General features: G+C 50.7%; 2 protein-coding genes and 1 non-coding gene across 13 annotated transcripts; 1 reads left to right on the top strand and 2 right to left on the bottom strand.

The window, feature by feature from the left end:
* Positions 1-16,112: 16,112 nt before the first annotated feature.
* LOC105466866 (ribosomal protein S14) lies at positions 16,113-21,710 on the bottom strand. 4 transcript variants are annotated; one of them, XM_071098224.1, is made up of 5 exons: positions 21,593-21,710; positions 19,493-19,643; positions 18,711-18,872; positions 17,403-17,588; positions 16,113-16,237 (listed from the first exon to the last, which is right to left on the bottom strand). In XM_071098224.1, the coding sequence occupies exons 2-5, from the start codon at positions 19,639-19,641 to the stop codon at positions 16,213-16,215; spliced, it is 522 nt and encodes a 173-aa protein (XP_070954325.1). In that variant the 5' UTR covers positions 19,642-19,643; positions 21,593-21,710; the 3' UTR covers positions 16,113-16,212. The 4 variants fall into 4 exon arrangements, with proteins under 4 accessions (XP_070954325.1, XP_011714294.1, XP_070954324.1 ...); XM_011715992.3 differs by having other exon boundaries at positions 17,512-17,588; positions 21,593-21,694; XM_071098223.1 differs by lacking the exon at positions 21,593-21,710 and adding an exon at positions 21,377-21,568.
* Positions 21,711-57,937: 36,227 nt separating this feature from the next.
* LOC105466865 (N-deacetylase and N-sulfotransferase 1) lies at positions 57,938-131,373 on the top strand. 8 transcript variants are annotated; one of them, XM_071098218.1, is made up of 16 exons: positions 57,939-58,141; positions 80,854-80,933; positions 93,922-94,821; positions 100,873-101,367; positions 106,644-106,731; positions 108,564-108,718; positions 109,399-109,584; positions 112,265-112,393; positions 113,137-113,319; positions 114,627-114,723; positions 115,902-116,025; positions 118,460-118,634; positions 121,329-121,499; positions 122,830-122,939; positions 124,938-125,040; positions 126,358-131,373. In XM_071098218.1, exons 3-16 carry the CDS (start codon positions 94,309-94,311, stop codon positions 126,475-126,477), a joined length of 2,649 nt encoding a protein of 882 aa, XP_070954319.1. In that variant the 5' UTR covers positions 57,939-58,141; positions 80,854-80,933; positions 93,922-94,308; the 3' UTR covers positions 126,478-131,373. The 8 variants fall into 8 exon arrangements, with proteins under 8 accessions (XP_024643972.1, XP_070954319.1, XP_070954320.1 ...); XM_071098219.1 differs by having other exon boundaries at positions 57,939-58,161; XM_071098221.1 differs by lacking the exon at positions 57,939-58,141 and adding an exon at positions 58,426-58,554.
* On the bottom strand, positions 116,642-116,741 carry LOC112424148 (small nucleolar RNA U13). The gene has a single exon (XR_003014819.2). It is a non-coding gene; the product is annotated as a small nucleolar RNA U13 (small nucleolar RNA).
* Positions 131,374-140,597: the final 9,224 nt, after the last annotated feature.

Below are 140,597 nucleotides of genomic sequence, written 5' to 3'. Positions count from 1 at the left end.
GGTTGGTCTCTGGTGGGGTTGGTCTCTGGTGGGGGTTGGTCTCTGGTGGGGTTGGTCTCTGGTAGGGGTTGGTCTGTGGTGGGGTTTGGTCTCTGGTGGGGTTTGGTCTCTGGTGGGGTTGGTCTCTGGTGGAGTTTGGTCTCTGGTGGGATTTGGTCTCTGGTGGGGGTTGGTCTGTGGTGGGGGTTGGTCTCTGGTGGGGTTGGTCTCTGGTGGGGGTTGGTCTGTGGTGGAGTTTGGTCTCTGGTGGAGTTTGGTCTCTGGTGGGGTTGGTCTCTGGTGGGGGTTGGTCTCTGGTGGAGTTTGGTCTCTGGTGGGGTTGGTCTCTGGTGGGGGTTGGTCTCTGGTGGGGTTTAGTCTCTGGTGGGGTTGGTCTCTGGTGGGGTTAATCTCTGGTGGGGTTTAGTCTCTGGTGGGGTTGGTCTCTGGTGGGGGTTGGTCTCTGGTGGGGTTGGTCTCTGGTGGGGGTTGGTCTGTGGTGGAGTTTGGTCTCTGGTGGGGGTTGGTCTCTGGTGGGGGTTGGTCTCTGGTGGAGTTTGGTCTCTGGTGGGGTTGGTCTCTGGTGGGGGTTGGTCTCTGTTGGGGTTTAGTCTCTGGTGGGGTTGGTCTCTGGTGGGGTTAGTCTCTGGTGGGGTTTAGTCTCTGGTGGGGTTGGTCTCTGGTGGGGGTTGGTCTCTGGTGGGGTTGGGGCTCAGTCGGTCTGTGCAGGATTTAAGTGTTAGAGGCCACGCTACTGAGGACTGGTGTTGGACTTAGGGTCAAGAGTCCATCTGGGACTGGGATCAGGTCACAACTGGAGTCAAGCAGCCCAGTCAAGAGGCTGTGGAAAGTCAAGCTGGAGAGGCAAGGCCTGCTGGGAGCTGTGGAGGTCAGGAGAAGGCGGCACACCCCAGGCCAGACTGTGTATGGGAAGGGTGGGACCAAGGTTTCACTGAGCTTTCACGTTTAGGTGGTAAAGAAGATGATGTCATTCATACAAGCAGGAAGGCATTCGCTCGTTTGAGGAACAGAAAGAGCACAGTGCGTCTGATGAGCGGGGAGAGGCGTTTCAGCTGAAGAGCCGGGCTGGGACCAGGTCGTGTACTCTGGTAGTAGTCTCTGGGGAATATTCCGAGAACAATGGGAAGCCCTCAGAGGGCCAGGCGGGAGGTGCTGGGTCTGGTTTATATTTGAAAATTATGCGTAGCACACAGATTTAAGGAGGCAAGAGGCCAGGCACGGTGGCTCACATCTGTAATCTCAGCACTTTGGGAGGCGGAGGAGGGCAGATCATGAAGTTGGGAGTTCGAGACCAGCCTGGCCAACATGGTGAAACCCCATCTCTACTAAAAATACAAAAATTAGCCCGTCATGGTGGTGCACATCTGTAATCCCAGCTGCTCGGGAGGCTGAAGCAGCAGAATTGCTTGAACACAGGAGGCGGAGGTTGCAGTGAGCAGAGACCACACCATTGCACTCCAGGCTGGGCGACAAGAGCAAGACTCCGTCTCAAAAGAAATAAAAGGGAGGGGGGGTGGGGGGGGACAGGAATGGTACCGGGAGACTAGAGAGGGGCCCAAGTGGTTTAGAGATAGTGGTGACTTGGAGTGGTGGTGGAGAAGAAGAAGGGAGCAGATCCACAGCTGTCTTGAAGGTAGAAGTGTCAGGATTTGCTGGGGGAGGAAGGGAGAAGGAGGTGAAGGTAGTGCCCAGGCTTGGGGCTGCACAAGGCATGGTGGTGGCCTCCACTGAGATGGGGAGATGGCAGAACACCTTCTGGAGCAGGTAGAAATCAGTTTTCTTCTGGCTGTCTTCTGCTGTGGCACTCATCTGTAGACACCAAGTAAGTGGCTGAGGATGCAGACTGAAACTTCCTAAAGAGAGAAATGAACATGTACATTTGTGGGTTATCAATGTGCCCCAATACTTAAGAGTGTGGATGGAGGAGCAGCTCTGATCAGTAAGGAGGAAGGGCAGAGAGGTGGAAGAAAACCTAGGAGAGGGGCCACCATAGTCCCAGGAAAGACTTGAAGGACGGTGTGGACAGCTGTGTTGAATCCCGCTGAGAGGACGAGTCAGACAAGCGCAGACGAAAGCCCAGTGGACTTGGGCATGTGAGGTCACCGGCGACGCTGACAAGAGCAGGCTTGTGAACTGCTTGAGGGTGGGTGGAGCAGCACTGGGAGCAGGGGCAGGAGGTGAGGCAGTGGCTGGACAAGATGCGGCCCCGGGTGCGAGCATGCTTGTCTGCAGAGGGAGTGACTCCATGGGGAGGGAAAGCCAATGATGCTGACGAGGGGAGGCAACAAAGGAGGGATCCAGGCCGGGTACAGTGGCTCACGCCTGTAATCCCAGCACCATGGGAGGCCGAGGCAGGAGAATCACTGGAGCCCAGGAGTTCGAGAGCAGCCTAGGAAACGTAGGGAAATCCTGTGTCAATCAGTCCATCAGTGAGTGGTCCTGCACAGCCCAGGCTCTCTGATTAATGCTGCCACCACAGTTCCCATCCGCTGGGTGTGAAGGGAAAGTGAAACTTTCAAATCCCACAAAGGCCCTGGCTCCTGAGCCTGACCTCTTTGATTGAGTGTAAATTATTCCCATGTGGCTTCTCATTTTATTGTCACAACAAGCCCTGCGAGTTTCAGGGGATTAAATGAGCTGCATAAGCACCAGCTGAGTGCTAATAAGTGGCAAAGCCAGGATTTGAAGCCAGGTCTGAGCTGTCTCCAGAGCACATCCTCTCAATCCCCACATCATACTGCTTCCTACAGGCTTCTTACTTCATGCAGTAATAGGGTCAGGTCACTTGCAATCCCTGTTCTCAAGGGGATGGATTAGGCAGGCAGATGGGATTCCTTCCCAATCATTGCTTCCTATGGGCAATTCCTACCTCTGGTACTTTTGAGACAAACTTAGTATCAGTCCTCCAGGCTTCCGTCCTACCCAGGAATGATGCTTTTTGAGCGTTTCCTCACATGCCTGATGGTCTACTTACCTGCCTCTAGAGATAGAAAGCTCACTATCTCCATGAGCAACCCATTTAGGCAGTAGGCTTGCATGACAACTCACAGCACAGACTCTGATCCAAGTTGCTTTGGCTGCATCTCAATTCTGCTGCCTACTAGCATCCTGTGCTTCAGTTTCCTCACCTGTAAAATGGTAATAACAGCCTGGTACAGTTGTCCATCCCTCTTATCCCAATAATTTGGGAGGCCAAGGAAGGAGGATTGCCTTGAGCCCAGGAGTTCAAGACTAGCCTGGGCAACATCGGGTGACGCCCATCTCTTAAAAACAAAACAAAAAAAATATTTAATTAGCCGGGCATGGTGGTGTGTGCCTGTAGTTCTAGCTACTCGGAAAGCTAAGGCAGGAGGATCACTTGAACCTCGGAGTTTGAGGCTGCAGTGAGCCATGATCGCACCACTGCACTCCAGCCTGGGCAACAGAACAAGACCCTATCTCTAAAAAAAAAAAAAACCAAAAGAGGCAGGTCAAGTGCGGTGGCTCACGCTTGTAATCCCAGCACTTTGGGAGGCTGGGGTGGGTGGATCACTTGAGGTCAAGAGTTCGAGACCAGCCTGGCCAACATGGTGAAACCCTGTCTCTACTAAAAGTACAAAAATTAGCTGAGCAAGGTGGCAGATGCCTGTAAATCCCAGCTCCTTGGGAGGCTGAGGCAGGAGAATTGCTTGAACCCGAGAGGTGGAGGTTACAGTGAGTTGAGATGGTGCCAATGCACTCCAGCTTGGGCAACAAGAGAAAAACTCCGTCTCAAAAAAAAAAAGTAATAATAGCAATACCTACTTCCTCACATCTCTGATGGTCTCAGGAGTTTGAGGCTGCAGTGAGCCATGATCATACCACTGCAGGTCTTGCCTGGGCAACAGAGCAAGACCCTGTCTCTAAAAAAACAAAAACAAAACGGGCAATAATAGCAGCATCTACTTCATTACATCTCTGATGGTCTACTTGCATGCTCCTTCCTACTGTATGAGAATTAAATAAGCTGCTACTTTTTAAAAATTTTTTTGAGACAGTCTCACTCTGTCACCCAGGCTGGAGTGCAGTGGCATGATCTTGGCTCACTGCAACCTCCGCCTCCTGGGTTCTAGTGATTCTCCTGCCTCAGCCTCCCAAGTAGCTAGGACTACAGGCGTGCACCACCATGCCTGGCTAACTTTCGTATTTTTAGTAGAGACTGGGATTCACCATGTTGGCCAGGCTAGTCTGAACTCCTGACTTCAGGTGATCCACCCGCCTTGGCCTCCCAATGTGCTGGGATTACAGGCGTGAGCCACCTCACCCGGTCAATAAGCTGCTACATTTGAGTTGCTTAATAAGTGCTTAATAAATTTCCACTGTATAACATTGTCAGTATAGTTAGTGCTATTTTCCCTGAAGTCGCACCACAACTTGCCTCCCTATAATTTCCATACTTTAGGTCTAGCCCTGTCCCTTGGAATTCCACCCTCTTTCGCACTCACCTGCACGTTATTCCTATTATTCTGCATTTCTCAATTTTTCTTTTTCTTTTTTGAGACGGAGTCTTGCTCCATCATCCAGGCTGGAGTGCAGTGACTCCATCTCAGCTCACTGCAATCTCCGCCTCCTGGGTTTGAGCAATTCTCCTGCCTCAGCCTCCCACGTAGCTGGGATTACAGGTGACTGCCACCACGTTCGACTAATTGTGTGTGTGTGTGTGTGTGTGTGTGTGTGTGTGTGTGTGTGTTTAGTAGAGACAGGGTTTCACCAAGTTGGCCAGGCTGGTCTTGAACTCCTGACCTCAAGTGATCCGCCTGCCTTGGTCACCCAAAGTGCTGGAATTACAGGCGTGAGCCACTGCACCCGGCCACTTGATGCCAGATTTTCTTTTTGCAAGTTCCATTTTTCATCATGCAAACATAATTTCCCCAAGATCATGGTTTTTCTTCTTGTCAGAGTCACTGGTTGTTTGCCAGGCAAGCTCAACTTTGCCAGACACACAACTGCGGGGGGTGGGAGAATGTAGCTTCAAGGCCTCACCTCCTGCCCTGACAGGCCTGATTGTTTGCTCCCAGGAATTTGCATTACATGGATTTGGAATCCCTGTCAGTGGGCCTCTCTGACTCTACACCCTAAGCATCTGCCATCAGGGCAAGATGATGTCATGATGAAGGGCCCGGACTCTGGAGCCAGACAGAGCTAAGTTCAAATCTAGACTCTTCCACTTACTTGCTGTGTGATCTTGACTGAGGCACTTAGTCTCCCTAAGTAAGCCTCAGTTTTCTCATCTGTCAGACAGGACTACTACTAATAATAATCTTGCCTGCTTCATAGTATGTTGTGAAGATTGATTAAGAGAATGCGGCCAGGTGCGGTGGCTCACACCTGTAATCCCAGCACTTTGGGAGGTTGAGGCAGGCAGATCACGAGGTCGGTCGGGAGTTCGAGACCAGTCTGGCCGATATGGTGAAACCCCATCTCTACTAAAAACACAAAAAACTAGCCAGCGCGATGGCAGGTGCCTGTACTTCTGGCTACTCGGGAGGTTGAAGGGAGAGAATCTCGCTTGAAGCCGGGAAGCGAAGGTTGCAGTGAACCGAGATCATGCCATTGCACTCCTGCCTTGGTGACAGAGCAAGACTCTGTCTCAAAAAAAAAAAAAAAAAAAAAAAAAGAATGCATGTAAAACACTCAGCATAGTACCTACCTCAATAAATGTTTGGCATTGTATCTAAGGCTGTGCTGTCTAACATGGCAGCCACTAGCTACACATGGTAGTTGAGCCCTTGAAATGTGTCTAGTCCAAATGGAAGTGTGCTATAAGTGTAAATATATAATGGACAGGCCGGGCTCAGTGGCCTGTAATCCCAGCACTTTGGGAGGCTGAGGCGGGTGGATCACCTGAGGTCAGGAGTTCGGGACCAGCCTGGCCAACATGGTGAAACCCCATCTCTACTAAAAATACAAAAATTACCCTGGCGTGATGGTGGGTGCCTGTAAATCCCAGCTACTTGGGAGGCTGAGGTAGGAGAATTGCTTGAACCGGGGAGGTAGAGGTTGCAGTGAGACAAGATCATGCCACTGCATTCCAGCCTGAGTGACAGACAGACTCCTTCTCAAAAAAAAAAAAAAAAAAGTACAATGGATCTCAAACTTAACACAAAAAAGTAAAACATCTTAATAATTTTTATACTGATTATATGTTGAAATGAAAATATTTCGAACATGTTAGATTAAATGAAATATTAAAATTAATGTCACTTTGTGATACTTTATTAGTATGGCTACTAGAAAATTTGAAATTACACTGTGGCTCACTTTTGTGGCTTGCATCATATTTCTTTGGTGCTAATTCTGGTGGGTTTTGTTGTTGTTTTCAGTAGGAGAGAAGAGATATGGTTTGGTTTGGGAACATTTGAATTTCACTGGCTGCACCTTTCTCCTTTACACGGTATCTCAGCTGCAAGGGCTCAGATCACAGAGATGCAACCTCCTTTTTGTAAAGATGAGGAAACAGAGGCACATAAGAAATGGATATGCTAAGAGTCACTGAACCAGGGGTGGCAAAAGCCAGATCAGAACTAAGGCACCAAGGCAGCAGGCAGCTTCCTGTCAGAACAATGCTGCCACCTGGTGGCCACCTATATATGACTGATGCAAGCTCTCGTGGCAGCGGGGCTCCCTTCAGGGACAGGACTCTGCCACCCTGTACTTCCGGCACTCTGCTGAGATGCTAGGACAGGGCGGGTCCTCCTCCTCCTCAATTTCCTTGGTAGCCTGATTGCACTGAGCCCCAGCCTGCTAGAAGTGAAAGAGTGTGGCGACTAAGGGTACAGTCTGTGGCTATAGACAAGCGTATGTATGTTTGAATCCTTGCTCCTGCCCCTTTCCAGCTGTGTGCCCCTGGACAAGTCACTTAACCTCTCTGACCCTCAGTTTCCTCACATGTTAAATTTAGATAATAACAGTACTTACCTCAAAGCGACTGAATGAGGTAATACTTGTAATTCGAGTCATAAATATATTTATAGGATACCAGGTACACATTGTCTCAGGTGCTGGGACAGCAGTGACCTGAACAGAAAAGTCCAGTAGTCACCAAGCCTAGTGGTTCTCAAAATGTGGTCTCTGGACCATCAACATCAGCACTACGTGGGAACTTAGAAATACAAATCTTCAGACCAGGTGCGGTGGCTCATGCCTATAATCCTGGCATTTTGGAAGCTAGGGTGGGTGGATCAATTGAGCCCTGGAGTTCAAGACCAGTGAGGGCAACATAGCAAGACCCTGTCTCTAAATTTAAAAAAAGAAAGAGAGAGAGAGAGAAAGAGAAAGAAAGAGAGAGAGAGAGAGGAAGGAAGGAAGGAAGGAAGGAAGGAAGGAAGGAAGGAAGGAAGGAAGGAAGGAAGGAAGGAAGAAAGGAAGGCAGGCAGGCAGGCAGGCAGGCAGGCAAAAAGGAAGGCAAATCTTCAGGCCTCCATCCCAGATCTACTGAATCAGAAACTCAGGGTGGGAGCCCAGCAATCTGAATCTGATGCATACTTCTGTTTGAAAACCACGAACTTGGTGATATAGATGTTAATACCAAGTGGAGCTAAGATCCACACATTTAGCAGCATACATGGATAAATAGCTTGAGAATGATGGGCAGAGGTGAGGGATGCTAATGGATCTGTGATGTCAGGGAAGTTTGTCTGATAAGGCGACAGGTTCCAGCAAAGATCTAAAAGTGAATATCTAGAGGAAAGAGAAGAAGGTCATGCCTTCTCCTCTTCAAGACTCTCCCTGTAGACTGTAGAGTGCATATGTGACTCTGCTTACCTCTCACTGGCCACAACTTAGTTGTGTGAGTCACACTTAGCTGCCTGGGGAGGCTGGAAACTGTAGTCTTTTTTCCTTGTTTCTCTGAATTCTATGTTTCTTCTTCTTCTTTTTTTTTTTTCTATTTTAATATTGCTCAGACCATCCTCCATAAAAATGTAGTCTTCATTCTGATCAGCCATACACGCAGCTAAAAATTGAGATTCCTATTTCCAATAGAAGATGAAGAGAAAGCATACTGGGACACAATTATATCTGCCACATGGTAGTTGAGCCCTTGAAATGTGGCAAGTCCAAATGGAAGTGTGCTATAAGTCTAAATGTACAACAGATCTCAAACTTACCACACACAAAAAAAACAGTAAAACATTAATTATTTTTATATTGATTATATGTTGAAGTGAAAATATTTTGGACATATTGGGTTAAATGAAACATATTAAAATTAATGTCACTTTTTGGTACTTTATTAATATGGCTACTAGAAAATTTGAAATTACATATGTGGCTCACTTTTGTGGCTTGCATTGTATTTCTTTGGTGCTAATTCTAGTGGGTTTTACTGTTGTTTTCAGTAGGGGAGAAGAGAGATGGTATGTTTGGTTTGAGAGCATTTGAATTTCACTGACTGCACCTTTCTCTTTTATGTGTTTCTGATATAACTAGCGTTTGGAAGTCTTTTACACTTGTATGCCTCCAGTGATGGAGAGATCACTATCTCATGAAGCAGTTTAAATCCCTCTTTGAGCAGCTCTTTTAGAAAACTCTCTAGGCCGGGTGCAGTGGCTCATGCCTGTAATCCCAGCACTTCAGGAGGCCGAGGCGGGCAGATCACCTGAGGTCAGGAGTTCGAGACCAGCCTAGCCAATATGGTGAAACCTCATCTCTACTAAAAATACAAAAATTATTCGGGCGTGGTGGTGGGCGCATGTAATCCCAGCTACTTAGGAGGCTGAGGCAGGAGAATTGCTTGAACTTGGGAGGCGGAGGTTGCCGTGAGCAGAGATCACGCCATTGCACTCCAACCTGGGCAACAAGAGCAAGGCTCTGTCTCAAAAAAATAAAAATAAAAAACTCCTCTTTAGGCCAGGGATGGTGGCTCACACCTGTAATTCCAGTACTTTGGGAAGCCAAGGTGGGATAATTGCTTGACCCCAGGAGTTCGAGACCAGCCTGGGCAACAATGTGAAACCCTATCTCTACAAAAAGTGGGGAAAAATATTAGTTGGGAATGGTGGTGCACACCTGTAGTCCCAGCTACTCAGGAGGCTGAGGTGGGAGGACTGCTTGACCCTGGGAGGTCGAGGCTGCAGTGAGTTACGATCGCACCATTGCACTCCAGTCTGGGCAGATGTCTTGTCTTCAAAAAAATAAAAAAGAAGGAAAGAAAGGAGAAGGAAGGAAGGAAGGAAGGAAGGAGGGAGGGAGGGAGGGAGGGAGGGAAGGAGGGAGGGAAGGAAGGAAGGAAGGAAGGAAGGAAGGAAGGAAGGAAGGAAGGAAGGAAGGGAACCCCTCTTTATTTGATGTCAAGTCTACCTCTGTACAACTCCTTCCCTAGCCAACTTCTACCACCTTAGGACCACGTATAACACCACTGCTGCCTCTTCCCTGAGACAGAACTTTACCTGTTTGAAATCCCTTATACGTTTTCCTTTTTGGCCCATTTAAAGTAAATAACCCTCCTCTGCAGCCACCTCTTGGGAAAGGTTTTCCTGATCCTGCACCAAGAGCTTGAGGGTGGCCTTGCTAGTGCCCTCTCTGGACAACAGGGGGCCACTGCCAGGTCCCCCAGGTGAATGGAGGCTCACCGGGCCCCAGAGTGGCTGGCAAGGCCGGTGCTCCCTCAGGCAGAATTGTCTTCAGTTCCAAATCCTCTTGGAATCTTCTCTGTTTTGTAATTTCTTCAGATTTATTTTGCAGTTCAGTAACTCTTTTTTTTTCTTTTCTTTTTCTTTTTCTTTTTTTTTCTTTTTTTTTGAGATACAGTCTTGCTCTGTCACCCAGGCTGGAATGCAATGGCGCGATCTTGGTTCATTGCAACCTCCGCCTCCCGGGTTTGAGTGATTCTCGTGCCTCAGCCTCCTGAGTAGCTGGGACTACAGGCATGCGCCACCACGCCCAGCTAATTTTTGTATTTTTAGTAGAGATGGGGTTTCACCATGTTGGTCAGGCTGCTCTCAAACTCCTGACCTCATGATCTGCCCCCGTCGGCCTCCCGAAGTGCTGAGATTACTGGGCGTGAGCCACTTCGCCCGGCCAGTAACTCTTCTTGCGGCTGGTTCTAATCTGCCATTTAACCTATCCACTAAGCATTTCATTTCATTGATCATATGTATTTTTCTTTCAGAGGGTTTTCTCTGGTTCCATTTTGAATATACCTGATTTTTAAAATAGGTTTTGTCCACTCTTTTTGTTCCATTGCATATTTCTTTCAACATTTCATATGTAGTTATATTCTAGTATCATCAGAAGTCTTTTGGGTATCTAAATCTGTTTGTTGTTTGTGCTGCCTCTCATTCTGGTGGTTTATCTGCATGTGTGATGATTTTTTTCTATGAGCTCTGAGAGGGCAGGGAATGGGCCCATATTTGGTTTTACCTAATGTGTGGGAAACTGGAGGGCTTCCGTTGTAGAGGGCTTTCCTCAGAGAGGATGTGCTTTTGCTTCTGCCAAGAGCTCAAGGACACTCCTACCTGGGCTCATGTTAGCCCAGAAATCAGAGTATTTAGGGCTTAATGTGAGTGTCAAGTTCAGCCCCCTCACTTTGTTTGGGGTTGGGGATGGGGAGTGATAGAGCCTAGGTCTACCTCCCAGCCGCTCTCAGGGATTCTCCACCGTTCTTCTTCAGATTCCAACAGGTAAGCAGATGATAGTGAGGCCAAGTTGGGGAGAGTAGATACTCCATGAGCCAAACTGGGAGGGAAGACACAGAGGAGAGGCGGAAAACACGAGAAGGCATGGAGGAGGGGAGGACTGAGGGAACCAGGCTTGGCTTGGGCAGAGTGAGATGGGCGGAGGATGGGGTGGGGCTAGCTAAAACACAGGAGATTCACTGAGGAGATTGGATCTGTTCTAAAGAAAACAGGGAGGGCAGTGATAAAACAGCAAGGGAGGACCAGGCGCGGTGGCTCATGCCTGTAATCCCAACACTTTGGGAGGCCAAGGAGGGCGGATAACCTGAGGTCAGAAGTTCGAGAACTGGCTGGCCAATATGGTGAAACCTACGTAGTGAAACCCTCTACTAAAAACTACAAAAATTAGCCAGGTGTGGTGGCGGGCACCTGTAATCCCAGCTACTTGGGAGGCTGAGGCAGGAGAATTGCTTGAACTCGGGAGGTGGAGGTTGCAGTGAGCCCGAGAGGGCACTCCAGCCTGAGTGACAGAGCGAAACTCCGTCCCCCCAAAAAACAGCAGGGAGTGACAGAATCCAGTTAGTTTTAGATGGCAAGTTGCAATATGGTCCAGAGATAGGCAGGGGCCAGAGGGAAGACCGGGAAATGCTAGGAAGGAAACCATGGCATAAGAAAGCAGCCAGGGAGGGGAGCAGGGGAGAGGGGCAGGGACTGTCTCTAGAGGCCTGGTTGGGGCTGCAGGCGCCTCTGCTGCAGGTTGCAGTCTCAGGTGGGCAGCCGCCTCTGCGGTCAATAGGCTGCTACGTTCCCACCTGAGCCGCACCACAACTTGGCTCTCCTTTCAGGCAAAACCCCCTAAAGGAACTGCTTTCAAATACCCGGCTGATTGCATCCCTGGTTACCAGGAAAGAGCAGGACAAGTTACAGTCTCACCACAGGAAATAAAAAGAATGCTCCAGCAACTGGCAGCATTTTTCCACCATGATTCCAGCCAGCTGTCCTTTATGCTGCTTGGCACAAGAACTGCACCAGTGTAAGAATAGCAGCAGCTTCTTCAGTGCCAGGCACAGCGCTAAACACTTTGATCTTGTGTGATTCCATCTGAGGCAACCATCATCACAGGAGTTTCCACTAAACGGCTGAGAGGTTAAGTGTTTCGCCTAAGGTTGAACGGTCTGAAGCTGTGGAACAGGATTTTCATCCAGGCGTGTCTACCTCCTGAGGGTCTGTGCACCACATCCTGCCTTGGAAACCAGACTGACAGTACAAAAGCACCCCTCATTTTTTTTCCCAATAATTTGACTTTGGAATAATTTTAAGTTAACCAAAAAGTTGCAAAGATAGAGTTTCTGTGGGCCACTCACCCAGTTTCACCTGTTACCATCTTACATCGCCATGATATATTTGCCAAAAGAAGGAAACCACTGGTACATTACTACTAGCTTTATTCCAGACTTTAACTCCAGACTTTATTCATATTTTTAAATTTATTATTTACTTATTTAGTTTTTGAGATAGGGTCTTGCTCTGTGGCCCAGGCTGAATGTAGTGATGCAATCACAGCTCACTGCAGCCTCCACTTTCCAGGCTCAAGCAATTCTCCCACCTCAGCCTCCCAAGTAGCTGGCAGTACAGACGTGTGCCACCATGCCCAGCTAATTTTTTATTTTTTGTAGAGATGGCATCTCCCTATGTTGCCCAGGCTGGTCTCAAACTCGTGGGCTCAATCCTTCCTCCTGTCTCGGCTTCCCAAAGTGTTGGGATTATAGGCGTGAGCCACTGTGCCCTGCCTTTATCCTATTTCACTAGTTTTTATGTTAATACCCTATTCTGGTTCCAGAATCCAATCCAGGATACCACAATGCATTTAGTTTTCATGCCTCCTTAATCTCCTGTCCTTGACTTTTTTTTTTTTTTTTTTTTTTGAGATAAGAGTCTCGCTCTGTCGCCCAGGCTGGAGTGCAGTGGCTCGACCTCGGCTCACTGCAAGCTCCGCCTCCCGGGTTCACGCCATTCTCCTGCCTCAGCCTCCTGAGTAGCTGGGACTACAGGCGCCCGCCACCACGCCTGGCTAATTTTTTGTATTTTTAGTAGAGAGGGGGTTTCACCATGTTAGCCAGGATGATCTCCATCTCATGACCTCGTGATCTGCCCGCCTTGGCCTCCCAAAGTGCTGGGATTACAGGTGTGAGCCACCGCACCCGGTCTGTCCTTGACTTTCATGACTTTTAACAGTTTAAGGAGTACTGTTATTTTGTAGATGTCCTCTAACTGGGTTATGGGTTTTTAGGAGAATATCAGAGGTGAACTGCTCTTCTTATGTCAAACTAGAGTATGTATCAATGGATTTTTCACAAGTGATATCAACCTCAATTTGGTTACGTTAGCGTGTGCCAAGTTTCTCCACAGTAAAGTTACTATTTCCCTCCTCCATATTCTGTTCTTAGGAAAGCAAATCACTAAGTTCAACCTACACCCTAAGGGGTGGGGAGTTCCACTTACTGAAGAGGGGAGTATCTACTTATATTATTTAGAATTCTAAGATTTGTACCTTCTCCCCCATTTGTTAAAATAATCAGTGTCAACACCCTCATTTATCTTATGCTTTTGGCTTAATCATATCCTTTTTTAAAAAACAATTTTTTTTTTTTTTTTTAGTGAGATTGGGTCTCACTCTGTTGCCCAGGCTGGAGTGGAGTACAGTGGCACAATCACAGCTCACTGCAGCTTCGACCTCCCGGGCTCAGTCTCCAGAGAAGCTGCGACTGCAAACGTGCACCAGCATACCAATTTTTTTCTTTTTTTTTTTTAAGAGATGGGCATCTCGATATGTTACCCAGGTTGTTTCTGTCTCAAGCCATCCTCCCACCTCGGTCTCCCAAAGTGCTGGGATTACAGATGTGAGCTACTGTGCTTGGCCCACACCCTTTGAGATGAAGGGATTCAGCCGGGCGCGGTGGCTCATGCCTGTAATCTCAGCACTTTGGGAGGCTGAGGTGGGCGGATCACCTTAGGTTGGGAGATCGAGACCAGCATGACCAACATGGAGAAACCCCGTCTCTACTAAAAATACAAAATTAGCCAAGCATGGTGGCACATGCCTGTAATTCCAGCTACTCGGGAGGCCGAGGCAGGAGAATCGCTTGAACCTGGGAGGTGGAGGATGCTGTGAGCCGAGATCATGCCATTGCACTCCAGCCTGGGCGACAAGAGCGAAACATCTCAGGAAAAAAAAAAAAAAAAAAAAAAAAAAAAGATGAAGGGATTCAGTGGGACACAGCAGCTCATGCCTGTAATCTCAGCACTTTGGGAGACAGGCAGGAGGATCACTTGAGCCTAGTTCAAAACCAGCCTGGGTAACACAGTGAGACCGTGTCTCAAAAGAAAAAAAAAAAAATTAGCCAGGTGTGGTAACACACGCCTGTAGTCCCAGCTGCTCAGGAGGCTGAGGTGGCAGGATTGCTTGAGCCCAGGAGGTTGAAGCCGCAGTGAGCCATGATCACACCACTGCACTCCAGCCTGGGCAAGAGCCAGACCTTCTCTCAAGCAAGATTGAAAAAGGTTGTCCAAGGTGGAAAAAAACTTGTGGAGCCGTCTGTACTTCCAGACAACAGATTATCATTTGGCAATAAAAAAGGAACTTACATGAGAGCACACAAAGTAGATTCCACTTAGTCATGCACCAAATAATGTTTCAGTCAACAAAAGACCATACATTCGGGCCGGGCGCGGTGGCTCAAGCCTGTAATCCCAGCACTTTGGGAGGCCGAGACGGGCGGATCACGAGGTCAGGAGATCAAGACCATCCTGGCTAACACGGTGAAACCCCATCTCTACTAAAAAATACAAAAAACTAGCCGGGCGAGGTGGCGGCGCCTGTAGTCCCAGCTACTCGGGAGGCTGAGGCAGGAGAATGGCGTAAACCCGGGAGGCGGAGCTTGCAGTGAGCTGAGATCCAGCCACTGCACTCCAGCCTGGGCGACAGAGCGAGACTCCGTCTCAAAAAAAAAAAAAAAAAAAAAAAAAAAAAAAAGACCATACATTCACCAGCGGTCCCATGATTATACTGTATTTTAACTCTACCTTTTCTAAGTTAGGATACACAAATAGTATTGTTATAATTGGCTACAGTATTCAATACAGTAACATGCTATACCAACTCCAAGAGTAGAATCAACAGGCTGTATTATCTAGGTTTAGTTTGCACAAAATCACCTGACCTTTCTCAGAATGTATCCCCATCATTAAGCAATGCACAATTGTATATGAAATGCCAACAGGCAAATTTATAGATGGATTAATGATTGTTCAAGGCAGGGTAAGGAGCATTGCTAATGGGTTTGTTTTGGTGTGTGTGTGTGGGGGGGGGTAGCAGGACAGGGTGTGAAATGCCCTAAAGCTCATTTTGTTTCATAATCTACAGTACTAGAAATCATTTTATAGGTGAATTGTATGTAAATTACCTCAATAAGGCTGTTACCTACAATGTGTGCAGCTTGAGTCAGAACTCTTATCCTCTTGTAAGCTGTGACCTTTGCCAAGTGACTTCCCATGCTGGTTTTCTTGGCTGTATGATGGGCATAGTTTATCTTTTTCATCAGATTGATTCAATGAGATTAACATCTCTAGCAAGGTTTGGCATGTAACAAACACTCATCAGTAACCCCTTGTCTCAGAACCCATTTATTCGCTTATTCCCTCTCCCTAGAACACGCCATCAAAGACTGAAAGCAGCATCCCCAAAAGTTTTCCCCTCTTGTTGGTTTCTTTCCTCTACAACTGACTACCTCAATGGTCTCATCTCTCCAGCCTGTGACACACAGCATCCTCTCCACTGGGCCTCACTAATCCTACCCAGCCACCAGCCTGTCCTAACCATGGCAGGCACCATCACGGGGCCTTGTGGTAATCCCTTGCAAAACACTGAGTACCATCTGGTGTCACTGGGTACTCAGAGCCGCATGCAAGTTTCCGGAAAGCAAGAACTTTTCTTTTTTATCGCTGATGAAAATAGGACTTGGTGTGTATTTGTGGGGTGACAATCTTTATGTACTTTATGTACTGATGTGGAACAATCTCCAAGATCTGCCAAGTGAAAAAAAGCAAGACACAGTAGAGTGAGCTCCCAGCTTTGCACAGAAGGTGTGGGGGGAGAATGCACACCCACGTGTGTTTATATATGGCATGGGTCTGGAAGGCTCCTCTTCGCTTCAGGCTACACTTGGATCCACAGTTCCCACTCTGACTCTTTAAGAATTGGTCCATTTTTAGAACCAGCATCTCCACTCAAAACGAGGTCTCCAAAGCCTTGGTCTGCTTTAGATGACCAAGGCAACTTAATGCTGCAAGTAGCATGGAAAAGACCCCAAATGTAGCACGAGGATCTCAGCTCTCCTAAGGCTCCTTCTCCCAAGAAGCCAAATAGGAGCAAGAAATCAAATGCCCGAGTAGCCCCTGATGAAGGAGAAAAGACTGGAGTTCAAACAGTTTACACGAAGGCAATTTATTAACAGAAAATATTTTGAGGAGTCTTGTTCACAGACGGCGACCACGGCGACCCCCCTTCCTGCGAGTGCTGTCAGAGGGGATGGGGGTGACGTCCTCTGTGGAGGAAGAGAAAGCGTCATTGCCTGGAGCTGGATGGGAAGGGCCCCCAGGCCTCCCTAGACCAATGGCCTAACCAATCAGCAACAGATCCTGCTGCTCCCCAAATGACTCCCCAGTACATAACAGATGGATGTGAACGTGAAGCGGCCCCATCTGCCAGTTCCTCGAATTTCCTGACGTGGTCTTAACTCACTTTCCAGAAAGGGAAACAGGCTGAGAGGTGTGCAAGATGTCAGAGGCACAGGAGAAATCCAGCTTCTGACATTTAGCCCACCATCTTCTCTAGAGGAAAAACCCTTTGGACAGGGTAACTGCAACTGTCTCCTTTGCATTAAGTAAAACAATACTGAAAAAAGTCTGAAAAAATCTTTCAAGGTTGGGTGCAGTGGCTCATGCCTGTAATCCCAGCACTTTGGGCTTCGGGAGACTGAGGCCGGTGGAGCGCCTGAGGCCAGGAGTTCGAGGCCAGCCTGGGCAACATGGTGAAACCCCTCTACCAAAAAAAAAAAAAAAAAAAAAAAAAAAGCCAGGTGTGGTGGCACACACCTGTAGTCCCAGCTATTCGGGAGGTTGAGGTGGGGTGGTGGGAGGATTCCTTGGACAGATCTGCCCAAGAAGCAAAATTTACAGTGAGCTGAGATTGTGCCATGAACTCCAGCCCACACAACAGAGTCAGACCCCATCTTAAGAAAACAAAATTATCCTTCAAGTAGGACACGGTAGGAACTTTGGCCTGGGGCGTCAGCGTACATCTCTACTAACTGCACAGAAACAACGTGCAGGCAAGAACTAATGCCCCCTTCCTAGGAGCTGTAAGGAGCCAGGAAATCACAGGCATGAGTATTAATAATGGAGGCTGGCACCCCCCGACTTCATTTATGGTTGTCACACGGCTGGCATGCCCTACTGATATTTAGTGGGCAGATACCAAAAATGCTGAACATCCTACAATGCAGGAGATGGCACACACAAAATGCTCATTGCAATGCCGTCAAGAACGGAGGAAAGGACAATTCATCTCTTGTCAGTTTTACCGGCACCAGGCAGTGGAGGACAGAGATTCACAAATGAAACAGGACATTCACATCAAGGTGACAGAGGTAGTCAGGGAGAGATTTTTAAGTCAGAAGGTGACTTGTAGCCTCCCTTAACAAACTTAACTGCCAAAAGCGACCAGACCAGCCGCTGCACATCCACTGGGCACAGCATGTGCTTTTCGGGGCTGATGCTTCAAAACAGATCCAAGCATTAGCTAGAGGAGGGCACCTACCAATCCGCCCGATCTTCATACCCGAGCGGGCAAGGGCTCTGAGGGCCGACTGGGCCCCAGGTCCAGGGGTCTTGGTCCTAGAAAATGGAGGTTTAAGTTAAGAAAAGCCTGCGGCCCAGTCAATGAAAGATCTCCTTTCTAAGATTCCAACACCCCGCTAGTTCAGAGGTCTGCAAACTTTCTTTAAAGAGACAGGGCTGGGGACAGTGGTTCACATCTGTAATTCCAGCACCTTGGGAGGCCAAGGCAGGGCGGACTGCTTCAGCTCCGGTGTTTAAGACCAGCCTGAGCAACATGGTGAAACCCCATCTCCACAAAAATACACAATTTAGCCAGCGTGGTGGCGCTACTACTAGCAGTCCCGACTACTCGGGAGGCTGAGGTGGGAGGACTGCTTGAGCCTGAAAGGCAGAGACTGCAATAAGCTGAGACAGCACTGCTGCACTCCAGCCTGGGGGAGAGTGAGACCCTGTTTTTTAAAAAAAAAAAAAAAAAAAAAAGTCAGATGGTAAGTATTTTAGGCTGAGGGGCCACTATGGTTTTGTTGTATGTTCTGACCACTGTCCGGCCTGTTCACCTAATAGTCATCTAGTTTCATGCCCCTTCCCCCACCACCACTCAAGGCCAGGTCCTTCCCCTCTCCTACAGGACTCCACCTCTTCCCCTGACTGTACCTCATGCCACCCTTTCCTTCACAGGTGCCCAGGTTCACCCTCAACATCAAGACCTTTCTTTGCAGTTGTCTCTAGCTGGAATCCCCTCCTTTTGTCCTTCCTTCACTGGAAGAACTCTGGACTCATCGAGACCTTAGTTTAAATTACACTTTATCACCAACTCCTTACTTGTACTTCCCGGCATTTGTCACAAATGAAAAGCACATACTCCCTGGCGCTCTGTTGTTTAAAGTCTGACTCTCCTACCAGCCTAGGTCCCACACAAGGAGGGTAGAGACCATGTCTATGTTTCCTATGTTTCACCCATCACTCTCTTCTAGTACCTGAAACACAGCTCCTGGTATACAGTGGGTGCTCCACACTGAGCTGCTGGGGGTGTACAGAGGAGCCAATTATTAAATATGTATATGACTAAAATATCTTGTTCAAGGTCACAACGAAAAACCCAAACCTCAAATCCAGGTGCTCCAGCACCCAAGCCCAGCAGGTTTTCGACCACCTAGTCATCCCCTCCACGTCTCGTACCTATTTCCTCCTGTGGCCCGGAGTTTGATGTGTAGGGCGGTGATACCCAGCTCCTTGCACCTCTGGGCCACATCCTGGGCAGCCAACATAGCAGCATATGGCGAGGATTCATCTCGGTCTGCCTTCACCTTCATCCCACCAGTCACACGGCAGATGGTTTCTCTGGGGACAAAAGCACAGGGTCATTTCTTCCTTGTCCAAAAAGGAGTGCTTACGATATCCTAATGAGTGAAGAGCATCACAGCTCAGTCATGTTGGAGGATGATGGTCATGGGCTCTGCCCTCATGGAGTTCAGTCCAATGGGGTTGAATGGTCCAATATAGCTAAACTCAGCATTAACACTTTATATATCTACTTCTGCATTTAATCCTTACAATCACTCCACGAGGTAGACACTACTGTCCTCATTTTACATATGAGGAAACCGAAACTCAGAATTTGAGTGATTTCACACAAGTCACAACAACTTGCTAAATGGCAGTCGAACCCACATCCAGAGCTCACTTGCAGTCCACTGCTGCTCCTACAAAGGGAACTAAGGAAAGAAATTCCCAAGAAACCAAGGATTCAATAACCATCACACTATAAGGACAAAGAATGTGTCTCCTCTCTTGTAACCCCTGGGAAATCACAATATTTGTGGGCTAAATGGACAAGCATATTCTCTTACCTGGATAAAACAGCATTTCTTTAGAGAGAACCCCCTCCACTGCTAGCCCATCCCAGCCATTGCTTTCCTCAGCCTTTTGCCAGCTGGGTGCCTCTCCACCCAGGTACTCACTTGCCAGAAAGGTCAGTGACATGGACAAAAGTGTCATTGAAGGATGCAAAGATATGGCAGACACCAAATACATTCTCTCCTTCAGCCACCTGAGGTCCGAGGCTGATGACCTGTTCTTCCTTCTTTTCCTTCCCCTTTCGAGGTGCCATTTCTGAGTGGAAGGAAAAGAAACTCAAGGTTAACAGACAAAACATTTCCAGAATCCCTTTCCCCCGGCTATTAAAGAAAACCCTAAGTCTTGCTTCATGTCCCTGTCTTCTTCCATCCAGGACTCTGCTATATTCTCTCATCTCTGCCTTACTAAAAGTTCTTTCTCCTTGCACTCGGAGGGGTGTCAACTGTGGCCATATAGCAAAGTACCATGAGAAGTATTCTTTCCCCAGAAACTATCAACAGCGAAGCTCACAGCACCTACAGGATAGAAGCCTAGGGATCTAGCAGCAGATGCCTGAAGGCTGCATCCCAAAAGGCAAGAAGAAACCCAAGACCAATACCTACCCATGTACTGGTAACACCATTCCAAACACCCTTTATGGGGCGAGGGAGCTGCCTGACTCCTACATGAACTCCTCAGCTTAGAATTCAAGGGTCCCTTACCAACACAGCCCTCAAGCCTCTCATCTCCTGTTTTCCTGTGCTCCACCTGATCCCTTCAAAAGCCCAAAATGCAATTGATTTGACACCCACAACTATTTAGAACTAAATCTTTCACCAACATCAAATATCAAAGGCACTAAAATACATCCAAAAGGCAGGGAAATGGGAAAGACCCATCCCAGAAATCTGATGGGTCTCTGAGACCAAACAACTCTAACCTATTATGGCCTTATAAGTGCAATCATACTGTCACAGGATCTAAGGGAGGGAGAAACTGACAGGAGGAAGGCAGGTAAGAATGAATGAGAAAGTGGAAGACTAGGAGAAGACTGCTTCCTGCCTAAAGACCCAGGCCTTCTGAACCTCCTGGTGTTCAAAACAATTTAACATATTCAGAAGACACTAACGCCAATCGGTATCCTGCAGATGGTGAAGACAGAGTGTCTCAGCCTATGGTCACAGTAAAGACAGTGGCAAAACCAAACCTAGAAACAACGTGTCCTGACTCCCAGCCCAGCACTCTCTGCCTCCTGCCAAGGTGTCTCTACACCACAAATAACTACCCCAGTCTGTCTCAGGTGTTCCTAGACCTCTCCTGTGCCTTCCCTATATAAACTTTAGTGTGTGACCACAGTAAGTACTTCAAGTGTAAGTCTTGGGTGTACAAAGTTAGCTGTTCCTATCTTCAAATCAGGCTAATGAACACGACGAAGTGCGTTAACTATCGTAAGGAACGCGCCACAGAAGAGAAGACTAAGGTTCTACCTGGAGAAGCATAGAAAGGCTCCAGCAGATCTCAACTATGTAAGTATGAGTATGTTTCGGCATGGTGGCCATTCAGTAAATGCCAATTTGCCGTTTCTCCGTCCCTAACATCCCCTATAGTAATGAGCAGAGTGGTCATCGGGGGTATATAAATGCAGGGCAAGCACACAGCAAACATTGGTGCTGGGCCCTGAGCGCCTAGAACTTGCAACGTGCCCGACTCAGCAACGGAAAGAATTGCCCAGATTTAGAAGCATCCAATACAGGGCGAGAATTTTCCCTGCTTTCCTTCTTTGAATGATCACTACAAATCCATGGGATCGGTGCTACTGTTATTCCTATACTGCAGATGAGGAAATGAACGAGATTAGGCGCGGGCCTGCGATAATCAAGAAAAAAGTTGGCGAGATAGGGGTGGGAACCCACGTCTGTCCCGGGTTCGCTCAACTACGCTGTGCCCCTGAAACGAGGCCGTGGCCGTATTGCGGGGCCGAGGCCTTAAAAGGTTGGACCCGCACTCACCCTTACTTCGCAAGCTCCTCCCTGAAGCAAAACCGGCCTTCCGAGACCAGGCGCGAACTCAATCCCGAGTTGGCCAGGATCCAAGTGGGCCAGCCGCGCGTCTCTTGCCCGGCAGCTAGCTCAGTTCCCACGGAAAGACCCCAGTCTTTCGTTCCAAGCCCCACAGGGTCCCCTTGCTGCAGGATGCCCCCCGATTGTCGCGCCCGGGCCTCCTACCTGCACGTCGTCTCCAGACTCCAGACCGGAAAGAGAGAGTGGGAGAAGGAGGAGCGACGGGTCACTTCCGTGTCCCGGAAGTATACCTCTGAGGTCACGGGGCGAGGTCGGCTCCCGGAAGACGCCGCCATTATTGCTTCCAAAGAGTTTAAGACTCGTCATAGGGAAAGACGGTTTATTACTTAAGGGAGAGCGAAAAGAGGCAGAGTGGCTGGTTGTCGCTGCGAGCGGGTCTGCCTAAGCGACAGTACGAAGCGGCTACACCCGCGGGGTGAGGTGGACCTGTATTCCATGACGGCGGTGGCCTGGCTAGACAGACTTCCGCCCTCCTGACTCCCGCCCTGGCAGCCTGGGAGCGGCAGCGCCCCTTGTGTGGAGCAGGGGAATAACAACAACAAAACGGCATTAATTAAAGCCAGGGTGGTGCCTGCGTCTAGTCCCAGGTACTTAGGAGGCTGAGGATCGCTTGAGCCGAGTAGTTCGAGGCCAGCCTAGGCAACATAGACGGGGAAAACCACCGTGATCACGTACTTTGTCATACTATATAATGGGAAAAATAAGAATAAATTATTCAATATGTATTTACAGACCGGTCTGGGCTAAACAGTTTATATGCATTGCTTCATTTACTCCTCAAGACATTGTCACATTGTCAAATAGTTTTGATTTCCTTCTTACAGATAAAGGATGTTAACTGAGAGCACACCTTTGCAGACGGTTTGGAATTCTAGCTTCAAAGCCCATGTGTTTAATAGCTACTTCCACATAGCCCTTTAATAACTATATATATTTTAAATATTTATATATTTATGTATTTATATATATTTTTATATATGTGTATATATATAGTTATTAGAGGGCTATGTGGAAGTAGCTATTAAATATATATGTATATTGAGACGGAACCTTGCTCTGTGGCCGAGGCTGGAGTGCATTGGCACAATTTCGGCTGACCGCGACCTCCGCCTCCCAGGTGCAAGCGATTCTCCTGCCTCAGCCTCCCGAGTAGCTGGGACTACAGGCGCGTGCCACCACTCCCGGCAAAATTTTTTTTTTTTTTTTAGTAGAGACGGGGTTTTACCGTGTTGACTAGGGTGGTCTCGATTTTCTGACCTCGTGATCCACCCGCCTCGGCCTCCCAAAGTGCTGGGATTACAGGCGTGAGCCATGGTGCCCATCCTCTAATAACAACATTGAAGGACCTTGAAGGTTTGGGAGAATATGTTGGAGCTGTGGGGAAGGGCCAAGAAGTGTACCTCACAGAGCTAGGCAAGCAGTAGATACATTTTAGCTATATACTATATGTAATATTTATATGGACTATATACAGTATTTTTGGATTACATACTATATAAATATTATAGATATATTTTTTATATATTAATATATCCTGTGGCTGCAGCCTGGGTGACACAGCGAGACCCTGTCTCAAAAAAAAAAAAAAAAATTCACTCTGCTAAACTGAAAAACTCATCATACCTTCTTTTTTTTTGAGAGAGTCTGGCTCTTGTTGCCCAGGCTGGAGTGCAGTGATGCCATCTCGGCTTACTGCACCCTCTGCGTACTGCGTTCAAGTGATTCTCCTGCCTCAGTCTCCCGAGTAGCTGGGATTACAGGTGTGCACCACGTCACCCGGCTAATTTTTGTATTTTTAGTCGAGACGGGGGTTCCACCATGTTGTCCAGGCTGGTCTCGAACTCCTGACCTCAGGTGATCCACCCGCCTCAGGCTCCCAAAGGGCTGGGATTACAGGCATGAGCCATTGCACCCGGCCTCAAAATACCTTCTTGTTGCATTGCGTTTCTTCCATGATGAGTGACGTCAGACATCTCTTTACCGATTGTTTTAACCATTTGCATCTGTTCTGTGAAATGTCTGTATTTTTTGAAGGAGAGGACTTTTTTGTTTTAAGTAATGAGCTTCCCAATATGTTAGCAGAGACTGGAGTATTGTGGAGTGAGTTCCGCTTTGGTTAAGAGTTGTATTAAACAGACCTCCAAACCTCACATGGTTTCATGGAGGGAGCAGGCCTTGATCTTTTTTGTTTGTTTGTTTGTTTGTTTTGTTTGTTTGTTTTTTTTGAGACGGAGTCTCGCTCTGTCGCCCAGGCTGGAGTGCAGTGGCCGGATCTCAGCTCACTGCAAGCTCCGCCTCCTGGGTTCACGCCATTCTCCTGCCTCAGCCTCCCGAGTAGCTGGGACTACAGGCGCCTGCCACCTCGCCCGGCTAGTTTTTTGTATTTTTTTTTAGTAGAGACGGGGTTTCACCGTGTTAGCCAGGATGGTCTCGATCTCCTGACCTCGTGATCCGCCCGTCTCGGCCTCCCGAAGTGCTGGGATTACAGGCTTGAGCCACCGCGCCTGGCCAGGCCTTGATCTTATGGCTGAAGGCAGCCCACACAATCACCTCAGGACAAATGTTTCCACAGGGAAGCCTTATCTTTATCCCAGAAACCATCAAAGTCACTGCTTTCAAACTCCATTTTATTTAATCAACATATTTATTGTTTCTGCAGTTATTAGCTGTGAGTCTTTGGGCAACATTGTAACCTCTCTGGGCTTCAGTTTTCTCATCTGTGAAATAGGGATGATAATAGTATATTTATTTTTTTATTTTTTTATTTTTTGAGACAGAGTCTCGCTCTGTTGCCTTCTCCTGCCTCAGCCTCCCTAGTAGCTGGGTCTACAGGCACACACCACCACGCCTGGCTAGTTTTTTTGGTATTTTTAGTAGAGACAGGGTTTCACCATGTTGGCCAGGCTGATTTTGAACTGACCTCAGGTGATTCACCGCCCCCCTGCAGTCTTCCAAAGTGCTGAGATTACAGACGTGAACCACCGCACCCAGCCAATAATAGTACATTTTAAAATGTATATTGAAAACTGCGGGGCTCAGTGGCTCACACCTGTAATTCCAACACTGTAGGAGACTGAGGCAGGAGGATCACTTGAGCTCAGGAGTTGGAGACCAGTCTGGGCAACATGGTGAAACACCTTCTCTACAACAAATAGGAAAATTAACCAAGCATGGTGACCTGCGCCTATAATCCCAGCTACTTGGGAGGATCACCTGAGCCTGGGAGGTCAAGGCTGCAGTGAGCTGTGATCACACCACTGCACTCCAGCCTGGGCGATAGTGAGACCCAGTATATATATTTTTGAAATGTATACTGAAAACCTCTATCTTTTGTTTTTTGAGACGGAGTCTTACTCCGTTGCCCAGGCTGGAGTGCAGTGGCACGATCTCGGCTCACCACAACCTCCGCCTCCTGGGTTCAAGCAATTCTCCTGCCTCAGCCTCCCAAGTAGCTGAGATTACAAGTGCCCTCCACAACACCCAGATAATTTTTTGTACTTTTAGTAGAGATGGGGTTTCACCATGTTGTCCAGGCTGGTCTTGAACTCCTGACCTCAGGTGATCTACCCACCTTGGCCTCCCAAAGTGCTAGGATTACAGGCATGAGCCACCACACCCAGCTGAAAACCTGTACCTTTATTGGGTGCTTACTCTTTGTCAGGCACTGAGATACAATCATGGCATTTGAACTGAGACTTGAAAGTAAAGTAGGAATTAGCTATGTGAAGGTGTGAAGAATGGTCTGGGCAGGGAGAATAGAATATGCAAAGGCCCTGAGGTGGGTAAGTGTTTGGAGAGCTCAAGGAATTAAAAAATGGCCAGTAGTACTGGGGTGTTGTGAATAAGGGAAGAGGAATGGGGGCTGGGGCTAGAGGGGCGGCCCAGCCACTTTCTGTGGGGCCTCACCTCCCTGTTGCCCTGTCTGTGTTCCCCACCCCACCGCACTCCTGCACTGTCAACACTGCCAGCACAGGGGTGTGCTTACCCTCCCCTCTCAGAGCTCACACACTCAGGGAGCACTCACAGAGCACCTAGGATGTGTCTGATGTCGTAAATACTTGGGATACATCAGTGACGAAAACAATGGTCCCTACCCTCTCAAAGTCTACATTCTGGAAGGAAGGGCAGACATAATGTCTAAGTAAGTTTTCTATTATGTTAGAAGGTGGTCAGTCCCATGGAAAGAAGAAAAAGTTGGCTAGGCATAGTGGCTCATGCCTGTAATCCCAGCACTTTGCGAGGCTGAGGTGGGCAGATCACCTGAGGTCAGGAGTTTGAGACCAACCTGGCCAACATGGTGAAACCCCGTCGCTACTAAACATACAAAAATTAGCTGGGGGTGGTGGCAGGTGCCTGTAATCCCAGCTACTTGGGAGGCTGAAGCACAAGAATAGCTTGAACCTAGGAGGCGGAGGTTGCAGTGAGCTGAGATTGTGCCGTTGCACTCCAGCCTGGGTGACAAGAGTGAAACTCTGTCTCAAAGAAAAAAAAAGAAGAAAGAAAAAGTCAGGCAAGGCGAAGGGTACTGAAGGTCTGAGGAAAGGGGCGGGGTGGGTGGCTGAATTAAACGGAGAGGACCAGGCAGCCTTGCTGAGGAGAGATTTGAGCAGAGCTGTGAGGTGGAAGAGGGAGCCAGCCTTGCTGGTATTTAAGGGAAGATGGTTATGGGCAGAGGGAACAGCATGTGCAAAGCGCAGGGGCGGAAGTATGACTGGCATGTTCTAGGGACAGCAAGGAGGCCAGGGTGGCTGGTATGGCATGAGCCAGGGTGGGCAGGTGAGGAGATGTGACGAGAGGTCATTGAGGGTGGGGAGAGATTGTGTAGACCGTGTAGGCCTTAGAGTTCATTGGCTTTTACTGAGTGGAGCCACTGGAAGGTTTTAAGCAGAGAGTGACAGAACTGACTTCTGTATTAATAGGTGCACTCTGGGTGCTCTGTGGGGGAACAGACTCCCAGTGGGGTGGGGATGAGGAGCAAAAGTAGAAGCAGGGGTGAGGGGCAAAAGTAGGAGGTTTTTGCAATAAAGCAAGTGAAAGATATTGGTAGCTGAGATGGAGGAGGCATCGGTAGAGGGAGAAAGAAATCGTTAAGATTTGGTTTTATTTTGGAAATGGGGGCCGATCACTTCTCAATCTTTTGGCTAAGATTGAGTGAAAATGGTGGGTGAGTGCAGTGGCTCACGCCTGTAATCCCAGCACTTTGGGAGGTCAAAGTGGGTGGATCAATTGAGGTCAGGAGTTTGAGATCAGCCTAGCTAATATGGCGAAACCCCATTTCTACTAAAAATACGAAAATTAGCTGGGCGTGGTAGCGCACACGTATAATCCCAGCTATTCGGGAGGCTGAGGCATGAGCATCGCTGGAACTCAGGAGGCAGAGATTGAGATCGTACCACTGCACTCCAGCCTGGGGGACAGAGTGAGACTCCGTCTCAAAAAAAAAAAAAAAAAAAAAGAGAAAAGGAAAAAGAAAAGAAAGAGAAAATGGATCCAACAGGATTTACTGATAGATTAGACTAGACATGGGGCACGGGAAAAGAGTGTTATCAAAGATGATTCTAGCATTTATAGCTGGAGGAACCAGAAGAATGGAGTTGCCCTCAGCTGGGGTAGGGAAGGCAGAGGGTGGAGGAGGAGGTTTTTAGGGGAAGATCAGATGCCCACTCGTAGGCCTGAGTTTGAGCTGTTTATTACATATCCAAGTGGAGCTGTCAGAATGACAGCTGGGATAGATGAATCTGGAACTGAGAAGTGGATCAGGGCTGGAGGTGTAAATTTGGGAGTCTCCAGCATACAGATGGTATTTAAAATCACAAGACTGATTTTAATCACGAGTCCCACCAAGGGGCTGCGTGTAGATAAAGAAGAGGCTAAGGACTGAGCGTCGAGAACATGGGGATAAGAGAAGGAGAGAGCCAGGAAAATAAGCCGTGAACAGAAATGGGAGGAGACCAGGAGAGGGCACATCCAGAAGCCAACTGGAGAAATGCAATCAAAGAGAAGGGCGTGTGCACCTGTGCCATCGCACTTAGAGGTCAAGGATAACAAGGGCTGAGGATGACTGTTGGATGTAGCAACATGAAATACTGGGGACTTTGACAAGAGCAGCTTGATTGGGGGGCTGGGTGGGGGAGTGCAAAAATGTGAATGGAGTAAGAGAGGGAGGTGTGGACAGCTTTTTCCAATTTTTTTTTGTATGTATTTATTTAAAGACGGAGTCCCTCTCTGTCGCCAGGCTGGAGTGCAGTGGTGCGATCTAGACTCACTACAACCTCCATCTCCTGGGTTCAAGCAATTCTCGTGCCTCAGCCTCCTGAGTAGCTGGGATTACAGGCACACGCCACCACACCCAGGTATTTTTTGTATTTTTAGTAGAGAATGCTGGCCAGGATGGTCTCAATTTCCTGACCTCGTGATCTGCCCACCTCTGCCTCCCAAACTGTTGGGATTACAGGCATGAGCCAGCACACCTGGCCCAATTATTTTTTAAAAAAAATTTTAGGCCGGGCGCGGTGGCTCAAGCCTGTAATCCCAGCACTTTGGGAGGCCGAGACGGGCGGATCACGAGGTCAGCAGATCGAGACCATCCTGGCTAACACGGTGAAACCCCGTCTCTACTAAAAAATACAAAAAACTAGCTGGGCGAGGTGGCGGGCGCCTGTAGTCCCAGCTACACGGGAGGCTGAGGCAGGAGAATGGTGTAAACCCGGGAGGCGGAGCTTGCAGTGAGCCGAGATCTGGCCACTGCACTCCAGCCTGGGCGACAGAGCAAGACTCTGTCTCAAAAAAAAAAAAATTTAATTTTGTTATTTTTGAGATGGAGTCTCACTGTGTTGCCCAGGCTGGAGTGCAGTGGTGCAATCTTGGCTCACTGCAACCTCTGCCTCCCAGGTTCAAGCAATTCTCTGCCTCAGCCTCCATGTAGCTGGGATTAGAGGTTTGTACCACTGCACCTGGCTAATTTTTGTATTTTTAGTAGAGATGAAGTTTCACCACATTGGCCAGGCTGGTCTCGAATTCCTGACCTCAAGTGATCCGCCCTCCTCGGCCTCCCAAAGGCTGGGATCACAGGCGTGAGCCACCGTGCCTGGCCCTCATTTTTCTTTAAATACTGAGTCTCCCTATGTTACCCAGGTTGGTCTTGAACTCCTGGGCTCAAGTGGTCCTCCCACCTCGGCCTTCCAAAATGCTGGGATTACAGGAGTGATCCACCATGCACAGTTCCTTCATAGACAGCTCTTGAGTTTTTCTGCAGAGATGTGCCAGGGGGCAGATGGAGAATGGGGATGTGGGATCAAGAGGTTCTTTTTTTTCAAGGTTGCATCAATAACAGATATTTTAACACTGCTGGGAATAGTCTGAAAGTGAAGGAAAAACATGCCGGAGCCCTGACATTGAGCAGGCAATAGGTAAGGGCCTCTGCTGCACATGTGGAAGCATCGGCTTTAGGCAGGAGTGTGGACAGCTCACCTCAGGTGCTAATGAGGAAGGCAGATGGTGGGGGCAAATGTGGCAGCAGGAGCTGGAGAAAGTTCTCATCTGGGAATTGGAAAGCAAGCAGCTTCCTCTCAACAACCATAGGAGGTAGAAAATGTTTAATCCCCCCGTGTTATAACTGAGGACACAAGTAAAAGATCAACAGCTCTAAGTGGGGCACCAGGATCTGGGCCCAAGCAGTCTGACTCCAGAGCCCCAATTCTTGTAACCTCAGGTGCAGGCGTTTTGTAAGTATCTGTTGATTGGATGAAGGAAGAGCAGGGAATTATCCTGGAGCAAGCAGAAGCCAAGCCCTTTCCTGGATCCTCAAGCTCAACCTGGAAGCCCCCGTGCTCCCCATTCTCGGCAGCAGCTCATGCTTTCATTTTTCCAGGAGCTCTATCCCCTCCTCCCCTTGAAGGGTAGTTTGCAAATGGAACAGAGGAAGGGTGGGAAGAAGCTGTGGCTCAGACAGGGTGAGTTTGCTCACCAAGAAACACAGCCAGGAATCAGACACCAACTGTGGCCCAGGTGGTCCTGGGACTTGGAGGGGGGACCTTCTCAAAAGTGTTGGCTGCCATTAAGCTGTCTTGGAGTCATGGGTCTATTGCTGGTCTGAGCCCCAGAACACACATGAGCTCTGGTCTGCATGTGTAAGTGCGGCACACAAGGGAGAGCGGCGCTGTGTGTGTTGGGGATTAGGCCAGGTGCACACCCTGCAGGGAAGGAGGGGCTACAAAAGGCCTGGAGATGGCTCCCTCTGAAGCAGTGCCCCTCTAGAGACCTGCAGGCTCCGTCCTCCAGGGCTGTAATTCACCTGCTCCCGTGCTCACAGGACTCATACGCTGTCTGCAAGCAACTGATGGGAGCCCCTGTGTGCCCCAGGACCTGTCATCTCAGCCCTCAGCATACAGTGACTGCGTCAGGGCCTGCTGCCAAGGGGCTTTGTCTAGCAGGGAATATGGGCAAGAAACAAGGACAAAGTAAGGAACGGGGGAAACAGAGGGCTCTGGCTTGCTCAGGGGCCGCGCTGGAGGGCCCAAAATGGGAGTAGGAGCCAGCTGGGTCAGGAAGAAGAGGGTGGGAGAGAACTCCCAGCTCTCAAAACAGCCCGTGGTAAGGTCTTGAATCAAAGGGGAACTGGGATCATTCCAGGATTTGGGAGAAGTCCATGTGCTGAGGGGAGAGGGTGGGTGGGAGGTAAGATCAAAGGTTGGGCCTGGGCCTTGGGGGCGGTGGGTGAGAGGTCTCCATCCCTCTGACCCAAGGGAGGCAGATCCTCGGTTTGATCCTGGGCCCAACCCTGCCCGGTGAGGAAGGTCCGGGCGGGGTCCCGGGGTGCGGCCCCACCCACAGTGCGTGGAACACACGGGCGGGGAACGCCCGGTCTTCCCGAAGTGCCCTCTAGATGGCGCCGGATCTCCGTGCTGCAGGGGAAGGACCCGCCTCGGCCGGGGCAGGTACACGTGGAGGATGGAGGGTGGGCGGAAGGCGCAGGGTGAGGCGTCTGGGTTTCGAAGCCCAGATGGTTGGAACGTCCTAGGATGTGGTTGTGATGTGGCGACGGCCTTGATGTACATTCTCCCTTTGTGTCCCATTACACCCCGGGAGCTCAGATTGTTATTTACATTTTACTAAGCGAGAAGCTTTAAGTGGGAGGAGGTCAGGGCTGCGCCCAGGTCACTCAGCTGGTTCAGGGTGCAGTAAGTGGACAAAGATGGCACCCGGCCTCCGTGCGCCCTGCCTGCCGCAGGTCAGCTCGCAGAAGACCTGCACTTAGTCCATCCAAAGGGAAGGGCAGGACCCGATGGGCTGGCAGTGCCAGGGCATGAATCCCGAGTCATTTATTCATTCAGCGGGTTTATGGAGCACCTACTGTGTGCAAGGCACTAGTGAGCGATAAAGCAATGGATAACACAGACATGGGTCTCCTTCCCCATGGAAGGGACAACCTAATGGGGAGACAGCCGGGCATTGTACAAATAAGCCCGCCAACAACTTTATTATTAGAGATTGTGGTAAGGGCTATGAAGGAAATATGCACACCTGAGAAGGTTCCAAGGTAGGCTCACTATCGAGGTGGGCAGGGCTCAGCCGCAGGGAGGGCTCAAGAGGAGATATAGAAGCTGAGACCTGAAGCTTGAGAGGAGGGCTGGGGGAGCAGCCTTTGGGGCAGAGAGGACAGCCGTGCACAGGCTGCCAAGATTGGGAGGAGCCTGAGGAACTGCAAGGAGGCAGGGCTGGGGCCAGGAGCGAGGAGGTGGTAGGGCTGTCCCTGAGGGTAGGGGCCAGATCCTCTAGGACTGCTAAGGCCTGCCTTGTCAAGGAGTGTAGATTTATTATTATTGTTGTTGTTGTTCTTATTTTGAGACAGGTCTGCTCTGTCGCCCAGGCTGGAGTGCAGTGGTGCGCCCTCGGCTCACTGCAACCTCTGCCTCCCGGGTAGTTAGGATTGCAGGCACGTGCCACCACACCCGGCTAATTTTTGCATTTTTAGTAGAGACAGGGTTTCACCATGTTGGCCAGGCTGGTCTCAAACTCCTGACCTCAAAGGATCCACCCTCCCTGGCCTCCCAAAATGTTGGGATTACAGGTGTGAGCTACTGTGCCCCGCCCAGTGTAGATTATATTCTAATTGCATGGGAAGGCAGTGAAGAGCTTTAAGCAGGGAGCCACATGTTCTGATTTGTCTTTAGAAGTCCACTCTGGGCCAGACATAATGGCTTGCACCTGTAATCCCAGCACTTTGGGAGGCTGAGGTGGGAGGATCGCTTGAGCCCAAGGGTTTGAGTCCAGACTGGGCAACATAGCAAGCAAGACCTTGTCTTGCCGGGCACGGTGGCTCAAGCCTGTAATCCCAGCACTTTGGGAGGCTGAGACGGGCGGATCACAAGGTCAGGAGATCGAGACCATCCTGGCTAACACGGTGAAACCCCGTCTCTACTAAAAAATACAAAAAACTAGCCGGGCGAGGTGGCGGGCGCCTGTGGTCCCAGCTACTCCGGAGGCTGAGGCAGGAGAATGGTGTAAACCCGGGAGGCGGAGCTTGCAGTGAGCTGAGATCCGGCCACTGCACTCCAGCCTGGGTGACAGAGCCAGACTCAGTCTCAAAAAAAAAAAAAAAAAAAAGACCTTGTCTTTACAAAAAATAAAAATAAAATAAATGAAAGTCTACTCTAGCTTTAGAGAATCGGCTGAAGGTGAGCAAGAGGGAGCCGGAGGAGGAGGTGGAGATGGTCATGCTGGTGAGAGGTGCCCGGGGGGCTCATACTGGGATGGCAGCTGTGCAGATGGAGAACAATGGTCAGATCTGAGAGATACTTTGGAAGCAGAATCTGTAGAATTTTCAGATGAATTGGATGCAGGGGTGAGGATGATTGTAGGTTCTAGGTTTGAGCAACGGGTGGATGATGGGGCTATTAACCAAGGTGGGGAGGGCCAGGGGAGGTCACAACTTGGGTGGAGGCTGGAATCAGGCTGAGGCCCTGCTATTTTTGGAGGCTTCTGTGTGATATCTTAGTAGAAGGATGGGGCAAGCAGTTGGAGCTCATTGGAAAGCTCAGGACTGCTGATGCAACTTCAGAAGCCTCTAGGTTGCATTTCATGTCCAGGGATTGGATGAGATCCCTTCACGCAGCCCACAGTCTGGGAGGTAGTGAAGGCCCCATCACTGGAGGTATGCGGGACAGGTTGGCTGATGCCAGTCATGGCCACTAGAGAGAGGAGGCCTCTGTGAGGGGAGGTGGAACAAAATAGACCCTGAGGATGCCAGAGACCAGGACTCGGTGCCCCTGGGGCCACACGGAGGAGCTGGACATGCTGGCTCTGTCTCTTTGTCTGATTGAAGCCTCCTCTCCCTTTGGCACCCTTCCCCCACTACCATCTGGCAGGGCCCAGAGACACACAGACCCTGGGGTGGGGTGAGGGGCAGCCTCAGGGATGGGGCTGTAATTTCAGCTGGGGGCAGGGCTCCTGAGTCTCAGCCACCTGGTGTGAGGTTCCTCTTTCCGGCCCCTCCCCATGACTGTCTCGGCTGACAGCCCCACCCCCCACAACTGCAGCTACTCAGTACCTCTCAGGAGGAGGCCCAGCCCAGGGAGCAGCTCCCTGCTGTGTCCCACCTGGAAAGGCATTGAGTCAGGTGGCCCAGCATCCCTGGGGGTGGGGGAGGGAACTGGAGGGGCTGCCAAGCTTAATTAGTAGTTGTGAATCCCCGAAACCTGCATCTAGAGAGGCCCCCCAGACTTTCATCTTCAAAACCTCCCCACCAGCCTGGATGAAAGGGCCAGGGAGGGGCCAGTAAAGTATTAATGGTAATTATTAGTTTCACTAATAAGAAATGGGATTATCACCACGCTCAACAAGTTCTCCCCTCTTTGTCTACCTCTTCTCTCCTTCCTGTGGGCTCCTTTTTTCTTTCCTCTCTTCCTCCTCCTTTTTTATTTTTCTCTTTTTTAATTTGTAGAGATGTGGTTTCGCCATGTTGCCCAGGCTGATCTTGAACTCCTGGGCTCAAGCAATCCTGCCTCAGCTTCCCAAAGTGCTGGGATTACAGGCATGAGCCACTGGGCCCGACCCTTCTTTCTTTTCTTTCTTTTTCTCCTCTTCTCTAGGCCTTGCCACTTCCATCTGTCCTTGTTTCAAGGCCTGCCCCTCTCGGTTCCCTTGCTGTCTGTTGGGGTGTCGTAGGTACCAGGACATTCGGGGAACACCTGTGCTCGTCTGGGTTGCCAAGGGAGAGACATAAGGGTGAGAGAATATTGTTAGGATGTTGGTGTCCATTCATTCATTCATTTACTCATTCACTGTTTTATAAATAATAATTATTATTTTATTTATTTTTTGAGACAGAGTCTCTATCCCCCAGGCTGGAGTCCAGTGATGCAATCTTGGCTCACTGCAACCTCCAACTTCCAGGTTCAAGCGATTCTTCTGCTTCAGCCTCCCGAGTAGCTGGGACTGCAGGTGCCTGCCACTACTGGCTAATTTTTGTATTTTATTAGAGGTGGGGTTTCACCATGTTGGCCAGGCTGGTCTCGAACTCCTGACCTCAAATGATCCACCCACCTCGGCCTCCCAAAGTGCTAGGACTGCAGGTGTGAGCCACCGCGCCTGGCCACAAATAATTATTGAATACATACTGTGAGCCAAGCACTGGGTTGGGTGCTGAGGATTCGGTGCTGAATAGGACAGATAGCAGGGAAGTTGGACAGTAAACAGTAAGCTGACAAATAGACATAAGGTCACAGATTGTGGTGCAAACTATAAAGGGAATAAATTGCAGACAGGATGGAGAGCTGTGTGGGTGGCTACTTTAGGCTGGGGCACCAGGAAGGTGACATTTCAGCAGAGACCTGAATCATAAGGACTCAGTTATGAGGGAAGATTGGGAAAGGGTTCCTGACAGGAAGAACAGTCTTCGCAAAAGCCCTGAGCTTAGCATGAGGATGTGAAAGGAGGAGAAAGTGGCTGGGGGTAAGGGGGAGAACCAGGGGGAGAAAGAGTGAGATGAGCTGGGGACAGGGCTGGCACCACAGGCCTGTGACCTTTACAGTTGCACAGGGCCCATGCTTGGTTGAATGCACTGTAGTTGCTGTCCTGAAATTCTTTTTTTTTTTTTTTTTTGAGACGGAGTCTCGCTGTGTCGCCCAGGCTGGTGAGTGCGGTGGCGTGATCTCTGCTCACTGCAACCTCCGCCTCACAGGTTTGAGTGATTCTCCTGCTTCAGCCTTCTGAGTAGCTGGGACTACAGGCGCATGCCACCATGTCCAGTTTTGTATTTTTTGTAGAGATGGGGTTTTAGTATGTTGGCCAGGCTGGTCTTAAACTCCAGACCTCAGGTGATCTGCCTGCCTTGGCCTCCCAAAGTGCTGGGATTACAGGTGTGAGCCACTGCACCAGGCCTTGAAATTCTTTTTTTTTTTTTTTTTTTTTTTTGAGACGGAGTCTCACGCTGTTGCCCAGGCTGGAGTGCAGTGGCGCGATCTCGGCTTACTGTGGGCTCCGCCTCCCGGGTTCCCTCCATTCTCCTGCCTCAGCCTCCTGAGTAGCTGGGACTACAGGCGCCCGCCACCGCGCCCGGCTAATTTTTTGTATTTTTAGTAGAGACGGGGTTTCACTGTGGTCTCGATCTCCTGACCTTGTGATCCGCCCGCCTCGGCCTCCCAAAGTGCTGGGATTACAGGCTTGAGCCACCGCGCCCGGCCGAAATTCTTAATAATGATGGAACAAAGGCTTCTACATTTTTATTTTGCACTTGGACCCTGCAAATTATGTAGCTTGCCATGGTTGGGAGGTTGGCAAAATAACTGGGTGTCTGTGTGTGGAGATGTGAAGGCTGCTTGGCTGGTATTGAGTGAATGAATGAATCTGCTTTTGCAGAGTTCATCTGTGAGGCTGGCAGAGGGCCACCTTTGCCTAGACCAGGGGCTGCTGCTGTGCAGAGAGGGGTCACACTCAGACATGCCCCAGAGTGCCCCCCAAATCCTGCAGTAGCTGTTAGATTCTCCAGGGCCCACTGCCTGCAGGGTTCCCAGGGCTGTGTGCACCAGGCCTAAAGCAGCACCACGAACAGGTGGGTGAAGTCAGGCTTACCCCACCCCCTGCACTGGGAAACAGTAACTCCTCCACCTGAGGTGGAATCTTGCCTGTGAAGCCTCAGACTTTAGAGCCAGACAAACTTGAGTTCAAATCTGGCTTTCACATTCTGATTAGTGGATGTGACAAGTGTACTTTGTGCAGGTAATTTGCTTCTCTGAGCCTCAGTTTCCTCATCTGTAAAATAGAGATCACTACTTCTTAGAGTTGTTGAGAGGATTAAATGAGGTAATAAGAGGAAAGCTTTTGGCACAGTCAGAACTTAGAAAATATTTGCAATAATAATAGTATTATGGTGGCTCACGCCTGTAATTCCAGCACTTTGGAAGGTCGAGGCGGGCGGATCACCTGAGGTCAGGAGTTCAAGACCAGCCTGGCCAACATGGTGAAACCCCATCTCTACTAAAAATACAAAAATTAGCCAGGTGTGGTGGCAGGATTAGCTGAGATTGTGCCACTACACTCCAGCCTGGGCAATAGTGCAAGACTCTGCAAAAAAAAAAAAAAAAAAAAAAAAAAAAAAAAAAAAAGTATTCTTATACAATCTTTGCAGAATTGGATAAACATTTGCTTTTGCCCCTAAATGTCTACATAGTCATGAACAGGTCACTAAATGCTCCTGAGCCTGTTTCCTCTTCTGTTCAATTGGGATGATAACAAGCTAACCCCTCTCTAACAGGCATGGTTGGGGATGAACCAACTGTATCACTGTGGAGCTTCTTTGTAAATGGATGTGCAGGTGTGGGCTGCTTACACATTCCAGACCCACCCATATCTCTCCCATCTTAGGGCAGGCTTTCTCCGAATCTACCCACCCGGAAAGAAAAGCACCCTTCAGTTCTTGGCAGTCTCTGGATTCCCAGCCCTGAGTTGCTGCTGTCACACTGGGAAGTCAGCCTGGAAGTGAAATTAAGTTCAAGGTCCCTGGTTAGGCAAAAAAGAGGCTGGTCCAGAAGTTGGAGTAGGGGAGGGGGAGGATGAGCTGAGTGAGGACAAAGGAGCTGGAGCCAAAATCCCTGTTGGCCTTGCTTCCTGCCTCAGAATGAGGCAGGAAGCAACCAGAAAGCTGCAGAGAATTAGTCTCTGACAAAGGACCTGAGCAACAGTCTCAGGCTGGGCAGAGCCTCCACTTCATCTGCCACATATACTCCCCAAGGCTGATTTGCAGGAGCCTCTAAGACCATTGGGAAGCCCTAAGCAGCACCAACTTGAGAAAGGGAGTCTCACCCCACAGGAGTCCTTGGCGGAGAAACAGGGAAGCCAGGAAGGGGAGGCTAAAAGCCCCCAGAGCTGGGGGGTGGTGGCTCATGCCTATAATCCCAGCACTTTGGGAGGCCGAGGCTGGTGGATCTCTTGAGGTCAGAGTTCAAGACCAGCCTGGCCAACATGGTAAAACCTCGTCTCTACTAAAAATTACAAAAATTAGCCAGGCATGGTAATGGGCGCCTGTAATCCCAGCTAGGGGGGCTGAGGCAGGAGAATTGCTTGAACCCGGGAGGCGGAGGTTGCAGTGAGCTAAGATCGTGCCTCTGCACTCAAGCCTCAGCAAGAGGGCAAGACTTCATCTTAAATAAAAATAAAAGCCCCAAGAGCCATCCCAGAGCAAGGAACAGGGACTCTGGGGTCAGGCTGCTTGGGTCCAAGTCTAGGCTCTGCCATAACTAGCAGTGTGACCTCAGGGCTCTGTGGCCTCTCCATGCCTTAGTGTTCCTCATCTGGAGTCTGGGGATAATAGTCATAGCTCCTCAGAGTGCTGCTGGGAAAACCGAGTGCTCTGCAGTTCCCAGCAAAGCCTGATGCGTAGTGAGTGCTTTAGAGAGGTTAATTATGGAGCACCGGGCGCAGTGGCTCACACCTGTAATCCCAGCCCTTTGGGAGGCTGAGGCGGGCGGATCATGAGGTCAGGAGATCAAGACTATCCTGGATAACATGGTGAAACCCCATCTCTACTAAATATACAAAAAACTAGCCGGGCGTGGTGGCGGGCGCCTGTAGTCCCAGATACTCGGGAGGCTGAGGCAGGAGAATGGCATGAACCCGGGAGGCAGAGCTTGCAGTGAGCTGAGATAGCACCACTGCACTCCAGCCTGGGCGACAGAGCAAGACTCCATCTCAAAAAAAAAAAAAGGGCCACCCAACAAGTTGTGTCAGTCTGCTGGGTCTCCTGATAGATTGGTTCAAAGCCTTTCCTTATATTTTGGGCTGGCAGCATTCATTCGTTCATTTGTTTATTCAATAATCATTTATGGAGCATATTTATGACAGCAAAGAGTGGCAGGTGGGGGGCCCTAGGACCTGATTGGTTCCCAGAGGGGCATTTGAGTGAGAACTAGCATTTATTCAGCAACTATAGGCTTAGCTTATATGCACTGAGATTCTCACCAGAAATGGGCATTGCCCATGTAGAGGGGGGAGCCCAGGTGGAGCCACAGACACGGGGCCACATAGCCACTTAGTAGCAACCCTGGGGACTTGAGTCCAGGCCGTCTCACTCCAAAGCTTGTGCTTTTTCAAATCTAGATTCCAGGCCTGTCTTCCTGCTGTGCCCCCCATCTCCCTTCCCAAACCAGACTGGCTGAGCTAGATCCCTAGAGGCCAAAGGCCAGGCTGTTTTCTGTTGCCCTCTGTGGCAGGATCTCTGTCATTTCCTTCCCAGTTCTCCTGACCACGTGGAACAACCTTGGGGCTTTCCTCTGAGGGGAAACCCAGCCTGGAAGCATCCCATGGAAAATGTGGCTGTCACTGACCTCTGATGTTTGTCTCTTCGGCCGCCAAGGGTCTGGGTGCCTGGGAGCACAGCAAGGTGGAGGGCTTCCTCAATGGGCAATGCCCACGACTCTCAGGAGCTTAGACTCGGCCTCCCTCTGGCTCTGTAGCCTGGAACAGGTCATAGCCCCTCTCTGGGCCTCAGTTTCCCCACCTGTAAAAAGGGGACTAGGCCAGGCATGGTGGTTCATGCCTATAATCCCAACACTTTGGGAGGCTGAGACAGGAGCATTGCTGAAGCCCAGGAGTTCAAGACCAGCCTGGGCAACATAGTGAGACCCTGTCTCTACAAAAATTTTCAAAATTAGCTGGGTGTGATGGCTTACACCTATAGTGCAAATTACTTGGGAGGCTGAGGTGGGAGGATCGCTTGAGCCCAGGAGGTCGAGGCTGCAGTGAGCTGTGATGGCACCACTGTACTTCAGTCTGGGTGACAGAGTGAGACCCTGTCTAAAAAAAAAAGAAGAAGAGGGATGGCATGGAGTTGAGCAGTAGCGAAGTTCTCACACTTGCCCTCTGCCCTCTGGCTGGGAGTTTATGTGCTGATGTCAAGTTCCCCTGCCTTCTTTTCCTCTTGGGTGCTTGTGAAGTTAAAATGGGACTGTGGCTACAAAAGGGTTTTGGAATGGAATCCAGAGCTGGAGAGCAGAGCAGATGTAGAAGGAAGCTGATGATTGTTGACTGAGACCCTCAGCACTCAGCTCCAGCTTCATCACACCTCACCCAGGCTGCTGCCTGTGGCCCAGCACCCATTCCCCAGACCGTCTACAGGACCCATGGTTCCGGGCCAAGGGAGAGCCTGGGGCAAGGTTCTAACCAGGAGGTTTCTGAGCCTGGCATGAGCATCCTGCTAAGGTATGAATCTTTGTGTGCCTCCCAAATCCATGTTGAAATCCTAACTCCCAAGGTGATGATGTTAAAAGGTGGGGTCTTTGGGAGGTGATTAGGTCACAAGGGCAGAGCCCTCATAAGTGGGATTAGTGCCCTTATAGAATAGGCCTGGGAGAACTCATTCACCCCTTCCACCATGTGAGGATGCAGTGAGAGGGTGCCGTCTACAAATGGGGAAGCCAGCCCTCACCAGACACCAAATCTGCCACAGCCTTCATCTCGGACTTCCCAGCCTTTAGAAAGGTGAGAAATAGGCTGGGTGCAGTGGCTTACACTTGTAATCCCAGCACTCTGGGAGGCCGAGGTGGGCGGATCACTTGAGGTCAGGAGTTGAGACCAGCCTGACCAACATGGCAAAAACCTGTCTCCACTAAAAATGCAAAAAAAAATTTAGGTGTGGTGGTGCATACCTGTAATTCCAGCTGCTCGGAAGGCTGAGGCACAAGAATTGCTTGAACCCAGGAGGCGGAGGTTGTAGCGAGCTGAGATTGCTCCACTGCACTCCAGCCTGGGTGACAGAGCAATACTCTGTCTCAAAAGCAGAAGAAAAGAAAAAAGAATAGTGAGAAACAATGTCTGTTGTTTGAAAACGACCCAGTCTATTTTGTTACAGCAGCCCAAACCATAAGACACGAAGACATATCCCAAAGCCGAGAAGTCACCCACCTGGACACAACAGCTATGGGGGGCCTTCCTGCAGCCTCCCTGACGTCCACCATGCTGGGTTTGTGCCTTGACTTCCTCACAAGTGGGGATGGGAGAGGGAGCTTGGGAGTAGGAAGAGAAGCCTGCGGCTACCTGGAGGACATTCCTTCTGGCAGAGCACGACACTCACCTTGTGCCTAACTCAGGAAACCCCTTCTGTTCTTGGGTCTCAGTTTCCCCATGTGCACTGTGAAAGGAGCCATCACATGTCCTCACAGAGCCCTTCTGGCTCTCCAAGCTCCAGGCCGCGGGCCTCTGACTTCTGCCCTCCCCAGGCTCCTGAGGGATCCAGCCTTAAGCAAATGGAGATCAGTTCCAACCTCAGGAGATTCCATCTGGGGTTTCGACTCCCCTGCACCATCTGCTACTGCTGCCCCCAGATGCCCCAGAGTGGACAGAAACCAAGGGAAGGAGGCAAGGGCACAACCCCTCCCCAGGAGGACTGGAAGGCAGGAGCCTCACTTCCAGGCACACATGGATGGAGAGGTGCCATGCTGGAGGGATGGCGGGAGAGGTAGTTCTGCAAGGATCATGCCCATCCCCTCTCCCACAGGCTGGCCAGTTGGTGGGGGCAGCCAAGGAGGGCTCCTTACTCCCGCCCCACCCCACGGGCTCTATAGGGATCTGGATTTCTTTCCATATAAAACATGTGTGGGTAGAAGCCTTTAAATGCAGATTTGGGGCTCATGAAACATTTTATTATTTCTAATTTTTTTTTTATTTTTACTTTAAGTTCTGGGATACATGTGTAGAACATGTATACCTGTGTAACCTGGTTTGTTACATAGGTATACGTGTGCCATGGTGGTTTGCTGCACCTATCAACCTGTCACCTAGGTTTTAAGCTCCATATGCATTAGCAATTTGTCCTGATGCTCTCCCTCCCCCTACTCCCCACCTCCCAACCCCCAACTACAGGTCCCAGTGTGTGTTTTTCCCCTCCTTGTGTTCATGTGTTCTCATCGTTCAACTCCCACTTATGAGAACATGTGGTGTTTGGTTTTCTGTTCCTGTATTAGTTTGCTGAGGATGATGGCTTCCAGCTACATCCATGTCCCTGCAAAGGACATGATCTCATAATGCTTTTACACTGCTGGTGGGAATGTAAATTAGTTCAACCATTGTGGAAGACAGGAATCATCCTCAAGGATCTAGAACCAGAAATACCATTTGAGCCAGCAATCCCATTACTGGGTATATACCCAAAGGAATATAAATGATTCTATTATAGGCCAGGCACGATGGCTCATGCCTGTAATCCCAACACTTTGGGAGGCCTAGGCAGGTGGATCACCTGAGGTCAGGAGTTCAAGACTGGCCTGGTCAACATGGTGAAACCCCATCTCTAATAAAAATACAAAAATTAGCCAGGCCTCGTGGTGTGCATCTGTAATCCCAACTACTTGGGAGACTAACGCAGAAGAATCACTTGAACCCAGGAGGTAGAGGTTGCAGTGAGCTGAGACTGCACCATTGCATTCCAGCCTGGGTGACAGAGCAAGACTCCATCTCAAAAAAAAAAAAAAAATTTTTTTTTAAATCATTCTATTTTAAAGATCCACGCACACATATGTTTATTGCAGCACTATTCACAATAACAAAGACATGGAATCAACCCAAATGCCCATCACCGATAGACTGGATAAAGAAGATGTGGTTCATGAAACTTTTTTTTTTTTTTGAGACAGAGTTTCACTCTTGTTGCCCAGGCTGGAGTGCAGGGATGCGATCTCGGCTCACAGCAACCTCCACCTCCCAGGTTCAAGCGATTCTCCTGCCTCTGCCTCCCTAGTAGCTGGGATTACAGGCATGTGCCGCCACGCCCAGCTAATTTTGTATTTTTAGTAGAGACAGGGCTTCTCCATGTTGGTCAGGCTGGTCTCAAACTCCTGACCTTGTGATCTGCCGGCCTCGGCCTCCCAAAGTCCTGGGATTACAGGCATGAGCCTTCGCACCCGGCCAGTTCATGAAACATTTTAATCCAGTGGAAGCACAGCTGTAGCATTTCAGAACCTCAGTATGCTGCAGAATTCGAGAATCTCAAAGGCATAGCATCCTAGAATTTTACAAAAGTGAGTCATAGGATTTAAGGTTTCTAAACTATGCTGTCCAGCACTGTAGCCGCTAGCCACATGTGGCCACAGAGCACTGAGAATGTGACTAGTCCAAATTGAGACGTGCTTTAAGTAGAATACACAGTGGATTTGGAAGACTCAGTACAAACAAAAGAATGTAAACATCTCATTAATCATTTTGTTATATCAATTACGTGTCAAAATGATATTTTGGGTATGTTGGTTTAATACAATATATTTCTTATTTTTAAAATTTTATTTATGTATTTATCTGTTGAGATGGGGTCTCGCTCTGTCACCCAGCAATGCTGTGGCACAATCTTGGCTTATTGCAGCCTTGACCTCTGGTTCTCCAGCAATCCTCCCACCTCAGTCTCCTAAGTAGCTGAGACCACAAGCACACACCACCACACACCACCACACACCACTAATTTTATTTATTTATTGTGGAGACAATGTCTCACTATATTGCCCAGGCTGGTCTCAAACTCCTGGGCTCAAGTGGTCCTCCTGCCTCGGCCTCCCAAAGTGCTGGGATTACAGGCATGAACCACTGCACCTGGCCTTTACTTTTTTAAATAATGAAAGAAATCATTATTTTAAATAATGAGGCTATATATCAACATATAACCTCACTATGTTGCCCAGACTGGTTTCAAACTCCTGGGCTCAAGTGATCCTTCTGCCTCGGCCTCCCAAAGGGCTGAACTTACAGGCATGGGCCATGGTACCCAGCCCGTATTTATTTATTTTTTTAGAGACAGGATTTTGATCTGTCAGCGAGGTTGGAATGCAGTGACACAATCACAGCTCACTGCAGCCTCAAACTCCTGGGCTCATGCGATCCTCCTGCCTCAGCCTCCGAATAGCTGGAACTACAAATGTTGACCACCATGCTGGGCTAATTTTTTTAAATTAATTTTTTGTAGAGACAGTGTCTTACTATGTTGTCCAGGTTGGTCTCAAACTTCTGGGCTCAAGCAAACTTCTCCCAAAGTGCTGGGATTACAAATGTAGGCCACCTTGCCCAGCCAAAATATGTTTCTAAATTTAATTTCACTTGTTTCTTTTTACTTTTTAAAATGTGGCTACTAGAAAATGTGACTGTTCATACATGGCTTGCATTATATTTCTTTTTTTTCTCGAGACGGAGTCTTGCTCTGTCGCCCAGGCTGGAGTTCAGTGGTGTGATCTTGGCTCACTGCAACCTCCACCTCAGGGGTTCAAGTGATTCTTCTGCCTCAGCCTTCCAAGTAGCTGGGATTACAGGTGCCCGCCACAACACCGGCTAATTTTTGTATTTTTAGTAGAGACAGGGTTTTGCCATGTTGGCCAGGCTGGTCTTGAACTCCTGACCTCGTGATCCACCCGCCTCAGCCTCCCAAAGTGCTGAGATTACAGGCATGAGCCACTGCGCCCGGCTGACATTTCTAATGAACTAAGCAGTTCTAGAAAATTAGAATCATATTTAAAATCTCAGAATCATGAAAAAATTGTGGCATTTCAGAACTTTAATGTGACAGAATTTTAGAACCAGATTTCTAGATCATGACATCGCTGACTGTGAATTTTAGCACTGACTCTCAGAGCCTGGAAGAACTTGAGAAGAATCCTGGTCCCTTGCCCACCCAAGGCAGGGATCCTCCTAGCCCACCCTAAGCAGCGGCAATCCAGCCTCTGCCTACTCCTCTCCTTTGCTGGGTAGAGAACTCCCCCCTGACAAGGCCACTGGGTGTTTTTAATGGTTAGGGAGAGTTTCCCAATGCCGGGTGGTGCCTGCTTCCCTCAGCTTCTCCCATGCTCTCGGTGGGTTCCCACACCACCTGTGGGGGCTCATAGGACAAGCCTGCATCTTCCTTCCCAGCAAAGGCAGGAGTGGTGGGTCCTGCCTCTCCCCTTCCCCGGGTCACTGCCCTACAGGCTGCAAGGCCTCCCTTGACACCAGTCTCTGCAGGTGGGCTTCAGGGACCCACTCCAGGACTCTCAGCTCCTGGCAGGCCTCTCTGCTTCCCCATCCCTCAGCAAAGCTGTTCCTGGGACCCCAGTAGCGCAGAGATCCTGCCAGCCTCTTCTGATTGGTAGATTACCCTTTCTTTCCATCTGGGTGACTGGCCCTTACCTCCTGGTCTCTCAGTCCTGCCTGTTCCCAGCCCTGGGGAGATGTGGGATGAGTGACTACAGGTGCTGGGGTGAGGGGTGGCACAGGAATCTCAGGTTGATTTCAGGAGCCCCATGACTGCCTAAAAAATGCTTTCTTTTTTTTCTTTTTCTTTTTTTTTTTTTTTTCTAACTGTAAGAGACTGAGGAGGAAGAATGAAGAGGCTTTCTCACTGACAGAGTCAGGAATTCCAAGGCAGCGCTGAGGGGCAGTGACTCACCCAGCGGTCTCCACACAGAGCAGAAAGGCTGGAATCAGTCAGGCGGGGTCCTAGCAGAGTAAAACTAGAGTTGGGACTTGAAGGAAAGGGGTGCTGGGACTGTGATGAGGTGGTAGGGAGGGCATTCTGGGCAGAAGGAATGCTGGACACATGACCCAGTCCCAGCCTGCCTGGATAGAGGGAGTCAGAGGGTGACAGGACGGCCACATAGGTCAGTGACTGAGAGCAGCCTGGGAGTTAGCCTCAGGGGTGTGTGTGTGTGTGTGTGTGTGTGTGTGTGAGAGAGAGAGAGAGAGAGAGAGACAGAGACAGAGACAGAGACAGAGACAGAGAGGATGAGAATATCCCAGTGAGCTATAGGGGAGCATTAGGTAAAAGTAACAGTAACGACTATAGTTTGGCCGGATGTGGTGGCTCACACCTGTAATCCCAGCACTTTGGGAGGCCAAGGTGGGTGGATCACCTGAGGTCAGGAGTTCCAGACCAGCCTGGCCAACATGCCAAAACTCCATCTCTACTAAAAATACAAAAAAGAATTAGCCAGGCGTGGTGGTATGTGCCTGTAATCCCAGCTACTCAGGAGGTTGAGGTGGGAGAATCGCTTGAACCCGGGAGGTGGAGGTTGTAATGAGCCAAGATTGTGCCATTGTACTCCAGCCTGGGTGACAAAAATGAAACTCATCTCAAAAAAACAAAAAACAAAACAACAACAACAAAAGCTTTAGCTATGCCAGGCATAGTGCTAAGCAATTTCCTAATATCTCATTTAATCCTCTCAACAACCTTACAAGGTAAATACTATTATCCTCCTTCTGCAAATAAACAATCGAAGCCAAGTTAAATGGTTAAATGACAGTAAGTGAGGGCTGATCATTGATTCTAACACAAGACAGTCTGACGTCAGAGCCCAAGCACTGGATGGAGGGCGAGTTGCAGGAGAAGGGAGGTGGGATTTGCGTGGTGCGTGCAGAGTCTGAGTGTGAGTGAGTGTGACCGCATGCTTTGTATGCTATGGGGCGTATCCCTGCCATTCCCCTCACTCTTCCCACCCCCAGCCCCAGCTCCATCTCACCCCAGACACAGTCCAGACAGGTTGGAGTGAAAAGAGGGCCTTGGAATGATAAGAATGTCCATGCCTGTTGGAGCAGAGAGCCCCAGACAAGGGCTGGCCACCACAGGGGTCCCAGAGCTGACTTCCCATAGGGTCAGCACTGCTCCCCCACCCCCTGCTGGCTATGTCTATAAGCACCTAGAAATGGCATCTGGGCTCAACCCTGGGGGTCCTTACCGGCTTCCGAGATGTACAGGATAGGCAGAGGGAAATGCTGATAGACACACTTCCAGGTCTAATCCCAGCTCACCTGCTGGCCACCGCTGGTCTAGGCAGGCCCCTCTGACTCCCTGGGTCTCAGTTTCTCCATTTCTGTAAGGAGAATTGGATGTGTTTGGGGACAGGAGAATAATGCAGAGAAACAAAGTGAGCTGTGTGTGTATATGGAGTGATGGGCATGGAGAACTGCAGACAACCTCCAGGCCAGGCAACTTCACCCCTTCCTGCTTCACTCGTTGGAAGCATTTCTGAATTCTGCTGTGGAGACCCTGGGATCCTGAGCCAGCCACTTAACCTTTCAGTGTCCGTTTGAACCCTTCCCCTCTTTTGGGGGTTAACCTAATGTTTTGATTTGAATGATGTCAAAAGTGTTAGTTCTAAAGTGAAGAGAATCAGAATCGCAGAATGAGGAGGTCAGATGGTGGAGGAGTGGATGAGAAATAGCCTGTGGTGAGGGCAAGTCCAGGGCAGAGCTCCTCTGACCAGCGGCTGAGAGGATGGGTAAGAACAATCACTGGACAGCCCTTCACACCTACTGCCCTGACGGCACCTGAGCCTAGCACTCTGCTCGCCAGGCCTGGACTCAGCCCTGGGCCCTGGACTAGGCCTTATCCTCAAGAGACTTTGAACCTCTAGATGATAAGGTCGTTTAAAGACCGCTTGTGCTTGGGAGTGTTTTACTTTTGTCAGGTTGTAATTGGTGCATTACAATGAACACAGTCAAAGGGAAAATGAACTAATTGACATTTATTTGTAGAAGCTGTCATCTTCTCTATGTGAGGATTTTGTAGATCTTTTGGCCTCCATTCCTGTTCTCTTAGTCAAGCTAAATGGTCCAGGGACTGAAGATCCCAGTTTAGCCACAACTTGGTTCTTTTGCAAGGTAAGGGGATCTCCTGTGGGTAGGCCAAAGCTTCATTTTCTCTTCTGCACAATGTGGGTGAAAAAAATCTCAGCTGTGTCTACCTCTCAGGGCTGCTGTGGGGCACTGAGGAATTGATGTGCAGAATGAGAAAGTCCTTCCTTTCCTTCTCTTTCCTCTTTTCTTTCCTTCCTTCCTTCCTTCCTTCCTTCCTTCCTTCCTTCCTTCCTTCCTTCCTTCCTTCCTTCCTTCCTTTCCTTCTTTCCTTCTTTCTTTTCTTTCTTTCTTGTCTCGCTCTCTTGCCCAGGCTAGAGTGCAGTGGCACAATCTTGGCTCACTGCAACCTCCGCCTCCCGGGTTCAGGCTATTCTCCTGCCTCATCCTCCCAAGTAGCTGAGACTAAAGGTGCCCGCCACCATGCCCAGCTAATTTTTGTATTTTTAGTAGAGATGGGGTTTCACCATATTGGTCAGGCTGGTCTTGAACTCCTGACCTCATCATCCACCCACCTCGGCCTCCCAAAGTGCTGGGATTACAGGCATGAGCCACTGTGCCTGGCTTCTTCCTGGTTTTTAGAAAAACCACTTTCTGTCCAGGCACTGTGGCTCACGCCTGTAATCCTAGCACTTTGGGAGGCCAAGGCTGGCAGATCACCTGAGGTCAGGAGTTCGAGACCAGCCTGGCCAACGTGGTGAAACCTGTGTCTACCCCCCGGCAAAAAAAACCAAAAAAATCTAGCTGGGCGTGGTAGTGCGTGCCTGCAATACCAGCTACTCAGGAGGCGAAGGCAGGATAACTGCTTCAACCCGGGAGGCTGAGGTTGCAGTGAGCTGAGATTGCACCACTGTACTCCAGCCTGGGCAGCGAGAGTGAAACTTCGTCACAAAAAACAACAGAAAAACCAGGAAGAAAGTGCTCATGTGAAATGGATTGTGCTAGCAGCTCCCAGGAGTGAGGGATGTAGGTCTGGGGAAGGCATGACATGCATCTTTAGGCTCTGCCTGAAACAGGAAACCTGGACCCCAAGACAGCACTGCTTTGGGAACCCACTGGAAGTGCTCTTCAAACAGGAGCGGCACTGATGAAAGTGGTGTGTAGAAGGAAAGGGCATGAGGGAATCTCGTGGAAGTGAGGGAGGAGGCACGGAGACCAGGTAGTCTTGGCCAGTTTGGGGGCTTATGGCCCCTGGGTACTGGGAGGTCGCATAAGTAGTGACAAGAACTTCATCTTTTAGTTGGATGGACCCAGATTTGAAATGTCTTCTGCCACCCCTGCCTGTGGGTCCTGGGAGAAGTTGCTGTACCTCTCTGGGTTGCTGAAGTAACAGATACAAGAAAGCAGGTGGCATGCATCAGAGTCAGTAATTAATTGCTGTGAATTACCCACATCCCCTATATCAGATAGTCTTCGGTTTCCACATTTTATATCCATTGTGTGGCTGAAGCATGGCCTGCCCATTTTACAGATTTTCTCTGCTGTTTAACAGATATCAAGGTCTGCCAGGAAGCAAATAGTCCTAGCACTTGAAAAGTTCACTGTATGTGTGTGTTGGGGGAAGGGCGGGCACAGTGGGGGGCGGAGGGAAAGAGAGAGGAAACTGTTACAGCATGTGGTCAATGCTGTAATTATGGTGACCATGTTCTCCAAACCACAGATCAGGTCACGTGGTCTGACAGAGGCTATTTTCTGCCTCCGCTGAAGTCCAAACATGAAATCACATGTAGTTACACATTCATTGAATCACCTTTTCTTTTTTTAAAGAAGCAAATGACATGAAATTTGGATTGTCCTTGACAAATCCTGCTATATTCCCAGAAAATCACTAGAGCTGTGACCGGGGCCCATACAGACCTCTAGCAGGAGCAAGAAGGTTTCCTGGACCAAGTGCTACTTAAGTAGCACCTTGAAGGCTGAATAGGTTTCCAGGCAGAGAAAAAGGTGGTGGCCTGGATGCCCTTGGGACAGGACTTACTCTTCCTGCTCTAAAGACAGCCCTGGCCGGGTGTGGTGGCTCACACCTATAATCCCAGCACTTTGGGAGGCTGAGGTAGGAGGATCACTTGAGCTCGGGAGCTCAAGACCGGCCTGGGCAACATAGGGAGACCCTGTATCTATAATTCTTTTCTTTTTTTTTTTTTTGAGACAGAGTTTTGCTCTTGTTGTCCAGGCTGGAGTGCAGCAGCGTGAATTTGGCTCACTGCAACCTCCGCCTCCCAGGTTCAAGCGATTCTCCTGCCTCAACCTCCAAAGTAGCTGGGATTACAGGCACCCACCACCATGCCTGGCTGATTTTTTTGTGTGTTTTTAGTAGAGACAGGGTTTCACCATGTTGGCCAGGCTGGTCTTGAACTCCTGACCTCATGATCTGCCCACCTCAGCCTCCCAAAGAGCTGGGATTATGGGCGTGAGCCACCGCACCTGGGTTTTTTTTTTTTTTTTTTTTTTTTGGAGATGGACGGAGTCTTGCTCTGTCACCCAGGCTAGAGTGCAGTGGCGTAATCTCAGCTCACCACAACCTCCTCTTCCTAGGTTCAAGCGATCCTCTTGCCTCAGCCTCCCGAGTAGCTGGGATTACATACGTGCATCACCACGACTGGCTAATTTTTGTATTTTTAATAGAGAACAGGTTTCACCATGTTGACCAGGCTGGTCTTGACCTCCTGACTTCATGTCATCCACCCGCCTTGTCCTCCCAAAGTTCTGGGATTACAGGCATGAGTCACTGCGCCTGGCAATTTTTTTTTTTTTTAAAAAGACAAGATATCACCCTGTTACCCAGGCTAGAGTGCAGTGGTGTCATCATGGCTCACTTTAGCCTCGATCTCCCAGGCTCAGGTGATCCTCCTACCTCAGCATCTCAAGTATGTGGGACTACAGGTACACAACACTATGCTTAGAGTATGTATGTATGAAGAGACAGGATCTCCCTATGTTACCCAGGCTGGTCTTGAACTCCTGGACTCAAGTGATCCTCTCGCCTCACATGAGCCACTGTGCCCAGCGTCTGCAAAATTTTTCTTTTTAAATTAGGTGGCATGTGCCTGTAGTTCCAGCTACTCAGAAGGCTGAATTGGGAGGATTGCTTGAGCCTGGGATGTCAAGGCTGCGGTGGGCCATGATCACTCCACTGCACTCCAACCTTGGCCACAGAATAAGACCCTGTTAAAAAAGAAAGAAAGGGACCGGGCATGGTGGCTCATGCCTGTAATTCCAGCACTTTGGGAGGCCAAGATGGATGGATCATGAGGTCAGGAGTTCGAGACCAGCCTGACCAACATGGTGAAACCCCGTTTCTACTAAAAATACAAAAATTAGCCAGGCCTGGTGGCACACCTGTAATCCCAGCTACTTGGGAGGCTGAGACAGGAGAATCGCTTGAACCTGGGAGGTGGAGGGTGCAGGAATGGAGATGGCCCCATTGCACTCCAGCCTGGGCAACAGAGTGGGACTCCATCTCAAAAAAACAAAAAAAACAAAAAAAACAAAAAAAAAAAAAAAAAAAGGAAGAAGGGAGGGAGGGAGGGAAGGAGGGAGAGAGACAGAAAAGTAGCTTGCTGGGAACTGGTGGTGCTGGCTAAAGCAGGAAACAGTATTTGTTTTCGGTTACTTTTCACTTTCACTGTTCCAAAGACCAGCCCCAGCCTCCTAGGAAACAAAATTGTTATAGACTAAAACAATGTGGCTGCACTGCACTGTATCTTCCTATGTATTACAGCACCTTCTCACAGTGGACTGTAGCGTCTTTGAGGACAGGAACCACATCTGTCTTATTCATCTCTGTGTTTCCCTATTTCCCTTCTGCCACCAGGATGGTGTGAGGAAGACTATAGAAGAGGCACTAATAATTGTTGAATGAATGAGTGAAGTACCATTGATGGGCATTTTGTTAGGTAGACAGTGTCCTCTGTTTCATGATGAACCTGTGAACTTTCACTTCATCTGTTTATTCAGCAAGTATGTGCTGGTTGCCTACAATGTGCCTGGTGCTGTTTGGGGCACTGGGGCTCAGGGTGTCTGAGAGAAACACAGTTCTGCCCACATGGAGCTCACAATCTAGAGGGAGAGAATGGCAGCTGACAGGTAACTATGAGGGTGATAAAGAGGAAAATGTGAAGTGTATACAGGAAGCCTGGTTTGGATTAGGGTCTGAGGGAAAGCCCAGGAGGAAATTAAGTTTACTCTGAGACCTACAGCTGGGTATGGTGGCATGCACCTGTAGTCCCAGCTACTAGGGATGTTGAGATGGGAGGAATGCTTGAATGCAAGAGTTCGAGGCTGCAGCAAGCTGTGATCTTGCTCACTGTACTTCAGTCCGGATGACACAGCGAGACCTCGACACATTAAAAAGAAAAAAAAAAGGCTGGTAATCCCAGCACTTCGGGAGGCTGAGGCAGGCAGAGACAGGCAGATTGCTTGAGCCCAGGAGTTCAAGACCAGCCTGGGCAATATGGTGAAACTCTGTCTCTATACAAAATTTAAAAATTAGCTGGGCTTGGTGGCATATGCCTGAAGTCCCAGCTACTTGGGAGGCTGAGGTGGGAGGATTGCTTGAGCCTGGAAGGTAAGGCTGCAGGGAGCCGTGATCATACCACTGCACTCCAGCCTGCAGGAAAAAAAGAAAAAAAGATATCAGACCTAAAGGATCACAATGAATCATTCATCTAACATTTAAACAGTCAACCCTCTGTACCCACAGATTCTGCATCTGTGGATTCAACCGACCATGGATCGAAAATCTATTTTTAAAAATTGTATTGAACATGTACAGACTTTTTTTGGGTCATTATTCTCTAAACAATATAGCAACTCTTTGCATACAATTTACATTGTATTAGGTATTATAAGTAATCTAGGCCGGGCGCGGTGGCTCAAGCCTGTAATCCCAGCACTTTGGGAGGCCGAGACGGGCGGATCACGAGGTCAGGAGATCGAGACCATCCTGGCTAACACGGTGAAACCCCGTCTCTACTAAGAAATACAAAAAAATAGCCGGGCGAGGTGGTGGGCGCCTGTAGTCCCAGCTACTCGGGAGGCTGAGGCCGGAGAATGGCGTGAACCCGGGAGGCGGAGCTTGCAGTGAGCTGAGATCTGGCCACTGCACTCCAGCCTGGGCTACAGAGCGAGACTCCGTCTCAAAAAAAAAAAAAAAAAAGTAATCTAGAGATGATCTGTAGTATATGGGAGGATGTGCATAGGTTATATGAAAATACTAAGCCATTTTATATCAGGGATATCCATGCATTTTGATATCCATGAAAGGTCCTGGAATCATTCCCCCATGGATACTGAGGGATAACTGTAACTGTACAGTGCTTGTCCTGTAACAGATAACACACTGAGGGCTTTACATATTTAACTCATTTAATTCTCATAACAGTCCTGGGAGGTATGTTGTACTATTACTATCCACACTTTAGAGAGGAGGACTGAGCACAGAAAGCTTGAAAAACTGACCCAAGGTCACATAGTTTATATGTGGCAGAGTCGGGATTCAAACCCAGGAAGACTAGCTTGAGTCCATACTCTATTTTATTTATTTATTTTTATTTTAAACTCTAATCTTATGGCATATTATGGCATCCATACTCTACATGGGAAATTAGGTAAAGGGGAAGGTGGAGTATATTGCTGAGAGTGGTGGAGCCAATAAGGCAGGACAAGGCAGATAATTTATCCTGGGAACTATGGGCCATTCTTGTGGTTTTAATTAGGAAATGGTCATGATGAGGTTGCAATAGAGTCAGAGAGAGGAACAGACACAGTGAGGAGGTTGTAAATATGGTCAGGGCAGACACCTGTGCAGCTTGGACTAGGGTGGTAGTGATAAACAGAAGGGCTGAGTGTGGTGACTCACACCTGTAATCCCAGCACTTTGGGAGGCCGAGGCGGATGGATCACGAGGTAAGGAGTTCAAGACCAGCCTGGCTAAGATGGTGAAACCCCATCTCTACTAAAAATATAAACAAATTAGCTGGGCGTGATGGCAGGCGCCTATAGTCCCAGCTACTCGGGAGGCTGAAGCAGAGAATTGCTTGAACTCAGGAGGCGGAGGTTGCAGTGAATTGAGATCACAGCACTGCACTCCAGCCTGGGCAACAGAGCAAGACTTCATCTCAAAAGAAAAGAAAAGATGGGGTTGGGTTAGAGAAAAAAACTGGACACAGGACCTATGGGACTGGCTCATGGATGGGATGTGGGGACGAGTGGAGTGTCAGGTGTTAGGACTGAACATGTGAATTGGACACACTGGGGAGAGGAGAAGCAGGTTGGTGAGTTCAGCCTTTGACTTATTGGGTTGGAGCTGACTTTGGGACAGCCCCAGCGGGGGTGTAAGTGGGTAGTGGGAGCCACCTGGGGTCGAGGATGGAGTCTAGGCAGGGGATGGTCCTATGGAGAGGGAGGAGCCAGGCCCTCAAGAGCAGTCTTCCTCAGAACCTCCCAGGGTGTGGCTAGAAATGTACGTCCCACGCTTCACCTGGACCCGTGGCAACCAGCTCCCTGGGTGGGGCCTGGGCCTCGCCTCCTTATAGGCTCTCCGGGTGACAGCGAGTTGGAAGGATTTGGGCCCAGCTCAGTGATGAGCAACTCAGAAGTCCTGAGAAGAGGAGCAAGGGCTGCCAGAGACATGAAGTCACCCCAACTCACAGGCTGCCTCCAAAAGCTGTGGATCTGCCCCTCCCCTAGTGAGCCAGGGAGCTTGGCTCCCTGACCTGACTGACCTGTTGGCTTCCAGCCCTTCCCTTCCCCTCTACATTCCCACAGGTTACTCTTATCACCTCTTTCACCTGCCCACAGTCTGCTCATTCTGCCAGGCCCTCAGGATAAGGTCCAGTCCGTGGACCTTGTCACACACAAGGTCACCCATCATCTGCTCCTGACCACCTCTCCAGTTTTCTTGCTCATTTTTTTCCTTCCTGTTTCCTCCATCCCCTTCCCCCATGCAACACTCTGCTTTTCCTGAGCCTTCCACGTGGCCTTTGTACAAATTGTTCCTTGTGCTGGGAATGTCCATCTCCCCACCCTGATCCCATCCATTCTTGCTGACCCTGCTCAGAAGCTGCCTCCCGTAAAAATCTCCCTCAATATGCTCCCCTCTGGCCAGGCACAGTGGCTCCTGCTTGTAATCCCAGCACTTTGGGAGGCCGAGGTGGGTGGATCACTTGAGGTCAGGAGTTTGAGACCAGCCTGACCAACATGGTGAAACCCTGTCTCTACTGAAAAACAAACAAACAAAAAAACAAAAATTAGCCAGGTGTGGAGGTACATGCCTATAATTCCAGCCACTTAGGAGGCTGAGGCAGGAGAATTGCTTGAACTCAGGAGGCAGAGGTTGCAGTGAGCTGAGATCATGCCATTGCACTCCAGCCTGGGGGACAAGAGCAAAACTCCATTTAAAAAAAAAAAAGGAAGGCCAGGTGCGGTGGCTCATGCCTGTAATCCCAGCACTTTGGGAGGCTGAGGCAGGTGGATTGCTTGAGGTCAGGAGTTCAAGACCAGCCTGACCAACATGGTGAAACCCCATCTCTAATAAAAATACAAAAATTAGCCAGGCCTGATGGCAGGCATCTGTGATCCCACCTACTCTGGAGGCTGAGGCAGGAGAATCACTTGAACCTGGGAGGCAGATGTTGCAGTAAGCTGAGATCTCATCATTGCACTCCAACCTGGGTGACCAAGTGAGACTCTGTCTCAAAAAAAAAAAAAACAAAAAACAAAAAACAGGGCTCCCCTCTTTTCCCTAAGCCACAGCATTGCACTGTATCTCACCAGCAGGCACTCAGCTCCCCCAGCCTCTGGACATAAGGAGGGACATGCAGGTCATCTCCAAACAAATATGGACAGTTATTGAGAGTGCAAGCTCCTGTCTCTTTCAACTCTGCATCCGCCTTACCAGGATCACAGTGCCTGGCACAGAGAAGATGCTCAGAGGGCCTCAAGCAGCTGGAAGGGGCCCTCTAAGGCAGAAATTAGCATGAGAAAGACCCAGACCATCTTCAAGGATTTTAGACTGCTGAGCACAGGAACACAGATCACCAAGGAGAATTTGCTGGTCTATGCTAATTTCCCTCACCAAACTGGTAGAGTGACAGGACCACATTCTAGGAAGTCACAAGCATATCTCTGTATGTGGCCTGCAGTTTGGGTTCATGGCCATCACCATCAGGTCCAGTCCTATCTGACTATACCCAGTCCAAAGGTGTCACATGGTCACATATGGAAGTCAGAAGCTTGGTCCCATCCCCCAGCATCTCACTTTGTTAAGGCCTCCACTTCTTTCCCTCTCTGAGATATGAGTAGGCTGACAGAAAGCCCTTTTCCTCAACACAAGGAGGTTGGCTTTTGGAGGAAACAGGAGTCTGTCCCACCTTCACGTGTCTGACGTGGCTTCTCTGTCCTCCTCTGCTTTGCTCTGGTGGCTTGTATATTTTTTCAGCTTTGTTCCTACAATTAGATAATCTTTTTTTTTTTTTTTTTTTGACGGAGTCTCACTCTGTCGCCCAGGCGGGAGTGCAGTGGCTGGATCTCAGCTCACTGCAAGCTCCGCCTCCCGGGTTTACGCCATTCTCCTGCCTCAGCCTCCTGAGTAGCTGGGACTACAGGCGCCCGCCGCCTTGCCCGGCTAGTTTTTTGTATTTTTTAGCAGAGACGGGGTTTCACTGTGTTAGCCAGGATGGTCTCGATCTCCTGACCTCGTGATCCGCCCGTCTCGGCCTCCCAAAGTGCTGGGATTACAGGCTTGAGCCACCGCGCCCGGCCATAATTAGATAATCTTGAGCCTCTGAAGGTCCTTAGGATTCCACCGATCCACTGTTTTCCAAATTTGCCCCAGCCTTACCTCAGACCCAGAGACTCAGGGACTCCAGGGACCTGGCGATCTGCATCCTTAGCAAGCCCCTTAAGGGATTCACTCATCCAACCCCACCCAGTCTTTTTTTTGAGACGGAGTCTCACTCTGTCACACAGGCTGGAGTGCAGTAGTGTGATCTCAGCTCACTGCAACTGCAAGCTCACCTCCTGGTTTCACACCATTCTCCTGTCTCAGCCTCCCGAGCAGCTGGGACTACAGGCGCCCGCCACCACACCCGGCTAATTTTTTGTATTTTTAGTAGAGACGAGGTTTCACTGTGTTAGCCAGGATGCTCTCAATCTCCTGACCTCGTGATCCGCCCGCCTCGGCCTCCCAAAGTGCTGGGATTACAGGTGTGGGCCACCGTGCCCGGCCTTTTTTTTTTTTTTTGAGATGGAGTCTCACTCTGTTGCCCAGGCTGGAGTGCAATGGCGTGATCTCTGCCCACTGCAACTTCTGCCCACTGCGACCTCTGCCTCCCAGGTTCAAGTGATTCTCCTGCCTCAGGCTCCTGAGTGGCTGGGATTACAGGTATGTATCACCACACCTGGCTAATGTTTGTATTTTTAGTAGAAACAGAGTTTCACCATGTTGGCCAGGCTAGTCTCGAACTCCTGACCTCGTGATCCACCCACCTTGGCCTCCCAAAGTGCTAGGATTACAGGCGTGAGCCACCACACCCAGACTTTTTTTTTTTTTTGAGACAGAGTCTTGCTCTGTCACCCAGGATGGAGTGCTGTGGCACGGCTCACTGCAACCTACACCTCCTGGGTTCAAGCGATTCTCTTGCTTCAGCCTCCAGAGTAGCTGGGATTACAGGCACCTGCCACCATGCCCAGCTAATTTTTTTTTTTTTTTTTGAGACGGAGTCTCGCTCTGTCGCCCAGGCTGGAGTGCAGTGGCCGGATCTCAGCTCACTGCAAGCTCCGCCTCCTGGGTTTATGCCATTCTCCTGCCTCAGTCTCCCCAGTAGCTGGAACTACAGACGCCTGCCACCTCGCCCGGCTAGTTTTTTGTATTAGTAGAGATGGGGTTTCACCGTGTTAGCCAGGATGGTCTCGATCTCCTGACCTCGTGATCCGCCTGTCTCGGCCTCCCAAAGTGCTGGGATTACAGGCTTGAGCCACCACGCCCGGCCTTTTTTTTTTTTGTATTTTTAGTAGAGACAGGTTTCACCATGTTGGCCAGGTTGGTCTCCAACTCCTGACCTCAAGTGATCCGCCCACCTCAACCTCCCGAAGTGTTGGGGTTACAGGCATGAGCCACCACACCTGGCCTTGTATATTTTTTGAGCTTTGTTCCTACAGTTGGATGATCTAAAATTTTTTTTTTTTTCTTGCTCTGTCACCCAGGCTGGGGTGCAGTGGCACGATCTCAGCTCACTGCAACCTCCACCTCCAGGGTTCAAGCGATTTTCTCCTGCCTCAGCCTCCTGAGTCCCTGGGATTATGGAGGTGCGCCACCACCCCCGGCTAATTTTTGTATTTTTAGTAGAGAGGTTTCACCATGTTGGTCAGGCTGGTCTTGAACTCCTGACCTTGTGATCTGCCCAAGTCAGCCTCCCAAAGTGCTGGGATTACAGGCGTGAGCCACCGCACCTGGCCCAGTTGGATAATCTTGAGCCTCTAAAGGTCCTTAGGAATCCACCAATCCATTGTTTCCCAGATCAGGATCTCCAGCGGCCTGGTGATCTGCATCCTTAGCAAGCTCCTTAAGGGATTCACTCATCCAACCCCACCCTGCTCATTTTACAGGCTGGCTCATGGGATGGCAGAAAGCCATCCACTGGGAGCAGGCGATCCGAGTGCCAGCCTAGGCTCTCATTAACCTGCCAAGCCATCTCATCTCTCTGAGCCTCATTGTTCCCATCTGTTTAATGGAGACAACCACTGTCATCCTGCCTAATTTGCAGAGTCCTTGGGATGGTTAGAATAACAGGGGGGGTGGGAGACAGGCTCGGCGGGAGAAGAGATTAGCACAAGGTCATTTACCTCTTCATCTGCTTGTTTTGTGCCAGGAGAGGGGATTCTGCTGGGAACAACTTGTTGGGAGAGATGACATTCTAGTAAACAATGAAACCAGTAAATGAACCAGATAATCACGATAAAGGGGTTTTCGAGAGTCAGGGCAAAGGTATGTGTTGAGGGAGGGAGGGTCTGCCCAAGAGGGGTCACTCTGGCAGAGCACTGGTGGTCCGGGAGCTGTCCCAGGAGGTCCTGGAGAGCTGTCACAAGCCCAGCGGTGGAAGAGCCTGGAGGCCCTCTCGAGCCTAGCCAGAGCGCTCCCAGGGCCCTCGGAGCCGCGGCGGGCGCGGGTCTTTGTCTCCCACATTCTCTCTGCCGCCTCTCCCGACCCCCAGCGCTGTTTCGTCTCTGACCCCGAATAACTTGTTGGTTTCCCCCCGGGCTTTGTTTCCCGGGGTCACCACCTCGGGGACGCCGGGCAGCCGCCCCGGCCCTCGTGGGTCCTTCATCTGACACCCCCTCCGGCCCCCGCCCCCTACCGGATCGGAGATAGGGGTCAAAGGCAGCCCGCGTCACGTGGTCGCCGAGCAGCACCGAATCGGCCGGGAGGGCCGAGGGAGAATCCGGGTGGAAGTCGAGAAATCCAGCCCCGATAGCAGCGCCCGGTCCCGCCCCAGCCCCCGCCCCGGGGCGCTCACCGCACGCCCGCCGGCCGTCCCGGCCCCCGGAACCCTTCTCTGGCCGGCACCCACGCGGCATCACGGAATCGAACCTCGCTCTCAGAGGCCGCGATTCGGGGAGGTAGGCGCTGGGCCGAGGAGGTAAGGGGAGACGGGCTGGGGGGCTCTCGGCGCACGGGTACGCCCCTCTGGGCTAGGGGGCGAGGCAGCGCGCCCCAACCTCCAGTCTCCAGGGAGACCCCTCCCCGCCGCGGGACGAGGGGGAGGCTGCTAGCTGCCCCGGCGCAGCGCCGGGCCGGGACTGGGGGCTGGGCACCGGGAGGGAGCGGGAGCGGGAGGGGGAGGAGAGCGGGCGGGAGGAGGAGGCGGCGGCGGCAGCGTGGAGCGGGGGTGGGAGCGGCAGGAGGCGGCCGCGAAGGGGTTAACCCTGGCCCGGGCCGGAGCCCGGAGGCGCACGCACGGCCCAGGGGAACCAGGCGTCCCGCTCTTCTCCGGGAGCGCCCCTTCCCCCGAGTGGCGCCCCAGCCGTGGCAGGTAAGAGGCCGGGAGGGCCCGGGCCTGCCAGTCCCCTGTCGCCGAGCCGGGGGGGCCCGAGCCCGGCGTGCAGGCCGCGCGGGGCCCCAGCGGCCGCCGGCGCAAGTTTGGTGCGGGCGGGCGCCGGGCGGGCGGGTGGAGTCGGCCGGGCCCCGCGCGCGGGGGTGGGAGGACAAAGGGGTGGGGGGCCGCGCGGGGCCGAGGGCAGGCTGGGGTGCGGGCGAGGGCAGCGCGGCAGCTGTAGGTCACGGATAATGTCACTCACGAGGAATGCCCCCTCCCCCTCCCCTGCTCCCGAACAGGGGAAACTTTTGTCTAGCGAGGGAGGGGGTTAGAGGCCGGGTCCTGCTTCGCGAAGGCTAAGGCAGCCGGACCGGTTTTCTGCGGTCTCTGAGCGGCCTGGTCTCTAACTCCCCTCCTTCCTCAGGGTCTCGGGAGCAATAAGTTCTCCCTTTGCACGCAGCTCTTTAACGCCCTGGGACAGGGGTGAGGAGGGGGCACCCGTGGGACGGGTGGGCTCTGGGACCGGCCGGGAATCCGGGGACTGGCAACTTGGCTCTTTGCAGACTCGAGCACCCCAGTGTGCCCTGTGAGGCTCAGGGAATACAGAGCCCCACCCCCTGAACGCCCCATTGTCGCCCTCCCCACCTGGAGAGCTTTCAGAATGGCCTGCAGGCGGTTTTGCCCCCTGGTCTGTTCAGAGCAACCTGGCTGTTTGTCAAGTTTCCAGCGGTGTGACCTTGAGTGGGTTCCCTACCTTCCCCTAGCCTCAGTTTCTTCACCTGTAAAATGGGGAGAATAGTATTTGCTAGAGTAAGGATGAGAGGAGTGTGTGGTACCTCAGCAAATGGTGGCATGCTTATATTCAACAAGTACATTTCACGTTTACCGTGTGTTAGGCGCTGGACGAATTCATTGCTTTACGTACATTCGCATTAAATTCTCCCACATTACTGTTAACCACATTTTATGGAGGGGGAAACTGAGGCACAGGGTTGTAAAGGTCACACAGATAGAAAGTGGTGGAGCTAGGATTTTACCTCCGTCTCTCAGCCTGTGTCTCAACCACAGATCCCTACAATGTCTTGCTGTGACAGCTCACAGTTTATTTCTCCCTTTTTTTTTTTTGACTTTGACCTTGTACAGTTTCATTTTCAGTTGAAATTATGGGGACATCTGTCCTCTTCACCATTTCCCCCACCCGCAGGTAATGCTCCCTTCTGCCTGGTACTTGTTCCAAGTGAGGTCTTATGCCCTGGCTCTTGTTAGCATAGGCAGCTGGAGCAGGAGGGAGGTCAGTTGGAGACTGGGCCTGGAGCTCCGTAATGGTCCAAGTGCTGTTGCTGGCTACTGGGTCTATGGTAGTGCCAGTGGTGCAGGGAGAAGCCGGTCTCCCTGGCTCTGACTGGAGACAGCTGGTGGCTTTGTCAACAGGCCTCTCTCCCTAGCACCCAGGGACAGCCAAATCTTTACTTTTCATTCAGACCAGGTTACTTTCAGATCATCGGGGGGCAGAGGTGGGGCAAGGGTGTTCTTGTGTAACTTGGCCATGGCAGGGGTCCTCACTGCTAACTAATGGATGCCCCAGCCCCAAAGTCCTTGAGGGTAGTAATAGTGTCAGGATTGCAGAACCCTAATGGAGAATGCATGTGTGTACAGGTTCCTGAGCCTAGCTAGCTCAGTACTGGGCACCCTGCAGGCCCTCAGTAAATATCCCACAAGTGAATGTGTGAGGTGGCTTAGACTTCTGCTGGCTTTCACACCCTGGGCTGGCCCAATCATTTGGTGAGGGTGACATCTTATGAGTACTGATCAGGCTCTGATTGAGGTCCTTGAGTAATTACTTTAAAAATGGAAAACAAATTGCAATTTAATTAACAACATCTTAAATCTAGGGCTGAGAGACAGTGTGGTGGGTGGGGGTAGATAATGAGAGAAGTTCTTGGGGAAGGGAAGTTTGTGCATTTCAGCCTGCTCCGAGCGGTGTTCCGGCACTGTGTCTGGTTTTGCAGGGTTTGTAGGCTTTTTGAGGGCCCTGGGAATAGGAAACCCTGCTGGGCCGATAGCTTGTAGGAATAAATGTGGAAATTCCGTTGCTTTGCTGGACATTGAGGGGACTCAGAAAAGCAGGGCATTGAATGGAGGAGTTGGAAGGCTGACTTGTCATATGGTCAGACTGTCCCTTTCATAGTGGTCAGAGCAAGAAGAAAGGCCTCTGGGGGAACCAATAAGTAAAGGGAGGACCCCGGCAAGCAAGAGAAAATGGATAGTGAGCCTCCTGTCACAAGGAGGTATGTGAGGAACAGTTTTGTAATCACAAGTTGAGGATGTGGTCAAGAATTTAAGATCATAGACTGGGGGTTGGCATCTGAGAAACTCACAAATGGGCTCTGGTCTAGGCAGCCCAGAGCTCTCTCTGCCCTGGGCTTTGGACCTGCTTGGCTGGGCTTTTTCCACCCTTCCATGCTTCGGGACCAAAGCCAGGCCTGCAAGTCTCTAGAGGCTGGGCAGACTTCTACTGGCCTGGAATTTGGATTTGAATATGGCTTGAAATATCTGGACTGTTTGGAGGACTTGGACATTCTTTACTTGAAATGGAACATTAGGGTAATTTGTGAAATGTGTATGGAAAATGTCTGTGGCTGAGGGTGACAGGGGACATGAAATGGGGTACAGTCCTGCTGGATTCTGGAGAGGCTGTTCTGATGGGGGACAGAAGACAAGGATTCAAATGATGGCTATGGGGCAGGATCTGATCAGTTATAGATGGGTTTTGGAAGGCAAGTGGAAGGAAACGCTCTCTGCTTATTCATGTCAGCAAGGCTTCCTGGAGGAGGAAGTATTTTCGAGGGTGCAGACTGTGGGAAATGGGACAATAGGAGACAAGATTAGGTCATGGGGAGCCTGCAGTGCCCTGCTCAGGAGTTTGGGTTTTACTCTGGAGCCTATAGAGAGGACAGAGGGTTGTAAGTAGCTCATTGACTCGATGCCTGTTCCTGTGCCTTGTGTCAGGCACCATGCCAGGCTCTTTACAGACACCCCATTGAAATCTCACAATACCCTGCAAAGTAGCTGCTGCTGCTCCTGCTGCTGCTGGTAACCCCTACCCCTGTCCCATTTTCAGATGGGGAAATAGAGGCTCAGACGGGTAGAGTCACTTGTAGAGCTGGCATTTGAACCCAGGCCTGAATTATTTCTGCCTTGCTGTGTTGCTTCTCAGGGGTCTTTTGACCCAAGATGGTAGCAAGACTGGCAGGGTTAAGACCAGGCCAGAGATGGCACTCATCATGGTCCTGCAGAAAGCTGACCACAGGCTGACTCAGGCAGTGGACTGAGAGGAAAGGAGGGGGAAGCTGCAGGACTTTGTAGCTGTCTTGGCGTTTGGGGTCGTCACAGGTCGTCTTAAGGTTTGGTGAATAACCCTTAAGGGGCAGTATTACTGCTTTCAAATCCCTGAAAGGCCCTCTACAGGTAGGGGCCATAGTCTTGTCCTTCAGGGTTCCTGAGGATGGAGAAAGCAACAAGGGTGACAGCTCCAAGGAAGTTAGCCAGGAAGTAAGCTGCCCAGAAAGAAGGCGAGAACAGCATGGCTGAAGGTATGCAAAGAGCCTGGAGAGCTGCAGAGGTGGCAGCAGGATGCACCAGCAGGGGCAGGCCTGGGTGGCTACTCTCAGTTCCCTTTTCACCCAAGAATCTCAGCATTTGAATGGTGCCCGGCCCACTTCCACCCCCTGCTTTTCTCATAGCTTTGGAGCTGCCCTTCCTGCACGTCCTGGGGAGTTCCATTTGGCCTGGCCTGCAGAGCTCCACTGGGAGAGTCCTTGCCCTTTGGAATACACTCAGTCCAGCTGACTGTCAAGGGGCCCCTTGGGGATGTCTGGAGCAGTGGCCAGAGCTAGGCTAAGGACTGCTTTCACAGAGGATTTGAACCCTCTGCTTCCATTTCTCATCTGTGAAATGGGGTCAGTCTCTCTTTCCTCACCTGTGAAGAAATAAGGCTACGTCATGAATCAGGCTGAATCAGTAGGGCTTAGGGCAAAAGGGCTGGTGAGTTTGTGGATTTGAAAGTGAAGACGGGGCGGAGGGGAGGGGTTGTTCCCCTCCTTCCCTGCAGTGAAGGTTAAAGGAGGCTCTCTTTGTTTCTGGGGGTCACCAGCAAAGCTGCTTTCTGTGTCTGTGGGGCTCTTACAAAGCTCTGCCTAGCAGCTTCTGTCTTGGAGATGTGGAGCGCAGTGGAAGGGGTGGATGTTTGGGGCGCAGAGGTCCTGGACCCTGTGGCCTCAGGGCTAAAGCCAATTTGCCATCAAAATCCTTATCTAGATGGAGGAGAGTTTGTGCTAAGTTGCCTCCTGGCCCTTTTTATTTCTACTCACCTTACTTCTTTAATACAGATTGGATTAATCTAATTTTAAAATGTGCATGGTGAATAAGCATTTGTTTATTTGAGGGCAATGTATGGGAAGTGCCTGCTGTGTGACTGCAGTGCCCCCTCTCCCACTCCCCCTCAACCCTCAAGCAGAACTGGCCTCTTTCCCTCTCCCTGGCTATGCTCCTGGCCCCTCCTGCCTCTACACATCTGCTCATGGTGAACATGCTGCACTCCAGTCACTTCCCCTTGCTCACCCCAAAACCCTCCCTACCAGTACCCAGCTCCAGGGTTACCTCTTCCATGCAGCCATCCCTAATTCTCCAGAGCCGGCATTGCCTGCTCCCTCCTTTACATGTGCAGAACCTGTTACCTGGACCTCTCATGGGCCCTTCGGCTCCTAGCTTTGAACTCTAGCTTCCTAAAGACAGTCTCCTCTCCTCTGGGCTCTGTTCTCTGGAGGCAGGGGCGACATGTGACTGATTTCCAATGGGGGTGGGCATTGTTGTAGAGTGGAATCAAAAGTCCTGGGTTCAAATCCCCATTCTGTCACTATTAACTGCATGATCTGGGGTAAATTACCTAAATCTCCATGGACATCAGTTTCCTTAACTTCACAATGGGGGTAATAATAGTTCTGTTTTGTTAGGGAGGTTACGGAAATCAGTGCTTTGACATAGTAAGTGTGCAGTAAGTAGAAGCTGTTCAAAGATAACAGTTGTTGTGATCATCGTTTGTAGCTAGAGGGGATCTGTCCTTTTAGAGGTGAGAGAAAGAATCCCTGAAATTTGAGTTTCTGAACTTTCTGCCTAATGGCCCGAGATGGCATGTGCAGATGAGGAAACTGAGGCCTGGAGACAGAGAGCAATTTGCATGGCATGTGGGAACATCTGGTCTTGTCTAGGAAGCTGGACAGGATTTTTTTGTTATGCCTGTTTTTCCTCTTCCTTCCTGTCATCAAGCCTAAGGTGCTCAAATTCCACGGGCTCAATCTCCTCCCTGGTGACCATGTTGAAGGATGTCTAAAGCTTACACCAGATAAATTGGTCTGGCTGGGAAGGTGCCACGGGGCTGGCAGCCCTGTGGCTGTCCTTGTAACCAGGGAACCGTGCCCCAGACTGCATGGGCTGGAGCTTTTTGAGGCCTCCCACCCAGTCTCACTTTGCTTGGGAAGGGGAAGAGGATGGTGGCAGAGACAGGTGACATGGGCTTGGTCTTGGGGCAGGTGACTAGGAGATCCAGACAGAGCAAAGGTTGAGAACCAGGCTCTGGAGCCAGGTGGCCTCTGTTCAGGTCCCTGCTGGGCTGCTTCCTATGTGTGAGAACGTGGGCAAGCTGTTTAGCTCTTCCTCTGTACAAAGGGGATGATAATTGTCCCCATCTGACAGCATTTAGAAAGATAACACACTGTGAGCCCAATCTATGTGAGTTATCATTATTATTGTAGTTGATATTATTGACTAAAGAGCTCATTTAATCCTCACGACAGCAGTAAGAGATAGGCACTATTATTATTCCCTTTTAGCAGATGTAACAACCAAGGCTAAGAGAGGTAGGTGGCTAGCCTGGAGCAGTTTAGTCCCAGGGGATGACAGTCAGGGCCCGCTGCTGGGGTTGCTCTGGCCAGAAGAAGTAGACTTGTTGTATGAGGTGCTGGAAGGCGTATCCAGTGGGTAGATGGGCCAGGAGAGGCTGACTTCAACTCAGTGTAATGAGAAGACTTAAAAAAAAAAAAAAAATTAGAGCAAGCCAAGATGGAAGGGATTGTGTCTGCAGGGAGTGAGCTCCCTGTTTCTGGAGGTGGGAGCAGAATCCTGGAGCTCATGTGATTAAGATGTGGTGAGGATTCTGGCCTCGTTCAGACCTGAGGTCTGGCTTCACGAGGGAGGACTTGGATTCTTATCATCCCAGTCTGTCCAAGGGATTGGCCTGTCTGGGCAGGTCCCAGGGTGGCATTAGGCGGAGGTTTGCTATAGTCATTGCTGCACGGCAGCCACCTCTGGTTTATACTACCAGCCTTGCAAATATGACCTGCCCAGGCAGAGGCCAGATGAGGAGAAGTGAGTGTTGTCATAGCAGGGCCTTTACTCATGCTGCATGCTCTGCCTGCATTCATTCCCTCCCCCTCTCCTTATGCCTGGGCAGCTCCTGTTCATGCTTCTATGAGTGTAAGCACCATCTATTCACGGAAGCTCTCCCTGATCCACCTGCAGGCTAAGTCAGTGGTTCTGAAAGTTTGTTTCTGGACCAGTAGCATCAGCATTACCTGGGAACTTGTTAGAAGTGCGAATTATCTAGCTCTATACTGGACCTACTGAATTAGATACCCTGGAGGGTGGGATTCAGCAATCGGTTTTAGGAACCCTCCCAGTGATTCTAATGCATGCTGTGTGGTTTTTTTTTTTTTTTTTTTTTTGGCAGAGTTTCGTTCTTGTTACCCAGGCTGGGGTGCAGTGGTGCGATCTCAGCTCACTGCAACCTCCACCTCCCGGGTTCAAGTGATTCTCCCGTCTCAGCCTCCCAAGTAACTGGGATTACAGGTGCCTGCCACATGCCCGTCTAATTTTTGAATTTTTAGTTGAGACAGGGTTCCACCATGTTGGCCAGGCTGGTTTTGAACTCCTAACCTCAGGTGATCCACCCACCTCAGCCTCCCAAAGTGCTGGGATTATAGGTGTGAGCCACCGCGCCTTGCTGCATGCTGAATTTCGAGAAACACTAGGATAGGTCATTAAAAAAAAAACTGATGCCTGTTTCCTTGGGCTCTCTTGTTTTCAGCATATTCAGTCACCCAGCGGATGTGGGGGACCCAGAGTAAAGCCCAGCTTCTAACCACCCTGTCTTCAAGGAGCCCCCATCTTGTAACAGCTCCCTATCCCCCAGGAAACAATCTCGTGACACAATGATGGGATACAACAGAACCCCAGCATGATTACAGGAGCCAGTGCTGGGGCAACATGAGGAAGGCAGGATTGGGGAGCTGGAAGAGCAGGGGAGATTTTGTGGGTGGCAAGCATGGGTGCCAGGGCAGCTGTTTTCTGGGGCTGGGGCCAGGGCAGGGGTTGGGCAGAGAGCATGGGCTCTGCCTTAAAGAATAGTGTGCTTAGAGCCAGGCGTGATGGCTCATGCCTGTAATCCCAGCACTTTGGGAGGCTGAGATGGGTGGATCACCTGAGGTCAGGAGTTTGAGACCAGCCTGGCCGACATGGTGAAACCCCATCTCTACTAAAATACAAAAATTAGCTGGGTGTGGTGATGGGTGCCTGTTATCCCAGCTACTTGGGAAGCTGAGGCAGGAGAATCGCTTGAACCCACAAGGCGGAGGTTGCAGTGAGCCGTGATTGTGCCACTGCACTCCAGCCTGGGCAACAGAGCAAGACTCCATCTAAAAAAAAAAAAATAGTGTGCTTAGGTGTATATATGCAAACGTGTGTGTGTGGGATGCACACGTGCGATTACAATGGTCATATGTGGTCTGAGAGGGCTGAGGGGACTTAGCTGCTATCAATCCATTGGTTTTAAGCATCTCAATAATTTTTTTCCTTTTTTTTTCGAGACAGGGTTTCACTCTGTCACTGAGGCTGGAATGCAGTGGCGCGATCTTGGCTTGCTGCAACCTCTGCCTCCCAGGTTCAAGGGATCCTCCCACTTCAGCCTACTGAGTAGCTGGGATTATAGGTGTGCACCACCAGGCTCAGCTATTTATTTGCGTGCATTTTTTGTAGAGATGGGGTTTTACCATGTGCAGGCTGGTCTCCAACTCCTGAGCTCGAGTGATCCTCCCACCTGGGCCTCCCAAAGTGTTGGGATTACAGGCATGAGCCACCATATCCGGTCAGCATCTCAATAATTTCTTTCTTTCTTTCCTCCCCTCCCCTCCCCTCCCCTCCCCTCCCCTCCCCTCCCCTCCCCTCCCCTCCCCTCCCCTCCCCTCCCCTCCCCTCCCCTCCCCTCCCCTCCCCTTCTTTTTTGACAGTCTCACTCTGTTGCCCAGGCTGGAGTGCAGTGGTATGATCTTGGCTCACTACAACCTCTGCCTCTCTGGTTCAGGCGATTCTCCTGCCTCGGCCTCACGAGTAGCTGATATTACAGATGTGTGCCACCACACCTGGCTAATTTTTGTATTTTTAGTAGAGATGGGGTTTCACCATGTTGGCCAGGCTGGTCTCAAACTCCTGATCTCAAGTGATCCACCTGCTTTGGCCTCCCAAAGTGCTGGGATTATAGACGTGAGCTACTGCACCTGGCCTCAATAATTTTTTTTTTTTTTGAGATGGAGTCTTGCTCTGTCTCTGTAGAGTGCAGTGGCGTGATCTCAGCTCACTGCAATCTCTGCCTACTGGGTTCAAGTGATTCTTCTGTCTCAGCCTCCCGAGTAGCTGGGATTATAGGCACATGCCACCACGCCCAGCTAATTTTTGTATGTTTACTATAGACAGCGTTTCATCATATTGAGCAGGCTGGTCTCGAACTCCTGACCTCATGATCCACCCGCCTCGGCCTCCCAAAGTGTTGGGATTACAGGCGTGAGCCACCACGCCCAGCCTAATAATTTTAATCATGATGATCATAATTGCTGCTCACATTTATTGACAACTTATAAATGCTTGCTAGACACTTCCATGTCACCTTATCGGAAGTAATGCCCAGGATAATCCTATAGGTAGGCTCTATTATCACCATTATTGTCCCCGCTTAATAGATGAAAATACTGAGGCCACACAAGAGGGTAGATCTAAGAATTCTATGGAGATATATAGAGGTGCTTAAAGGCATGATCTCATTGGAAGGAGAGCAGTAGGGGATTGTCATGGAGTGTTTGTATCGCAGGCACAACTTATGGCGGTTTTCTAAAGATGTCTCCAAATGTGTGTGTTGTCAAATGAGTGAGTCAGCCTTTGGAGGAAGGTGGATGGGATTGTGTTGGGTGGTTAGGGCTCCAGCCTCCAAGCTGGGGCTTCCACTGCTGATGTTGTTCTCCTGTTTTGTGGATGGGCTATCTGAGGCCCAAAGAGATTCAGTGGTGAGTTCAAGGTTCCGCTTCTAGGGCAAAAGAACAAATCAGAGAGATAAAAGTAGATCTCTAGCTGGGCATGGTGGCACATGCCAGAAATCCCAGCTACTCGGGAGGCTGAGGTAGGAGGTTCGCTTAAGCCCAGGAGTTCAAGACCAGCCTGGACAACATAGTGAGACTCCATCTCAAACAGCAAAAAGAGTGGATCTCCTTTGGTTCTAACAAGAGGGGGTGTGAGATTCAAGATCAGAGCCCACTGTCCACTCTGCTGTCTTTTCCTGCCTCAGTGTCCCCAAGCTGCTGCCCAGTAGCCCAAGGGTGGGCAGTCTTTCTCTAACACAGGAACCCCTTCACTTCACATTTAGGGGATTGAAGCCTAGTGGAGCAGGGACTCACCCATGGCCACACAGGGGGTCAGAATTACTGTTGAGGCCAGAACCCAGGATTGTCTCGGTTACAACCAGGAAGGGTTTTGTTTCCCAAAACCTGTCCCTTCCCCACCGCTTCTTTGGCAGGCTGAGTAGCCGTTGCCCTCAGGGTGGCCCAGAGCAGTGCTGGGGGTAGAGATGAAGGTGCCTTGTGAAGAGGCTGCCAAGAAGGGGTGGGGCAGCTTCCAAGAGGAAGAGCACTAAGAAGCCCAAACCCCAGACGGAAACCAAATGTATTTTCTGGGCCCTAAGAGGATATTTGGAACAATGGAGGTGGGATGAGGGAAGTTAAAAAGGGCTTCTTGATATCCTTAGAAAAAAAAAATATAGAGGCTTTAGGTTTGACTTTTGTTTCTCTGAAGGATGTTTGTGTAACTTTCTGAAGGCAGGATCCCAGCACTCTGTGAGGCTTGTCAGGTACTGGTTTTTTTTTTTTTTTTTTTTTTTTTTTTTTTTTTTTTTTTTTTTTTTTGAGATGGAGTCTCGCTCTGTCGCCCAGGCTGGAGTGCAGTGGTGCAGTCTCGGCTCACTGCAAGCTCCACCTCCCAGGTTCATGCCATTCTCCTGCCTCAGCCTCCTGAGTAGCTGGGACTACGGGCGCCCGCCACCATACCCAGCTAATTTTTTGTGTTTTTAGTAGATGGGGATTCACCGTGTTAGCCAGGATGGTCTCGATCTCCTGACCTCGTGATCCTCCTGCCTCGGCTTCCCAAAGTGCTGGGATTATAGGCGTGAGCCACCGTGCCCAGCCTTTTTTTTCTTTTTTTTTTTAATTTTAATTTTTTTTTTGAGACGGAGTCTCATTCTGTCGCCCAGGCTGGAGTGCAGCAGTGCGATCTTGGCTCACTGCAACCTCCATCTCCCGGGTTCAGGTGATTCTCCTGCCTCGGCCTCTCGAATAACTGGGATTACAGGCGTGTGCCACCACACCCAGCTGCATTTTTTTTTTTTTTTCTGAGATGGAGTTTCACTCTTGTTGCCCAGGATGGAGTGCAATGGCGCGATCTCGGCTCACCGCAACCTCCGCCTCCTGGGTTCAAGCCATTCTCCTGCCTCAGCCTCCCAAGTAGCTGGGATTACAGGCAAGCACTACCATGCCCGGCTGATTTTGTATTTTTAGTAGAGATAGGGTTTCACCATGTTGGTCAGGCTGGTCTCAAACTCCCGACCTCATGTGATTTGCTCGCCTCAGCCTCCCAAAGTGCTGGGATTATAGGTGTGAGCCACTGCGCCCGGCCTTACTTTTTTTTTTTTTTTTTTTTTTTGTATTTTTAGTAGAGATGGGGTTTCACCATGTTGACCAGGCTGGTCTCAAACTCCTGACCTCAGGTGATCCGCCTGCTTTGGGATCCCAAAGTGTTGGGATTACAGGCATGAGCCACCATGCCCAGCCATCAGGTGCTGTTTTTATAGATTCAGGACTTTGGAGCTGGGAAGGACTCAATCAAGTAGTCTGCTCACTTTATAGTTGGTGAAATGGAGGCTAAGAGGTGGGGGGCCTGCTTTAGGTCACACAGTGAGGTAGCTGAGGTCTTGGATCTTCTCATGTGTTGCAAGAGGCTGTCCATCTTGACTTACCACCTCCTGGGACGAGGCTGGCGTGGGGGCTGAGCAGTCGCTGATGAGGGGTTCCCTTTGAAAGGCTCATTGCTGCTGGGGACGGGGTAAGGCCAGGTCTAGTCTTGGGCGAGATGAGCCCACTGGTGGGGAGAAGACTGAGATGGTGCGCCTGGTAATGCCACCCCCGTCCAGATGCCAGGCCCAGCTGTGCACCGTCTGCCCAGCAGCTGGGAGCTGTGAGTCACACCCAGTGTATACAGAGGCGCAGGCCATTGTGTGCCGTGATTCATTCTGTTCTCCCAGCCCCGAAGGGATGACGAGGCCCTGAGCACCGATCCATGCCCACGCCTGTGGATGAAAGTTGATATGGGGAGGCCCAGGGGACCTGAGGGGGTCGGCTCCCTCTGCTACCTCCTGTCTCTTGAGTATCCTGTGATTGTGACCTGTCTATTCCCACCAGTTCAGGGGTCCGTGAGCCCCCAAAGGTGCAGTGTGTTGTAGGCATTTCTGTGCTTTCTTTTTCTAAAGAAAGAGTTTGTTGGTTTCATCAGATCATCAGAAGGCTGGGTGTCCCTGTGGAGTGCTGACAGGGGGCTGTGCGCACTGCAGGCTTGAGAAGCGGTGGCAGGCAGCGTGGTGCAAGGAGAAAGTAGCCTGGTGGAGTGTGGCATCGTGGCTCAGGGTGTGGTCTTGGAGACAGGCTGTTGGCTTCTGAGCTGGCTCCTCCACTTAGGAGCTGTGTGACATTGGGTAAGTTACTTTGTCTGTGCTTCCTCTGTAAAATGGCAATAACAGTATTTATCTCCTGATGTTATAATGAGACTTTTAGATAAGATAATGTGTGTAAAGGACTTACCTCGTGCTTGGTACAAAGTAATCATATGGTAAAAGTTTGCTGTTGGTAGTTCTAGCTCTGCTATGAATTTGCTGAGTGATCTTGTAAGTATCTGATCCTGGGGTCTTAGTCTCCACCCTTGGCTCCGCAGTCTGTGTTGGGCTTTCTAGGAGCTGCAGGACCAGCTTGCAGAGCAGGAGTGGGCAGGGGAGGCAGGGGAAACCGTTTCTGCATTCGGGGACTCCCTAGCCCAGGCCCTTCCTGGCTTTGCCCTGAGGTAGGGTTATGTAACCAGCCAGGTCTGGCCAGGCAGGGTGTGATTCTCAGCCTCCTTTTGTCCCTCCATTGTGTCTTCCTCTCCCTTCCCCCCACGGAGCTGTTGTTAGCTGACCTGTTCCTCAAGCTCCGAGGATGAAATTGGACCCTTGCTATTCTGCCACCGATTGATTTAGTTGAGTCCAGAGGTTTGCTGGGCTGGCGGCCCCCTCCTCCCGCTACCTGGGGACAGAACTAAACTGATGCCTCTATGCCTGCTTCATGCCTCCTTTTTGGGGAGGAAACGCAGGAGTCTAGATGGCTTGGGCTCTTGGTCCAGCTTGCTGGGTTGTAGGGCCAGGATGTTCCTGCCCATGGCCTCTGCAGTTCTAGAGGTACGCCCCACACCCTACCCAGAATTCCTTCTCCAGAAGAGCCTTCTCCATCCTTGCAGCCCAGCACCAATGCCTCCTGTTCCAGGAGGCCTTCCCAGGTACCTCAGCTGCAGGGAAGTTGGCCTCTACTGAGCTCCACAGTGTGTTCTCTGTCCATTTTAAGAAAACAGGGGTCACAAACTGGCAGGCCACATTTGCCCTATGGGCAGACTTTGTTTGGCCCATGCCAAATATTGAGCTGGTTGCCAACCAGAGGTTTTACATAAAAACTCAGACTTCTGGCTTTATTTCAAAAATTGGAAGATAGGAAAACCTTGAGCCTATATTCTCCAGGGGTCATTGCTGGAGGTGAGGCGTGTACACTTCACCCCATCCCCAGCCAGCCATTTCATATGCTTACATGATCTTTCTGGTCACCGGAGGCATCTGAGTTTGCAACCCTGTCCTTAAGCCATGAGCCACTTTGTCTCCTACATTGTTCCTTTGTGGGCTCTTCTAAGGCAGGGGGTGAATCACATTGGAGCATCATGCTTAGGCTCAGGACGGTGTCCCCAGTAGGAGCGTAACAAGTGCTTCCTGTGTGAAAGCAGGTGTGGCCATGGTCTGTCCCTGCCAGCTGTGAAGGTTCCATTTGCTAGAGGCCTCTGGGTCAACCTGCTCTGTGGCCCTCGAACCCTCCCCCAAGATAAGCTCTGCCTGCTTAGCCACTGACCCAGGTGGCTTCTTAAGCTTCGCATAACAGTCCCTGAAAGGGCGGGCCCCAACCTGCAGTGTAACCAAGGAGAGGAGCATCCACCTGCAGCTGTCCCCAGGTCTCACTCTCATGGTGGGCTTGGAGGAGTTTAGGGAAGGGAGGACTGCGCTCAGCAGCCTTCAGAGCGTACCAGGTCCAGACCTCTGTGTGCTGAGGCCGGCAGGGTGAAGAGGGGTGTGGACCAGTTCAGATGTTTTCTGGCCTGGGCTTCCTCTCCACTGGGCCTCTCTGTGCTTTCTCCTCCTAGAGTATGTTATTTTATCTGACAGCTCCCTTGTCCAACTGTCTGTCCAGTCAAAGTTTATTTGACTCTTTCAATTGAAAGCTTAAGTATTCCCTAGGGCCTGCTAAGATGACTTCTCCTGGAAGAGGTCTTAGCTGAGAGGTTGCAATTGTTCTGGCTACAAGAAAAACCTGGGAAGCTTGTAGAAATGAATGCAGATTGCTGCCCCCACCCCCTGCCTCCTGCTCTGATTCTTTCAGTCTAGGGTGTATCCTTCCCCTCCTGAGAACATTCAGACCAGGGGGTCTATAGACCACTCTTCAAGGACTCTGTCTTAGTGCATGGAGCCCAGGGCAGGTAGGAAGGAGCCCTGGGTGACTGTTGTGCTGGGCGACGTCAATCATGCCCCTTTCTCTCTCTGGGCTACTCTTTTGCCCCCTGTGCCAATGTTCTGGGCTTCCCCAGTTGTCGTGGCTAAGTGCAATGTGAGCTATCCTTGGAGAGGATAACACAGAGTGGATGGGGCAGGTGCCAGTGTCTGGGTGTGGTGAGGGCTCCCAGTCCTGGCCCCACCCTAGCCAAGCCCAGAGGAGTTTCACATTCACATTAGGGAACAGATCAGGAGAGGAGGCAGGCTGGAAGCCTGGCTGAAAGTGGGCAAGTGCTGTGCCCCTGGTATCAGGCCCCACAGGGAAAGCCTGGCCTGGGTGGCCCAGTGACCTGGCCACAGGCTGAGGGGCTCTCCTGCTATGTGGTCCTGTGGCAGGCAGGCTGAAACATCAAGTGCAGGCATGAACAAGCCATATACAGCTGGGTAAACTGAGGTACATAGCGGGAAGACACTCTCCTAATGTCACATGAGTGGGTGGAAAGCTGGGCTGGGACTCCAGGTCTTCCAATGCCAGGCAATGCCACACTCTTCCATCTCCACCTCCCTCTGCAGGGCCAGTGGCAGATCACCTAGCTGGGACAATCATCTGATTGTCTATGACGACCTAGTTAGAGCCTGGAAAAATGAACCATCGTCACAGCCACCCCGGAGGCATGAAACCGGTTGAGTGTGCAAATTACCCCTCAAACATCCTCCATCCCATTTTTTTGTTGTTGTTTTGTCTTTCCTTAAACTGTCTGATGGGCCAACTGCCTCTGTGCCCGCTTCCGCCTGGCACTGGGCTTCATGCTCTTCATTCTGAGAACAAAGCTTCCTTCTGACCGTCCTCCTGCTGACCACAGGAAAAGGGCAGGCGTAGCACCAGCCTCCCTCCTCTGCCTCCTCTTGCTGGGAGCATGAGGTAGGCAGCCTTGGGTGGATGCTGGAAGGGTCCTGAAGGTGGGTGGCGGCAGTCCAGTCCACATTCCCTCTGGCAGCCCAACTCTCAGGACTCAGAAGTTCTCCCTCATGGCCAAAAAGAGAGGCTAAGGCACTGAACAGGGACAGACGTAAAGTCTTGTCGTCCGTTGGTCCAAGCAGTCAGTTGAACTAGAACAGGACTGGGGATTTGGCTGGGAACTGGCCAAATTGCTCAGGGTTTTAGCCGGCCCAGGTAGAGTCTCGTATCGGCCTCTAGCCCCTGGTCTATAGGGGCTGTGTAAGCCTAAAGGTGTGTTCAGATGAGGGAGACAATAGTCCCTCATTCAGCATTATTTGTATTAAACATCTGCTTTGGTCCAGGCTCTTTTGTGGAACTCGGATGCAGCGGTGAACCAAACACATGGAGACCCTGTTTTGGACGTGGGGCTGACACTGAAGTGGTGGGATGAAGTGAACAGCCCAGCAAGCTCACTGCCAGGTGGTGGGATGTGCCTGGAAGAAAAATAAAGCTGGCTTGTAGGTCAAGAGTGTGACTTGAGGGAGTGACTTGCCATGTTAGGTGGTCAGGATGGTCCCTTGGTGAGGGGCAGTGGACTCCGGGAGGGCAGCCCACGGGAAATTGAGGGAAGAACTTTCCAGGCAGAGGGAGCTGCAGGGCAAAGGCTCTGGAACTGGAGGGCACAGGTGACCAGAGGCAGGGCTGGAAGAATGAGAGGATGGTGGAGGAGAGGGGCCAGAGGGCATGTGGAGACAGGTAGGGCCTCTTGGCCATGGGGAGGACTTTGTTGTTTGAGTCTGAGTGGAGGAGAAGCTGCTGGCAGCCCAGTGTGAGGACTGACTGGTTTGGGTACACATTTTAGAGAGACTGCTAGGGGTGAGGGGTGGACACAGGATGACTGGCTGGGCTGGGAGGCTGCTGCATCTTGCCATGAGAGATGTCGGCCAGGTCAGTGGTGGGTGGGGACGGTGTGGGAGCAACCAGGGGTTGGCTCTGGATTTATTTTGCAGGATGAGCTGATGGGATTTGCTGATGGATTAGATGTGGGGTGTGAGAAGAGAGTGTTGACCACAAGGTTTCTGGCTTGAGGAACTGGAAGGACAGTTGGACAGTATTGCTATTTACCAAGACAGAGAAGGCTGCGGGACAAGCAGGTTTGGGGAGAGCAATTAAGATTTGGGGTCAGCTGTGCTGGGTTGGGGCCTATGCTGGTGGGGGTGGGGCATGGTGCACATGGGTCCTGGGACGTGCATGTTCCTGTTGCTGTCAGGAATAGCAACAGGGGTTGTGTGAGGGGACCCCAATGCTAGGAGTCTGTTCTCTAAGAACAAATGTTTCGTGGTCCCTTCACGTCCTTTTCTGTCTCTGCAAACCTCGCTCTGCTTTTCTCTTCCTTTTGGACAGAGGAAAAAGGCAGATTCTGAAGCCTCGTTGTCACTGTGATGGTCCTAGCCTTTCTGCCTGGCACGGCTTCTGGCAGGGAATTCCTTCCTGGGTAGGCGAGGTTGGGGGCGGAAGGTGGGGTAGAGGTTCAGGCCTTATCCTGGCTTTGCTACCAACAGAGCTCTTTACCTTGGTTTCCCCTCCTGTATGGAGAAGGGTTGAGGTGGCCCCAGGGTTCTGAGGGTGGCAGGGAGTATTTGAGGAGGCCACATGGCACAGTGGTTAAAAATCTGGGCTTGGGGTCAGGCAGGCGTGGGCATGAATCCTTGCCTGCTGCTTGGCTGTGAGACTCTGGACAAGTAACATAACCTCTCTGAGCCTCAATTTTCTCATCTGTAGAAAGGGGCCAATGATAGTACCTGCCTCACAGGGTTACTGTGAGGTTGAATGAGGAAATGTCCATAAAGCACTAAGTGCCGGGTATGGTGGCTCATGCCTGTAATCCCAGCACTTTGGGAGGCTGAGGTGGGCGGATCACCTGAGGTCGGGAGTTCAAGACCAACCTGACCAATATGGAGAAACCCTGTTTCTACTAAAAATACAAATTAGACAGGCATGGTGGCGCATGCCTATAATCCTGGCTACTCAGGAGGCTGAGGCAGGAGAATTGCTTGAACCTGGGAGGCGGAGGTTGCTTGTGGTGAGCCGAGATCGTGCCATTGCACTCCAGCCTGGGCAACAAGAGCGAAATTCTGTCTCAAAAAAATAAACAAAACAAACAAAAAAAGTAAAGCACTTAGCAAGGCCCTGGCATATAGCACACCTAGTTAACAAAGGCCACTGCTCACAGTGACCCATGCAGGCAGGCAGGTAAGGAGCTTGGCCTAGTGAGTGGGAGGAACCGTGGGAGGTTATTGAACAGGAGCATGCCAGGCATGTGGTTTGATGGGGCAGTTGTGAGTGTGGAGACTTGGGCTGAGTTTTCTTAGCAAGTCCAAGAGCCCCTTCCATTTTCCAGAGTGAGAGCTGCGGGCCAGCCCTAATGGACCATCTTCCTTTCCCTAGCCAAGGGTCTTCATTGGCTTGGCATAGGCAGCCTCTGTTTTGCACGGGTCCCTTGGGGTGAGGTAGTCATTTTCCTTAAGGCCTCCTATAGGACCCCTTGTCTCTATATCCCAGTGGCCAGATTTGGGGAAATGTGAGGGAAGGGCTTTGCAGGTGAGTGACAGCAAAGGGACTTAATTTACATGTAGGTAGGGCTCTGGACAGGGCTGGTGGGTCAGGCGGGGCCTGGAGTGGCAGCCCACTGGGCACTGGGAGTGACCTCGGTTTCTGATCTGCATCCAGACGGGGTGGTGCTTGCTCCAGCAGAGCTGTGGAGAGGTCGACAATGGGCGGAATGTGGCCCCTTCAGAACCCACACTTCACTGGTGCCCAGGCATGCCAGCCAAGCCCTGTGCTTCTGCAAGCCTGTTTCCCAGCAGTTGAGCTGTGCCAGGACAGCCAAGAACATTTCAGAGTCCCCAGGGCTCATAGCCAGGCTGTCACCGAGCATTGCTTATTTTCCCAGGGCCCAAGAGTCTTCAGGGATGGAGGGGGTTCTGGAGATATTCCAAGCACTTTTCTTAACAGCTTGGTAAATTGAGGTCTGGAGAAAGCAAGGCACTTGACCAAGGTCTCACAAGGCTGCCTCCCTCATATCTGTCACTCCCCTCTGTTCCCATGTCCTCTGCACAGACTCCTGGCCTTCTGCCTGGACGTTTGTAACAACCTCCCTCCTGTGGGCTCCCTGAGAGCTTTGTTTGTCCTCCATTATCATAATCTTGCCATAATCTGCCAGATGCGCACACTATTTGATGTGTCTACCTCCCGTCCCCTGCACTGACAGCCCGTGACAGAGTCTCCCCGACGAGCTGTGCAGCATGAGGTTTAGGCCCCAGGCTCTGGAGCCAGTCTGAACTCTGGATGCCAGCTCTGCCCCTTCCTGGCCTGGTGACCTTGGGCATGATACACTACTTTCCTGAGCTGCTGTCTCTGTGAAATGAAAATAGTAGCAATACTTAGTTTACAGGAATGTCAGGACAGTTAAGTGGAATAACGCGTGAAATACAGAGTACAACACCTGGTACCAAGTAAACTCTCAGAAATGGTCATCATTGTCCCAAAGGCCCATCAACTGGTTGAACAGAAAGTCGTGAGCATGGAGGAGTAGACCCAAGCTTGGACTGGAAGGCAGAGGATGTGGTCTCCAAGTTCACCTCCAACATTGCATTCCTGTGTGCGTGTTGGGAAGCCACTTATCCTCTGGAAACCCCACTTTCCTTTTCTGAGAAAGGGGGAAGAAATCCCTGCTATACTTTTATAAAGTTGGCATGTGATGCCACAGCAATGCCTGTGAAAAAGCTTTGCATCTGTGTAATGATTTAAAAATGGCACAGCAGTGGCTGTGGTATGCTGATGGTGATGAGGGCATTGTAACCAGAGTGGTGGGCAGCTGACCGGGCTGGAGGCTGGTTCATCTGTGGAATGCTCAGTGCCCACACAGACTTCCCCGTCCCTGCCTACCCGCTCCCGACTGTCCACCAGCCTGCCTTCACATTAGCCCCGGCATTATATGCTAGAAAATGTGGGAGGTGCAAAGAGCTGATGGCATTTCCCCAGCCCTGGTGGGTTTTGTATTATCTGTGGCTGATGCCATGGAATGTGGGGATTAAGAACCAGACAGACGGTGGTTCGAATCTCAGCTAAGCACTTCCCAACGGGGGCCTTAAGCAAGTTGCCTAATTTCTATGGACCTCAGGCTCCATATTTGTAAAATGAGGCCATGATCAAGTAGAGGCCAAGCATTTAACAAAGAGTCTGGAACATAGTGGCATCAAGTGGTTGTATAATGTGTATTCTGCCTGGGACATGGTGACTGACAACGTGGTGACTGACAGGTTATTGATGGCAGGGAGCTGGGGCCACTGTGCCCATTTCTGGGGATTTGCTGCAGAGTTCGGTTATGCTCCCTACAGAATAACCCAGCTTAGATTTAGGAGGGTCTATGGAATCATATGGTATGATTCAATTTTTTAAATTAATTTGTTTTTTAAAATTTTATGTTTTTTAGAGATGGGGTCTTGCTGTTTCTCCCAGGCTGGAGTGCCGTAGTACAGTTGTAGCTCACTGTGGCCTTGAATGCCCGGGTTTCCAGCAGTCCTTCTACCTCAGCCTCCTGAGTAGCTGGGACTACAGGCACATGCCACCATGCCTGGCTTCATGATTCTGTTTTATGTGACCAAACTGAGGCCGAGAAAGGAGCGGTACTTGCCTGAGGTCACAGGCAGGTTGTGTAAGGCTGGGCCTAGGATGAGGCAAGTGAGGCATCTAAGTGTAGTGTCTCAGGAGGTGCCCGCTGTGTGCTTGCACATTGTGGAGAATAAGAGGCTTTGTTTTTGAGAGCGGGTCAGCTGTGTTGCACAGGTTGGAGGGCAGTGGCGCGATCTGGGCTTACTGCAGCCTCAACCTGCTGACTCAGGTGATCCTCCCACCTCAACCCTCCCATATAACTGACTACAGGCACACGCCACTACGCCTGGCTAATTTTTGTAATTGTTTTTTGTAGAGAAGGGGTTTTGCCATGTTGCCTAGGCTGGTGTTGAACTCCTGGTCTCAAACTCCTGGGTCAACCTGCCTTGACCTCCCGAAGTGTTGGGATGACAGGCGTGAGCTACCACACCTGGCAGTGAGTGCCTTCTTTTTTTTTTTTTTTTTTTTTTTTTTTTTTTTGAGACGGAGTCTCGCTCTGTCGCCCAGGCTGGAGTGCAGTGGCCAGATCTCAGCTCACTGCAAGCTCCGCCTCCCGGGTTCCCGCCATTCTCCTGCCTCAGCCTCCCGAGTAGCTGGGACCACAGGCGCCGCCACCTCGCCCGGCTAATTTTTTGTGTTTTTAGTAGAGACGGGGTTTCGCCATGTTAGCCAGGATGGTCTCGATCTCCTGACCTTGTGATCCGCCCGTCTCGGCCTCCCAAAGTGCTGGGATTACAGGCTTGAGCCACCGCGCCCGGCAAGTGAGTGCCTTCTTAAGGGCTCCTTGCTGGCCTTACCTGATCCTAGTCCTGGCTGAGTCCCAGATCTAGAACTGGAACCCTGGTCTCCTGGCCTTGTGAACTGTTCTGGACCCCTGCGAGATACTTTCTAGAGTCTCACAGAGGCCCCCTATTCCCCTTTAAAAGGAGCCTCTGTGAAGTAGGTCACCCAGCGCTTTTTGCTCCGTGTTTCTGCTCTCTAGCTGTTGTCTGTGTCCTGGAGAAAGCCAGGCCCACTTACCCCCACCTCTCCCCACCTCCTGCCCCCTCCCCCTGCCAGCTGCGCCTCCATGTAAGTACTTTGAGCCCCTTAACACCCCAAGGCGTGTTGGTGGCCAGCTTTTGTCTTGATGACAAGCCCCAGCAAGTCTACAGGGACTGGCTGCTTTCATGTGGGCCCTCAGTGAAGCCTCCTTGGTCTCAGCAGGCCCTGTGTTGTGCCCACCAGGCCTCTAGGAGATTAGGGGGCTTCTGTGGCTCCAGATGGCTCAAAGCTTTTCCCTTCCTCTGTGTTATCCCTAGCCCACCTGGCTTCCGTTCTCACTGGCCACGGGGTTGGGGGATTTTCACTCTCTCCAAGGCTCTGGCATCTTCCAGAGTGGACTAGTCGTGGGGTGTCCATCTGAGCCTTCCTCCCTGTCACCACTGCTGGACCTGCCTGCTGGGCCTTAGGTGACTTCTTGAGAGGTGGCCAAAGCTGCTAATCCCTGGAAGGGGCTCCTAGGATTTCCCTGTGGCTGGCAGGACCCTTGGCCACCCATGTGGTGTGACATGAGGAGCCTGGAAAGCCAGCCCAGTCTCCATTCTTAAGCCCCACATATAAACATGCCATGTTTTTTTTTTTAAACTGCAGCTCTCAGAGCCTGCAATTCTACCATTGTCACGTTGCCTTGTGCTCTCCTTGGCATCCTCTAAGAAGGCAAATACCTTTTCAGCTGGGTGCGTTTAAGCATTTGCTGTCAAGAAGCAAGCCCTGGCCAGCCTGGCCCTTTTCCAGTGTTCTGTGTGACCGTGGCCAAGTTGCTTCTCCTCTCTGGGTCTTGTCTTTGTAAGACCCTTTTCAGCTCTAGCACTTTGGGGCTCCAGCATGGATTCTCACACCCTCCACACCGTTGCCAGTCACCTTTCTTCCTCCTCTGCAGGGTGGGGCACAGGGAAGGGCCTGGGAGCTGAGCTGGGTGGGGCCAGGGGCCAAAAGCCAGCATCATAGACACTTTTCCCACCAGCTGGGCATACCAGTCCTTCCTTTTCTTCTCAGGACAGGTGGGGAAACTGAGGTCTGAGAGGGAAGGGCCAGGGCTGGAACTGGGACCCAGTTATCCTTATTGCCAGTGAGCGCTCCTCCTGCTGTTGGCTGCTACCTCTCTTGAGAGGGTCAGAAGACCCACTGACATGAGGGTCAGGGACATACTTTTTCCTTTCCCATGGAAGGCTCCTCCAGGCAGGGCTTGGGTGAGACAAGCAAGGTGCCGGTGGTCCCCTGGGCATGGGGCAGAATCGGAGGAGGACGTCCTCTTTCTGAGGTTAAGGAGGTAGGGGCTGGAGGCCTTGACAAGGGAGGTGGCATGAAGGGGCGTGGAGGTTTCTAGGAACGTGGTTGGTGGCGCAGGGTGCTCTAGGGCCACCTCCCTCCCTTCTGCCTTCCCTTTCTCCTGGGGAGGGGACTGGGCCAACAGTAATGCCATTTTTCCTGGCCCTGGGATTAGGTGCGGCCGTGTTAAGGAGAGGACGTTCGAGAGGACGTGGCGAAGTGAAGAGGAACCGCATGCCACTGCCTGGAACTCTGGTGGGTCTGGGTCTGGTTCTCTCCCTGGCTCCTGTCCCCTCTGACCACTGTCCCTGGCCCCCTGCCCTGTCCCGTCCTTCCAGGTCCACCTGAGTGTGTGTGTGTGTGTGTGTTTGTGTGTGTGTGTTATGTGTGTGGTATGTGTGTGTGTCCCCCAGGAGGGGCCTGGGGTACAGGTTGGCCCTTGAGCCTGGCACTGGGTCCTACCTTCATTCCAGATCAGAAGCAGCTCCCGGAACTGCCCCAGGGAGAGGTCCAGGCTGACCTGGCAGATTCCTGATGGAGGAGGAGGAGGAGGAGGCTGAGGGATGGGAAGGAAGGGCTCAGTTTCTCTTGTGGCTTCTCTAGACAGCTGGGCACGTCCACAAATCCACCTGAAGCCAGCAGGCCCAAGAGTTAAAGATTTACTTCAGGGCCACGGGGGAAGCTGGAATGGTGAGATCCCGGGGCTCTCTGATGTGTTTGTGGCTTTGGTCCTGTCTAGACTGTGAGAGCCATGGCTTGTCAAAGCCAGAGGGGCCCCTAGAGAATTTCCATGTTCTTAACTTGGCTTTTGATGGGGGCCAGTCACAACCACTCTAAATTTGTGTGTCTGGGGAGAGAATCTGCTGATAGCCATCATTAGATTCTCAAAGGGTTCTGTAACCCCCAGAAAGTCACAGACGTCTCCTCTAGTCCATACCCCTCACTGCAGTTGCCGAAACTGAGGCTCAGAGAAGGGAAGGGACTTGCCCAGAGACTCACAGGCAGCAATGGAGGCTGTGGCACCCCCCGCCTCTGTCTTCCTGGCCACATTCTGCCTGACCTCACAGGCTGGGGGAGCTTGGCTCATTCAGGGGACAATGACCTCTCATCCCCTGAGTGTTCACGGCCTCAGGAAGGACTAGGAGGCTGTTGTGGTTTCCAGGCCCGCATGGATTTTGGCTTCTGCATCCATGAGATGGAGGCCCCTGAGTCTGCCTGTGCCTTGGAATCTCTCAGGGTGTATTTGAGGCCTGGAGTTGGGCATGAGGAGGGTGGGGGCTGGTGGTGACCCACATTTCTCAGCTCCTCTGCAGGGGAGGCAGATAGGGGAGAAGCTCAGGGTGTGATAAAATTGTTTTCACTTCACTGGGCATAAATGACAAATAAGTGAAGTGAGGGTTGAGAGTGCTTGGTAAAGCGCCTGGCATGTGCCAGGCCGTGAGGTGAGGTGCTCGCCATTGTCCTTTGCGGTGCCCTGCTAGCTGAGATCTCCTGCTTCTGACCCTTGCTCTTGTCTCTTCCTTAGCATGAGGCCTCTGCCTGGGGCAGGAGGTGCCCCCCCGCCCCGCCTTTTTTTTTTTGAAATGGAGTTTCGCTCAGGCTAGAGTGCAATGGCGCCATCTCGGCTTGCTGCAATCTCCACCTCCTGGGTTCAAGCGATTTCCTGCCTCAGCCTCTGGAGTTGCTGGGATTACAGGCATGTGCCACACATCTGGCTAATTTTGTATTTTTAGTAGAGACGGGGTTTCACGGTGTTAGCCAGGATGGTCTCAATCTCCGGACCTTGTGATCCGCCCTCCTCAGCCTCCCAAAATGCTGGGATTACAGGCAGGGGCCACCGCGCCCAGCCACCCTCCCCCTTTCTTGTATTGGGGTACCTGATGGGGGCGTGAGGACCCTGTGGCTGAAGTCCTGCCTTGCTGGGTCCCATGGTGCACCTCTCTGCAGTGCAGGCTTTCCCAGGAGGCTGAAGCTCAGCTAGAGAAGTGGGGTCAGCAGCCCTGGGGCCGGTCGCCTGCAGGAAGCCTTTCTCCTGGGCTGCAGACCTGACTTGGGAATGGTGTGGAAAGTAGGACTGCAGAGTAGGTCTGGGGTGGGCTGGGAGGGGCATCCTAGCTCCACCTCTGCCCAGCTGTGTGACTTCGAGCAGTTACTTACCCTCTCTGAACCTCCATTTCCTTGTCTGTAAAGTGCTCATAGCAGTGACACCTCTTTCAGGGTGTTAGGATTGAGCGTGCTGGAGCAGGGAAGGCTCCTGGCACAGCCCCAGATGTTCGCAGGAGCTTAATGTTGGCCACCAGTGAGGGAGGTTATGATATGTGTTTGGATATGCTGCTTTGTTCCTTTTGAGTGTCTGTGATCTGAGCCTAAGAAAAAAATAGTTCTGGATGGATTTGACTCTGTCATAGGCAGATTTGGGGATAGGGTGGGCAGAGAGCCCCATTTTGAGAAGCTTTGTGGCTATTGCATAACATTCTGTGTGAGGGACCTGACAACCTTGGTGTGTGTGAAGAGCCTCAGTAGGACTGTCAGGACTGTCCTGTCCTTGGGAGGGGAGGGTGGCAGGTGACCTGCTGTGTTTCCCACATGGCCCCGCCCCCGGGCTGTCTGGTATGTTTGCTCGGTAAGCCCTTTTTTTCAGAGCTGGTACAAAGGTAAACTTGCAACTCAAGTCCTGTTGGAAGAAGGACACATTCTCAACAAGTGAGGTCTAAGTTCCTGAGGTTTTCTGTTGGGCCTTCCCTGCTAGGTAACCCAGAACAGATTCACAAGTTGAGAACCAGGGAGTGAAACAGTAGTGCTTAATGCTTTGTTTCCTTGTTGATTGATGGGTATCTGTGGGCTACTTCCAAGAAAGATCACTAGAGGCTGCTTGTGATACTAAAACACATATAAAATGGATGAAAACAAACACAGAAAACTATTCAAAGGGAATGGAGAATGGGATGTGCAGGGCATCAGGCAAGTGTTAGCTGTCTTAGGTGATCACAAAGGGGCTGCGGAGATGGGGGATGAGGGGCCCAGGCTCTGGAGCCCAGCAGCTGTGTGCTGAAGTTCCCATTCGCCCTCTTATTAGCTCTGGGGGCTGTAGCAAGTGACTGGCCTCTCTGGGCCTCAGTTTCTCATCCGTATAATGGGGGGAATCTAGGTCATGGTGCTGTGGTAAGGTTGAAATAATGGCACGTAACACAGACATGGCATGTCTCATAAATGGAAGTTAATGTTATTAATGCATTTAGCTTGGAGATGCTGTGTAGCAGATTCGCAGAGGGGAAGGTAATTGGCAAGGGCACAAGGCTCTTGAGCACCTGCTGTGGGTAGGAGACGGCTTGTGCCTTGCAAAGCTTTCAGTGAAGTTGGGAGCCCCGCATTCTAGTTGCAAGGACAACTGATACCTGGTGTTACATGGTGGGATGTGGAGCAGGGGAGCTCAACCAGGACTTTAGAAATCCAGAGCAGGCTTGTTCACTTCCCTGCTGAGGCTAGCATTGGAGGAGGAGGGACAGGGTTTTCATGGACAAGAAAATGGACCAAGGTAAATGAGAGTGGGGCACACCAGATGGCACAAGGCCAGGAGGTCCTTTCCTCTCTCTGGGTCTCAGTGTCCCCAGGGGCTTACTGCAGGGCAGACTGTGCTCTCTGTGGCCCTGCGACTCTGAGCCAGACCTCCAACAACCTCTTTCCTGGTGGTGGTGGTCCTGGACTCTGGGGTGACAGGCGGCAGCTTGGCCCCCAGCCAGGCAGCACTGTGGGAGTGATGGGGGATGGGGCATGCAGCAAATTCCAGCAGAGGAAGAGATTTGCTTCTGGTCTCGGCCTCCCGGGGGTGTAATCACGCGGAGAAACTCCCGCACAGCTGGGAAGCAAAAGTGGAGGATTTTCCTTGCTGGGCTGGATGTGGTGGGTGGGGCAGGCTGTGGTAGGGTGGCTGGTGGAGCTAGGAAGCTGTGGGGTGTGGCTGGGTGGGGGGTGATGATGTGACTGTGCTGGGGCTGTGACCGGCTAGGAGGGGCTGGATCACCTATGGGCAGTGGCCCTGGGTGCATGTGGGGCTACCTGTTCCCAGGCCTGCAGCCACTGCTATGCTCTCCCCTGCTCAAGTCCCTGCCCAAGCCCAGGTACCCATTCACATCCTTCTGAGGCTGCTGGCAGAGCTCTTTCTACACTGACCTCCTCTCAGCCCCCACCCCCTGTGCATGTGGCGCAGATGTCTATGATGATGCCGTTTGAGCCTGTCGTGTGCATGTGAGTGTGGTGTGTGTGTTGAGGGAGTGGGGAGAGGTGTGTGGTCCACAGAGGGCATTGTCAAGAGTGACCTAGGCTGGAAATAAAATGTGGGCTGGGTGAGCATTCAGGGCTGTGGGCATCTTCCCCCATTCACTACAGCCATGTCATACCAGAGACATGAAACCTTGGGTTCCAGATACCTCTAGAAACCCTTGAGGTAAGGTCATGGTCGCCACTGCATTTTCAGTGCCTAGTGGCATGCTTGGCACCTAGTGGTGCTCAATAAATACAGGATGAGGAAACAGGTCCTTTGCTTGTTCCGCACTCCCAGAGAGATCTCAGACCTCCTTCCTGGATCCCATTCTCTTGCTCCTTCCCTCTGGCGTCAGCCTGGCCTCCCTTCCTCTCTCTTTCTCAATTGACTACTAATTTGATATGTGGCCTTGGGCCAGTTCCTTCCTGAGCTTCACTTTCCAAATCTGTTACTGAGTAATCATTTTATTAGCTTATATTACCGTGTGCCAGGCACTGAGCTCAGTGTTTTACATGCCTCATCTCTCTTTGTCTTGGCAGCCGCCCTGCAAGATAGATAAGTAGTATAAACCCCATTTTAGAGTTAGTGAAACTGAGGTTCAGAGAGGTTGAGAGATTTGCTCAAAGGTCATGAGGCTGGTAAACAATGGAGCCAACATTCAAGCCCCAGCTGGGTGCAGTGACTCGTACCTGTAATCCCAGCACTTTGGGAAGCCAGGGCAGGAGGATTGCTTGAGCCCAGGAGTTCAAGACCAGCCTAGGCAACATAGGGATACCTTGTCTGTATTAAAAAATTAGCTGGGCATGGTGGCGCAAGCCTGTAGTCCTAGCTGCTTGGGAGGCTGAGGTAGGAGGATCACTCGAGCATGGGAAGTCAAGGCTGCATTAAGTGTGATGTGCCCCTGCACTCCAGCCTGGGCAACAGAGAAAGACACTGTCTCAAAAAATGAAAATATGCTGGGCACAGTGGCTCATGTCTATAATCCCAGCACTTTGGGAGGCCGAGGCAGGTGGATCACTTGAGGTCAGGAGTTCGAGACCAGCCTGGGCAACTTGGCAAAACCCCGTCTCTGCTAAAAATACAAAAATTAGCTGGGCGTGGTGGCGGATGCCTGTAATCCCAGCTACTCAGGAGGCTGTGGTTCAAAAGTCGCTCGAAGCTTGAACCCAGTAGGAGGAGGCTGGAAGGAGTCTGGGCAACAGAGCAAGACTCTTAAAAAAAGAAAGAGAAGATTCAAAGATTCAAGCTCAGGCAGGCTAGCCCCAGTCTGGGCCTTTAACTGTTATGCTAGCTGTCACCACTAGAGTGAAATAGAAGGGTGTGCACAGCCGTTCTCAGGAGGCCTGCTGGTGCACAGTAGGTACTGTGTACATGTGAGTTGGGTTACTGGGCACAATTCACCGTGAAAGGCATGGCTTGCTCTGTCTCCATACCTGCTCTTACGGAGCTCTTGGGCTCATTCCTGGAGCCCACGCATTCATCACAGGCCCAAGCTGGACCCCCTTCCCTGGTCCCAGTCTCTGGACAGCTTGCTCCTGTAAGAAGGCCCTTGTACCTCTGCCCCTTTTCTCTTATGGGTCCAGGGGAGCGTTTTCAGGTGGGGATGTTAGATAGAGTGACTTCAACTCCAGAGCAGTGGCCACGGTTACCGTGGTATTTCCCGAAAGTGCAGCGTTGCCATGGCATCTCCATGACAACCAGAGCATCTCATTCATTATCCTCAGCACCTTGGCAGGGAAAGCTGGGGCTAGGGCTAGGGGAGTGCAGTGGGAGCCTGGCTGAGGACTGTGGGCCACTGGCCTTTGTGGCTGAGGTTCCCCTCATGCCCCTGCCTACCCCAAGCCAAGGTTCCTCTGAAGGCTGTGGAGTTATCTCCCCCACCCATGGGGTCTGGGTTCACATTTCAGCTCTGCCACTGACTAGATGTGGGGCAAGTGACTTAACCTCTCTGAGCCTTATTTTACTCAACTGTAAATGTGGATAACAATATTAGTTGTAAGGATTACATGAAATGAGGTATAAAAAGGGCTGGCTGGAGTGGTGGCTCACGCCTGTAATCCTAGCACTTTGGGAAGCCGACATGGGTGGATCATCTGAGGTCAGGAGTTCAAGACCAGCCTGGCCAACATGGCAAAACCCCATATCTACAAAAATACAAAAATTAGCCGGGCATGATGGTGGGTGCCTGTAATCGCAGCTACTTGGGAGGCTGAGGTGGGAGAATTGCTTGAACCTGGGAGGTAGAGGTTGCAGTGAGCCAAGATCATGCCATTGCACTCCAGCCTGGGTGACAGAGTGAGACTCCGTCTCAAAAAAAAATAAATAAGTGCTTAGCACAGTGCCAGGCTCATAGTATGTGCTGAAGGTATGGCGGCAGTATTCATAATGATGATAATTATAACGTTGTTGGTGTTACTTTTATTGTAGAAACCCTTGGGTTTCATGGAGGAATGAAAGACCAAACTCAAAGTCAGAAAGGAAACCCATTTGAGTCAAGATTTGGTGGTTTCCATGTGACTGTGGCCAGTCACTTCACCTTGAAGTCTTTGTCTTCTTATCTGTAAATTGGAAATAATAACAGCTGCTCATTCATTCATATCCTGAGTATTCAATAAGGACCTGACCCTGGGAAAAGTGGGAGCTTCCATAATGAATCAGACTTGGTTCCTGCCCTTGAGTGGCACCCGGGCATGGGGGGAGGAAGAAGAAAGGACATGTTTTGTGCTGAGGGCTCTGTGCCGGGTGCCGGTGAGGGCCTGTGCAGAGGTCAGTAAGCCCTGGTCTTGCCCCACAGATCTGCAGGCTACAGGTAGAGCCATGTGTAGGAATGCCCCCAGTTTACTCTGCACAGACCACATGCTCAGGTACACCCAGGGCCTGGGCAGGAAGCCAAATGAAGGGAAGAGGTTGGCTGTGAGACTGTGCATAGAGATGCTGATGGTGTTAACTGCAGGATACACGGCCCATTTGAGGCTGGCACTCTTAAGTGCCTCAGCTGATGGTGGCGGGTGAGGATGTGTGCCCAGTGTCACCAGAACTTGCCCTCTTTAGAGAAAAGTTGGAAGTTCTGACTTTTATGTAAAATCTCCTGATTTAACAATGTTGCTAACAAATCCCAAATTAAAGAAAAATACTGTGCAAGCCAAAGAGCACAGTCTGCATTTTGTTTGGGCTCCACGGTCCTGGTTTTCAGCCTCTGCACTGTGGAGCAGGGATGAGGCGGGAGCCTGAGGAATGAGACTTAGGAGTGGGAGAGGGGGCAGTGGTTGGAGATGACTTCAGAGGGGTCATGACTTTGGAACTGGGATCTTAAAAGATGAGTAAGTGTCCCAAGGGGTCGGGGGAGGCATTCCAGGCAATGGGAATTTCATCAGCAAAAGCCTCGATGCTTGCCCGAGATTGGTGACTGTCTGGGTGAGGCTGGAATTTAGGGGAAACTGCTGGTGATGTCTGTGAGGCCCAGCAGGCCCAGGGTGGTGGGGGTCATTGAGGCCTCAGCCCCAGCTGTCCTTGAGGCCTTGGTGGCTCCGGGGGGATTAGGAGCCCCTCAGTTTTTTATCCCTTGAGCCTTGGGAGCTCTGGAGTGCAGGCGGGTGAGGAGGGCCTTGGGTGGAGGGTGGCAGCCTCTGAGTGGGTTGCAGAGGGGCTGTGCTGGAAGTCCTCTTTGCCAGCAGGCTGAGTGGCCAGCACTTTGCTACAAAGCAACTGACTTCCCTCCGCCCACCCCCACCCCAGGGTATTTGGCCTTCTCTGAGAACAGGGGCTACCTTGCTCTCCCTCTGCCCTGTGTTTTGCCATGGCCTTATCTTTAGCTTCCTGGCTTCTATCCAGGCAGCCAGCCAGCTCCCAGTAAGGGCCACAGCCCCCAAAGATAGGGCTGCTTTTCAGGCATGCTGTGAGAGGAGGACAGCAGCCCTGGCTGCCTGGCCCTCTGTGTAATAAGTGTGTTTGGTGCCTGCCTGCCTCAGCCCTTGCTCTCCCTCTGTGAAATGAGTTGCCCTCCCCTGCCTGAGTCCTAGGGCTGTCAGACTCTCAAGAGAGGGATGAGCTTGAAAGCACTTCGTGAGCTAAGCTGTGATCCGCATCGTGAGGGATTGTCATAAGTATGTTAAATAAGCAACAGGGGTGCGTGATAACAGCAGCTGTGTGCCGGGCATGGTTCTAGGCATCTTCTGTATCAACTCATTTAATGTTCACAACCGTGGGAAGTAGGTAGAATTTCCATTTTACATGCTAGGAAACTGAGGCACTGAGAAGTTAAATAACCCGCCCAAGATTACACAGCTACTAGGTGGTGGAGCTTAGTTTTGAACCGAAGCCACTTGGCTCCAGTCTGCATGTGTAACCAGTAGGGTCCATTAGTCTAGGACTTTAGGTCTGTGGATGGGTGACAGGGAGGCTCTGAACTCCTTGAAATTATTATGATATAAATTTTTTTGAGACGGAGTCTTGCTCTATTGCACAGGCTGGAGTACAGTGGCCGGATCTCAGCTCACTGCAAGCTCTGCCTCCCGGGTTCAAGTGATTCTCTTGCCTCAGCCTCCCGAGTAGCTGGGATTACAGATGCCTGCCACCATGCCTAGCTAATTTTTATATTTTTAGTGGAGATGGGGTTTCACCATGTTGGTCAGGCTGGTCTTGAACTCCTAACCTGAAGTGATCCACCCACCTTAGCCTCCCAAAGTGCTGGGATGACAGGTGAGAGCCACCACACCATTATGACATTTTCTAGCATATGTGTGTGTGTGTGTGTGTATGTGTGTGTGTGTGTGTGTGTGTGTGTGTGTATGACTTTATTGTTTAGATTTTTAGTTTTACATTCACAGCAAAATTGAAAGTAAGGTACAGAGAGTTCCCATATGCCCTCTTCCCCTGTACACACACACAGCTTCCCCTATTATCAACATCCCCCACTAAAGTGGTACTTTTTTTTTTTTTTTTTTTTTTTTGAGATGGTGTCTTGCTGTGTCGCTCAGGCTGGAATGCAGTGGCACAATTATGGCCACTGTAGTCTTGACCTCATGGGCCCAAGTGATCCTCCTGCCTCAGCCTCCTGAGTAGCTGGGTCTACAGGCACATTCTCTGACACCTGGCTCATTTTTTTTTTTTTTCTTTGTAGAGATGGGGGTCTTGCTATATTGCCCAGACTGGTCTTAAACTCCTAGCCTCAAGTGATCCTCCTGCCTCCACCTCCCAGGGTCAGGGGACTACAGGTGTGAGCCACTGTGTCCAACCCAGAGTGGTAAATTTGTTACAACAGATGACCCTGCATTGACACATCATTATCACCCAGAGTCCATAGTTTACTTTCAGGTTCAGCCCTGGTGGTATGCATTCTGTGGGTTTGGACAAATGTATAATGACATGTATCCACCATCGTCGTCTCATACACATAGTTTCACTGCCAAAAAAATTCTCTTTGCTCCGCTGATTCATACTCTCAACGCCCAACCTCTGGCAACCATGTGCATTTTTTAATGTGCATATTTTTTATGTCTGAAAAATGTCAGATTCCCACAGGGGTTCGTGGCTCCCACATTCCTGAGACTCTGAGCTGCATAATTCACACTCTGGAAGGTTGTTAATCTGATAGAGGGTCACTGACCACCGCACTCAGGCCTGCGAGGAGTGGCTGGTGGCTGCTCTCCCCCGCTTCCGTGGGGTTGGGTGGCCAACGTGGGCGGGGCACCATCAGGGCATCCCCGCCTCCTCCCCACTGTGCTTCTGTCCTGGCCCTAGGCCAAGAGGTGGGGCTGGGCTGCTGCCACAGGCTGTCCTTATCAGTGGTAAATGGGACACCTGGGTACCCTGAGTATAAACAGGACCAGTCACCCCAGCCTACCTGGCTCTGCCCAGGACACCTGCTCCTTCTTGCCCTGCTCTCAGCTAGAATTGCAGGGAGTCCCTGGAAAGCGCCACACATGCTCTTATCTCCAAGCTGTGGTATGTGCCATTTCCTCTATCCACCCCTGCCCAACCCTTACTTATTCTGGTCAGCTTAGGTATCCTTCCTCCAGGAAGCCTTCCCTGTCCCCTCCTTCTCCCTGCCAGAAGAGTTAAGGACCCCAGAGTTCTTCCAAATACCCCTTCCATCCCCGCCTATCACACTTATCCCACTGCATTGCAGGTGCCCATTTTCTTGGCTGCCTCTGGTTCCTCAGGGTACTGGCACTGAAATGTAGAATATCAGAGGTGAAGGAGCCCCCAGAGATCACCTGTCCCAACCCCCTTCTAACATGCAGGAAGCCCAGAGGGGGTCACACAGTGCATCATGGCAGAGCTGAGACCAGGCCTGTTATCCTAGTCACCTCCTCATTTCACAAACAAAAAACGGAAATAAAAATCACCCAGAGATAATCACTGTTAATGTTTCTTTTTCTTTTCTTTTTTTTTTTTTGCATTTAGCACCGGTTTCTAGCCTATGCACAAAAATGTTTAACAAAATTGTGACCACACGTACAAACCGTTTTATAAATTTTTTTTTTTTTTTTTTTTGAGACGGAGCCTCGCTCTGTCACCCAGGCTGGAGTGCAGTGGCCGGATCTCAGCTCACTGCAAGCTCCGCCTCCCGGGTTCACGCCATTCTCCTGCCTCAGCCTCCTGAGTAGCTGGGACTACAGGCGCCCGCCACCTCACCCAGCTAATTTTTTGTATTTTTTAGTAGAGACGAGGTTTCACCGTGTTAGCCAGGATGGTCTTGATCTCCTGACCTCGTGATCCGCCCATCTCGGCCTCCCAAAGTGCTGGGATTACAGGCTTGAGCCACTGTGCCCGGCCTATGAATGTTTTTGACTTTGACAATATATATGGTAATTATATTTCTATGTCAGTACATGTCTTTCTTCAACATATTGTAAATGGCTGCCTAGGATTTCATCGTGATGCTTGTATTATAATTTCCCTCTTTTGTTTTTTTAGATGGGGTCTCGCTCTGTCGCCCAGGCTGGAGTGCAGTGATGTAATCTCGGCTCACTGCACCCTCCGCCTCCCAGGTTCAAGTGATTCCCCTGCCTCAGCCTCCTGAGTAGCTGGGACTACAGGTGTCTGTCACCATGCCTGACTAATTTTTGTATTTTTAGTAGAGATGAGGTTTCACCATTTGCCCAGGCTGGTCTTGAACTCCTGACCTCAAGTGATCCGCCTTCCTCAGCCTCCCAAAATTCTGGGATTACAGGCATGAGCCACCACGCCCGACCCTTGTGTTACAATCTCCCATTGTTTGGGATTTGCTGTTATAAGCAGCACTAGGATTTGTGTTCTTGTGCAGACATCTTTACACACTTGTGCAGTAATACCTCTAGGATAAATTCCTGGAAGTGCAGCTGTTGGGTCTGAGGCATGCTGTACCCATGCCGAGCACATCGTGTGGTCTTGGGGCTGGAAGGGATTTCAAAGATCTTTACCCCCTAGGCTGGGCTCAAACCTTGAAGTCCCCCCGGCCTCTTTAGCCCTGGCTCTTACACCTTCCATCTAGACCCGGGCAACTCTCCTGCTAGCTTTGAGCCGCTGTGACTGATAGAAAGTTGCTCCTTGGGGACCAGGTGTGGTGACTCATGCCTATAATCCCAGCAGTTTGGTAGGCCAAGGCGGGCGAATCACCTGAGGTCAGGAGTTCGAGACCAGCCTGATCAACATGGAGAAACCCCATCTCTACTAAAAATAAAACATTAGCTGAGCGAGGTGGTGCATGCTTGTAATCCCAGCTACTCAGGAGGCTGTGGCAGGAGAATCACTTGAACCCAGGAGGTGGAGGTTGTGGCAAGCCGAGATCACACCATTGTCCAGTCTGGGCAACAAGAGTGAACTCTGCCTAAAAAAAAAAAAAAAAAAAAAAAAGAAAAGAAAGTTGCTCCTTAGGTTGCTGGGAAATCTCACTTTTTGTGACTTCATTACTATTTAAGGGAGACTGGAAGGCTGTGCTTGGGGTTGCTGTTTGGGATGAGAGAATTGGGGCCTTTGTGTCGTGTATGTGGGTCTTCATTAACTCTTTCCAGTGAGATGAGTCCAGGAGGCATGGCCTGGGTGCGGGGGATTCAGGCTGAGGGGGAGGCTGGAACTGAGAGTTTTGGCTGCCTGGGTGGACAGAAGGTCCAGGGCAGGGGAGGCCTCCCCTCTGCATCCTGTGGCAGTATAGCGATCCTCAGGAAGGCTGTTTGGTCACCTGTTGTCCTAGGCTGTTGTGTGCACCTGTGGGTATGTACCCCGAGGATGAGAGATGCCTGGTTACATGAGGGGCAAATATGACAGCTGTCATGTTTCCTGTGTCAAGCTCCTCAGACACATTTGCTTAACGCTCAGCTATAGCCATGAGCTGCGGGGGTGCTGGTGTTACAGATGAGCTCACTGATGCTCGGACGGTGTAATGGTCACCTGGGGCCTTCTCACACTGATAAGTCACACATGCCCCGCAGCCCGCTAATGAATCCTGGCTTGGCTTCGTTCTGAGCCTTCATTCCTCGGATGGAGACTCAGTCTTTCCATCTATCAGATGGGGCTGCTGGGCTCATTCAAAGAGAGCAACAGGTTAGGAAGGGAATGGAATATGGCGAGGATGTGGTATTCAGTCATGATTTAGAATTCTACCTCTAGTTCCCAGGCTGTGCAAATGTTTATTATCTCTCCCCATCCTTCCTGCTCTTGGATTTTCCTTGGCCTAGTCTTGGACTCTGATAATGATCAAAAATAGCAACTCCCATTTGTGGATACCATATGCTAGGTACTGCTCTAAGTCATTTACAAACGTTGTTGGACTTAATCCTCCAACCCCTCGTGAGATGGGTTCATATTATTTATTGTCTGCCCCATTTTACAAGTGGGGAAACGGGGGCTCAGAGATATTAAAGAGCTTGCTGCAAATCATGCAACCTTGGTTTAGCAGCCGTACTTGCACTTGGGCACTGTTAGGTCAGCTCCCACGTGTCCACAGTTAGCTGAACCCTGAAGCCCACACTCTGACGCTCCTGTTCTCTCCACTCTCCACAGCCTTAGTCCCGTGGTCCTCACGGAGTGAGCGGCATGCGGCACCCCCAGGCCTGCCCAGTGTCCTCTGGCCTGCTGCCCTGCACCCCCAGAAGGCCCTGACGCCCTGGGGCACTTCTGCTCTGCACAGGACCACGCGGGGGTTTGCCATGGTGACATAAAGGGGCGCGGAGGAAGGAAGGAGCGTGACCAGCCTGTGGACTGCGCCCCTGGCTGGGAGGAAGGACCGGGGGCCCAGATCCTCCACTCCCAGTGCCCCACAAGGGCCTTGCTTCCTAAGTCTCTGTGAATTTGTTGGTCAGTGGACGATTCTCGTGTCTCCTCCTGTGTGGGGCCTTGGGGTAGCCAGGGCAGGCCGGGCCTCCGGTGGCCAAGGTCTCGGAGGCCAGGATGCCTGCCCTGGCATGCCTCCGGAGGCTGTGTCGGCACGTGTCCCCGCAGGCTGTCCTTTTCCTGCTGTTCGTCTTCTGCCTGTTTAGCGTTTTCATCTCGGCCTACTACCTATATGGCTGGAAGCGAGGCCTGGAGCCCTCGGCGGATGCCCCCGAGCCTGACTGTGGGGACCCGCCGCCCGTGGCCCCCAGTCGCCTGCTGCCGCTCAAGCCTGTGCAGGCAGCCACCCCTTCCCGCACGGACCCGTTGGTGCTGGTCTTTGTGGAGAGCCTCTACTCGCAACTGGGCCAGGAGGTGGTGGCCATCCTGGAGTCCAGCCGCTTCAAATACCGCACAGAGATTGCGCCGGGCAAGGGTGACATGCCCACGCTCACTGACAAGGGCCGTGGCCGCTTCGCCCTCATCATCTATGAGAACATCCTCAAGTATGTCAACCTGGACGCCTGGAACCGGGAGCTGCTGGACAAGTACTGTGTGGCCTACGGCGTGGGCATCATTGGCTTCTTCAAGGTACACAAGAAGCAGGGTCCTTGAGCAGTTCGGAGCCCCCTCTCCAGACTGACAGCTCAGTGCCTGACTTCTCATCTGTGAAGTGGGTGTAATGGTAGCACCCGCCTCCCGGGGTTGTTGGGAGGGTTAAATGAGTGAGTATAGGTAAAGCACTGGGAGCCTGTGGTGCCCACTGCCTGGCAAGTGCTTTGTAAGTATTAGGGGAGCGTGCCAAGGGGATCGCCTGCTGTGCATGGGGTCCAGCACACAGCAGGTGCTTGTGTAAAGGAGGCCACAGGGATAAGTGTGAAGTCAGAGGGGCATGCTCTGCTAGGAGCCCCAAAACCTGTCAAGGCAACCTCCCCTAGGGAGGGCGTGTGCACCCATATTTCAGATGAGCGAACCAAGGCTCTGGGGGTTAAGTTACTTATGTAAGGTTATGCAGCCTGTAAGTGGGGAAGCCAAGATTTGAACCTAGACATGGATAGTTTGGGCTCTCTATCCCATGCTCTTTCCTCTTGGTGGTGGTGGAGTACGGCGTTAATGTACCTCCTGACCCAGAGCCATTTTGCATGAGGAGAAAGAGAAGAATGAAATCCCGCTGGGCAGATGGGGAGCTGCTCTGGGCTTTATGGGGCTCCCAGAATGACCGCTGGGATTGGGGTCCTTGTAGAAAGGGTGTCACAGAGAATCTGTCCTTGGGGCGGCGAGGTTGGGAATGGCGGGGGATCCAGAGGCTGTGGTCAGAGAAGTCTGACCTGCAAGATGAAAACAGACACTAGCTGGGACTCTAGTTGAATGCTTTGGAGGTGGCAGGGAATTTGTTCCTTCATTCAACAAATATTTACTGAGCACTCACAGTGTTTGTGGTCCTGTGCTAGCGGTGATCGAAGTAGTCAAAGTCCCTGCTGTCATGCAGCTGGCATTTCAGTGCTGTGGGAGTGGGTGGGTGACAGGCAGTGAGCAAATAAACACAGGATGGGGCAGGTGTGATCAGTACAAAAAGCAACAAAGCAGGGAAAGGACACAGAGGGCAGCGGGGGTGGGAGCTTGACATTATTTTGGGAAAGTCGTCTTTGATAAAGTGACCTGAAATAAGTGAAGGGAGGAGCTGTGTGGCTTTCTGCGCAAAGAGCCTTCCAGGAAGAAGGGACAGTAAGTGCACAAGTCCTAAAGCAGCCTCTTGCTTGGTGTGAGCCAGGAGAGGAGAAGCGGGAGAGGAGGAGCGGGAGATGGGTCAGAAGTGGCCTGTGTCTGCTGCTGGGTGCCCGTTTGTGCCAGGCCTTCCTGGTGTGCTTGTGCACTGGGCCTTGTCTCCTGCAGGGTTTCTCATGGCATGTTCTTTCACACACTAATACAGCAGGAAGCTCTGCCACTGAAAGGTGTTGTGAGCCAAGAATTTGAAGGCCCTTAGAAGTCCTGCAGTAGAGCAACCAGTGAGATTTGTTCTCAACTGGCTTGATCACAAAACCCTTTCTTTTACAGAGTGCCCTCAGGGGAACGCTGGCCTGATTTATGGCTTTACAATGACATCAAGTCAGACTATCTTCATTGTCTGTTTTTCTCTTTTCTCTTGGACTCTGTACCCTTTCCTGCCATGAACTTCATTAAGTTCTATTCAGAGCCCCAGGCCTGGAAAGCGTCAGGACTGCTGGCGTTTATTGAGTGCTCACTCAGTGCCATGCACCATCTACATGCGTCATGCAGATTCACACACTTCACACCAAGGCAGGTGGCTAGCAGCCTGATTTAAGATAGGAGGAAACTGAGGCAAAGAGAGGATAAGCAGTGTGTCCAGGCTTACGCCTCTGATGAGTATAGGTCTGGTATTTGAACTCAAGCAGTCTGGCCCCAGAGGCCTTAGTCTTAACCACGATGTGACGAGTCCAGGAGCCTCACATGCCATTTATTCAGGAGAAGTGGCATCAGAGGTCACACCCATTGCACAGAGCTCCCACTGTTTCTGGGGACCAGGCAGTGGGCTATGGTCATTGGGCATAATTGGTACAGTGGAGCTGGGTGCTGTCTGGCCCCAATTCCTTGCTCTGCAGAAGGTGAACAGGAGACCCAGGGAGGGGTGGGGACACATTCAGAGTCTCACTGTGGGGCCAGTGGTAATTCCAGGACTTGGTGCTCTTCCTACCCTGTTGCCTGGGACAAGACTATCCTTGGTTTTGAGCAGAGGCCTGTGATTTTCTGCTCAAATGCATGCCCCCTGGTGGTCAAGGTACATCTCTCCACTCTTTCCTCAAGACCAGCTTCTCCGCTGTGTGCTGAACTTGCCAAGTGGGGAGTGTTTGTGGGCTCCAGGGATCTGGAGACTCATTTTCCAGTTCCCACTGATGCTGGATTCCCAGGGCAGTGTGAGAGCAGGGACTTAAAAGTCCAGACAGGTTCAGATCTCTCTGTCACTTAGAAACAGAGTGACTTCGGGTAAAAATGCTCAACTCATCTGCAAAGCGGGGCCAATTACAGCTCCTGCCTCACTGGTCTGTGTTGAAAACAAGATGGTGAGTGGGGAGCACTGAGCCCATTGTCTGGTACCGGAGCCACTCAATAGATGGCAGCTCTCATGCTTTGTCATCTCCAGGTTCCGCATACAGCGGTGGTAGCGCTGTGTCTGTCTTGTGGTCCTGACCAATGTGTGCCCCTGTGAGATCTTGGAGGGTGGGAATAGGGTCACCCTCATCTGGATCCCTACTTCCTGGCACTGTCATGCCTCATCCTTGAAATTCCAGGTGACCTGGAGCTAAACACACCCTGGCAGGGGTCTGGCAAGGACTACCTCACCTTTTCACTGTTGTGTCCCAGTCACTGAGCTCAGTGCTTTGCAGGCATTTCATGGCTAATTCTCATAGCTATTCTGTGAAGTAGGCATTTTATTTTGAGATAAGGACCTGAGGTTCAAAAAGTTAAATGGTTTGTGCAGAGTGACATAGCTACAGGTTGAGTGTCTCTTGTCTGAAATACTGGAGACCAGAAGGGTCTCAGATTTTGGAATGCTTGCATTCTACTTACCAGTTGAGCGTCCCTGATCTGACAATCTGAAATCCAGAATGCTGCAATAAGCATTTCCTTTGAGCATGACATTTGGGGGTCACACTGGTGCTCAAAAAGTTTTGGATTTTGGAGCATTTTGGATTTTCAGATTAGGGATGCTCAACCTGTGGTAAGTCACAGAACCAAGATCTGATAGTCAAGCTTGTTGTTTCTAACCCAGCCACAGGAGATAATATAAGAGCAAGTGGACTGACAGGGAGCCTGAGGCTCAGAGAGGAGATGTGGGATTCCCAAGGTCCCCCAGGTAATGGTGAGGTCTGTGCTTGGCCTCCACCTCGGCATTCCCGAATCAGGGCTCCTCCTCCCTCTGCCTGGCGGACCCCATCGGAAGATTTGGTGTCTCCGGAGTGGGTCCTCAGTGGTGAGGAGCAAAAGGGATTTCCAGTGCTGTGGGGTGAGGCCTGCAGTGAGGCCAGCCTCTCGGTGCTGAGGCCCTCCATTCCCTTCTTGGCTGGTTCGTTTCATTGCCAGCGGATAGGCCATCAGTGACTTGGCTTTCTGCCTTCCCGGATGGCTGGACAGCTGACTGAGCCGCCAGCACCTGGCAGTCAGCTCAGGGTCGGGACTTTGAAATGGGATCCCTCAGCACCCGCGGTCCTGTGTGGCATCCCAGGCCTCAGCAGGCAACGGACAAGGCCTGAAATGTCTCAGGGCCCTACCGCTTTTGTCCCCACGCAGCCCAAGTAGTTCCCATCCTTGGTCAGGGCTGTCTTAGGAGTCGTGAGCAGCCTGGAGCTGGGGAGGTAGCTGAGGATTGGGCTGTGTGCTGGGCCTCAGCACCTGAGGCTGGCTCAAGACAGGGTGGGGAGGTACTCTTGATGTTTGGAGAATCACATGCAGGCTTCTTAATGTGGTTTATGAGGCCAGGGCCCTGCAGAGCCTTTTTGGGAATTAGAGGAGATGAGTGAAAGGCACTCTTCTGGACAAGTGCAGCTCTGCAACGGGCACAGGCTCAGCCGAGACTTTACCCCGTGCCCACCACTGACCTGCACGCCCCTGTGAGTGCCCCCTGAGCAGCTCTCCTCGGGGGCCCACACGTGACCCCATCTCCCCCTCCAAAGTCATTTTGCTTTGCCCTGCGCCACTCACTCTCCACGCAGCAACCACATGGATCTTTTTAAAATGCAAATTGAAACCTATCATCCTTTGATGGAGTCTTTGAGGGCTTCCTGCTGCTGCTTCAAGCCTCCAGCACCCTGCAGGTCTGGCTCCAGCTGACCTAACTGCCTCAGCTCCTCCGTTCCCTCTTGTTCACTCTGCTGCCTTCTTGCTATTCCTTGGCCACGTTAAGTCCTGTCCTACCTCAGGGCCTTTGCACTTGCTATTCTTGGCCTCTACCTTTCCCTTTGTTTGTGCTCATTTGTTCTTTAAATGTTAGCTCAAAAGTCCCTTTCTTCAGGAGACCTCCTGAGCCCACTAACTGTGCCCAGTGGTCTACTGTTCCACAAATATGAACCTCCTCTGTGTAGCATGTGCCACACTGAAGTTTTATATTTATTCCTGTGATTTTGGTGAATGTCTCTCTTCCCTCCTTGATTTTAAGGTTCATGAGAGCAGGGGCCAAGTCTTTGTTTTTCTCACTGTATCACTGGCACTTAAAACAGTGCCTGACACAGTGAATGGTTGTAGAATGAACAGATGAAACCTGTATTGAGCATCTATCATATGCCAGGTACTGGAGAGCTGGCTGTTCCTCTTTTATTCCTTTTAAAAATCCAGTTCTGCATTAAATTGTGTGTGTTCCTGCTGGGTATCAAGCTGGGCACCAGGGATCCAAAGGTGAAACATCATAGCCCCTGAACTTAAGGGGTTGCAGGCTGGTGGGAGATAGAATGCTGAAAATGTAATATTGCCGCTGAGGTGAGAAATGCTGCAGCTGAGGCTTTAACATGGTCTCAGGGAGGCCAGTGCAGAGAAGAGGATATATGCATTGGGTTTGAAGTACGAGCAAGGGTTTGTCAGGCCAAGAAGACAGAATGGAATTGGCACAGGAACAAGGACAAATTGTACCATATTCAGGGGCAGGTAGCTGAGAGGGTGAGGAAGGAACAGGGGCTGTGAGCCTAGGGAAGATGGGACTGGGGCACACTGACTTCAGACTTCCAGGGAGCTGGGCAGCCGCATGCCTTGAGAGAAGGGAGGCAGAGACTTCACCACTGATGGCAATGACCAGGCAGGCACCATGGTGGGGGAGTGGCCTCTGGAGTGCTAGGAGCATATGGGGCACCCCCAGCAGAAGCCTCCTCTTTGAGCGTCCGCATTGGCATCCACGTGAAGATGTCTCCTGAAGAAAAGGTTGCGTGGCCAGAGCCGGTTTGGAAATCGCAGGCAACCACACCTGGTGGTTAGGTGTGTGAGTGCTAGGGCTCACCTCTTGGCAGTGATTCATAGCTCCTGCCAACCACTGTGCTACTGAGGGCAGCGTGCCCCTCCAAGTCTCGGTTTCCACACCTGTGAAGTGGGATACGCAGGCTGATATGAGGACTGAATGAGCAGTTTCTGATCATGCCACAGGCCCTATTCTGAGCACTTTGCTGGTATTGATACTGATCATCCTCTACCATCCCTGGAGTTATTTTCTGTTCTTAGCCACATTTTACAGCAGAAACTGAGGCACAGAGAGGTGATATAACTTGCCCAAAGTCAGGCAGTCTAGCAGGATTCATGTTCTCAACTGCTAGATTTTCTTCTGTGTGGTTTAGCCTCTCTAAGCCCCATCTCCTGTGTGTAAAATGGGTATGAGAGCAGTGTCTCTATCATGGGGTCATTGGAGGATTAACAGCATTCCTGTCTGCAAAGTGCACAGCACCGAGTGCCTGACTTTGGTAAGTGAGTCATGTGTGTTTGTGAGTATATTATTGTGCAGGGTGGAGTGCAGGGCCAGGGTGGTGAGCCTTCCATGAATGTTGGTGAATACTGATACCACTGTTATGGTCCACATGTGAGAGTCTGTGTCCTTTAGGTTCTGGATATGACAGTTCTATTCCCCCTCCTGCCCCCCGTTGACTGCAGGCCAATGAGAACAGCCTGCTAAGCGCGCAGCTCAAGGGCTTCCCCCTGTTCCTGCACTCAAACCTGGGCCTGAAGGACTGCAGCATCAACCCCAAGTCCCCGCTGCTCTACGTGACGCGACCTAGCGAGGTGGAGAAGGGTGTGCTCCCCGGCGAGGACTGGACGGTGTTTCAGTCGAACCACTCCACCTATGAGCCGGTGCTGCTGGCCAAGACGCGCTCATCCGAATCCATTCCACACCTGGGCGCGGACGCCGGCCTGCACGCCGCACTGCACGCCACTGTGGTCCAGGACCTGGGCCTGCACGACGGCATCCAGCGTGTGCTGTTTGGCAACAACCTGAACTTCTGGCTGCACAAGCTTGTCTTCGTGGACGCCGTGGCCTTCCTCACGGGGAAGCGCCTCTCCCTGCCATTGGACCGCTACATCCTGGTGGACATTGATGATATCTTTGTGGGCAAAGAGGGCACACGCATGAAGGTGGAGGACGTGAAGGTATGACCGGGGATGCCAGACTGGGCGAGGCAGGCAGGGCCTGGCAAGCTTCAGCCTTCAGGTGCCCCGTGGTGGATGTGCCCTGTCTGTATCTCCCCTGTGCTGAGAGTTACTTAAAAGACAGTCCCACCCTGCTTCCTATCCTGCCAGTTGGTTTTTATTAATTGTCTTATTCGAAGCAAGTATCATTTAAAACTTGATTGAAGCATTGGCCAGGTGTGGTGGCTCACACCTGTAATCCCAGCACTTTGGGAGCCTGAGGTGGGCGGATCACTTGAGGTCAGGAGTTTGAGACCAGCCTGGCCAACATGGCGAAACCCCATCTCTACTAAAAATACAAAAAGAAGTAGCCAGGTGTGGTGGCGTATGCCTATCATCCTGGCTACTTAGGAGGCTGAGGCAGGAGAATTGCTTGAATCCGGGAGGTGGAGGTTGCAGTGAGCCGAGACTGTGCCACTGCACTCCAGCTTGGGTGACAGAGTGAGACTGTATCAAAAAAATTAAAAAAAATAAACCTTTATTGTATTGGAGTACTGAATATAGAGGAATTTTGCATCTGGAGTGTGGAGTTTAAGTTTGTATAATATCTATGGAAGAAGATGTCCAGACAAAGATGGGAGCTATACAGTGCTGTTTATCCGCCTTTAATTTAAATATGATTTTTAACTCTTAAAAATGTTTATGTTAATGTCAGAGCGCCTACAAAACTCTTAAAATAAGGATGAGAGCTTGAATCATGCATGAGGCAGATTTTAACTGAGATGTAAGTAGACAGTAGAACGCATGTGTTTAATTCAAAAAAGGTTTGCTGGCTGGGTGTGGTGGCTTGTGCTTGTAATCCCAGCACTTTGAGAGGCCCAGGCAGGAGGATTGCTTGAGCCCAGGAGTTTGAGACCAGCTTGAACAACACAGGGAGACCTTGTCTCTACCAAAAGAAAACATTAGCTGGGTGTGGTGGTAGTAGTCCTGTAGCCCTAGCTATCTGGGAGGCTGAGGCAGGAGGATTGGTTGTGCTTGGGAGGTTGACGCTGCAGTGAACCATGATTGTGTGTGGCATTCCAGCCTGGGTCATAGAGCAAGACCCTGTCTCAAAAAAAAAAAAAAAAAAAAGTGTTTACTAAGCAAAACTATGTAAAAGCACTTTGCAGACCACAAGATTTTACACACATGTGAACAGTCATTGTGACAAAGAGCCTACAAATTAAGACCATTAAACAATCTTTAAAATATAGTTTTCAGGCCGGGCGCGGTGGCTCAAGCCTGTAATCCCAGCACTTTGGGAGGCCGAGACGGGCGGATCACGAGGTCAGGAGATCGAGACCATCCTGGCTAACACGGTGAAACCCCGTCTCTACTAAAAAAATACAAAAAACTAGCCGGGCGAGGTGGCGGGCGCCTGTAGTCCCAGCTACTCGGGAGGCTGAGGCAGGAGAATGGCATAAACCCGGGAGGCGGAGCTTGCAGTGAGCTGAGATCCGGCCACTGCACTCTAGCCTGGGCGACAGAGCGAGACTCCGTCTCAAAAAAAAAAAAAACAAAAAACAAAAAACAAAAATATAGTTTTCATCTACTCACTATTTTACTTAAAGTTATTTGCAAAGGAGATGGCATCCTAGTGTAAATAGGAAATCCGGATCAGTTGCCATAAATAGAGGGCAACCATAACAATAAATCCAGTGAAAACAAAACAGGGGGATTAAATTCTAGAGACATTCTGCTGTCTGCTGATAGCCTGTCCTCTCTTATAGGAGATTAGCAAGTGTTAGAAACCTATTAACACCAAACCCAGGCTTGACTTTGATGTTAGCAGGAGGCTTTAAAAAGAGACTTGTAAGAGGAATACTTTTCTGAGTAATTCCAAAATCTCTGGTAGGGGTTGGCCCTGGGGCCTGGAAAGAAGTTCCTGGTGGCATTCATCCCCCTGCCTTGGTCAGGAGTGAACTCTGCTTCTCCTTACACCTCTAGAGAAGAGCAGAATGGATGGCATTCGGGAGCAGGCACTGTCTGGGGAGTTAAGACCTAATTTGAGTCGAGTCCTAATTTGACCCTAATGGACTAGGTGACTTGGGCAGGTCCCCTCCCATGCCTGAGCCTCAGCAGTAAAATGATGAGATGGGGTGGATGGGAGGTTTTCAGGCTGTTTCCTGGTACCCCAGGGGTCTCCCATAGGTGCCTGGATAAGGGGATGTTTCAGTGCCAGGTTCAGCCCTCCAGGCTTTGCCTCAGTGGCACCAGCAGTGCTGCTTTGGGCTGCTTTTACGCATTGTGTTTCCTCCTGAGATTCTATTCTTTTAAAGGCTGTCCTGTTTAAAGACCATTTTAGCCTTCCCGTCTAAGTCTTCATGCGGTGCCACCACCTGCCTCTGGCAAGGTAGATTGCTCTGCGTTCTACTTGAGGTGTTCTTCCAGTGGCCCAAGCTCGTTTTCTCCTGCAGGAACCTGGGTTCTTGCTGCCTGTCCAGTGGGTTCTGGAGAGACTGTGGTCCAGGGTCAGGTTGAGCCTGAGGAGATCAGGCTCCTGGGCTCACTGTCTTCCTATAAGCCCTGAATAGCTCTCTCTCATTTATTTTCCCTATTCTAATTTTTTTTTTTTTTTTTTTTTTTTTTTGAGATAGAGTCTCACTCTGCCACCCAGGCTGGAGTGCAGTGTCAGGATCACAGCTCACTCGAGCGATCTGAGCACAAGCAATCCTCCCACCTCAGCCTCCTGAGTAGCTGGGATTACAGGCACATGCCACCATACCCACCTAGTTTTTTGTAGAGGGCAGGTTTCGCCATGTTGCCCAGGCCGATCTGGAACTCCCAGAGTCAAGTGCTGCGCCCACCTCGGCCTCCCAAAGTGCTGGGTTTATAAGCATGAGCCATTGCACCTGGCTCTATTTTTTGTATTTTTAAAGTGAGAGGAATGATAGCAGTCTAAGCCATTTCTATAGAACAATAGAAATAGAGAAATAGAATACAAACCAAAAATACAAATAGAGGCACCGTCTTTCATGCACTCAGCTCAGTTCAGATTGCAAAGTGCTTCTCCAGCCATAATCCTACTTGCCTTAAACATTTTTGTGAGTCAGAAAGGGCAGAGTTTTTTTTTTTTTTTTTTTTTTTTTTAATTCCAAGCACAGCCTACAACAGAGCCCTTCTTTCAGAGACATGAATGTTGCCTCATTAGCTTGTATAGCACAATTTAAATAATACCAATAGCAGCTGCCTATTCAGGGTTTGGTGAGTCCCTGTGCTTAGCCCTTTCTGGGCATTGCTTCATTGGGTCCTTATAGCAGCCCTGTGAAGTGGGTATTGTTCTGTCCCATTTTACAGAGGTGGGCACTGAGGCTCAGGGAGCTGAGGTAACTTGCCTAAGGCCACACAGCTGGAGCATGCGTGTCCACCAGGCAGTGCACGGCCCTGGCAAGATGCTGGTGGTGACTGCATTGCCTGGGGAGGGCCAGGACTTTTAGTTTGTAAAGTGCTCTGATAGCTGGCTCTTACAGGTTTCTTTTTTCTTTTCCTTTTCTTTCTTTTTTTTTTTTGAGGCGGAATTTCTCTCTTGTTGCCCAGGCTGGAGTGCAGTGGCGCGATCTTCGCTCACTGCAACCTCTGCCTCCTGGGTTCAAGCAATTCTTCTGCCTCAGCCTCCCGAGTAGCTGGGATTACAGGCGCCTGCCACTACGCCTGGCTAATTTTGTATTTTTAGTAGAGACGGGGTTTCACCATGTTGGTCAGGCTGGTTTTGAACTCCTGACCTCAGGTGATCTGCCCGCCTCGGCCTCCCAGAGCACTGGGATTACAGGCATGAGCCACTGCGCCCGGCAGCTCTTACAGGTTTCTGAGCCGCTTTGTGGCTCATGTGTCCTAACCCCAGAGTACACCTGTATGTTTGTTTTATAAGTGTTAGTGTCCCTTCATTGACTTGCAAAGTACTCGGTACGTGGCGCATGGGAGGACTGCATTGCTGGGCGCACAGTGTCCCATCCTTGGAAAGATCATGGCCCTTTTAATGTCAGCCTTGCATTCCATCAGCAAGGAGAAATCCTCCACATTTGATAGATGAAGATACAGGCTCACAGCGGCGGTGACCACAGACATAGCATTGGCCACCATTTTTCGTCACTTACCAGATGTCAGGCAGTTTTACGTACAGTATCTTTTTTATAATTGTTTAATCTTTTTAGAGCAGGGTCTTACAGTTGGACCCATGTTGGATTCTAATTCCTGGGCTCAAGCGATCCTCCTACCTTAGCTTCCCGAATAGCTGGGATACATGCGGTTATCTTACTTGATTCTTCCAAGGACCTTATGAGGGAGATATTATCATCCCTGTTTTATATTTGACGAAACCGAGACCTAGAGGAGTGTGAAACCTTTTCAAGGATGCATAGCAGAGCTGGGTGGGAGTCTAGGTTTTCCCTTGTCAGAGGCCTGGGGGAAGGCAGCGTAGGGCTGGCTTCAAGGGTATGTGTGATCTGTGCAGCCACACAGAGCCCCATGCTCAGAGGGAGCCCATTACGAGGTTTAATGCCTGCTGTTGCCTTCTTGACATTCTTTTTTTCTGTTGAGGCGGAATCTCGCTCTGTCACCCAGGCTGGAGTGCAGTAGTGTGATCTCGGCTCACTGCAACCTCCGCCTCCCGGGTTCAAGTGATTCTCCTACCTCAGCTTCCCAAATAGCTGGGATTACAGGCTCGTGCCACCATGCCCGGCTAATTTTTGTATTTCTAGTAGAGACTGGGTTTTACCATGTTGGCCAGGCTGGTCTTGAACTCCTGACCTCAAGTGATCCACCCGCCTTGGCCTCCCAAACTGCTGGAATTACAGGCATGAGCCACCACGCCGTCCTTGACATTCTTTTTTTTTTTTTTTTTTTTTTTTTTTTTTTTGAGACGGAGTCTCGCTCTGCCGCCCAGGCTGGAGTGCAGTGGCCGGATCTCAGCTCACTGCAAGCTCCGCCTCCCGGGTTCACGCCATTCTCCTGCCTCAGCCTCCCGAGTAGCTGGGACTACAGGCGCCTGCCACCTCGCCCGGCTAGTTTTTTGTATTTTTTTTTAGTAGAGACGGGGTTTCACCGTGTTAGCCAGGATGGTCTCGATCTCCTGACCTCGTGATCCGCCTGTCTCGGCCTCCCAAAGTGCTGGGATTACAGGCTTGAGCCACCGCGCCCGGCCTGACATTCTTTATAATTTTTGAACAAGGGGCTTCCACATTTTTTCACTACCTTCAGTGGGAGGAGCAGGGAGGTCCTGGCTTTCCCTCACTTCTTCCTTTCTCCCCTGCCTGTCCTAGGCCCTGTTTGACACACAGAACGAACTACGCGCACACATCCCGAACTTCACCTTCAACCTGGGCTACTCAGGGAAATTCTTCCACACAGGTAAGTGGGCCTGCCTCTGCCCTCACTAGCAACTACCAGGATCCTCAGCACCCAAACCCTCAAAGAATCCATCCATGAGGGCAGCAGGTGGGCTTACTGGCCCACATTAGGGGCAGATGTGACCCCTTTGCCCCCCCTGGAGCCAACAGCCTACAAGAGCAGTCACAACCCAGGCAGAGGCCATCTGGGGACAACAGCAGTGGCAGCAACAGCAGCTGCTTGTCCCTCCCTGGCCTTTCGGGCTGTGCTGGCCTGGGTGGGGTATCTTCTCCCTCTTACCTCTCCCTCCTATCTTTTAAAATTATGTGTATTATTTCTGCTTATGAAAGAAGCTGGTTGAATTTTAAGAACATTACAGAAACATGTAGCATAGAAAGTGAAGATGCCCTGTAATTGTACCCACCTTAGATGACCAGTGTCCTGGATTTATTTTAGAGTCCTAAGGGTTGAGGGTGAGGGCTATAGGTTGCTTGGTGCACACTTTCCTTCCTCTTTGGGGCTCTCTCACTTACTGTTCTCTCCTCATCTGCTGTCCTTCAGGGACTGGGCAGGAAGGAACAGCCCCTGAGCTGGTCATCTGCAGTGACCGTTTCCCCTAGCTGCCTTCTGCCCAGGCCTCAGTGAGACAGCCTCTCTTGAATTCTAAGAAAACCATTTTAGTCAGTAATTCAGCAGATGGAGGGGTTTATGCAACATAGCCCCAAAGCCAAATAGGAGTGATCCTGGGTTGTCTGCATTTTTTATATTCTTTTTAAAATTTTTTATTTATTTTTGGCCAGGCGTGGTGGCTTAGCCTGTAATCCCAGCACTTTGGGAGGCTGAGGTGGGCATATTATTTGAGGTCAGGAGTTCAAGACTACCCTGGTCAACATGGCGAAACCCCATCTCTACTAAAAATAGGAAAATTAGCCAGGCGTGGTGGCATGCACCTGTAGCACCAGCTACTTGGGAGGCTAAAGCAGGAGGATTGCTTGATCCCAGGAATGCAAGGCTGCATTGAGCTATGATCGCACCACTGTACTCCTGCCTAGGTGACAGAGTAAGACTCTGTCTGAAAAAAAAAGAAATTATTTATTTTTAGAGACAGGAGCTCCCTCTGTCACCTAGGCAGGAGTACAGTGGTGCAATCATAGCTCACTGCGGCCTTGAACTCCTGGGATCAAGCAGTCCTCCTGTCTTAGCCTCCCGAGTAGATGGTACTACAGGTGCATGCCACTATGCCTAGCTACTAATATTTTAAAAATTTTTGTAGAGATGGGGCCTCGCACTATGTTGCCTAGGCTGGTCTCAAACTCCTAGGCTCAAACGATCCTCCCACCTTGGCCTTCCAAAGTGCTGGAGTTACAAGTGTGAGCCACTGTGCTTGGTTGTTTTTTATGTTCGTAACCCTTAGCATATCAGAGGTGGTTGTAGTAATACATCTGAGACAGAGGGTCAAACATCCTGGATATATACAAAGAGCTTCCATAGATCATTAGATAAAAGACAAGTGACCTGATTTGGATCATTGGAATAGAATCAGAGCAGGTATGTCAGAGGTAGGAGAAACCCTTGAGATCATTGACTCCAGACCCCGAATTGTGCAGATAGGCCCAAGGATCTAGAGAGGAGGTAGTTTTGGCGTAGGTCCCCCATTGAGTCAAGGGCACACTTTAGACTAGAACTCAGGGCTCTGGGCTGGGGCTCTGTCTGCTTCTGTGCTGTAGCCCAGATAACTCTTCCAGGCAGCTCCTGAGTGGACTGTGGCCATGTGCTCCCATCCCCAGGCACAGGCCCAGGTTAGAGGGCCTCATGGCCCAATGGGCGGGGCTGAGCTGCCTGTGCTGCTGCAGGTACCGATGCTGAGGACGCTGGGGATGATCTGCTGCTGTCGTATGTCAAGGAGTTCTGGTGGTTCCCTCACATGTGGAGCCACATGCAGCCCCACCTTTTCCACAACCAGTCCGTGTTGGCCGAGCAGATGGCCTTGAACAAGAAGTTCGCTGTCGTGAGTAAGATTCCCTACAGGGCAGAGCGGGGTGGGTTAAGGGTTGGGCTGGAGGTCCAGACTGCTGGCCTCTTGCTGCTTTTGCAGTCTGCTGTGATGGATTTTTACTAACACCTCTGGGCCAGGGCCCAGGGAGAGCTGCCTTTATAACCACTGTCTCCTTGAAGCCTCAGGAGAATAACCCCTTCACAGACAAGAAACCAAGACTCAGGGAGGTCACATCAGCTACTAAGAGGTCCAGCTGGGACTTAAACTCAGGCCATTTGTTTCCTGCGCCCAAGCTCTTATTAGAATGGGAGGCTCTGGAAAGCTGGAAGAGGTGCTCAATGAGGAGGGAACGAGCCCTGGGTGCTAGGTAGAATGAAGAGAAGGCAGGAAAGGCCCTCATCCTTGTCCCTTACTACAGGGTACTTGAGTCCTTTGTGCTAGAGGCGTGTGCACCGGACCGAGAGTCAGGAGACCTGGGTTCTAATCCCAGCTCTGCCAGTTGCCCACACTGAGGTTCTGGGCACATTCCTTGCCCTCCCAGGCCTCAGCTTCTCCATCTGTACCATGAAGGCTCAGACCAGCGGCCCTGCTGACCTAGCCTCTGATTTCTCTCTCCCATTTTACAAAGGGGGAATAAGGCCCAAAGGGGAAGGACCCCTATGCTCATCCTGGCCTGGTCATCCTCTCCCTAGGAGCATGGCATTCCCACAGACATGGGGTATGCAGTGGCGCCCCACCACTCGGGCGTGTACCCCGTGCACGTGCAGCTGTACGAGGCTTGGAAGCAGGTGTGGAGCATCCGCGTGACCAGCACGGAGGAGTACCCCCATCTGAAGCCAGCCCGCTACCGCCGTGGCTTCATCCACAATGGCATCATGGTGAGTGGGCCCCTGAAGCCCGGGAGGTGGCAGAATGGAGAGCACACGCTGTCCTGGGAAGCGCGGCTCCGGTTTGCTGGCTTAGGGGTTGCAGATCAGCTTCTGCTGCCTCCTCTGGCACCCGAGGCTCTCTGTCCCAGGGAAGGTGGGCTGCCACTCGGGCCCCTTTCATGAGCTCTTTCTTAGCTTTTGTGACAGAGGATCAAGCAATAGTGAGCATTCTCGAAAGAGGTTTCTGATGAGGACATGGGACAGGGCTCTGTTACAGTCTTTTTGCTGATTAAAAATTTTTTTCTTGGCCGGGCGCGGTGGCTCAAGCCTGTAATCCCAGCACTTTGGGAGGCCGAGGCGGGCGGATCACAAGGTCAGGAGATCGAGACCACAGTGAAACCCCGTCTCTACTAAAAATACAAAAAATTAGCTGGGCGCGGTGGCGGGCGCCTGTAGTCCCAGCTACTCAGGAGGCTGAGGCAGGAGAATGGCGGGAACCCGGGAGGCGGAGCTTGCAGTGAGCTGAGATCGCGCCACTGCACTCCAGCCTGGGCAACAGCGTGAGACTCCGTCTCAAAAAAAAAAAAAAAAAAAAAAAAAAAAAAAAATTTTTCTTGACTGGGCGTGGCAGCTCACACCTGTAATCCTAGCACTTTGGGAGGCTAAGGAGGCAGATTGCTTGAGCTCAGGAGTTTCACAGCAGCCTGGGCAACATCGTGAAACCCCATCTCTACTAAAAAAAATACTAAAAAAAAAAATACCTGATGATTAGCCAGGTGTGGTGGTGCATGCCTGTAGTCCCAGCTACTTGCAGGGCTCAGGCAGGAGGATCACTTGAACCTGGGAGATCGAGGCTGCAGTGAGCCAAGATTGTGCCAGTGCGCTCCAGCCTAAGTGACAAAGTGAGACTGTCTAAAAAAAAAAAAAAAAAAAAAAAATTCCTCCCCCTGGGGCTTCTACCATGCATCTATCCCTTTTTTTTTTGTTCTTTCTTTTTTCTTTTTCTTTTTTTTTTTTTTTTTGAGACAGAGTTTTGCTCTTGTTGTCCAGGCTGGAGTGCAATGGTGTGATCTCAGCTTACCACAACCTCCTCCTCCTGGGTTCAAGCAATTCTCCTGCTTCAGCCTCCCGAGTAGCTGGGATGACAGGCATGCACCACCACGCCTGGCTAATTTTGTATTTTTAGTTGAGACAGGGTTTCTCCATGTTGGTCAGGCTGGTCTCGAACTCCTGACCTCAGGGGATCCACCCACCTTGGCCTCCCAAAGTTCTGGGAATTACAGGCGTGAGCCACTGTGCCCAGCCTTGCATCTATCCCTTGGCACTGGGGGCAGAGAAATGCACAAAACAGAGGAAAGTTCCTGCCCTTGTAGACCTGACATTCTAGTGGCAGGAGACAGACCATATGCTCATGCGTGTGTAAAGTATACAGTGGTCAGATGGTGATGAGTGCCACGGACAGAGTTAAGCAGGGAATGGAAGGAAGGAATGCTGGCAAGAGGAGAAGCTGGTTTAAATAAGGTGGCTAGGTGGGTCTTCCTGGAATAAGCCACGCTGCCTCATGAGGAAGAGCACTCAAGACAGAGAACAGCAAGTGCAAAGGCCCTGAAGCAGGCTGTGCTGACTGTGTTTGAGGGCCAAATAGGAGGCCAGGATGACTGCAGGGGAGTGAGGGATGGTGGTAAATGAGGTCAGGGGTGGGTGACGGACCAGATCGATAGGGCTATGTAAGGCCAACCATTGGATGGCCATGGACTTTTAGGCTGAGGTGGGAAGGTTTTGAATGGAGCATGATCTGACTCATCTTTGAAAGGGATTTCTATCATTCTGGCTGTTGTGTGGAGCAGAGACTGTAGGGGTCAAAAGTGGCAGCAGGGAGACCAGTTAGGAGGCACTGTGGTCTTCCAGACCAGAGCGGGCAGCAGCTTGGACCAAGGCCCGGTGTTGGGACTTGGCCATACTCTGGGCTTAGAATAGTTAGGCCCGTGGTTAGATGAGTTGGATGTAGGGTGTGGGAGGAAGAGAGGACTCCAAGATGACTGCAGGGTTTTTAGCCTAAGGTGCTAGAAGGATGAGTTGTCATCAGTTGAGCTGGGGCAGCAGTGGGTAGGCAAGGTTTGTGCATTTGTCCATCAGTCCATCCATCCATCCACCCACTGACCTCAGCACCAGGCCTTTGTGCTAAACTCTAGGCACTCCTTCAGGTCCTCAACCCTGAACTTCAGGGATGAGGTGGTGACAAGGCAGGCACATTCCCTGCTCCCTTGGAGCTCACAGTTTCGTGAGGGGAGATGACAAATGGCTAACCCAGTGTGTGACAATGAGTGTTACCAGGTGAGGTTCTAATATTGCAAGGGGGCTTGCAGAGTGTGTCCGGGAGAGCTGCTTCAGAGAGGGCCAGGCAAGGACCGTGGCTGCAGCAGTCCAAGTTTCCAGAAGCATTCCCACTCTGTTACTTTGAGGTCTGCTCATTTTGTGCAGAGAACAGCAGTGAAGTTTGTAAAATGGCAGGGGCCTGTAGTTCACCGGGGGGAACGCTGTGCTGTAGGCTGCACCCAAGGGTCGGGGCTGTGCAGCCACATGGAGACGGCCTTTCTGAGAAGCAGCTAGGCCTTCTTCTGAGGAAAAGTCCTCCCACCACCATCATGCCAGAAGGCACCATAGCTCCTCTCCCCCACCCCCTCCTCAGGTTCTCCCGCGGCAGACCTGTGGCCTCTTCACACACACCATCTTCTACAATGAGTACCCTGGCGGCTCCAGCGAGCTGGACAAGATCATCAACGGGGGCGAGCTCTTCCTCACCGTGCTCCTCAATCCTGTGAGTGCCCCACAGCCTATGACTGCTGGTGAGAAGGGGCTGCTGCACAGCCCGCCTGCAGCTGGCGCAGTCTTCCTGGAGCCAGGAAAGGGCGGAGAGGCGTGAGTGAGTGCCTGGCAGTTGGGAGATCCACTCACCAGTGCTGGCCCTGTCCTGCCTCGGCTGTGTGACCTTGGCTAAAGTATCCGAGCATGCTTTTTTTTTCCTTTCCTAATCATGTACTTTAATACGGAAGTGTTGGCATTTTTATGCATGTTCCCTTTCAGTCTTTGCTCATGTGTGTATACACACATACACACACACATACACAGATACACACACATATATAAATGGCATTTGAGTTTTCTAGGTCTCGCTTTCCTTATTTGCAAAATGCAAACAATTACCTCTACTTTAATAATATGAAATAAACTTCAAGTGGTGGTTGTTATTCAGCTCTGTGGGCTGAGTACTCTTCATCCTCCATGCACCCACCCCTAACATTTACAAAACAAAACCCAAATAGCTCCCACATTTGGGTCTGCTTTCCATTTCAGGACTGTAATATTTGGGGTCAGTCAGACCTGGTTTGTCTGTTGCCTCATCTAAATACTCGCAGCAGGTTTGTTGATAGCCCCAGCGTAACTTCCGCTGGTCATCAGGGGCCTTGCAAGCTGAGGCAGGGTCAGAAGGATCAGAGTTGGCGGTGAGGGTGGCTCAGACACTGATGGGCCTTGCCTCTCTCCTCCCTTCCCCTGGAGCAGATCAGCATCTTCATGACGCACCTGTCCAACTATGGGAATGACCGCCTGGGCCTGTACACCTTCAAGCACCTGGTGCGCTTCCTGCACTCCTGGACCAACCTCCGGCTGCAGACGCTGCCACCTGTGCAGTTGGCCCAGAAGTACTTCCAGATCTTCTCTGAGGAGAAGGACCCACTGTGGCAGGTGGGGGGCTGGGCAGCCTGGGCACCTTGCTGCAGGGATGGAATGCCACCACGCACAGGCATACACTCCAGATATGGACTCAAGGCTCAGCCATCATGCCCTCACACTCTCGCTCGAATGTAAACTCAGGTCTCCATCTACTCACCAGTATGAGTGCATTCACTCCTGTGCCCACATGCATGTTCATACATGTACATACCTCCCCATGCAGACCTACATGCATGCAGTCATACATAGCCTTGGAAAAAACAGTGTTAAAAAAAAACGAGTGGGCTGGGCGCAGTGGCTCATGCCTGTAATCCCATTACTTTGGGAGGCCAAGGTGGGCGGATTGCTTGAACCCAGGAGTTCAAGATCAGCCTGGGCAATATGGTGAAACCGTGTCTCTACAAAAAATACAAAAATTAACCGGGCATGATGGTGCGTGTCTGTAGTCCCAGCTACTCGGGAGGCAGAGGTGGGAGGATCAATCGAGCCTAGAGGTTGAGGCTGCAGTGAGCTGTGATCATACCACTGCACTCCAGCCTGGGCAACAGAGTGACACCCTGTTTCAAAAATAAAAAACAACTGCAAGTGAACACAGTGCAGACAAAGTATAGAAAGTGACTGCCCTGTCTTGGTCAGACTCTTAGATAATCTCTTGTATCTCTTCTAACTCCAGCAGGCTCTGAGTGGGAAAAGGGACTGATGGGAGGGTTTGGGGGCCAGTTTTGGGTAAAATCTGCTCCTATGGGTTGTTAAAAAGTGGAAGCAGAAGCTGGAATTGGTGACAGTCTCATAGTTCAGACCAGGAGTCCACAAACAATGACTCATGGGCCAAATCCAGCCTGAGACCTGTTTTTGTAAAGAAAGTTTTATTGGCAGACAGCCACGCTCATTCTTGTATGTACTGTCTATAGCTGCTTTCATGCTATGACGGCAGAGTCGAGTAGTTGCAATGGAAACTTCCATACCCCAAACCTAAAATATTTACTAAACACTTACCAAAGATTTACTAAACTTTATAGGAAATGTTTATTGACCCCCTGGTTCAGACCCAGCTTGTCCAGTTAAATTCAACAAGTGCTTGTGAGTTCCTGTTACGTGCTAAGGGGCATTTTGCCAGGCTCTTTGGGGGACGTGAAACTGACCAGAAGTGGAGCCTGCCTGTCAGCGGCTCAGTGTCTGGGAGTGGGGATGTGACAAGGACACATGTAGCATGTAGGTATTATGCCTGTTGGGCTGTAAGGGCCACATATCCATGCGCAGTGAGAGTCCGCTGACTGGGTTCTGGGGCGCCCCACACGTCCCTTCCACTGTTGTTTTAGGACCCCTGCGAGGACAAACGTCACAAAGACATCTGGTCCAAGGAGAAGACGTGTGACCGCTTCCCAAAGCTCCTCATCATTGGCCCCCAGAAAACAGGCAGGTTTCTCTGCTCTTGACCCAGCTTCCCCAACTGCCTGCTGTCTCAGCCACAGAATTCTGAGGACTGCCTTGCCCTGGCCCCACTCCCGGATAATTTGCTCCCTCTTTCCCAGGAAGTAAGAGTGAAGTTGGGGTGAACACAAATTGCCTGTCAGTATGGAGGGGAAAGAGGTGGAGGAGGGGCCTGGAGTTCTCCTATTTATCCTGAACCATAGCCTCAGGGAGCTCTCTCTGCATCATCCTGGGAAGTCTCCAAGTCTAGTCAGAGAAGCCCAGATCAGTTGCTCTGTAAGTTTGAGTAGTGCCAAGCAAAACTGGTATAAAGACGACTGTGATCAATTAACCATGTCTGCCAGAGGTGCAGTAGGGAGAAGCAGTGACATGATGGCTAAGCATTTGTCATTCATACAACCCTGCAAGGCACAAATAGGCACTCCCATTTTATGGACAGAAACTCAAGGTTCAGAGAAGTCGTGACTTCCCTTAACACATTCAGTTAGGTAATAATGGCAATTCCTGGTCCTGAACTCTGGTCTCTGTGACCCTGAAACATTTAATCGCCAAACTCTGTAGCTTCCTTCTCTTCTGGGCTCTCTCATTATAGCATGTAAACTATAGATTCATACCACAGAAAGTGAACAAACTTGCGGAGGAGGAGGTAGGGCAGGGTACGTGAGTGAGGAGAGGGTATTGGGAAGAGGAGACATGGAAACAAGATTTGTTAGTTCTTTAAGAATTTCACATTAACAGAACTGGAGAGTCACAAACTCCCTTTTCCCTGAGCTCCTACCAAGTGCCAGAGGACAGAGGACCAGAGCTGGAAAGGGCCAGCTCTTCTGGGATGCTGAGGGGACAGCAGTCAGTTAAACATGGCTACCAGAGTGCAGTGGTGAGGAGGATTCTGAGGCCAAGTCCTTGTTTAGTGAAGAATGCTGCGATAGATTAGTGATGTCTGCAGTAGGTACAGGAGTTGCGGTGTCCACATGCATGCCATATATTTACCACCCTGGATTTAGTAATTCCTTCATTGCACTGATGAAGAAGCTAAGACCCAGAGAAAGGCAGAGACCTTCCCAGGATCCCTCAGTGGGTCATGGGGAGCTAGGCCCAGAACCCAGACTCTATCTTTGGCTGGGCACTGGGCCCTGGGTCTGAGGTGTCTACCCTCCCCACAGGCACCACTGCCCTCTACCTGTTCCTGGGCATGCACCCTGACCTAAGCAGCAACTACCCCAGCTCTGAGACCTTTGAGGAGATCCAGTTTTTTAACGGCCACAACTATCACAAAGGCATCGACTGGTGAGTTGGCCTTTCTGTCCACAGCAGGATGGGAAGGCCATCCTGGGGCCTCCCGGGAGTCTGCTATGGCCACAGCAGGAAGCAGCTGGAGCTTGCTCACACACAGCTGTAGTTCCTGTAAACAGGGACAAAGTGCGGTGACCCTTGAATCATGGTGTGAAAGCGTTGTCATAGAGAGGACACTCGATGAGGAGGCCCTTTGCCCCTTTGCTCTACTGCCTGCAGTCATACGCTGAAGTTGAAGTCCACCCCTCCCTTGCTCGCAGAGAAACATCCTGAGTCTTGGGGAGGAGAAGGGTTTGCCCAGGGTCTTAAGGTCTGAAATCCAAATGTTCTGGCTCTCCTCACTGCGTGTGGCTGACTGTGAAGCAGAGCTGTTCTTGCGCGCCCTTCAGGGACAGGTCCCTGGTCTTCAGGTATCACCTGGGGAAGTCATTAAGATTGCCGCTTCCCACCAGAGCCTGCAGAGGTTACCTTTTAGAGGTTCCCAGCAGAGGGTCCTAGTAGAGGTTCTCTTAAGGGTGTGGGGATCAGAGCAGAGATGGTTTTACTCTCCACCTTTTCAGTTGGCATCTTTCTCTATTTGACTTTTTTTTTCTTTTTTTAAAAATTTTCATGTCAGGCAGGTAATGTGCCAACATCATAACAAGGTTCGAGGTGGGTACACCTCACACGTGTGTGAACACCCAGTCATCACGTGCATGGACTGCAAAGTTTGCCTTTTTAAACCTTGTCCATGTATTACCATTATTGATTATTTTTATGTCAGTGGGTTCCCTGGATGGAGATGTTATGGGCCTTCTATCTGTTTTTTAGTATTTTTCTGTGCATATTTCTCTTTTTTATCTGTGTATCATCGTTTTGTCTGTCTGCCTTTGTGTCTATTCATCTGTCCATCTGTCCATCCACCTACATTTCTTTCTTTTTTTTTTTTTGAGCTGGAATCTCGCTCTGTCACCCAGGCTGGAGTGCAGTGGCATGATCTCGGCTCACTGCAACCTCCGCTTCCTGGGTTCAAGTGATTCTCCTGCTTCAGCCTCCCAAGTAGCTGGGATTACAGGCGCCCACTACCATGCCTGGCTAATTTTTGTATTTTTAGTAGAGATGAGGTTTTACCATGTTGGTCAGGCTGGTCTTGAACTCTTGACCTCGTGATCCGCCTGCCTTTGCCTCCCAAAGTGCTGGGATTACAGGTGTGAGCCACCGTGCCCGGCCCATCTCCCTGCATTTCTAACATGTCCACAGTCTCTTATCTAAAATCTATTGTGGCCAGATGGATTACTTGAAGTCAACATTTTTCAGATTTTAGAAAGGTAATGTGCGAAACCATATATTTAGTAACATCTTCAGCGATGCCTGGGGCAGTACCCGGTAGCAAATTCATTACTATGTAGCAAAGTATGTGAATATTTACACTAAGTAAGAGGAATAAGTCAGGTTTTGTTGCTACACGGCTTTGCTACAAACCTAGGAAACAAAGCTGTGTTTTCAGAGCTTTCTCAATTGAGATATTGTAAACAAAGGACTGTGGACATGCAAAGAAAATTCAGAAAGATGAGAAAAAGCGTGATTCCTTGGCCTGATTCCCAAGAGCTGGATTTTGTAGGTAGGTCTAAAGTGGGGTGCAGGAATCTAGCAGGCCCCCAGAACGCTCTGATGAAGTGCATCCTTGGGACCACCCTAGAGCAGCCCTACCTCACAGGATAGGATAGGGACCCTGTACCCTTCATGAGAGTGGACTTTGCTTCCCACACGCCCCAGAAGTTGGACTCTGATTTTGCATAGGTAGGTTCCCCTGCGAGGGTCTGGAGTGTTCATTTGGTTTCCAGAGGTTCCTTCATCCAGAGATGGCCATTGCTCTGGTGGGATATGGGCATTAGTCTGGAAAGCCATGCTCACCCACAGCAGACTGGGGAGGGGTTGTGGGTAGCAGGAGGTCCCGGTCCACAGTGATGGCCTAGAAGGTGTTCCCCCAGGTCAGGAAAGAAAGCCCGCCCTCTGGAGGCCTCCTCTGCTCTGTGCCACCCTTCCTGGGGCAGCCCTGGAGCTGTTCTGAGCCCCAGCTCGCCCCCTAGAGGCAGAGAGAGTGACAGCCCTGGGAGTTTAGCCTGGAGCCGCTGAGAGGGCGGGATCCTAGAGTTTAGGGGCATTACCCCCTCCCCATGACCTGCAACTGACGGCGCACCCACAAGTCTTCAGATCCTGCCAACTCCAGAATCTTCTGGAAAAGGAACAAATTTGAAACAGGGAGGCTGCGGAGAGGCCATTCCCCTCCAGAATCCCTACTGGAGGCAAGTCCTTGTTTGGTTGGGAGCAAAGTGTCCTGCTTGCTCTCTGAGGACATTCGACCCCAGTGCCTCGCCCTTGTGCTGCGTTCCCCTAGCCCACTCCTCATGAGTTTTGTCTGTGAGCCCCCTCTCTGGGCTTCCTACAGGTACATGGAGTTCTTCCCCATCCCCTCCAACACCACCTCTGACTTCTACTTTGAGAAAAGCGCCAACTACTTTGATTCAGAAGTGGCGCCCCGGCGGGCAGCAGCCCTCTTGCCCAAAGCCAAGGTCCTGACCATCCTCATCAACCCCGCGGACCGGGCCTATTCCTGGTACCAGGTGAGTGGGACTGGGGTGGAATCCCTGTGTGGGGGACGCAGGGCTACATCTGACACTCAGTTACTCACTCAACAGATGTTAGTAAGCACCTACTGTGTGCTAGCCCTGAGCCAGGTACCTGGAGCATGGTGGTGGCTGAGAATAGAGTCCCTGGTGGAGGAGACAGGCAGAAATGGAAAGCCAGCCACCAGTTAACTGTCCACCCTCCTAGCATCATGCGGCGTCCTGCCTCTGATTCTGACACTGACGAGAGGTGGAGGCTGGTTACACCTTGAGGAAGCTTAGATTTGGTGAACAGCGATGCAGGATCATACTGACTGTAGCTTCCTCGCTGGACACGGGTGGGAGTGGGAGCTCAAGGAAGGACAAGACACAAGACTGCCATTCACAGTGGAGAAGGCGGGCACCTGACCAGGTGAGGCAGTTACCTGGACTGTGATAGATGAAGAGGGTGTGGATCCGAGCCTCTATCTGGGACATGTATGAACCAGAGCTGTCTTTTTTTTTTTTTTTTTGAGACAGAGTCTTGCTCTGTCGCCCAGGCTGGAGTGCAGTGGCGCGATCTCAACTCACTGCAACATCCGCCTTCCGGTTTGAAGTGATTCTCCTGCCTCAGCCTCCTGAGTAGCTGGAATTTACAGGTGTGCACCAGCGCACCAGGCTTATTTTTGTATTTTTAGTAGAGACAGGGTTTTACCATGTTGGCCAGGCTGGTCTCAAACTCCTGACCTCGTGATCTGCCCACCTAGGCCTCTCAAAGTGCTGGGATTACAGAGTGAGCCACCACGCATGGCTGAACCAGAGCTCTCTTTAATGCCTGTGGCCTGACTTAATTTCCTGCATGCCAGCCCACTGAGCCTGCAGGAATGCTTTCAGGCCTTCCCTGGTGGGGTAGGGGGAGTCCCTCCCCTGGCTGCCAGCATTCCTGTGATTATGCCACACAGCCAAGAACTGTGATTCAGAAGTAGTGCCCCAGCAGAAAGCCACCCTGTTGTCCAGGCCAAGGTCCCGAGCATCCTCATTAACCCAGCAGACTAGGCCTGTGCTTGGTGTTGGGGAGGGGGTGGGGCCCTGGGTCTTATAGCCCATGGTTGCCAGAGAAGTGTCCCCTGTCCTGGCTGGGACAGCCTCTTCAGGCCTGGCCTGACCCACCACTTTGAGGCTCTTTTCTCAGCTGTGACAGTGGCTGCCTCCCGCCTGGGACCTCGTGGTCTCATCCACGAGGCTGGCACCTGCCTCCTCTTTGCTCCCATGGAAGTCTCTCCTCCTGCCACTCGCTGAGGCTGATGGGGAAGCCCCTTCTTACTCTTGTTCTCTAGGGCTTCTGTTTATGCCCTGATGTCTGCTTTCCTGTGGCTTTTTCTTTAGGAGAAGAAAACCGAGAAACCCTCGTCGAGTGTTTCTGTTTTCTGCCGTGCCGTGCCCTCGCCTCCTGGTGCTGTGCAGGGAACGAGCAGTCTGCTTTCATGGGGGAATGTAGGGTGGAGAGGGAGCCGCCACAGGTTGGCTCAGTCCCTGTTCTGCACTGACACTGCTGTACATCTGCCACCTCACTGGAGAGGCAGAGGAGGGGTTTCATGTTTGTGTCCCCTTCTCAAAGATGAGAAAACCAAGTTTCAGCAAGTTTCATGTGGTGGCATTTGAATCCAAGTCTTCTAAATCTAAGACCCTATTCCTTTTTCTGTCCATGGTCAAGAGGGGTAAGGGAGAGAAGGAGAAGGGAGACTCATTGTCCCCAGGAGGACCTGGGAAGGTGCTGGAGGAGAGGAAGGGCAGTGGCCTATCTCAGAAGGACGTTGGGATGAGGAGGAGGCTGCTGTGCACCATATTGTCTTGGCCCTGGGCTGTGTGTGATCCTCAGGGGAGGGGATTGGCAGCTGGGGGGTAGTGCCCGTTGCACAGGTGCCCGAGCTCTGGACTTCTGGACTTAGTGAATTCTGCAGATTCTGACCTCCCATGGCATTATTTTAGGTGGTTCAGACCAGCCAGTCTCCCTTTTATAGTTCTTTCCCAATCCTTCTGATTTCCATAAAGGAGAAATGCTCACTTTAGTGCAAGTGGTCTTTTGTCCTTTCTAATACTGCCAACCTCTGCTTTCAACAAAGAAAGCAAGTTCAGGGCCTGTTGCAGACATTTGTGTCTGGCTAGAGTTTGAGAACATTGCTTTGTTTTTATTGCATTTATGAGTGGTTGCCTTCTATATATGACAACAGTGCAGCGGCATGATCTCGGCTCACTGCAACCTCAGCCTCCCGGGTTCAAGCGATTCTCGTGCCTCAGCCTCCCGAGTAGCTGGGACCACAGGCGTGCACCACCATGCCGGCTAATTTCTGTATTTTTAGTAGAGATGGGGTTTTGCCACATTGGCCAGGCTGATCTCGAACTCCTGACCTCAAGTGATCCACCTACCTCAGCCTCCCAAATTTCTGGGATTACAGGCGTGAGCCACCATGCCCAGCCTCAGGAAACCCTGATTTAGTCCAGCTCCCGTATTTCGAAGATGGAGAAATTGGGGCTCTGGGAGCAGTGGCTTCCCCTGACATAGGACACGGTGAGAGGCAGAGCCAGGACTCAGACCCAGAGCTTCTGGGTCCAGCTGAGGATCTTCTGGTCACCTTGCAGGCTGCTGTCCCTCTGAGGCCACTTCCTTTGTGCCCTCCATGTGGCGTGCTGACCCTCTTTCCTTGCCTGCAGCACCAGCGAGCCCATGACGACCCAGTGGCCCTAAAGTACACCTTCCATGAGGTGATTACGGCCGGCTCCGACGCATCCTCGAAGCTGCGTGCCCTCCAGAACCGCTGCCTGGTCCCCGGCTGGTACGCCACCCACATCGAGCGCTGGCTCAGTGCCTATCACGCCAACCAGGTAGCTGCCTGTCCCTGACCCTTGTGAGGGCAGTTGCAGTACTGGCTTGCTGTGGTTAGCGGAGAGCCTCCAACTCTTTCTCACCAGCCACGGGGACAGATATGCCCTCCTTGGAGAGCTAGACCCTTGGGTCTATAAAAATATTTTATTATTATTATTATTATTTTGAGACAGGGTCTCACTCTGTTGCCCAGGCTGGAGTGCAGTGGTGTGATCTCAGCTCACTGTAGCCTCGATGTCCCGAGCTCATGCAATCCTTCCACCTCAGCCTCCTGAGTAGCTGGGACTACAGGTGTGAGCCACTGTACCCAGTTACTTTTTTTTTTTTCTTTTAAGAAACAAGGTCTTACTATGTTGCCCAGACTGGTCTCAAACTTCTGGGCTCAAGCAATCCTCCCTCAGTCTTCCAAAGTGCTGGGATTACAGACGTGAGCCACTGTATCTGGCCTAAAAAGACGGTAGACCTGTTTACCCCAAGGTTGAACTCCCCAAGCCTGTGTCCCGTCACCACAGACCCTGTAGCCCTAAAGGGACCCAGAAAGCCCTGAGGCAGGCAGGTGGGAGTGAGGAGCCTGGGCGTGGTGAAGTAGGGAGAGGCTGATTGGAGGGGTGGACAGGAACCCAATCATACCAGCTACGTATTTATTTATTTATTTATTTATTTATTTATTTATTTATTTAGAGACGGAGTCCCGCTCTGTCTCTCAGCCTGGAGTGCAGTGGCATGATCTCGGCTCACTGCAACCTCTGCCTCCCGGGTTCAAGTGTTTCTTCCACCTCAGCCTCCCAAGTAGCTGGGATTACAGGCATGCGCCACCACGCCCAGATAATTTTTGTATTTTTAGTAGAGACGGGATTTCACCATGTTGGCCAGGCTGGTCTTGAACTCCTGACCTCAAGTGATCTGCCCGCCTCAGCATCCCAAAGTGCTGAGATTACAGGTGTGAGCCACCATCCCCGGCCATACCAGGCCTTTTAGGCAAACTTGTGGAGTGTTTGAGCAGGAGAGTGATGTGGACTGGACGCTCAGAGAGAGGCCAGAGAGGGACGTTTGTAGGGACCTGAGGGGCAGGCAGAGTTTTGGTGAGAGCTTAAACTCTAGGAGAAATGGCATTGGGCAGCAGAAGCTGGTGGAAAGCAGGCATGAGACCACAAGAGGCCTGAGCTTGGGGATACCTCCCCTTCAATGGGGGAGGAGGAGCCCAATTCTAGAGGGTGCAGGGTCCCGTATTTATAAGCAGGCCCGTTCCTGCTGCTGTGGCTGTTGCCCTTGTTTGCCACCGAAGTCAGAGCAGGTCCCGATCCCCTTTCTCCCTTTCCTCCTTTCCAGATTCTGGTCTTGGATGGCAAACTGCTACGAACAGAACCTGCCAAAGTGATGGACATGGTGCAGAAGTTCCTTGGGGTGACCAACACCATTGACTACCACAAAACCTTGGCGTGAGTGTTGCGTTTGCATTTTTGCAGGTTATTTCCCTGATTAGGCACCTGGGCCAAAAAAGCCGAAGGCTTGAATAATTATGAGAGAGGTTAATTAGAGTCAGCAAGTATGAAAAGTTATTAATATGACTTAAGTCATATTAATAAAGGTATCACCTTAAGAAAAAGGGAGGTGATGGATCTGTTCTACTCTGGTCAGACCATCCTGGGGTATTCTCTTTGGTCTGGGCTGAACATTTTCAGAGTGTTTTATGTAAGTAAATTAGATCAGTAATGAAGCAGCCCCAGTTCCCACAAGGTTTTCTTAGCATTAGGTTTTTTTTTCTTTTTTTTTTGAGACATGGTCACTCTGTTGCCCAGGCTGGAGTGCAGTGGCATGATTTTGGCTCACTGCAACCTCAACTTCTGAGGCTCAAGTGATCCTCTCGCCTCAGCTTCCCAAGTAGCTTGGGACCCCAGACATGTGCCACCATGCCTGGCTAATTTTTGTATGTTTTGTAGAGAAGGGGTTTCACCGTGTTGCTCAGCCTGGTCTTGAGTGATCTGCCTGCTTCAGCCTCCCAAAGTGCTGGGATTATAGGCATGAGGCACCGCCCCCGGCCAGCATTAGATTTTGACTTATAATTTCAGGAAAAGGAAACAAATGTTGTTGACGGTTAATAACCTTACTCACTCAGAACGTGGTGCAAGTGCATTGAGAATGCCCTCCCGCTGTGAGTAAGTGCCTGCCGGCATTGCATGGGCTCAGGGCTGGGAGAGGCTGCTTTCCTGTGCTGTGTCACAGATAAGTGACACACTCAGCCGAATGAGGGGACCCGCAAGAGGAGGAATCAAGTCACACTCCCTGGCTCCATTCTTGGGAAAGTCTTGCAACGAGAATATTCCCTCTTCACTGTCGTGGGAGTTGAAGGTGGAGAAGGGAAGTCAGTCCTTCACCTTGAGGGAGGAAGGACCACCTGCTGAGGCTGTGGGCCATGGTGTCAGAGATGCCTGGGTTAGGGCCCCACATCCATTTCCTCAGCCTTTCAAGCCTCACTTTCCTCATCTGTAAGTTGGGGATAAAGATAATCCCGGCCTCCTGAAGGTCACTGAATTGAATGAAAGCTTCATGTGGGGCTCTTAGTACATGCTTGGCATGCTCTTAGCTGAGTGCTTGGCACACACTAAGTGCTAAGTAAATGGTAGCTGCTGTTGTTGTTGTCATCATCATCAATATCGTCACCATCATCATCGTCATCGTCTATATCTATCCTGTGACCCATTCAGAGGTCTCTGTTCTCCTCCGCTATTCATGGGAATTCTGTTTTCTTGATGACCTCATGCTCAAGGATCTCCTCATAGTTCCTGATCCGGGGCTAAATTCTGATGTCAGTATTCCTCCCTTCTCATAACAGCTTCGGATCTCATATCCCAAAAATGCCTTTGAAGACAGGATGGTGTTGGCAGTCTTGCTGTGTCATTTCTGAAGTTGACTGCAAAAAATGAAACTCTCCAGTGATAGGCATGCTTAAGTGCAGCTGTGGATACTGCATGTTTTGATAAAGACGAAATTTATTAAAAAGCAAAAGAACCTCCATTAAACGCCCCCCTCCCCCATGGACGCTGGGAGGGGTAAAGAAGGCTTCTTGGGTTAAAAAAAAAAAAAAAAAAAAAAGTTACTCAGCATTGAGAATGCTCAGAAAAGATTTCCCAGAACATTGAAGGATGGGAAACTGTTCATGTAGTAGATTGCTGAAGGGACTGTGGTTGCTTGGGCTGGAGAAGAGAAGACTCAGAGTGTGTGAGCTGCCCTTCGCCGGGAAGTAGGGCAGGCACAGTTAGTGTAGCCTAGGACACATTTGGTCCCACCGATGGCACACAGCCGCTGACAGTCCTTGTGGGTTCAGGAGCAGTAGATTCCCTGGACTCGGCCATTCCTGGGGTCCATGAACATAGCTTTAAGGTGGGAAGTGGGTGGGCTGAGCCAGCTCCCATCCAGAGACTTTCCCACCTCCGCAGGTTTGATCCAAAGAAAGGATTTTGGTGCCAACTGCTCGAAGGAGGAAAGACCAAGTGTCTGGGCAAAAGCAAGGGCCGAAAGTATCCCGAGATGGACTTGGATGTAAGTGGTGGACACACTACCTGTGGCACCTGCATAAGCGTAAGGGATCCCTGTATGGGGTCGAGGGGGGTTCTCTTCCCTTTACCATGCACTCAGCACATTCATGGCCTTAGCATTTCTTGGACAGTATTTGTAAGAGGAGGAAACGGGGGCTGAGACATGGTGGGTCAGAACTGATTTCATCAAACAAGTGTTGGTTACCTTCTACTAAGGGCTGAGTGCTGTGGGGTTTTGACAATGAGCCACAGATGTTCTCTGCTTTCAAGGAATTCCTGGCCTTGGAGGGGGATGAGTCGCAACACCAGTAACTAGAATACAGGCAGAGAGTGCTGCGCGCAGTCTGAGAGGGCACACGAGTGCTATGGGAATTCAGAACAGGGGAATGTCACTTAAAGCTGAGAGGGGTAGAAAGGCTCCTTAAAGGAGGGATGGGGGTCTCCGGAGTTGCACCTAGAAGGATGAGATCCATTTTATAGGATTTGGACTTACGGAATGGGAGGCTGGGTAAGAACAGCATGTGTAAAAACATAGGGGAAATTTTAAAAAATATATAGGAAAAAGGTCACAGACTGTGGGTCTTGTTATTTCCTCCTTCTGTTTTTTTTTTTTTTTTTTTTGAGACAGAGTCTTGTTCTGTTGCCTAGGCTGTAGTGCAGTGGCGTGATCACGGCTCACTGTAGCCTCGATCCCCTGGGCTCAATCGATCTTCCCGCCTCAGCCTCCCATGGTGCTGGTATTATAGGCGTGAACCACTATGCCTGGCCCTGCCCTGCCTCGGGTTTTGATTATTAATTCTGTCTCCTCTCCCTATCAGAAGAATTTTGACCTGGTGAGATATATTTTGATGCTCCTGCCAACTAGGAGTTCCCGATTGGAGGCTACCATTTAGAAGGATATTGTGGATAAATAAGAGGTGCATAGAGGGTGGTGCCAGAGGCATGGAGTTTTTTTTTTTTCTTTTGAGACAGAGTTTTGCTCTTGTCACTGAGGTTGGAGTGCAATGGCGTGATCTTGGCTCACTGCAGCCTCCACTTCCCGGGTTCAAAAGATTCTCCTGCCTCAGCCTCCCGAGTAGCTGGGATTACAGGTGCCCACCACCTCACCCGGCTAATTTTTGTATTTTTAGTAGAAACGGGGTTTCACCATGTTGGCCAGGCTGGTCTTGAACTCCTGACCTCAGGTGATCCACCCACCTCAGCCTCCCTAAGTGCTGGGATTACAGGCATGAGCCACCGTGCCCAGCCGAGCATGGTGATTTTAAAGAGGAGGTCACTCTTAAGTCAGCACGCAAGGTCTGAGCTTTCCTTCCCGTTACAGTCCCGAGCCTTCCTGAAGGACTATTACCGGGACCACAACATCGAGCTCTCCAAGCTGCTGTACAAGATGGGCCAGACGCTTCCCACTTGGCTGCGAGAGGACCTCCAGAACACCAGGTAGCCGTGGCCACCACAGCCAGACTGAAAGTTTGTGACAGCCGGGACGTCCCGCCACGCGCTGAGCCAGACTGACCTGCAGAGTGCGAAGCTGGGCCCGGGCGGCCACGTACTTACGAGCAATACTCTGTGGAGGCCTGGTGGGGCCGGGGGAGCACCCAGGCGGGTCTGCAAGCGCCTCGGAGCACCCACCGCTGGGTCTGTGGCCTACGGGACCTCCCTCGCCAGCAGAGGTCCATTCCGTTCCCAGCCGCTCCTGGGGAGGCCGCTTCCTGGTAGGAGGGAGTCCACGAGGCTCTTTTCTGTCCCTCACTGTGTTCCGCCGACCGTTCCCTCTCGTCACCCATCACTCCCTGCTTCTGCAGGGCGCCCCTCAGTATTCGCTGCCATATGTCCCTGTCCTCCAGGCTGTAGGGGAGGAGAGCCTGGCGGGGGGAGAGAGACTGGACGTTTCTCTTACTGTTTCGAGCCAAGCTCTTCCAAGTGGCCAGCTGGGTCCCCAGAGTCAGTCCTAGGCTGGATGGGAGGGTGGCCACCTCAAGAGGACTCCCAGCCTCCACATCTGGTTCCTACCTTCATATCTCACCCTCCCGTTCTGGGGAAAGAATCTCTGGTTCCTACAGTATCCACCCCATCCTCAAGGCTTCCCATGGGGCCTTGGGGCACTGCCTTGCCATGGGGCCCGGTTCTCTGGGCCCCACCTGCACCCCTTTCTTCCCCCTGGGATATGACATGTGTGGTGTTTCCTGTGGTAAAAGACTGAGGCAGGCCAGGGTTCTGCCAGTAACATGTTCCCATGTACAGACGCGGTCCCCACACCCTCCCAGCCTCAGGCCCAGGCAGACGTGGACGAGCTGGCGAGACTGCCAGCCATGGCTTTGCTCAACCACCTGTGGCGGAGGGCTCCCAGAGACCCCCTTAACCTCCCAAATACTAAGAAGCTAAAGTATTTTAATATTTTGGTTTTTTTTTTCTTGGTGCCAGAGTTTATACCCTGGGTACTGGGGTCGCACTGTGTTATATATATATATATAATGTGTGTATATATATATATATATATTCTATTTTTTTTGGTTGGGTTTGTTTTTAATTCAGTCATACAAAGTGGTGGTAAGCCCCAGTCTCAGGGGGCGTTCTGTCTTAGAGCTAGAAATAAGGTGGCAGGGAGGGAGGCTGTGTCCTCAGTGGCCTGGGGCCTGAGGAGACAGTAGGAAGGGGCCCTCCCCAGTGCCATGGCTGCTCTGGGGCTACCCCAGGTGAACAGAGTTGGTGAGATGCGCAGGGAAGACCAGCTCTCTCCAGGACATCGGGCTGTGTGAAGTCCGGTGACCCTGAGGGGATTTTGGCCAAAGGAAACAGCCAGTGCTGGGCTAGGAGAGCTGGGGTCAAAAACTGGCCCACCCCCTCTCCCTCACATGGTGCTAGGCTGGGAGCTGCCCTGAGAGCTGGAATGCCCACCAGTGCCCACAGAACTGTCTCCAGGCTCCTTGGAGACAGTGGGATCTCTGGGCTGATTTCTGGTTGGGGTCTGCTCCTACCCCACCCCGTATAACAATGTGAAGTGACTGAGGCTGAGGTGCCTCTCCCTGGCCCCCTCCAACTGCCAAATTCTGCTTCCCTCTGAACCCCAGGAAATACTTTCTAGAGAGCCTTGTCTTATTCAGAAGACTAGCATCTTGGGGCTGAAAGGTCTTTTGACGGGTATGAAACAGGTCCAGAAAGCGGAGGTGGCCTGCTTGGCTGATGTCATGGAGCCAGCTGGGAGCAGGGCTGGGCATTGAACCCAAGGCTCCCGGTTCCAAGTCCCGTCGTGCTCTTCCAATGCCACACTGCCTCTGAGCCCATCCTTGGGACCCTACTCTGTGCCAGGTTCCTGTCCCTTCCTCCGTCACACCATGGTCATTCCAGGATATGGGGACAAACCACTCCTTCCCAGCCAGGGTGCCTTTGAGCCTTCTCATTCCGAGGTCTGCGTTTGCATCCCTGTCGTGTTCTCCCGCGAGGGGTCCTTCCCCAGCCTGTGGGAGCCTGGGTCTGTTCTGAGCTGATTCCCTTTTCTCCAGTTCACTGCTGGGATGAAGAAGTTGGACACTCAGTGGGACCAGCTGCAGTTGGTTTCATGGTGTACAGAGCAGTGTCTCCATCATGCCTCTCAATGGGGCCTGCAAGCCTGGGAACCTTGGGCATCGTTGGGCCAGCAGGGATGAGCAGCAAAGGGTCTGAGGACAGGGTGGCGTGTCTGCTTGTACACTCGTGAAGACTTGCCCATGCCATGGAGCCAGGGGCTCCTAGAGAGGGGCAGTGACTTCCAGAGTCCCATCCATCAGTGAGAGGACCGGGCTGCGGGATGGGTGAGGATCTTACAGCTCCCAGGTTCTGAAATCTACCCTCTGGGCCTGGAGGCCTCTGTCGCAGAGCCTGGAAGGCAGGAGAGGTGGGCTGGCCTGGGGCAGGAGCTCCACTTATCTCTGCCTCTGGCTGTGGGAAGGAGCAGGCAGTTGGAAATCCTGTGACAACAGAGATCTGGATTTTTGCCTGGGCCCTTCTGTGAGCCTGGGGACTGGACCTGCCATGTGTTCTAAGTCTGTCTGCCTGGGTCGCTGCTGCCACCTCCCCTCCCACTAACAGACCTTTCTTGAAGACCCACTAGGCCCAGACACTGCCAGGACTTGCAGGTATGGGGAGGGGGTAGAAGGAGAGGCAGATAAGCTGCCTGAGGGGCTGTCAGCTAATGGGTACACGGACACCCCCTCCCGAGAAGAGAAAGCCACAGATGAGTGGGGGAAGCGAGACCGGTCTTCAGTGTCCACCAATTCACTCTAAGCATTTGGCCAAAAAAGGGAGAGAAATAGCTGAAATTAATTGTTCAGGTGGCTCCACCATCTATGCTGTGGTCCCCTCCATGAGCCTTTGCCCCAGGGTGGGTGCAGGTGCGAGTGTCACCTGCAGTTGCCTGTCATTCAGGGTTCCGGAGCCTTCTGTGGTGGAGCGTCCTGCTGCTTGGAGGATGAGTCTGAAGTTTAAAAATGGGCCTTTTCTGAGTCCCCCTGATGAGCAATCAGTGCTTCTGGGCCCAGCTAAGGAAGCCATCTGTTCCCAGCAAAGGAGAACTGCTGCGCTGACCTGCAGAGGTTGGTGGTCCCAGCACAGAGCTGTGCCCACTGGCTTGTTAGTGGCAGGAGCAAGTACAAAAATGTTTTACCAAACATTTAATTATGATTGCCCACTCCCCAGCATCTATATCTAAAATTAACATTTTGCCACATTTGTTTTTCTCTGTCTGTGTACATATATATTTTCTCTGTCCTAATTTAAAAGTACATTGCAAACACCGTGAAACTTGAGACCTGAAAGCTTCAGCCTGCATCTCCTAAGCATTAGGGCATTCTCCTACACATTGGCCCAGTATCACAGCCCAGACAAGAAGTCATTTCCCAACGACGTCTGCTATCCAATCTGTGTTCAAATCCCCCTGGTTGTCTCCCAGGTAACTTATGTCTGGTTGTGGAGTCAGCGTCCAGTTGCGGTGCACACTGCATTTTCTAACTATGTTTTAAAAACCCCTTTGAATGCTGAAAGGTCTTCCCTCAGCTCACTTTGAGGTTTTAAATGATATTGTTTTTGAGGCCCTCGGCCTGCTGTCCTGTTGAAGCCCCACATTCTGAATTTGTCAGCTTGTTTGCTCATGGTGTCACATAACCACTTCTTCTATCTCCTGTACTTTCAAGGATAATTTAGGCTATATGAGACTTTGCCTTTTGTGCTGGATTGACAGCTTCACTTCTGCCTAAGGTGCGCCTCCACTGTCACCTGTACCAAGTGCCAAAACAGCAGAGGGGCCAGTTAGAGCAAAAGCTCTGGGGAGGGCCCGGAAAGGCTCCCTGGAGAAGGCCGCAATATCTGGGCCTCGGAAGGAAGGACTCAGGGCTCTGGAAGGAGGAGGCTGCATGCCTGAAGGCTGGGCCTTCGACCCTGGGGATGGGCCGCAGGGCACCAAACACATCATATGTCTCTCTCTTTCTGTTTTGGGGTCCCAGGGTTCTCATTTCCTGGAGGCCCATGGTCTGTGTGCACTGGAGCAGAGCCAGGCTCTGGGACGCAGCAGGGAAAAGCCTACATGGGGAACTGCCTCCCACAAGCTGTGGTGTGAGAAGAGCCCTGGCTGGCAGCAGGAGCTGTGAAATTTCATCCCAGCCGGGTGCATTTAGTGACTGCCTGACCATCTTCCTCCCAGGCCCTCAATTTCTTCATCTGTAGAATGAGCAGATAGGGGCCACGGCAGGGGTTTTCACACATCCAAGGAGGCAGCTCTGCTCTACTTGATGTGAGGATGAGGGGGGCCTAGACCCCCTGCTGCCCAGGCCCTTGAGGCAACACTGGGTTCCTGGCTTGACAGCTCTGGGCTGGCTGCCCTTGCCAGCTCAGCCGGCTGGAGAGTTTTCAGCTCCCCCAAGGAACGGGCATAGGGTTTGTGTGGGGTCAATGCCAAGAACCTGGGGGAAACTGGCTGCATTTTATCCTAAGAAGTTCATCCCTCCTGCTCTTCTTCCTCTTTCTGGCCCTGGAGGAGAATGAGGGAGGAGAGGCTTTTCTATGACTGTGTTAGCTTTTATTATTAGCAAGAGGGCTCCTTTTGTAATTTGTGCATGAAATTCATGTCATTTCCTGGGAGAGGAGAGGGCCAACTGGAGAGGGTGGGGGGCACACTGGGGAAGCAGGCAGAGGTTTCCTTCCCTTGTAGGGGGGTGGGGAGAGTAGGGGAGAGGGGGTGCTACCCAGTTCGCCTGATGAGGGCTCTCGAACCAGCCGTTTTGGGTTGTGTTAAAGGTGAGACCTTCCTCCATTAATGTACAATCTCGAACTAACTGCTAATAAAGTGGGGTTCTGTTTGTACACCTTGGTCCTGTCTGTCTGACCTTTTTGCAAGGCCTGCAGGGGAGGGTGGAGTAGGGGTGTTTGCACGCATGGCCAAAGCCCACTTGTCCCCGCCACCTCAGGCATGCACACGTGCCCACACGTGTGCACTCACATATGCACATGGTGACTTGGTCAACGCAGATCATTTCCACTGGGTTATGAATGGAAGATTTCCCAGATAGAGCAGAGGCCTATCCTGGGGCAGCCACAGGGGGCATCTCAGATCATGAGCCCTCAGACAAGCTGGATTGCTCAGAAGCCCTGGGGGTCGGGCACTGGACCGAGGGGAGATTTGGGAGGTAGAACCATTTCTGCTACTAATGTATATGGTAGCTGGGGGGCAAGCCACTTTTACTGTTTTATCCCATTTCCCTTACCTTTTAGATGCATGGAGGGAGTTGGACTCTGTGGCCTCTCTTGAAGAACTTGCCTAAAAAAATACAGATTCCCAGGTCCACTTTCAGAGATTTAACTGCAGCAGATGTGGGATGGGGCCCAACATCTTTAAGGAGCCCTCCAGTGCACTGAGGAGTTTTTAACGAGCCCTCCAGTACACTGAGGCAGCCCAGTGTAACTCTGGCTCAGAGTGGGAAACTCTGGCTCAGATCCATGGTTCCTGTGGGTTCTGATTAATGTGGAGAGCCCCACTGTTCAGGAAAACGTAGGGTAAAACAAATGACTTCGAAGCCCTCACAGCCTCATTGAGGGCCAGACTCGAGATTTGCCTGGAGAAAGAGAGTTATCACAGGTAGGGGCCCAGGCCAGTGTCTGCAGTGCAGGTGATCAGACCTGCTCCTTCAGAATCCCCTTGGGAATATTAAAACAATATACATTCCTGGGCTCCCCCAATATCTGCTCACTCAGAACCTCTGGGGTGGGACCCAGCACGGTGTACTTTAACAGACTCCTTGGTGTTCAGGGAAGTTTGGGAACGCCGAATCAGGCCACCATGTATGTCAGAGACGGTACCCAGAAATGTGCACAGGTTCTGAGGGGCAGAGGAGGGGCATGCCGGAGACGCAGCTGGGCAGTCCTGCTTCCCAGAACCCCGTATGTTCAAAGTGAATGTACCACAATGGCACAAGGGCAGCACCTGCAGAGCCCTCTTTGGAGTTCGTCAGCTGGGAGCTTGGTTTGGGTCGGGTGGCCCTCACCAGCAAGAACACAGCTGGAGGCTGCATGGGCAAGAGCAGATCAAGAGGCATGGTGCAGAAGGGTGACTGTGCCAGCTGAGGGGTCAGCCTGCAACGGGGATTTTTGAATTTAAATACAGCTGAGATTCTGTTTTGAAAGAATCACTTAATTGAAAACCAGGTAAAGGTGGGGGTGCTCTCTGGTTGGAGTGGGAGTGAAGCTCTGGACTCTTCCCAGCTCACCTCCTCCCTGTCTCTCAGCCTATCTTGGAACCTTAGGATTTTTTGAAAAACATTGTGAAAACCCAAACCAGTTGCTTCCAGAGGTCCCAAAATTCCTGCAGTTCTAACAGGCTGAATGAATAGCAGCCCATCAGCCCCTCCTCACCCCCCACGGGGATGTCCACCCAGGAAATCTGGTGCCCCAGGAGTGGTTCGGGCTTCTAGAGGTGGGCAGTTCCCTTGGAGAAGCCTGGATTTTGTGTGTAGGGCAGTGTGTTTCATAATAGCAAAATGCTGGGAACAACCTAGATGTCCATCCACAGGGGATCAGCTAGGTAACCTCCGTTGTATCCATTCACTGTAACGATGATTCAGTTGAAAGTAATGAGCTCAGTCTCCAAGGCCTGCCGGGGAAATTTCTATGACAGACCTATACAATGTGACCGTCATGGAAAGAGAACACTACAGTTTGTATTTTTCCTGGGGTTGTAGATATATGTATCTCACATCAAACTGCTAGTAGGGGAGGAAAGACTGAGAAGGGGGACTTTCAAAGGGGACTTCAGCCTTGGCTGAAATATATATAAGACAAGGATAATGTATTTGCATATCATTTGTGGAATGAAAACGTCTTAATGGAAAACAGAAATGGACAAAGCGGAAAGGGGGACTCCAAGCAGCTAGAATTCCACGACCATGCGATGAAGGCCAACACGGCTTTACCCAGCCCTTAAGCTCCTATGGAGTTAAGGTCTGGAGAAGGCCTAGGGTGCCGGTGATGAATTTCTTGCCTTGCTGCATTTGTCCTAAGCATTCGTGAAGACCCTGAAGTGAGGAGCCTGACCTTCCTGTGACTGTAGGCCAGTCTTAACTCCTCTCTGGTCCTGGGAGCTTGGCTTCCCTGAGCTGACAGACGGGGGAACTAGGGTTAGTATCACCATTGCTGGAACAAACTGGCACCATGTGTCTCCCAATATGATGCAATGGGAAGGACCCAGTCCAACACCTGGGAGATTCCTAACAAAAACATGGGACACGAATCCAGCCAAGGGGAACAGACAGACACATCCGTATTGGGGACATTTTGCAAAATAACTGGCCTGAACTCCAACAATGTCAAGGTGATGAAAGATACAGAAAAGCTGAGAAATGGTTCAGGATTAAAGGATACTAAAGAGATGTGGTAATCAAATGCCATGTGTGACCCTGGAGGGTCCCGGACCATGAAACAATTTGCTATAAAGGATACCACAGGGACACCTAGCAGAACGTCAAGATGGACCGTGTGGATTAGATAATACTATTCAACCGATGTTCAATTTTCTGGTTTTGATTATTTTACTGTTATGAAAGAGTATCTAATGAAGTACATGTGAGCTATTAGTTTTTTGCAATTACAAGTAATTGCCGCAATTACTTTTAGACTAACCTAGTATTTAGGGGTAAAAAGGAAGAAATGGAACTGAATTTTGACTCCTGTTCTTTCTCTAATGGTACTAGATGATAGGTACTCATCAGATGCAGTCCAAAAAGTGTCCACCAGGGGGCACTATTATCACAGCCTCTCACAGTGTAGTCAGCGTGAATGCCTCCCGGGAAGACTGGGCTGGTGTAATGGTGGTGTGGCAGTAATATTATCAATATTAATATCAATAAATTAAATAATATAAATAAAAAGTATTTCTTATCCTGTATCTGGCAGACCCTCTGCTTATCAAGTGCTATCTTTAAAATTTTTTATTTATTTTTGAGACAGTGTCTCACTCTGTCACCCAGGTTGGAATGCAGTGATCTCAGCTCACTGCAGCCCGAAGCTCCTGGGCTCAAGCCATTCTCCCACCTCACCTTCTGAGTAGCTGGTATTACAGGCATGCACCACCACGCCTGGCTAATTTTTGTATTTTTTGTAAAGATGGGGTTTTGCCATGTGGCCCAGGCTGGTCTTGAACTCCTGGCCTGAAGTGATCCTCCTGCCTCAGCCTCCCAAAGTGCAGGGATTACAGGCATCAGCCACCTTGCCCGGCCTCTTTTAATCCTCATAACAATCCTCTGAGGTAGGTATTATCATTCCCATTGTATATTTGAGTAATTTCAGTTCAGAGAGGTTAAGTAACTCTACCAGGATCACAGAGCTGGTAGTCATTGGCCCATGAGACTCCACAGCTTGGAGTCCACTAGACTGTCCTGCCCCCTGGGCCTGAGGCTGAGAATGTGTCCTGGCATAGAGAAGTGCCCATGAGGCTGAGTGGGGACAATTCACTGACCCTGGCCCTGCCCTTTTCAGGGCTGGGGACTGGGTGGTCCTGGGAAGCTGTTAAAGGTGCCTAAAAGTATATATACCTACAAATCTAAAACAGAAGTACAAACAGGGGATGGTGTGAGAAGCAAGTCTCCTTCCACTCCCTGAGCTTTGTCCTCCAACTCGCTTCTTCAGAGGAAACCACCATTAGCAGTTTCTGTGGATCTTTCCAGAAATTGTTTTACATATACAAACAGTTGAGTGCACGTGCATGCCCTGCTGGTGTGTACCCTCAGGCTGTTCTGCACTGGGCTTTTCCATGGGTGCCTCTGGTCAGTGGGTGGAAGGTATTTACTGCTCTGCATGGCAGCACAGGGCTCCTCTGCGTGGGTACTTGGGTGGAGGGTATTTGTTGCTCTGCATGGCAGCAGATGGAGGGCTCCTCTGCATGGGTACTTGGAGAAGCTCTGCTCTATTACACCTTTCAGGGAGTGGGGGTAGAAACTGGAGCTTGAATTCTTTGACCTTTGCCACATTCTGGGGTGTTCTCCCTTGGGAAGGAATAGACTGCACAGCACAGTAGTCAAAATATGCACAGCTGGATAGATCTGGTTTCAAATACAGGCTCAGTATTGGCTGTGTGACCTTGGTCAAGTACTTCATGTCTCTGGGCCTCAGTCTCTGCTTTCGTGAAGTGGGGATAGTTACAGGACTGAGGTGACAGAGATGTTGTGAGGAGTCAGGAGACAGTGTCTGGAAAGCCCTCAGCAGGAGCCTTCTACACAGTGAGTGCTCAGTAAAGTCTTTGCCAGTTCCTGGTATCACACATATACAGACCCCATTTCTGAGCCTGAGCCTGGGGGTGGCACTGCCACCTTTGTCCTGAGGCTGATGAGGTTGGGCTGAGGAGTCAAGCGGCCCAGTCAATGTGGAAACTCATTACATTTGATTGTTCTTCCTGGGACCTTGAAATGGAAATGGTGGGTGATCTGGGGCACTGAGAATGACTCTTCAGAACACACACACACAACACCAACTTCACAGGAAAACAAGGAACACGAGAGACTGCTATAAGCAGCTGCACGTTAACAAATCAGATGCTCTAGCTGCAATGGACAAATTCCTAGAGGCACACAAACTACCAAAACTGACTCAAGAGGAAATAGAAAATCTGAATAGACCTATAACAAGTCAGGAGATTAAATCGGTAATCAAAAAACTTCCAGCAAAGAAAAGCCCACCACCAGATGGCATCATCGGTGAATTCTACAAAACATTTAAAGGAGAATTAACATCAATCCTTCTCTTAAACTCTTACCAAAAATCTAAAGAGGAGAGAACATTTCCCAACTCATTCTGTGAGGCCAAGCATTACCTTGATACTGAAACTAAGACTCTACAAGAAAAGAAAATTGCAGGCCAGGTGCAGTGGCTCACGCCTGTAATCCCAGCACTTTGGGAGGCTGAGGCAGGTGGATCACCTGAGGTCAGGAGTTCAAGACCAGCCTGGCCAACTTGGCAAAACCCTGTCTCTACTAAAAATACGAAAATTAGCCAGGCATGGCAGCATGCACCTGTAATCCCAGCTGCTCAGGAGGCTGAGCCAGGAGAATCGCTTGAACCCAGTAGGCAGAGGTTGCCATGAGCCAAGATTGCGACAATGCACTCCAGCCTGAGCGATAAAGTGAGACTCTATGTCAAAAAACAAAACAAACAAAAAAATTATATGCCATGATCAAGTGGGTTTTATTCCAGGAATGCAAGGGTGGTTCAACATATGAAAATCAAAGTAATATACCACCTTATAAGAATGAAGGGGAAAAAAAAAACCACATGATCATCTCAATTGATGCAGAAAAAACATCTGACAAAATTCAACACCCTTTCATGATATAAATGCTTAACAAACTAGTACTAGAAAAGAACTCTTTCAACATGATAAATGCCATATGTGAAAAACTCACAGCTAACATAATTTTTTTTTTTGGAGACAGGGTCTCGCTCCGTTGCCCAGGCTGGAATGCAGTGGCACAGTTGTGGCTTACTGCAGCCTTGACCTCCCAGGCTCAAGCGATCCTCCCACCTCAGCCTCCCAAATTGCTGGGACTACAGGCACGTGCCATGCCTGGCTAATTTTTTATTTTTGTTGTAGAGACAGGGTCTCACCATGTTGCCCAGACTGGTCTAGAACTCCTGGGCTCAAGTGACATCATTCTTTTTTTTTTTTTTTTGAGACAGAGTCATGCTCTGTCACCCAGGCTGGAGTGCAGTGGCTGGATCTCAGCTCACTGCAAGCTCCGCCTCCCGGGTTCACGCCATTCTCCGTCCTCAGCCTCTGGAGTAGCTGGGACTACAGGCGCCCGCCACCTCGCCTGGCTAGTTTTTTGTATTTCTTAATAGAGACGGGGTTTCACCATGTTAGCCAGGATGGTCTCGATCTCCTGACCTCGTGATCCGCCTGTCTCGGCCTCCCAAAGTGCTGGGATTACAGGCTTGAGCCACCGCGCCCGGCCAAGTGACATCATTCTTAATGGTGAAAAACTGAAAGCATTTCCCCTAGGATGAGGAACAAGACAAGGATGTCTGTTTTCATAACTTCTAGTTAAGATTAGAAACTTCTACTCAACATAATACTGGAAGTTCTAGCCAAAGCAGTTAGGCAGGAAAAAAACAAAACGCATCCAGATTGGAAAGGAAGAAGTAATACTATCTCTACTTATAGATAACATGATCTTAATGCCTAGAAAACCCAAAAGAATTCATACGCATACACAAACTATTAGAGTTAATAAGTGAATTTCGTAAAATTTCAGAATACAAAATCAATACACAAAATCCGTTGAATTTCTATACACTATAATTAACAATCCAAAAAGGAAGTTAAGAAAACAATTCTACTTATGATAGCATCAAAAAGAATAAAATATAGGCCAGGTGTGGTGGCTCACGCCTGTAATCCCAGAACTTTGGGAGGCCGAGGTGGGCAGATTACCCAAGGTCAGGAGTTTGAGATCAGCCTGGCCAACACGGTGAAACCCCATCTCCACTAACAGTGCAAAATGAGCCAGGTGTGGTGGCGTGTGCCTGTAATCCCAGCTACTTGGGAGGCTGAGGCAGGAGAATCACTTGAACCCTGTAGGTGGAGGTTGTGGTGAGCCGAGATCATCCGCTGCACTCCAGCCTAGGCAACAAGAGGTAAACTCCTTCTCAAAATAATAATAATAATAAATAAAAATAAAATATATAGGAATAATTTAATCAAGGAGGTGAGAGACTTGAATACAGAAAACTGTAAAACGTTGCTTGAAGAAATTAAAGATCTAAATGAATGGAAAGACATCTCATGTTTGATTAGAAGGCTCAATATTGTCAAGGAATATACAGTATTTTTTTTGCAATTCCTATCAAAATTCCAACAGGTTTTTTTCCAGAAATGAAAAAAAAATTCCTAATATGAAAATTCCTAATATTCACATGGAATTTCAAGAGACCCAGAATAGCAAAAACAATCTTGAAAAAAAAATGACACAGTTGCAGGACTCATGCTTTCTGATTTCAGAACTTACTGCAGGCCAGGCATGGTGGCTCACACCTGTAATCCCAGCACTTTGGGAGGCTGAGGTGGGCGGATCATCTGAGATTGGGAGTTTGAGACCAGCCTGGCCAACATGGTGAAACCCTGTCTCTACTAAAAATGCAAAAATCAGCTGGACATGGTGGCACGCGCCTGTAGTCCCAGCTACTCGGGAGGCTGAGGCTGGAGAATCACTTGAACCCAGGAGGCAGAGGTTGCAGTGAGCTGAGATCGTGCCACTGCACTCCAGCTTGGGCAACAGAACGAGACTCTGTCTCAAAAACAAAACAAAACAAAAAAACTTACTGCAAATCTACAGTAATTATAACAGTGTGCTACTGGCATAGGATAGACATGTAGACCCTGGGGTAGAATTGAGAACCCAGAAATAAGCCCTCACGTCTATTGCCAATTGATTTTTGACAAGAGTACTAAGAACTTTCACTGGAGAAAGAATAGTGCTCCACGACCTGGATATCACATGCAAAAGAGTGAAGCTGAACCCTTACCACACACCGTAGGCCAAGACTAAGTGAAAATTGATCAGAGATGTAAATTTAAGAGCTAAACTTAGAATTATTAGAAACATAGGTGCAAATATCTATGACCTTGAATTTGGTAATTGTTTCTTAAATATGACACGGAAAGCACAGGCAACAAGGAAAAAAAGATAAATTTGTCTTCATTAAAATTTAAAAGACTTTTGTATGTCAAAGGACACCATTAAGGCCAGGCAGCGTGTCTCACACCTGTAATCCTGGCACTTTGGGAGACCTAGGTGGGTGTATCACCTGAGACCAGAAGTTCAAGACCAGCCTGGGCATCATGGTGAAACCCCATCTCTACAAAAACTACAAAAATTAGCTGGGCATGGTGGTGTGCCTGTGGTCCCAGCTATTGGGGAGGCTGAGGTGGGATGACCCCTTCAGCCTGGGAAGAGGAGGTTGCAGTGAACCAAGATTGCGTCATTGCACTTCAGCCTGGGTGACAGAGTGAGACCCTGTCTCAAAAAAAGAAAGAAAGAAAAAAGAATACTATAAAGAGAGTTAAGAGACAATCCACATAACAGGAGAAAATATTTGCAAATCATATGTCTTATAAGGGCCTCATATCCAAAAAATATAAAGAACAACTCAACAACAAAAAGACAAACAACCCAATTAAAAAATGGGAAAATAGCCGGGCACGGTGGCTCAAGCCTGTAATCCCAGCACTTTGGGAGGCTGAGACGGGCGGATCACAAGGTCAGGAGATCGAGACCATCCTGGCTAACACGGTGAAACCCCGTCTCTACTAAAAAATACAAAAAACTAGCCGGGCGAGGTGGCGGGCGCCTGTGGTCCCAGCTACTCGGGAGGCTGAGGCAGGAGAATGGCGTAAACCCGGGAGGCGGAGCTTGCAGTGAGCTGAGATCCGGCCACTGCACTCCAGCCTGGGCGACAGAGCCAGACTCAGTCTCAAAAAAAAAAAAAAAAAAAAAAAAAAATGGGAAAATGACTTGAATGGATGTTTCTCCAAAGAAGACAGACAATGGCCAACACACTCGTGAAAAGGTGCTGAAAACATTGGTCATTACTGAAATGCAAATGAAAACCAGTTCTAATCTACTAGAATGGCTGTATTTTTTTTTTTTTTTTTTTGAGGTGGAGTCTTGCTCTGTCACCCAGGCTAGAGTGCAGTGGTGTGATCTTAGCTCACTGCAACCTCTGCCTCCCAAGTTCAAGCGATTCTCCTGCCTCAGTCTCCTGAGCAGCTGGGATTACAGGCATCCACCACCAGACCCGGCTAATTTTTGTATTTTTAGTAGAGATGGGGTTTCACCATGTTGGCCAGGTTGGTCTGGAACTCCTGACCTCAGGTGATCTGCCCACCTGGGCTTCCCAAAGTGCTAGGATTATAGGCGTGAGCCACCACACCTGGCCAGCTATAATTTTTTTTTTTTTAAAGGAAAATAAGTTTTGATGAGGATGTGGAGAAATTGGAACCCTTATACATTGCTGGTGGGAATGTGAAATGATACAGCTACTGTGGAAAACAGT

The sequence above is a fragment of the Macaca nemestrina genome, chromosome 6 (assembly GCF_043159975.1).
Source record: "Macaca nemestrina isolate mMacNem1 chromosome 6, mMacNem.hap1, whole genome shotgun sequence".
Lineage (NCBI taxonomy): Eukaryota > Metazoa > Chordata > Mammalia > Primates > Cercopithecidae > Macaca > Macaca nemestrina.
Note: the sequence above shows the minus strand (reverse complement) of the source record. Positions and strands in the feature narration are given on the sequence as shown.

Excerpts from the sequence above, each read along its gene's own strand:
- LOC105466866 (XM_071098224.1), bottom strand. The coding sequence starts at position 19,641 with ATGGCACCTCGAAAGGGGAAGGAAAAGAAGGAAGAACAGGTCATCAGC. Across the intron at positions 17,589-18,710 it reads CGGGCCACAGGAGGAAATAG|GACCAAGACCCCTGGACCTG; the intron begins GTACGAGACGTG and ends TCCATTTTCTAG. Across the intron at positions 16,238-17,402 it reads TGGTCTGGTCGCTTTTGGCA|AGGACGTCACCCCCATCCCC; the intron begins GTTAAGTTTGTT and ends CTTCCTCCACAG.
- LOC105466865 (XM_011715987.3), top strand. The coding sequence starts at position 94,309 with ATGCCTGCCCTGGCATGCCTCCGGAGGCTGTGTCGGCACGTGTCCCCG. Across the intron at positions 113,320-114,626 it reads AGAAGGACCCACTGTGGCAG|GACCCCTGCGAGGACAAACG; the intron begins GTGGGGGGCTGG and ends CTGTTGTTTTAG. Across the intron at positions 116,026-118,459 it reads TATCACAAAGGCATCGACTG|GTACATGGAGTTCTTCCCCA; the intron begins GTGAGTTGGCCT and ends GGCTTCCTACAG.